Below are 117471 nucleotides of genomic sequence, written 5' to 3'. Positions count from 1 at the left end.
TTACCCTCTGTGACGTCTGAAGTCGAAATTATGTAACACTTAATTTAGACACTGTTTGCAGCTTTTCTAAATGTTTATTGTCGGGCCTAATCGTGTTTAGCTCAGCTTGATGAATGAGCCTGGTTGTCTGCGCTGTGGCCAGGGCATCGCAGCTCCATGCATCCTAATCGGCTGCACGATTCATTTCTCTGCCCACAGCCTCCACTGCCTTTCTCACATTCATAAAATTCGTAAAATCATCCAGTTCTGGATAAAGATTATTATTATTATAATTATTATTATTAGACGGAAATGTAAAACAAATCCCCAAAGTTACATTTACACGATCAAAAAAGCTGCCATTTGTAATGATAATAATAATAATAATAATAATAATAATAATAATAATAATAATAGTAATAATTCGTATCGTCTTAGATAAAATCTTCAGAATCATTTTGATTGTTTACTTCACTTTTAATGAGAAAATATTTCGATGACCATTTTTTTCCAATTCATTGCAGACTGTTGGCACACTTTTCGAAAGCACGCATGCTTGCAAAAAAAATTTAAAAAATTTAAAAAATAATAATAATAAAAAACAATTAAAACAACAACAATACCCACGTCATCATCATCAACAACAACAACAACAACAGCAACAACACAAATTTTAAAATGCATGCTTTACCTAAAAAAAAAAGTACCAATTTACAGCATCTGATACACATGGTCACCACAGCCTTTTAAATTAAATGCTTCACAGAACATTTTCTGGAAAATAGATATCTAAAACATAAAACTAAAAAGTGCATTTTACAACATTTTTAGTATCAGTTATTTTCAATATTCACATCTTGCATTTTGAGGACTTCTCAAAATTCTACTTTTCAATATTGAAAAGAATTTCGTAACTCGGTTTGCTTTCTTTTTTTCTTTTTTTCTTACAGGGATGGTAAGAAGAAATCTAAACCCTATTCCTATTTGGTATACCCTTAACCATCATTCCAGTATTTTTTTTTTCTTTTTATAAAAAAAGCAAACAAAAAGTCATTGCCTCGCAATTTCATTGACATTACAGTGGTCACACAGAAACGGTGCAAAAGTTTTGCCAGTTGATGGAATTGAGAAACTGCAACGGGGGGATTTGGAAGCCACCTTCAAATAAGAGTTGATACTGCCAAAACAAACTCCCCCCCACCTCCCCACAGCCCTCCAATTGGATCCCCTCAGTGGCTCCACTTTCAACACTCGCATTTTAAAATAAACTGAAAAATAGAACTATCAAATAATTTATGATTTCAAGAGCAATACTGTACGATTCTGTGCTGGACTTGACACAATTTAAAGCGACACATTCAACACGAACACAAATAAATCGATATGCAAACTGCAACTCGCCTTGATTCCAACAGCAGAAAATATAAACTTTGGGTTTGGTAAAGGGGCCTTGGAGCCAGCCAGCAGTTCGTTTAATAGAAAAAGTTCAGGTGGTCAGTGCACAGCCACAGACTGTAGAGTGGAGGGGCTCGTCAGAGTCTCACTCGGGGTTGCAGGGCTGCTTTGGCTCGTCGCTGTCTGTGGGGACGTCGGGCTCAGAGACTGTGGAGAGTTTGATAGAAACGCGGGGATGTGGGGAGGTAGCGCCGAGAAACCGGGCATGGACGTCGGGGTGGGCTTGATTGGCACCGGGATAGCCGGTAAGGACTGTCCCCCGTGACACAGGGATTTTATGGGCACGCCATAGGCACTGTAGTCGCTGCTTGCCATGGATATTGGGGCCGCCGTGTCAATCACGCTAGTGTTGTACATGTGGGGCCAGGCTGTCGTCAGCTGGTTGTGAAGCGGGTACCCGGCAGACATGGACTGCATGGTGGAGAACGCCAGACTTCCCGGGACCTTGTATTCTCTGGCGATGATGTTCTCAATTGCAAAGGGGTGTTTGAAAGTTGATGACTGAGACACTCCGAGGTTGTAAGTTGACATCTGAGGGAGGTGTGTGCCGGTGGCTGCCAGGGCGCTCAGTCTCAGCTTGGCTTGCTGTTGGAGGTAATGGGCAGCATCCGACTGCTTGCTGGGAGCCAAATGATCAGACACGGGCAACACTTTGAACCTTTTGCGGCGCCTCAAAAAACTTCCATTCTCAAACATGTCCCCACAGTTGGGGTGCAGAGCCCAGAAACTGCCCTTACCTGGTTGATCTGGGCGCCGGGGGATTTTGATGAAACAGTCGTTAAATGACAGGTTGTGACGCAGAGAGTTCTGCCATCGCTGGGTGTTTTCTCTGTAATAAGGGAATCTATCCATGATGAACTTGTAAATTTCACTGAGTGGCAGCATCTTCTCCGGGCAGCTCTGGATCGCCATGGCAGTGAGCGAGATGTAGGAGTAAGGTGGCTTCTGATCGCTGTACGTGTTTCTCCCCGGACGAGGCATCCTCGGTGTATTTTTTCAGCAAACGCAATAATAATAATAATAATAAAGTAGCTTCCTTTAATTCCTTGGCGAAAGCTTGCTGCTCTTCATGAAAACAACCGCCGCAGAAAGTTTCAGTGCAGGCAGAGCCGGAGTTGGGTCGTGCGCAAAGCAGCCACTCTGAGCGCCTCTGCAGTGTGCAGGCGAACACGGTCGAGGACGGTGCACATTTATGGAGTGACGGCTGCTGCGAGTCTTTCTTCCAAAGTAAGTCAGCTTGTCCCTCTAGCAGAGCTGAATGGACTTCATTTGGCGTCCTTGATAAGACTAGCTAAGCGTATGCCTCCATGGCCTTCCTCTAACCATCTGATAGTTTTATGTAGTGACATGAACAGAAAAGACCCCTGTAGAGGCGCTCCATTAATGTGCCACCTCTTTGCTATCACATGACAATTGCCATGGGAGGAGGGGGCTGGGAGGAAGGCATAATCTGGTTTCATTTACACCTATTTACATGGACACCTTGGGCCAATGGAAATCATTTCCATTTGAAGACAGAAAAAGGGGCGAGAAGGCTCGGTAACCGGAATTGAACTGCGATGGCACTCAGTGTGTGAAGGTATGCGCTAATACTTCTTCAGCGGACTTTACAGCTGCACCTCACAAGTACGCTATGTGAGGGAACTACGTGGCAAATTTATGTCATTATAAAATGCTTTTAAATATTTATGTTTTTCTTAAAATAGATGCGTGTTTTAAAAACGTGACAATATTCCTGTTTGCGCAGTGATGTACGTAAGGAGCTATTTTATAAAGTGTTTTAGCATGCTGATCAGTCTTTTTATTATTATTATTATTATTATTATTATTATTATTATTATTATTATTATTATTATTATTATTATCATCATCATCACGTGGATTTGAATGAAAAGCTGATTTCCCAGATAGGCAAAAATGCTGAGAAAATGCATTTTGCTTTCCTCCCCTAATTACACTCTAACATTGTTTGCGAAATGCACACACCATAGAAAATAATTTGCCATGAGCAAGTTTGTTGATGAGCCCACTATTAGTTTTTCTCAGCTAATTTCGCCCAGAGCTGAACAACGGAAGTAGACGATATGAAAACATCAACACAATGCAAACAGCGCTGTTCAAACTAAAACTTCATGAGGCAATCAGGTCTATTGTGTTTATGTAAAGAAGATTCGAAAGTACTTCAGAAATGCAAATAAACCCTTGAGGACGGTGTGGTCAAAACTGTATAAAATATCCATAAGTCAATTATATGAATGTGAAAACCAAATGGGAAGCCTATTTTGAGCTATTGCTATTCAAGCTTTTGGCCAGGGCCACCTTTCCGCTTGGAGGGTTTGCAATGCCAGGGACCACACACACGCACACGCAGATTTACTCATAATTTATGCTAATTTCCCCCCCATAAACCCACAGTGCACCCCATCACCAGTCTGATGGATTACGAAAAGAATCGCATTGCGGGGGACACCGAGCAACTTTCACCCAGAAAGCAGAAGCAGGCTGAAGAAGCGCATCCTCCCTGCTGTATGAGGATTGTTTGACAATCGATTAGTTAGTACAAGTAAATCAGTTAATTAGCTGATTGAGATTAAAGAACAGAAAAAAGAAACAAAGTGAGAAAAAAAGTAAAATTATTGTTAATGTGTTGCATGCAATAAGTTAAAAATAAGCACGAAAAAACAAGCGTTTTTTTCTTTCTTTCTTTTTTTGCTGGAAAAATTCCCACCTTTCTCTTTCATTATTATTATTTTCCTGCAAAGTGGCTTTTAACACCTGTCATTTCACATTAATGTTCAGCTGAAAAGGTTTTGTCCAAAAGGAAGTGGCCCTGTCAACCTATCTCCAGCGGCTCGGATAATGACAACACACTGCCAAATGCCAAACATCTTCTGACATCCAGCCTGTTCAGTCAGCCATTCATTCCAAAAAAGAAAAAGAAGAAAAAGAAAAGTTAGGCCATGTTATTAGTTCTCACCCAGATTAATATGTCTGTCCACAAATCAGATAAATCGGTTTGAATTCGCAGTTGATTCAAAAAATTAGCTGCAGAAATCGCACTACAAATGCTTGAGCGTGCAGCAAATGGATTGCATTTCACGCACTATTCGGGCTTATTTTACATTATCAACTTGAATAAACTTTGACAGTTTTTATTTTTTGGCACCGCAAACCAGCTGCGGGTTTGCGGATTGAAAGTTAACCCGCAACGCTCGCGTTAACCAGCCGTGCCACACAGGCATTTTCCCACCTTCTTTTTGACTCCTCTCACTCATAGTCGGAGTGGCTTTTTGAGCTTCAGGGTTATGGGGTATTGGTAGGCCTTTTGTCCCCGTCCAATGCACACACTGAAAATACCACCATGACTCTGAATCTGAATGGGGTTTTTAGCTGCTCCCAAAACTCCCGAGTTCAAGCAGCAGTAGATCAAGTCTGCACTATGTTTGGTCATTTGTAGAAACCCGAACAAAGGTTGGGATAAGCCAAATTGCATTGCACTTGTGAACCAGACCTCAGTCTGAAGTATCCTTTATAGCGGGAGGGGGAGACCAAGAACAATTTTGTGTGAGCTTAAAAAAAAAGAGGGGGGGGCAAAACAAAGGGCACTTTCTGAAACATCTTAAAGTAGAGTAGTGAGGCGTGACATTCCCAGGGTGACGAGACACAAAAGCTGAGGTCATGGGGATGAAAAAGAGAATCAAACAGCCACTTTCACACGTCTGCCCTCCTCTGCTGCACCCCCCGAACACAATAGGAAACAAATGTTGTTAAAAGAGGATCGATGCCATTCATCCTAAAGCAGCGAATGATAGCCAAACAGTATTGTCACAGTGAATCGAGTTGAGATATGCTGCCACCCAGACCTACGGAGAAGGAAAGAAACTGCTATTCAGGGAATAATTAGGGGGGGGGGGGGGGGGGCTCATGGCGCTCGACCAAAAAAAAAAGTCAAAATGTTTTGAAGTATGTCAATAAACAAATGTCACTCTTGCTTATTATTTTTTATGTGTCTCAAATAGTTTTTTGTTTTTTTTTTACTTCCAGGTGGTGCTCTCCAGTTGTCGGCTCAGAAGCTCCATGTCAGACTTCAGGCAATGATTTAGGCCATTACCGATCAATAAGTAAACACAGTGCAGCTGCAGAATCATTTTAAGACAATCGTTTATAATCCCAAGTTTTCTCTTTGAGTTGGCTCAGTGTTCTTCACGCAGATTATCATCATCGTAGCCCGTAGATTTAAACGGATTTGTCATCCGCTGGCCTCTGAACACACGCTCTGCGTAAAGGAAAGCGTGCATAGTTTTGTTGTCTGCTGCAAACTACGGCTCTCCAAGCCGTCCAATAGGCCTGTGCTTTTAATTAAGTCCGTGGTGATTTCATCCCCCCCAGAGATGTTTTACGGTGCAATTAAGGACGCGCTGATGATAAGGTATGAATATTCAGCAGAATGACAATTAATTAGCAGACAGAGTGCTCTCACAAGAGTCTCCTCAACGGAAAATTTAGCCTATATAACGCAATATTCACACCACTTCGAGGCCAACTTCACATGCTGCCCCCCCTTGAGATGGCTGTGGATTTTGACCAGAGAAAAATCAGCGTAAAGGTAAAACCCCAACGTTAACAAATACAGTAAATATATTTGTTAATATTTCTTTTTGGAACACTAAAATTACGGTCCTAGTCTAGTTGTTTCTTTGTGACATCAGAGGGAGTACCTGGAAGAAGACCTCAGGGCATTCGCAACATATGCTCGGATTAAGCTTAATGGTCTAATTACATAAATTAGGCATTAATTATACAGCACATCATGTGTAACAGATATCTCAATTGTACAGAGGCGGGAACAATCTAATTCAATTTGTGTGTGAATAGTTTCATCCAATTAAACACACAAGGACATAAAAAAGTAGAAATATCGATAGCGAGGCCCGGCTTATTTAATCAGGACACCAAGGGATTTTTCTGGTTGTAACATTTGAGCGTGCACATTTTTTTTTATCTAATTTCGTTGTGGAACGTTTTCCCCCCTTTAGCAGCATGAACACCGAGAGGCAGCAGTTTCACTCAATGGCCATAAGATGGGGACAGTGTAATTGATAGTTAAAGGAAGAGTTTTACAAGCGTAAATAGTAATCACTCTCTCAGTCATATTGAAGAATCACTATGACAACATGGGACTGTTTTTAAATCTATCTGTCCATCTATCTACTGTATTACTATGAGATTGTCTTCAGGCACACGAGTGTGCATGGTAAGTGTGAGTGTGTGTAGGAGGGTGTCCCAGTTCATTGACTCCATATGGTGAGAAACAGCAGGACTGATGAGTGTACTACCTGAGGTCCCTGTTTGTGCCGTGGAGTGTAACCAAAACAGCGGCCCCCCACCTGACCCCTCCACCCCCCCCCCCCCACCCCCTGCATAATTCATTACAGACAAGACGGTGCCACTCTCACTCCCATTTCATTTAGCTTCTTTAGTGACAGATGACTCTGTAACAACAAATCATACCATTAAACTACACGTGATACTTAGCCAGCTGACAGATATAAAAGGGGAAGGAGCAAAGAGCAAGAAGATGAGAGAGAAATGGAAATGGGTGAAAGATGAGAGGAGAAAACAGAATAACAATATGGCAGAATCCATATCAATATTGAGAAGAAAATGCAAAAGCCCTCACTGATACACTATGTATTACCTCATAATGAACTGGTTTCATTTGAACAATAATCATGGAAATTCTCAGTCACTGTATATACTGTTGAAAATGAGAGAATACTGAACTATTTATCAGTGTGAGATCATGATATATTAACAACAAACTCAACAGAAGAACGAACTTTCGTTGTGACGAAGCAAGATAAAAGGGCTTTTATGCACAAAAAGGTGTGAATTAACATAGGTCAATCCTGTACGCAGGGGATAAAAATGAGGTGGAAGACTTTGACGTGAAACACAGTGCAAGAGCGCAATGAGGACGAGATCAGAGGGTGAAGTAATATTAATGAAGGTATACCACGATTAAAATCGTACGTTCATACTCCCCTTAAGTGTCATTACACACTGATGTACAATAGCACAACCTACCCAGATGGCAGGTGACATATAAACTAAATGGCAGAAAACGGATCAATATACTGGGTCACGGCAGGGGAAATTACAACCTCTTGAGGTCAACGTTATAAGTTTAACCTAAAACCTCTAACCTTCATGTTTGCCTTTTGCTCTGCCATTATCTTTTCATTGCAGGAAAATTAGTACAAAACAATTACTGCCCTTTAAGCGTTGCCTGTTTGTCACAAATTAATTGCAGGATTTAAAAAAAAAAGCTTTGAACTCAGGGATCAGTTGTAAGGAAAGTTGACATGTCCTCCGCAACACCACCAACACGTCTCTCCTTTGGGGGTTAATGTGAAAGACGTCTAATGGAGGCAAATCCCTTTTTTATTGTGAGCTTATGTGGTTGGAAGGCACGGTCCTTTGTGTGGCTCATGTTCATCCAGACCTTGGCAGTGATCAGAACACACTTAACCAACTGGGACCAAATGAGGGGCATTTTGTTCTGTCTTTCATCTTATACATCAGGGAAAAATGCTTGGTCTCCACGGACGGTTAACGGAGCCAAAGACCAGAACAACACAATACGCAATAACAATACAGGAGTGTTTACAGCACACGTAAACAAAAACACATGGCTGATCCTCGGGACACCCACGGGGAAGGTAAAAGACTAAAAACATATCACAGAAATTTTTATTTAAAAAAAGTTTGCAAACATATTCTGTTTGTGAACACCTAAGAAAACGAGATAACACACTCTTTCTGACCTACATCTGTAATCTGCTCTTATTTTAGAGTTGCCTGTCTGTCTTTCTGCAGCCATCACAGAAGATTCAGTCATTTACTCATGAGCGGCTAACAAAATAACCAATCATTAAGTGCCACTTCCACTGATATGTTTTAATTGGTATGTGATATATGCCGCTGTAAGACTCAAATTTGCATTGCTAAGCATAAACAAGCATCGCTGTAAATCACAAGAAGCCCTAAAGAGAAACAAGAAATGTTGCATGGTGTGCTTTGAAATGCTCTTTATTGTTGACCAGCTCAATGTGCCTCCTGCTGAAAGATAATATGCATGACACAGTTCCAGGCACTGATTCATTTGTTTAGTAACAGGGCAGCTAACCTACGCTGAAGGCATGAGTGCAGTGAGGAAAACATAAAGGTCCTGTTAATCCACAGCTAATCACAGGGCCACAGGAAACAATCCTGCAAAAGGATTTTGTCAAGTTATTTAAGGCGGGACTTGATGTGTTTCTGTAAAAGCATGCTGACAAGACATGACACAGTGCAGATTCTGCATCATTATTCCATCAGGCTGCTGAAGACGCAGCCCCTAACTGGCAGCCAAGGACTTTTAGGAAAGCATGGCAAATGTCTAGAGAGAAATATGTATTTATGTTTCCGAAACACTGTTGATTAAGAGTTCTTGAAGCGGCGCCGTAGCTGATATACGAGAACGTTTATTTTTGAAGGATAGTAATGGACCTGATGAACTGCCGTGTTGATTACTAGAATCTTAAGGGTGTACACTTGAAAATAATGTTGTTGACTCTGACCCATTCAGGAGCAAGTGCTTCGGATGTGACAAGGCATCTGAATTATACATGGGAAATGCACAGAGGCTGCACTGCACACAGAAGAATGCAATTACATTTCTATCAAACAAATTTAATCTAGAGTCGAGGTTTATGCTATTATAATGCACTAATGGAAAAGCACAAGAAGAATCCTATAAAATGTCAAGTACCGCTGCATATCAGGAAAAGTCTTTATTGGTCACTGTAGGCACAGACTGAGTGTTAACAGGCTTATCCGCAAGGGAAATGTTCAGTTCCCCTGCCAAAACCAAAGCTATTACAATCCCAAATAATTAACTTTCAGCAGAATAGCCAGTTGTCACGAAAACTAGGATAGGAAGATGTCCAAGGGGGGAAACTGGATGAAAACACCAAGCTCTGTTTTCAACTACATCTTCAGACACAAGCTGGCAAGGTACACACTAATCCAAACCTTTGGTGGTCAATTAAAAATAAATGCAAACATGGTTAATACCTAACAGTATGGAGTCTTTTCTCTGAGCTGTCACCGTTTGCTTTCTCATAGGCAAATGTTTAACTGTTGGGTTCCTATTTATAATGGTCACTGAGATGATTGTCATTAGCTGGTGCTTAATTCCCCAAAATTAATTTAAATAAATAATCCAAATCTGGGCAAAAAAAGCACATCGCACATTGGCACTGTTGCACTTTTTCTTGTTTTCTATAATTCTTACACTCTTCTACAAATAAACACAGTTCTGAATTCCTTACACCGAAACCTCCTCGACTGAGAGAGAGACATTTATTATCAGTGAGGTCGATCTGCCTCCACATCACCGAAGCACTGTCATTCAATCATTACCTTGTTTATGCCCACATTTCACTGACAGTCTTGAATGGCCCTTAAACCAACTCAGGTAATATGGCCTAATAAACTGGGACCAATAAAAAGCATTTAATCGCGAGTGTCAACATGATTAATTGTGTACTAAAATCCATGTGAGACCTAGTCATGGGGGCAGTGAAAAAGGCATTTTGCATTTCAGCATAACTGGCACCAGGACAAGCAGTTATGTGAGTCTATCCATGGAATGGTATGAATATCAAATTAATAATTAGTCATGTAATTTCTCCTCAGGAATTACTATGCCTCAAACTGGTCGGTGAATTTAATTATTAGCAGCCTTTTTGTTTCCATGTCCCTCTCATTACTGTCAGGATTGATGTAACGTAAACTTCATTAAAAATTAAAGCAAGAGTCTTAATTATGAGGCTACACTGACTGAAGTTAGAATTAGCCAACTCAGTGATGTGCAAATGAGAGCATTATTTAAGAAACATGCTGGAAGTAGTTATGCTAATTTCAAGAGTTCACAGTAGCAGACCTTTTCACTTGCAGTTGCATATTCATTAAACACACTATGCAAATTTAATGTAGCAGTCTTAGTAATGCCTTGTTAATTTATTCAGATTTATTGAGAACGACTTGTAAAAAGTACCAATTTAATTACCCTATCTCCTTGGAAGGTAAGGGATATGGCCAAGGTTTTAAACTGTGTAAATCAGCATTAGTGTGGTTTGATGGAGAAAAAGGGAATGAAAGGACACTGCTGTTAATAGCCATGCTTGAAAGACATATTGATTCACTTAAGACATGATCCAGGTAAAGCGCATTCAACCAGCCAAATTTGGACAGTGCTGTAAAAAATTACAAAGTGTCAGTTTTAGCAACAGGAAATACTTTATCACCGATCGTGTGTTTTACACCTACAATCCGATCTGCAAAGTAACTCCTAGTTTAAAAAAATAAATATATAAAGTAATAAAGACATTACATTTTAATTTACAACAGCTTCTATTATCATATTACTCATTAACATAACATAACACTTCTGGTTGCTTACACCTGTTCAGGTGCTCGTTAATGCAAATATCTAACCGGCCAATCGCATGGCAGCACGTCTCGCGCTTAGGGGTGCAGGAGATGACCTGCTGAAACCAAGCATTACAATGGGAAGGATGTGAATTAATGATAAAATGTCCCATTGGTTCTAGACAGATTGGTCTGAGTATTTCAGAAACAGCTGGTCTATTGAGGAGAGAGGGCTCTCTCAAGTCTGAATAAGAGACAATGTCCAGTGAGTGGCAGTCCTCCAGCCAGAAATGCCTTGTTGATCCCACAGGTCAAAGGAGAGTGGCCAGAAATGCTGCAACAGTAACTCAACCAAGCACTCATTACAACCAAGGTATGCAGGTGAATATCTCTGAATGCACAACATGTTGAACCATGAAGCAGATAAGCTACAGCAGCAGAAGACTGCACTGAGTGCAACTCCTGTCTTTACCTTACAATATAAAGCACCTTGGGGTTATTGTGATTTGACACTTTATGACACTTTATTTAAAACTGAATTGAATTAAAACACATAGATTACAATGACATTGAACTTAATATTGGTGTGTTGTATATTCAGCAACAATTTGTCTAAATTGCTTTTCATTTTGTTTGATTGCACTAATACTGTTAAGTGCTATTCCATTTAACTGTACTGACAAAATATTGATGTATAATCAGGTCCAACTTGGAAACATCTCCATAATGCAAATCATTCTCAGAATTTATCAGTATAGAACTCTTGAAGCTACGGTAGCAGAAGTTAATGTCCTTCCAGTTACACATTCAAATTCCTGCCTTGAACAGCTGAGGTAAGACTGAATTTGTTTACAAGCCATCTTTGACTCACATTTTTTGGCCTAAATGGACTGTTAGTCGTGATGCTGTTTCCCCCAGTATGTGCAGGTTGATTATGGTGTACACTGAAGATAATAATAAATAAGACAAGGGACTATAGCCAACTTTTACGAGATTAGCATAACAGAACTGTAACTAAATCTCTCCCTCTCAAGTAAAAATCATCGTCAAATTAGAAGACTGTTAAAGATGGACATCACCAGCATGACACTTGTTTTGAAGCCTCAATTGCTGCATTACAGAGATCACCATCTTGTTTTTTGTAGCCATATATTATAAGTAATATATGGCTCCAGAGTAATCAGCTAACACTAGCAAGTTGGGCTAGCAAGGCTGAATGGGTTTTATGGCTAATGTGCTACATCATATACAAATAAAAACTGCACTTTCGCTCATGGACCTGGAGGACCTGTGTTTAACTGCAAAGTAAGCCTAATTATTTGTCAGACAATTGAAAACTATATTAAAAAGGTTCCACAAACAGTCAAAAGGTCTAGTTCAGTCAGTGACTTGAATTAGCTGAGGTAAAAAAAAACACCTAGGCCCTAAAAGAGCTAACTTTAACCCTTAATAGAATTTAAAATGATGGATTACAAAAAAAAAAAATTAAAAATCATCACTGGTACAGTTGTCACCATTGGGGGAAAACAGCAATCGCATGTTGTCTGAGTAGATGTCAGGTAAGTAAAACAATTGAAACAATGGACAAGGTAAAACCCAGCTCTTTTATCCTTTTAGTGTTTAATACTTGCATTTCATTTTAAAAACACTCTTGATTTGCAATCTGTGATTGTTAAGTCAGAGCATATAAAATGCTGGTTCAGGGAAAGGTGACCATTACAAACAATACCGCAATAAACATTTGCAACTGAGAGCATGTTTACTGCATTGGACCATGTCCAAATATAAAGAATTACTACGCAAAAGAGGGGTGTTAATTAATATGTGATTTTAATTCAATAAATAAACCCCCGAAGACAAAAAATAAACATGTCTGCACACATCCGGACTCACCCTGTTTATTATAATAAACCGAAATTTTACTGAGAGCTGTTGATTTACAAACAACAACAACAACGGTGTCATCTCAGGTACATATCACTTCACAAAGGAAAGAAAGAGGGAGCTAATACGATGTGCAACCAAATAATCTTGTTAGTTTCAAGTGGCCAGTTGTCAGTGACTACATGTTAGTCCTCGGGGACAGAGTTGAAAGACTGAGCTGCAGAAAAACATCCTTAGGGCTTGCGAAGGAAGAAGCCCAATCACTGTGTTGGAAAAAAAAAATAACCTGCAGATGAGCGCTGAGGGTCGCAGAGCTCTGACCGTGGCAGGGCAGAGCTCAGTGACTGCATACACCACTCGAGGAGATAATTACACTGGCTGGGTGTCTATTGCTTGTGTCTGTTCATCACTCTCTGTTGTCCCTCAGGAGTCCCTTTGGGTGTGTATGTGAAACTGTGTGTGTGTGCGTGTGTGTGTGTCAGGTGGTCCCTACAAGCCTCTTACTGTTTTGCTGCATTTGACGCAGTCATCCAAATACAAATTTTAAAAAAAGACACTAAACCTACGAACATGTACTCTCAACAGTTAAGCTGGATAAAATCATGGATAAAGCTTCTTATTCTCCGGCTCAATAAATAAACTAGATAGGGCACTTGGTGAGTGCATGTGTGGTTTTAAAGGAAGTGATCTGGATAAAGCAAAATTTGATGGGCTTTTCTTTGCCCGTGCATCATCATTTTATCTTTAGGCAAGTTTACAGAGTTTACATATTTAAGAGAATTCTGCTTCATATATTTTTTTGTAATCTTGCTGACAGACAGAAAGACAACCAAAGAAATGACACAGATCACAAACATCTGCTCTGGCTTTTACCTTCATCAAATAAACACTTAGTAGACTGGGAAAAACTGCACACACATTTACTTGAAAAGGAACAGCATAACATGTTTTTTAATAATTATCTATGCTCATAAATAAAGTTTGACATCCCATTAACCTAAGAGTTAGATTTTCTTTGTTAAAATGTAATTAAAAAATAACATATATACTAGCTGTATGCAATTCCAATATTGCGCAAAATAATAATTTAATTTAACCTTTAAAGTTGTAACTTTATGACCAGATGAGGCTGCTGTGGCTGAGCTCATGCGAGTTCTGGACACAAGGACAAGCAAGGTTAAGTAAATCCTAAAATCTCCTCGTTACCATATTAATTCAACCAAATATGCAAATATATAAATATAGATGGCATTATCAATTGACATTTACTGACCTATAAACTTATGACAACACACTGCATTGACAGATGCATACATATCATGCAGATATGCTTAGATAGGTGATAAATACTGGAGTCAGTTGTCATTATCTCTGTATACTTTGGTTTTAGGACATTGATGTGTCTCCTGCTCCTGTTTTTCCAGGTTATTCTGGCACACAATGCTGATGTCAGAATTAAAATGCTGATTGTATTCATCCCTATTGAACCTCCAACTAGAAGATGACTTAATATACATCCTTTATCATCTTGAGGGCAATAATTTCCATTTTTTCTACTAAGAGTGACAGATGCGAACCATCCCATTGACCATAATTAATCTGTGTTTAAAATGAACAGGCTGCATAGAAGTGGAGCCATAGCCCAGGGTCTGAGGGCCCGCGCCACAGTACTATCTGTCTGGCCCCATGCATCTCAGTGTAATTATCCCATTGCCATGAATAATGGGACAAGGGGGGATCCGAGTGATGCTTTGATAGAGATGAGATTAGTTTAATCAAGTTCATTGCTTGGGCTGGGCCACCGAATCTCATCATCGTTCCTCTCAAATCACCAGACCCTCACCCCACCCGCCAAAGCTCCTTTTACGCCTGCCACATTAGCCAGAAAAAATTTATGACATCGTTAGTTTTTAAGTGCTACCTCTGTTAGGACAATACATACTTAAAACAGAAGGCTTTGTGACAAAAGGATTCATATTAAACGGGGCAAAAGCAGGAGTCCTGAATATCAAATGGTCTGTAGGAACATTTACAACAGAAAAAAAATAGATACATAACACAATAATTATATATTTATTTAGTAAACTTATATATTTATTGTCTCAACAGATTTATGAATTACACTATCTCATGCTTTCAAATATAACCTTGGCCAAATAATTGAACAATTTAGCATCACATTCAGATTCATCATAAAGAAAAACTGTTGGTTTAGAATAGTTTAGGCACCTCCCATTAGAAATTCAAACATGGGATTTGTCAATGTAATGTGTTATCCCCCTGAGGCAAGCATTCAAATAAAAAAAGAAAGAAAAGTACAGGGCACTCTGCGTATTTACAGACAACAAATCATGTTTGGCAAAAAGTGACAAACCCAGCGTGCGGCAAAGCCGGTGGACTCCTATAGTGATCTTAGCTTGGAGAGATCCATAAACACATGTTCCCTACAGCACACCATCACTCTCTCCTGCTGGCCTGACGTCAGAGGACAGGGCTTTATCTGTCTACAGAGGACGGCAACTTTGCAAACAAAGCCTCAAGTGAAGCCTCTCGGAAGTCTCGACTTTGACTTTCTCCTAGCTTCGTGTCAACACACCTCTCCGCAGCCCCCTCCACACGCACACACAAAAAAAAAATACCACTATTACAGCACAATTTGGGAGCCATTCATCAAATAAGACATAGGATTAATTAAGCCTGAGGACTGAATTAGCCTCCCTCTTTGCTCATCAAGGTGTACCCTTGGCCTGGGGTTGGAGAATGGGGAGTGGGGGCTCCTCGGTGGTGGTGGTGGGAAGGGATTGGTGGGTTGGGGTGCTATTTCATACAACTCGTATGTGTTTATTAGCCTAGACCACAGATTCATGCTGAGACAGAAAATGAAAATTTCTTTAGCACCAATTTGCTTATGATGTACGACAGTTCAAAAACTCCAGAGGGGAATGCTACACCAGTGCTCTTCATTACATATTAGCTTTATGACAATATATTTACCAGAGATCGAGGCCTTGTAGGAAAATCTTGACAAAAGATTGACTGACAAAACCTATTTCCCCGCAAGTGCTTTTCCTCCTAAATCAAACATATACATCCATTTCCCAAGTATACTGCCTGTTGAAGCCAATATCACACATGATATATCACAATGACACTCAGCCTTTCAGGGTTGTTTTTAGTTGAATAATTTCACTCCCATAACAAGATCAATGACATTAGGGCACAGCAGGCAGACCGGGCTCTTCTGTTTGGTATGTTTGATGTGTTATGAAGTCTGAAATAAGTAAAGATTCCCTCCTCTATGGAGCAAAAAACATGACATGCATACATTCATACCTTGCACTGAGTTCATTAGTCCATAGCATCCTGTCCCTGACTGAAGAGGGTCATGGTTTTGATGAATGGACTGTGTAGCATGTAGCTTCAGGCTAAGATTCAGCACCTCAAGAGGCAGCGAGGACTCAACACTGGATGGAAAGAAGAAAAGAAAGAAAGGAGGAAATGAGGGAGAGAGAAATGAATTTGGATTACCCAGGAGTTCTGTCTCTCCTGAGTCCTGCATCCAAGATACATTAGGAATCTAATGTGCTATTATTCTCTATCACCCCCCTAAGCCTAAAACATCTGTCCTTGGGGTGTCTCTGGTAATAGACAAGGGCTTTCAGACCCCTCGCTACTACAAGATAGCAGCTTCTTCAAGGGCCCTTGACGTCCGGCTGACTTAATCTGCAAGTACTTCCACAAAATTGACATTGCCTAGAGTGTATAGCAATGAGCAGACAATGGCGTTACAGAGCATTTATATTTCAGGAGTGCTTCCAGGGACAGTGAAACCTGACCTTTAGAAGAGAAAGAATTGGATTTCTTTTTACTGGTTTTTCTAACTTCAGAAGACTTTGATTTGACATTTGAGTTTCTTGAAGGTTAGTCGAAGGTGTGCGGATCACTTCAGAGCACGTGTGGGTGGGTTGTATGGAGATATGTTGTATTTAGTGTGTGTGCCAACAGGATTCACAGCTATGGATCCAGGTTTTTTGGGAGAGCTGGAGAGTAACATACAATATCACAGTACTGTAATAACGCTTGTTATCTCCTGTTTTGAAATTGTGTGCTTTTGCAAAGTAATAAAAGGGTTAAGCTAGCAATGAATGACAAATGACGTCTGTGTAACACATATGTGAAGTGGTGAAATGACAACAATTTCAACAATGATTGTGATAAACACAGGAAATGCAATTTACTTAAAGTCAATTCTTCTTATGTTAAATAACTTCTTCTCGGTTAAATAAATCACTCCTACATATGCTGATCTACAACCAAGCAACTATTTAATGCTATCTATTCGTCTTAAAAATACAGTGGCCAGATTTTTCTCTACATGAAAACAGTTTAAAAAACGGAAGTGAATATTTCAATTAACAGTTACATTTTTAGTGGAGATAGGAGATCAGGAACAACAAAGTACTGACGAGCAGAAAAATGCATTGTTGGTTTTGATGACAAATAATATGGTGCATCTTTACCTTAACGAATACAAATGGCAGAAAATTCAAAAGTATTTCATTGCCACCCTTTTGTGCCATTTCATTTTGAAACAACGGCCTGCTGGTGTGGCGTTTCTTTCTGAAACCTAAACGCATCAGAGAATAACTGTTTTCATATGATCACGGATGCAATATTCATGATACTCATTTTTAACATGAAAGATCTGTTAATGGAGGCATAGTATTTGATGTTGTATTTCTACTAATTGAATTAAATCTAGTCAAAGAGCAGAAATATTTGTCTTTAAGGCTTTTGGACCTTCAAGCTCTGATTATAAATGCATCCCATTAAATGAAAAGAATATATCTTGATTCATTCATTATTAAAGAGATAGAGCAAAAATACTATGAGTACTCATTAATTTAGGAGAAATAATGTTTCATTCTTACGCAGGACAACGCCGCAGTAACTCTCCTTTTAGCCCATGGAGTACCTTATATTCATCATATATGGTAATGGAAACCAAGCAACCTGTTTAAATAGAAAGTTTCTTTGCTAAAGAGATGTGGGCTGAACAGATGGCCAACCCTGTGCCTTTCACTACTGTTTCTATTGAGCAATTAAAAGTTTCTGGCTGTTTTTCTCTCATCCCCCCTCCACCGTCCCCCAAAGTACAGATTGCAAACATGACAAAAGGTCAAATATCTGCAAGGGAAAAAGGAGTGGAACAACTGTTCCACCAAGCTGCTGCGGCCACAGCTGTTGTACACGCGGACGAGTATTCACCTGAACGAGGACTGGTAATCACCCCACACCGAAGTGAATAATTAGTGTAATAATTACCAGGCTTAAAATGAATCTATGAACTGCCCTCTCTCACAATGCCATCAAGAATAACAGGTGTTGAAAGTGCCTTGAAGGGACAGAGATTAAAGATTATTTCGTTATCCCGAGTCTCCTTCAGGCACAACTGTCTTGTGTTTTATCCTGTCATCCACAGCGAGGGTCATGTGGGGGCTCATTTTCCTCTGGCTTGGCAGTTCTGGGAGCTAGGCATTTGACAGAGAGTGAATGTTGTTTAATCTGGGAGTCTGGGCCGTCCTTGAGCTTCCTGGACACTCCATGTCCACATAACCTCCAGCTACATGGAGTTAGGTTCTACTAATGCTTATTATTAGCTGCCATAATGATTGTTACTTGTAAAAAGAAGAACATAAATAAAAATTGCATTTCTGATATTCATGAGACTAAATTAAGTTTTCTTCATTAACTAAAAACAGGGAGCACTTCCCCTTCGCTTCGGATTTCTTTGTAAAATAGTGGACATCTTTTTCTGATTTGTGTGGCAGCTTTGTGGCTGTATCTGTTGTGACTTAAGCACCGAAGCAAGTGAGCCTAGGGGTGTTTGTTCTTGTAAGACTTACTTAAAGACTTGTCAAGATGCCACAACTCGCGTGCTGGTTCCAAAGCTCTTTCTGTGTTGATTATTCAGACTTCCTGTGTGTTTTTGAAATTGCTACAGCAGGTGTAACACATCTTAGACACAGCGAATTAAATATTTGTTTCTAATGCTTAACAGAGTGGGTTTTGTGTTTCCATTACACTGAAACTGGAATAGTCCCAGTAGTATTACAGGGAAAAAATATATACACGATAATTATTAAAACTGGCGAGGCTATAATATTGTAGTGAGAAACCATAATGTCACAGTAGTTTTGTGTGGTGCGAAAGGATCTGCCTGCATAAACAGCTATTTGTATGTATTCCTCAGTGTTTCCATTCAGCAATGACTAGAATATGTGAATGTCTATGCAAAATCAAGATAAATGTGCAGTTGAAACAGACATTGGTTGATTATAGTACCAATATGACATCTCACACTTCATCTTTTACCGTGGTCTGTTGTGTTATAATGTTATATCATTAGTTTTCCTGACAGTGATTCAGCATGCAGACATCTACCTCATTGACCTGAGCTGTGTTTAAATGTAACCTTCTTTTGGCCCTAGCCATCGTTTGTCAATTCTCAGCTGTCAAATACACACAAATTGGACACAACCTGTCATTTACCAGCGACAGTGAGATACAGAGGGGTTGCAAAACACAAGCAGGGCAATTATCTGCATCCCGTGGTTACATGGTCTGGGAGGTTAGCAAGTTGTTCCTGAAAGATTACCACCTCTAATTTCTTTGGGGAGGATGGGACCTTGGTTCTGCTGCCAAGCCTGCTTTTCAGGTCAGGGCTCCCTGAATGTTAACTAAGACCCAAGAGCAGGTCAGCACGCAGGCCAAGGGACCAGAGGAAAGCATGCGCCCTACTCTTACAGTGGCGGCCAGCAAGTCGTGCAGAAAATAGCCATCCATCTTTGGCACGATCCTAATGATCCACTGTGGGTGATATCTGTGGTTAGGAAGGCTATCCAGGTAGTCCTCCACTGGTGCCTCCCTGCAGCTAAGTGCAACACTGATTCTGAAATCTCTGCCAACAAAAACACAGACTCACTTACCAAAGAAATTCTCTAGTATTTCTTCAGGAGGAGGCAGAATTGTTTGATGTCCTCACAGCTGCTCATCAAGCCTTTGGTTGTCTTCTTTAAGCTATGCTGCAAGACATTTTCATGCAGTACCACAAAGGCGTGTTGAGCTTTCGTTTTTTTCTTTGATCTAAATTATGAAACACTCGGCTCAATCTCAAACTGTTATGAGCACTGCAGCTATGTTTCTGAAACTGTCATAGCCCTACATTATATTTTAGAATGCCATTCAATGTCTTCTTTACTTTTTTGCAGGCAGCCAGCGAGACTGCATAAAATACATAAGTGGAATACGCATGTTCACACAAAAAGTGGTGACTTCTTCTGCATGTGGGACACATGAAAAATCTCAAATTAAACAAGAAAAAAATAAACAATGATATAAATAATTAGTAACTATATCTAAAATGATTTTAAATTTGGATTAATTAGAATTAGTTGTAATGCACTCCACTGAACATCTGTAGTAAACTAAAAATCCACAGTAAAAGTCTCTTGTTTCCATTGCCTTTAATAAAGATATACTTACATAGTAAACCATACAAATCTCGGTCAGTATCTGTAAAGACAAAAACATAATTGTTATAGCAAAAATCCATGCTTACATACACATAATAACATAACATTTGTCTTTACACAATCGGGCAATCGTGGCTCAAGAGTTGGCAGTTCGTCTTGTAATAGGAAGGTTGCCGGTTCGAGCCCCGGCTCGGACAGTCTCGGTCGTTGTGTCCTTGGGCAACACACTTCACCCTGGTGGTGGTCAGATGGCCCGGTGGCGCCAGTGTCCGGCAGCCTCACCTCTGCCAGTGCGCCCCAGGGCAGATGTGGTTACAATGTAGCTTGCCATCACCAGTATGGGTGAATGACTGAATGTAGTGTAAAGTGCTTCGGGGTCCTTAGGGACTAAGTAAAGCACTATACAAATACAGGCCATTTACAATATCTCATCTAACACATATAAAAACTGGTATTTTGTTTTCATACATTCACTAAAAGCACAACCTTGTAGTAAATAGTATATAATATGCACAGAATTTATCAATAATCCCACATCAGTGCATGTTAGATACTTTCCATATACAAAAACATAAATACAAAACTAAAGAAGACCAGACATCATAAGCTTCAGCAACACATCCCTTGTCATTTTATTTAATTTGGTTTACAAAGAAATGGCCAATTAAAAAATAGCTTCATTACTTTGTTAATAAAGCAGAGGATTGACTCGAGGGAACTTTTCAATTGGAAGTTAATTATGCAGTCTGGTATTCTCAAATGTTCTCTGCAAATGTACAGTGAGACTATAATGCTGCTCTGTGCTCTGGTTCAATTTCATATTTGCATAGCGGAAAGAGTGCCATGTGTTTTGCAGCTCAGGCACTCAGCTTGTTTTGGTGGTATTTGTATGTGTGGAGATGCATTATTGGTACATCATACCTCACTCGACTCAGTTCCTGGGACATAAGGTGGTAATCCCCAATGTTTGATTTTCAAAACATGAGTATAATCAGATATTTATGTTGCTGATGCTCCGTAATCCACAGAGCATCTAAGTACAAGAGCTAAATAAAATGTTCAAATGGTGCGTATAGATAAAAATAAGATACAGTTCATCTAAATCTCTACAATCTGTGAGCTGAACAGAACTCCTAATGCTTTCACCTGTCTTCATTGAATCGTGCAGGAAAGCTCAGGGTAAATGATGCTTGAACAGCAGGAAGATCACTCATTGTTAACCATATGGTTTTGTGTGATAGGTCACCAGTGATTCTGAGGGTTAATATCAAATGCCCAAACACAGACAAGGGGGACCCACGCATATTAATGATAGTGCATATTCCCTTGTGCAAAGGAGATCGGATGAATGGCAAATGTGTTTTCTGGCGAGGTGGGGGTATTGTTTTCAGTAATTTGATAATCAGTGAATAAGTGCTTTGTATATCTTCTTACCTGAATAATGTGATAATATTTTAATTCACCAATCATTTCACGTTACACTGAGATGCTCCGAATTCACTCGTGAAATTCAAATATATATGCATCACTAATGGTTAGAATGAAAAGTGTCTCATTTCTCCTCTTTTCTTTTGGCGACATTTCTCTTTACATTAACAGTGAGTGGGATCTGCCCCCACCCCGAGCTACAATAAAAAATATATTGGCTTTTAACAGTTAAACTAAAACATATGGATGCTCAAGGCCATTCCAACATTGTGCGAAAGCCTCGAGGCTTTTACACAAAGTGCAGCTTCCCTACAAATCTGCAATAAGCAACCAAAACAACCACCGCTTCATGTGAGAATTAGCAAACAGTTATCATTTCTATGACATAAAAGAGTCCGTGCCAACATGCACTGAAATAATAAAATATTGAAATGTCTATGAAACATAAATGTGAATTCTTGCTACATCTGTCTCTTGCTAATTGAGTTGCTACCAAGAATGTTAGTACTCTGGAGAATAATTTGTCAGTGCAAAACATCGAATGGACCAATTTATTGGTTGCTGCAGGCTGTGGAGTTCCAACAGTCTTTGATCAACCTTTTTAGGTCAGTATCTCTCGAAATACAGAGAGGAGAATTACACAGCAGAGAAAATATTTCATCTTTTTAAAAGACAAGGAAAAGTATTCTTGTAGTTACGTTGTTTGGCTGTAATAGTGAATAAATTCTTTGCTTGAAGCCAGAAAGGGAAAAGGGAAGCTTTTGTGCACAGTATTTATTGTTTTGCATGGCTGGAAACTTAAACATTTATTGTGAAAAAGTGACAGTAAGAGTAATTATAAGTTTTGTTTTTTCTCATCACGCGCTGGATGTAAGATGCACGCACTGACAGTTACCGGTAGGTATTTCTGACACACTAAATTAAAAATGTTCTTCAAAGAGTTTTGTGTTGGCTGAGGGGTTGATCAGCCTCTGATTTTGAAATAGTCTTAGCATTTTGACAGTGAATGTACTAAAGGTTGTTTGACATATTCTGCAAGCATCAGAACTCTGTTTTTCCCAAATAATATTATAACTCTTACAGTTAGAAATAGAAGTTGTGTGTCGATCTTTAAGACGAGTGTCCTCACTGAACCTAACTAAATTAAAAATTCACTGTTATTATATAAATAGTGTTGTAGCCTGATGTGCAGTGTACCAGATCTACCCAATATTCCTATAAGAGTAAATATTATCACCTAATCTAACCTATTTAACTTAACCTTAAATGGTACACTGCAAATGATATAATATTAATCTATAAATAAATAATATTCTTTGTAGCTTGTTAGGGAAAAACAACCTAAAAAAATGTGCCTTCTAGCTTTTTCTGTACAATTTTCCATCCATTTTTTTCTCTTTTCTTCCACTAATGCTGGAGCCTATCCTGGGTGTCATAGGGTGAGAGCTGGGGTACATGCTGGATAACAAACAGAGACACATAACACATTCCTAACTACAACCAATTGAGAATCACCAATTAACCTAACAAGCATGTGTTTGGACTATGAGAGGAAGACAGAGAACCCGGAGAGAGTACACAGGGAACGTGCAAGCTGCACACAGAGGAGAGGAGCTGGGAAAGAGCTGGCTGGAGGATTCTCCCAGACCTTCTTCCTTTAAGGCTACAGTGTGACCCACTACACCACCATGCTGTCAGTTTAGTTCCCACTGAAATAAAACAATAATAAAATCTTTTGTTAAGATCCTGTTGTTGGCGAGTGCACAAGAAGCTTAGCAGCTTCTTCCTGACAACATTTGTCCTAGATGTGTAAAGACTATACTTACTACTTGTAAAGGTGCTGTTTTAGCACCAAGCTTCCTGGAACAGATACTAGTCGGAGCCAGTAACTCTAACTCGTATAGTGACATTTTAAACCACATCCCCTGTTTGGCCCCATTGTAACGTTTTACATGAACAGGTTATATCTGGTTAAAACACCATATTTGAGTTTCTAACATACTTAAATTGCAAATGACAGTATGCCATTTTTCTCTAAAAAATATAACATATTAAAGATGAAAAGAGACACACACTGTATTTTAATTAGGAGTGCAGCTGTTCTTTTTCTTGCTTAGCAGATTTCGTTATGAAATGGCCAAGAGTCTACACGCTGATCACCTTATCCCATTCATTATATCTATGAATGTTCCCTTGACCGCATGACTGGAAAGTCTATTAATGCTGGCAGGAAAAGGTAAAATTGAGTGGTACATTTAAAAATGCTGAATTGCTTTAATTAATTTTGTAAAAGTAGACTTAGCTAGTAGAGGTCTATTCTCCTGCGTCCTTTTCAAAAATGCTGTCTCAACACCATGCCAATGCTTTGTGCCCACACGAATTTCAAAGTAGCCATGTATACTGACATTCAAATTAATGTAAAGTTGCATTAATAATTAATAACATATGAGAAATCCCAGTTTAAAAATAATAGGTACAAATCATTTGTGAACTGAAGGATACTGAGGATATAGTCACAAAGCAAATATGTGCATAAAATTATACTAGTTTTATTATATTGAAACTATATTACTATTAAAAGATTTAAACTGAAAACAAAAAAGTCATCGCTTAATTCAGACACAACAAACTTAAACATGTTTGCTTGGAATATATCTACACTCCAACAGTGAGGTCACGCAATTCATTTTTACTCAAAACATTTCAATGAGGCCCTTAAGATAAAACATCAGGTTGTACAGCGCGCCACATCATTAGCTCACACATGTACAGCATCTCAGAGGACCTTTAATTTGAGGAGGAAGAGTCTGTTCCTTCGCTACGAGGTTAAAGAGTGGGTGACAAGTGTAGAAAATCACAGCGGAATGGATTAATTAGGTAGACCTAAAAGCATATTTATCAAAGGCTAAGCCATACAGGCATTATCTTAGAAAGGATCTAATAAAGATGTGCAGGTTAATAGAATAAAGGGCCTTGAATAGAATGTGTGCTTATACATAAAATATCAACCACCTCCCACATGTAAAAGAATCATTAGAATATACAGATTAACTGTTACGGCAAGCAGATTCTTAACAACTCAAACGACCTTCATGTGGTTTGACAGCGGCAATTTGCTTCCTGTGGTCACTCTGATTAAAATGTCAAAGCCTCTGACTTAATTCGTTTTGGTCAAATTCCACATGAAAAGGGCCAATATTTGCTCAGAGAGAAAAGACTGATTACATAAACCTGAATACGCTGATATCAAAAAAATAAATATTTAATGAACTCCCTTAATCAGAAAACACCATGCTGCTCCACTGAGGAAATAAACAGCCTGGTGATTCTAGCTGAATCATCTAAACGGTGTCAATCACAAGTGAATAAGGAGGGCTCCGTTCCCGGGTAGTGATGACTGATGGCCCTTCAGCGGCGACTGAGACAGACAGAGCTGATTGAGAGAGCTTATCTTTATGGTGGAGCCATGGAATTGTTAACAGGATGTGATGGCTTGCGTCCGCCGAGTTGAGCTGGGAAATAAAGCTGTTGGGCTCGGGCTGCCTTGCCATCATTCACAGAGGTAATGATCTCTGTCTGGCTCAGAAGTAAGTAATAGTCTGCCCACAGGTTAGTAAGGGCATGACACAGCTACCCTGACAAAGTTAAACTTGGACAGATGAGCGCAGGGAATATAATAAATTTAATAGGCAGTTTAATAAAAAATTAGAATATGTGGTGAAACTTAAAATTCATAAGAGGTGTGCATGTTTCTTTTTTTCTATCCGCAGACATTTTTAGCTTTTTTCCTTATGACCCATAGAGGAATAATGTCATGCAGCTGTAGAGCAAGAGATCTGCAAAATACTAAACATAGTTCTTAAACCGCCATTACTATGCCATTACACCTTGGCATTTACTGGGGCATTTCTTGACCACATTTTGCATGGCGCACACGATAATCAAAAGGAAGGCATATTGAGGGAAAGCAGTCAAAGATCTAGCTCCACTCAATTAGCTTCAGCAAGATAATTAATCAGTTCAGTATGCACATCCAAGTCTCAGAGGCGTCTTTGAGATAATTGTTCTCATTGACTTGAATAATTATTTGTTTGCTGATTTAATTATTTTCACATTTGGAAAACAAATGAATGCGTGCTGGTACATACTTTGGATCTTTTGTTTTCTTTTGATGTATGCAGGTGAGTGTCAGACTAAGAGAATGACTGATGACTTCTTTTCGGAAAATATCTCTTGAGAAATTATCTGGAACCAAATTCAGACAATTGTGTTTTTTTAAACCATAACCTCGACGTGAAGACAGTCAATAAAACATAAAATGTTTCTTCCTCGTGGCATCAATACAAACTGCGATGAATCAAAGGCTAATATTTCTCAGACAGAAGGTCATCTCAGGGTTACAGATACAGAGTCTCCGTACACTGTCTGGCACGGTGAAAACAATTGTCAGAGTCCTCGGTTCACACCATTACAAGTGTGACTGAGACCTTGCGGCTACTGTAGCAAATAGCACAAATTATGGGGGCCATTTTAATAGCAGTCTCTACTATTTATCATGCTGTTTTAAATGTTTTGCTCATTTGTTTCCATTAAATATTTCATCTTCCCTTAAATATTCATTTAACTTCCTCTTTAAATTTTTTACCAGTCTCTTTTCGGTTGCTATCTTCTTGCCTCCCTTTTAGGCTTTGCAATCATAAATAATTATTCATCTACACCCAAAAAGAGATTGCATAAAACATGCACATGAATCCTTTTTGTCTTTTCTCATTAGTGATATACTTCGAGTAGCCTAAATACTTCCCGCTACCCCACTTATGGAAATTGGTCAGAGAACCTTCCTAATGATTCTGCTTCACAAATAGCATACAGCCTGCGTTTCTGATCCTAACGTTCACCCTATCCTTTCAGGATGAAAGGCAGGGTCTGCTGCAGATCCCAAGTTTGTGTATTACTTTTAAAAGGAGGACTAATCCTGACATATTATCCATCAGACAATGCTGTTTTAGATTTTACTGTTTAAACCCAATGCTGGGCCGCAGTGGACCAGCTGTACTCTGAATGCCTGCTTCTTGGTGCTTAACTGTATATTGAAGAAAGAGATTTACCAAAAAAAAAAGGTGCAACACAAAACCACAACATTTCTCTTTCACTGGGTTTACTGTCTCATGTCCTTCTCATTTGATAGTATTTTATTTTCAAATTATTTAAATATTTCTCACTTTTGTTTGGATTTCCTAAAATATTTCCAGGATTCACTTAACTAAAAATAAAAAGTCATCACATCATTTATAAATATTTAAGATAAATTGGTATTATTGGTATTAAGGCAACATTTGTCTTAATTTGTTGGACAATTTCAACTTGCCTTATTAGCATGTAGTGCCATGTTGGAAGGTGAAAGGGAAGCATAAACTCTCAATTTGACTGGATTATCCTTTTGTGATGAGGCCTAATGATCCAGCAGAGTAAATAGCAATGTGTTAATTAGAAATTACAGTGAATGATCCGCTGCACACAGAGGAGGTATTAATCAGGCTGCATCGTTATATTATACTCAGAGTTGTCTTTTCTTTTCTTATAAGAATAAAATATCTAAAAAAAAATTATATTATTTCCAATGTAGCTGATATGCTCCTAAAGAGCCAACTGACCAGCAATGCGTGTAAATAAAACCACCCCTAGCTGTGACTGAAATTATATTATACTGAAATTAACTATTTAAAAAAAATATGTACATGCTGTTCAGTAACGTATTTATTCCTCAATTCGTATGTCTTTCCTAATTTGTTTTTAATTTGGAAAATATTATGGAAAGGGCCTTGTAATTGTGGCTGCAGCTGCCAGTTACTTCTGAATAAATCTCAGACTTTGTCCAATTTGGACGTTGCACAGTTCACAGCAGATTTTAATCAATAAAGGTGTCTACAGCATTTAAGTAAGCATTTGCCTCCACCTAGTGGTAAATGTTGGTTACTGAGGCTAGAGCTATATAGAGCTGTATATTTTTCAGTTCTTATAATTTTACATTTTTTAATGATGTTAACAAAAAAAAACTATACTATCTTTTAATGATTTCTTTGAACTGATCTTTTCCCCAGGTGAACTGATTGTACAGCATGCATCTTTAATGACTTTAACAAACAAATACTGGGTGCACAAGTTTGAATTTAGTTTGGATTTTCTCTAATCCACACAGCCAAAAGTATAAACTCTTAGCATGTACATAAACTTCCTTTTTTTAATTGTATTTTTAATTTATTTTTTAAATAAATGGTGCTGAAGGTTCCCATTAGTGATCACATTTGACTACGACTGCTAATTTCTCATCACCTCTCATCATCAAAAGGATTTCTTTGACAGCACTAATTGGATTGAGCAAAACTTTTTTAAAGGGAACGTCTAAGCAGCTCAGTGAAGAAGGAAAATTGTAGACTTGCATAAGCTGCAAAGGTCTTGGGGCAATTTCTAAACAACTGCAGATTCCAAGATCATCAGTTTAAACAAGTGCATTGTAGGTTATTTTCATGTGTCACTACTTTGCCAAAATCTGGAAGAAGTGTCCAAACTGTCACCCTCAGATAAGAAGAAATTGGTTAGGATGTTCAAGAACAACCCAAGAACCACCAAAACTCAAGCCTGTGAGGGTGCTGACCAAGAAGGGAGCCTCTGCTCCAAAATCAACACCTTACAAGCCAAATGCCTCTGGAGGAAAGTCTGGAGAAACACTATCTGACCAAAAAGACTGAGCTATGTGATCACAGTAAAGAGCTATGTTTGAGTTTCACAATAAAAGTGAAACTTTCAAACCTAATAACACTGAACCAGCTGTCAAACTTGGTGGTGGTATCATCATGTTCTAGGATTGTTTTGCTATCAGTAGTACTGGCACATTGCACAAAGTGGAAGAAATAATGCAAGACTGCCTCAAAATTCTCCAGCTTCATCTCAAATCAACAACTGTTGCAAAGCATGCATCAAAGCCGGTTTTGGAATGGATAAAGCAACTGGAATGACCTTTCCAAGGCTCTGACCAAAACTCTGTTGAAAATTTGTGGACTATGTTTGAAAGCTTGGTCAGTGCCAGGAAACCAACCAATTTAAATGAACTCTTCTGCCAAGAAAGAGTAAAATAAATTCAAATTCAAACTTGTGCACCCAATTTTTGTTTTTTAAAGTCATTAAATATATGCACTGTATCATTCCACCCTGAAAGAAAGAAGAGTTCAAAGAAATCATTAAAGCCCCCAATTACCATAATATTCATGGCCATGATGAGTGTATGTAAACTTCTGACAACTCTGCATTCTTACATACAAAACTGAGTATTATTTTGTGCACACAAAATCTCTTGGCTGGAGGCTGCAGGTAGAAAGCTGATAAAACAGACAGGGCTTCTAAAATACCAATTCCATTGCATTATACACAGGACTGGTTCAGTTTACTTTGCAATAGTCAGCTACTGACCATAACTGACATTATTTCATGTAGTTAATAACTAAATCCATTAATTTAGAATTTCTTTGAAAGTAATTACTGCAAAGTTAGAGATGGATAAAGCATTACACAATAATGCTTTTCTTTTCGGTATTTCTATGCAAACAGGAGAACTTTGCATATTCAACATTTACAGTTAGTCAAACCAAATTAGCCTTGCAAAAACAGAGGCCTACTATACAAGACAGGCTACAAGTATGCACTTCAACAGCTTCATTATTTCATTGGTAATGATGAATAAAGTCATATTTTAAATAATTACTGAAAGGATAATGAAGTAATCACTGACAAAGTAACTATAATCCGATTACATATCTTTTTACAAATGAATTGCGCTCAGAGTTACTTATTTGTGTAACCTTATTAGCTAAGAGATTATTTGCTGGATTAGGTATAAATGTTACTGCCCTAATGTAATGAAATATATCATAACACAAGCTCTTTTTACAGTGTTGCCTTTTCAGACACAGCGTCACTAATGCTTATTAAATAAAGTGAATAAAAAGAAAAAGTGAAAAAAAAATTACTTTGGCTTGACCAAATAACTAGCAGTTACTTCCCACTATAAGAGAGAACAGTGCGATTCCTAGTATAAACCATCAGACGAAATCAGCACGTTGCGGTTTTTAACCTTTAACCCACTGCTGCACGAATCACTAATGGATAGCAAGATGAAAGCAAAAAATACAATTTGGACAACAGAGCTGGATTAGAGACGTGTGTGAACCAGACTGCGTAGTCTCTACCTTGTCATTATATGTTTCCAGTATCAGCAGAGGGCAGTGAAGCTTGCTAGGGTAAAGACACTTCTGCGGCTAATGGAAGGGCCGTTGCTATTAGGGGTTGCCAGATTTGCTCGTTTTCCACGGACCAGAGCAGTCTGAGCGATTAACTCTTTAGGTATATTGCGTTGTTTTGTTTTTTATCATTATTATTACATACTTTATAATCTACATTGTGCTAACTTTATTTTATGTGGGACACTCAAAAAGAAGTTTCAGTTTTGAAAATATAATATCATTATGTTACTCGTGGTCACAGCAGGGCAGTAAAAAGAAAAGCTTACAGTGCACCAAAATGACATTTTAATGAAATTTGGCGTGCTTTTGTGTGCTTGCACACAAAAAAATAAATTCATAAATCACACGTGACCACAAACTGTGTCGTTTATGCCGAAGAATCTGCAGGAAACACAACTGGCAACTCCGCTGACCATAAACTGTATGCATATCTATGATAGAGCAAGGCGTTGTTAGCAAACGGTTAACTTCTGCCGTTTAGTTGCCGAGGTTCGTGTGTCGGCAAATTAAAAGGAAGTAGTCTTTGTATTTAACATGGGTCCAAGAAAAGACTGTCTTTACGTTGAGCTGTAGTTGATGACTGCCGAATTATTTCTTTTTTGGCTCATAGACAGCGTTAATTGGAATACAAAGCTTGTTTTGTCGTGGCTAAACTTTGCTAACCCCAAAGCTAGCCTGACTGAATGTGTTACGTCCACCGGAGAGCCCTCTGGACTTGGAGGAAGGAAGGAAGGAAACTGATAAGTAGGATAACTGCGCACCTATGCTTCTGCAAAGCTAGAACTCTTTAGGACTCTTGAGTTAACACCGTGACGCATTTAGAAAAGGTGACTATCTGTAGACTTCGCGTGATATTTGACACTGTTTGGTTAATGAGATATGCTGTTAGTTGGCATAGCTAGCTGCTAGCGCCACGTCTCTGGGCTAGCTGTGCAGCAGACGAGAGCTATCCTGTTAGCCACAAACTTCCAAAGAAGTTGTGTAAGTCAGATTTTTCTTTCTGGTTGAGTTGGTCAAGGAGCTGAACGGTGATTAAAGCGTTTCACGGTCAGACTCTTTAACTCTGATCTGCTGTACCACCGGGACAACCGAGAAACTTATGGCATCGGATGTGATTGAGAGTGAAGCGGTGCTGAAGGGTGTAAGTAATATGAATTTGAACAATAGCAGCCCAGATACTGTCACACCCAGGAGGACTCTTGAGGATTTGGGAAACAGACAGACTTCCAGCCCGTCATCATCCGGTGTATCGGGAGAAGGCGATGACGAGGAAACAGACGAATTGCAAAATAGCACAGCTTCTGCTGCAGAAAAGGGCGAAGAGGAGTTTCAAGACAGTCTAACCAAAACAAGCGGTACGCCACAAGAAAGGAAGACTCCAGACAATGTGCAGAAGCAACGAGGAAAAAGCTCTACCCCGGTGAGCGTTCCCCAGCCACGCTCACCAGCTGGAGCCACTGGAAGGTGTGTATTTAGACATTTTTGTGTTTTCCTTACATAGAAGCAAACTATGAGAAAATTAGCACAGATATGGTTTAGTCTCTCCCAGAGTCAAACGATAGTTTTGTCGGTGGTTCTAAAGTGGACCTAGGTGTACATGTGACTGTTTGTTTATCTGCCTTTGTATTGGTTATAGCGTAGTCTGACGGCCCTGTGTCAGTTGGGATAGGCTCCGGTGGCGTGCCAAAGAGCGTCGTATCATTGGCCTACAGTCTGTGAAATATATCTCAGACATGTCTCTCATGAATGAAGTCATTTTCAGCCAGAAAAGCATCCCTGTCATAGGGTAGAAACTGAAATCAGTTTTTGGAAGAGTGACTTTTATGTCCTTTTATTTATTCAGGTTGAAAGTCTCATTGACATTAAAAATTCATATTACATATTAAAAAAGAAACATGGAAAAATCAGGAGTCACTTTTTAGCACAACATCGATCCTCTGCAGAAAGATGTGTCAAAGCTATGGATTTCACCTATCCTTAACTATTATTGTCAATAAATATTGCTTACTGGGAGCCAATCACTCTTGTGTCTTCATTCCATTTCTCTTATTAGATATTTGTCAGTAATGTTTTTTTCATGCAGGAAAAAATAAGCAACTTGACATGGCGTGGATACTCTAAAACATTGTACTTATAGGTGTGTTTTTTATTTATTATTTTACATTTTTTGCAGTAATCTTGAAAATTGCTTGTCCAGGAGTTAACTTCCAAAAATGTCATCATTTAACCTCAGAGTTCATCTACGTCTTTGTAGCACTGGTACTTTGCTCTAAAAATAGTTGTTTTCAACATCTTGCCAGAAACTGTTGGAAACCAGCCATCCCAAAACTAATTCAGGACCATCAGATTACTTTGCAGATCTTAAGTTCAGAAAAAGCTGTTTCAGTTTAGCCAAACTGGTCATTTACAAAGGTTTGCCTACGGTAACTTCTGAACTTGTTAAGATGTGAAATTGAAGGTTTTCTCTACAGACATTAGTGCACTTTGCTCTGCACCCCTGAGGGATTTTTAAACTAAGTATTGTGAATATTAACTTGGAGGGAGCTATAAAGAATGGTAACAGACTTCAACCCTTCACATAACTAAAACAGAAAAACGCAGCAAAAATAAATGTAGATAGAATGATAAACTTACAATAATCTTGTATTTGTTTCATTTATGTTGAAATTATGAATATGAAAAATGACTTCTTAACTGGTAACACATTTACTTTTGCCTTGAGCTTTATTTAAACAAATTAGCATTGCATCTTTAAAGTTTTTCCATAGTTGAACCATCCCCCACTGATATCCATATTAATTCAGTTCTCTATTGTGCTCAGTATAATAATTACACCTTTAAAATTTCTGTCATCTTTTCCTTTTGACTTTTTAATGTAGCTAATTTCTTTCTATATGCTTCCATTTGCATTGATTGCAATGGTTCCCTCTCAGGAAACTACATTCCTGTAGCAGTTGGATTTCAGATGTAATGTGAGGATTAGCACCATGTACAAGTAGACAGCTAAACTGACATATTATGAAATGTTGAGTACTGAATGCCCAGAATGTTTGTGTGTCTGGAAGTACAAATTCCGCAGTCTATATGATTAATGCATCAAAGGGAGCTTGGTACAACATTGATACAGATACCATTGGTCTGCACTGGTGAGCAGTCGGTTTATAAACTAAGCCCTTAGCACAAGCTTGTAAGCTTTTTAAGAAGCTACTGAAACTGAGATTTTCAAACATCTATTTCATATGATTACTTTTGTCTCATGTTAAGACATTTTATTAATTGAAAACAGGCAATGAGGATAAACTTCCTTTTAGGTTGCTTTAATCATTAAAAGCCACAATATTGAATATACAGTCCAAAAACATGCTTTTATCTCCATAATCTTTTTACCCCACACTTTACAGTTGCTCTACTTTGTTGGCAATGAAAACGTAGCCTGACAGATATAGGATTTTTAGGATCAATACCAATAGTTAGTTATTTTATGAGTTCAATATTTTAGATATTATTTCCTTTAATAAACATGAATGTGACACATGCATAGTAGTGATATGTAAAGAAGATTTTAGTTTTGCAATTATAAGTAATATTGGTGGGTGAATCAATACTTGCAGGCTCTGGTGCCTTCATTGTAAGGGTCAAAGATATTTTTCACCTCCTTACAGTTCTTGGGGGTCAAAAATTACTCAAAAATGCCAACCCTTATTTTGGACCTACAGACCTGTAAACGTATATTGGTTCTTTAAGTTGGCAGCATTTTGAGTATTAGAGGACTGTTTTGTTTTTTGGGTTTGTTGGGTACCTTTTGCATTAGTATAGCTTAAGTAAAATTACTTGTCAGCTTATTAATTTAAAATCGAATTGATTTGTTTCGAATAAATCCAGTTATTATGGCAGATGTTCTTCCTTCTTTATTCGTACAGTGTATGCTCATGTGCTTTTGTGTAGCCAAGTGTACCTATTATACACTGACTTTTTGAAGATTTTAATTGATGATGTATTAGCCCAAGGACAAAAATTGCCTTACTTTCAGCACATCAGGAGTGCGTCTGCATTTTCCCCTTAATCATTTTAAGACTAAACAAGTCATTGTTTTAAGATGCCCAATTACACGTTTGGATTTCACAGATAATTTCCGCTTGCCCTCCTCCTGATCTTGATACATTTTCAAGTGCAAGACAACAATCAAGCAGTTAGAGATTGTTAACCATAACAGATTGTTCAACCTTTTTCCCCTTTTCATTCCCAGCCTTGAACGTCAAGAGTCAGTTGCCACAACAGAAGCCCGCCTCAGAATGGAAGGAGTTGAACTTAAGGAAGAGTGGCAGGATGAGGACTTTCCACGGTACTGTCTCAATCGCACTTATATCATGCTTCATAGCTTTGCATCACATGTTTGGGTTTTTCAAAGTCCCATTAACCGTGAATCTGTTGAATGTATCATTATCTTTTGTATGAATCTTAGGCCTCTCCCAGAGGAAGAGGAGCTTGAAGATGAGCTTTTTGCAGAAGCTTCTGAGGCAGGAAACTCTGGTAATGAAAACACAATACTGTTCTTTGCATTGCTACAGTCAAAAACAGAACACTGAAGAACAAAGTTCTTGCATTTTAAAATGCACATGGCCATATGGAAGTTAAAAGAGATACTGGTTGATCTTCAATTCATGTGCATTCAGCTGAAACTGAGGCCTGAGCAGTCTGAGTTTTACAAATCAAAAGAGTAATTTCTGACGTGGTCTTTTTAGTACAAAATCCTCTCAGGTAGGGGTGGGCGGTATAAAAGGTATACGGTAGAAACAATATAAAATTGGCCAACGGTAGAGATTTTGACTTTACTGCGATAGCGAATGTTGATGGTGTCATCAAGCTGCGCCTGTTTTGGTCGAAAGCATCGCAGCGGCTGCAAACAATATCATCTGCAAATTATGTCGAGCGACGGTAATAGCAAAGAGACTAAGCACTTTTGGAATACGGGGAAAGCCAAAAACTGCACTTCCTAGACTTCCGTACCATTGATTAATTTTTGCTGAATTCTCTCGCAGCTGCTCTATTCCATGTTGTTGCAGTATATTAATGACTAACCTCGTATTGTGAATGGATTATCTCAGATGTTCTCCTGACTGAAGTTTGGTCCGTTTACAGCATCCCGACATGTGATTGTATATGTCCCTAACCACCAGAAACCCTCACGTTAACATTTATCGAGTGGAAAAAAGTTAACAGCCATCCTTCAGCTTCACTGTGCTAATGTTATGCTAACGTAGCTGTTTTGCTAGCGATCACGTAGCACATCACTATATACCAGCTAGCTCAACTTCAGTAACCCTACAAAGTCACTGCTGTTTAGTTTTCTGTCTTCATTTATGTTGGAAATGACAGCAGAGCTGTACGTTTGAATTTTTCAGAGATCTCTCAGTCAGAACATGCAATATCATGTTTAGGTGGAAACTAGCGAGCTAACTTCCTTGTCACTACCCGATCCGTACCGGAAACCCGATCGGCACCCCGCATGCGCAAATCTTCCGTCACTTCCTCTCTTTGCCAACATTGCGACATTCAATATATTTGAATGATACGGTTAGCGCCCAGTTAGCTCCTAGCATTTCTCAACAGCTCTGCCTCCTTTTCGACTGCCCGGGACATTTAAACAATGGATAATCCGTATACAAAGAAATTCATGCTTTTCTCCTCAACAGAGAGCGTCCCCCGATTGAGCAACAGCGCCGTAAAATAAGAAGAATGGTGCCTAATTACAGAGTTAATAATGCAGACTTTGTAATATCTCACGTGTAGATTCATCAGCCAGATTAAGTGTTTACTGACAATTGACAGTGATAGCGCACATCATCATCACTATTCCAACAATCCTCTCCTCACAGACAAGCATAAACACACTCGACTATCGCTAAATCAGATTTAACACACGTTTGTCCATCCATTCGCTTCCGCTTATCCTTTTCAGGGTCGCGGGGGGCGCTGGAGCCTATCCCAGCTGTCATAGGGCGAGAGGCAGGGTACACCCTGGACAGGTCGCCAGTCTGTCGCAGGGCTAACACACAAGGACAGACAACCATTCACACTCGCATTCACTCACACATTCACACCTAGTGGCAATTTGGATTATCCAATTAACCTATCCCCACAAGCTGCATGTCTTTGGACCGTGGGAGGAAGCCGGAGTACCCGGAGAGAACCCACGCAAACACGGGGAGAACATGCAAACTCCACACAGAAAGACCCCGGCCTGATGGTGGAATTGAACTCAGGACCTTCTTGCTGTGCGGCAACAGTGCTAACCACCGTGCCACCGTGCTGCCCTATAATAGGGTTTATTCGCTCCGTCAGCAGGTGGCGGTATCCTCGTACACTGGGGAGTAAACTGCCATTAAACGAACAGAAGAAAAAGAAAACATCTGCACATGCGCGGTACGGATCGGGTAGACCCGATTTGTACGGTCAGACTTTACACATGCGCAGTAAGGATCGGGGAGTCCTGATCCGTAACTTTCTTTTTATTTTTCGTTTTTGTCTACATTGTACTGAAATGCTTCATTATTGCAAACATTTTAAGATATACTTGTTATTCTTAACATCTTAACAGATACTCTGACCCATAACTATCGTAAAACGCTACGACCGGAAGTAGATACCTTTCGCGCATGCGGGGTACCGATCGGGTTTCCGGTACCGATCGGGTAGTGACATTCCTGCTAACTTCTAACTCTGTTAAAAATAAATTCTGTTTTCATGGATGCCTGGATGTTAAACGTAATTATTACACCTGGTAAAGCAGCAACGCTGATCATTTTATTAAAGGTGAAAGAATTTAGACAGTTTTTAACTCTCAGTGATGCTGCAGTGTTTGTTTGACTTTGGGACCTGAAGCAGACAGAGTTTTGGACCCAGATTACTCCGCAAGGCTCCTCACTACGGCAGCCGTAATGCTCCGGCAATCCATCAAGCGGTGCGCCTTCATAGCTTACCAAAGTCGTACTGAAACATTTTTGACAGATTTCTGCACGCCATGTACTACATAAAATCTGTTTGAGGTCGGTAACCACAACCAGAATTCATACATAAGGCACACTGTTGATCTTTGAGAAAATTAAATGATTTTAAGTGTGCCCAATGGTGTGTAAAAATACGTTATACAGAAGAAAAGAATATATCGCGATATATATATCGTTACCGCACATGCTTCAAATTATACCGTGATATTTCTTTGCCAAGCTGCAGTGGAATGATGTTCGCTGAAACCAAAATTTCCATTTTAAAAGACTGTAATGTTGAAAGTGTCACTTAATTTCTATACCAGCCAAGCTTCACATTAGTGTTGGCTGAACTTCAAAGTATTTGAAAAGTATTTTTTCATAAACAAGCTCTGTGAAGTACCAAAGCATAGTATTAAACTGGCTCTGGAGCTAATTAAATACTTTAGTAATCATTATCCCTGGCATTGTCAGTTCTGCTTTCATTGCTATAGAAATTTGGAAAAGAGATTTCCTTTTTGTTATGAGTATATAAACAATATCATTAATGTCGATTTCAATTTTATTCATATAGCACATTTCATGACATGTAAACTCAATGTCATAAAAGATAAAAATAAAAAAAATAAAAAAAACTTGACAAAGAAATACAAGGTAACACACACACTTTGTGCTGAGCTACAGCCAGGTGGTAGAGCAGGCTAATCTACTAATCAGGTAGTTGGTGGTTCGATCCCCATCTGCATCTGCTGCTCTGTGTGCCAAATATCCAAGATGTTTGGAACCATTAAAATGTCTGCACCTGATGGCCTGAGAGGGTTATAGATACTGAGGAAGTCAGAGATCTACTGTTCAGCCAAACCATTGAGGGCTTTATGAACTAATAGAAGCATTTTAAAGTAAATTCCGTACTGAACTGGGGGCACTTCAAAATTTGGGTAATATGTTCAAATTTACAAGTATGTGTGAAGGTTCTGGTTGCATTCTGAACAAGCTACTGATGATTTGGATAATCTGCCAAATAGAGCATTACAGTAGTTTCATTTCCCCAGTATGAATACATGGACTAATTTCTCTGAGCCAGTTTCAAAAAATAATTTTTATAGCATATTTTAGTGCATATTTCTAACTATTATTGGATATTTTCCCTCCATAAATTCTTAAATTTGCTCTTCCGTTTCTGTCTTTAAATACCAATTTAAAATAGATCTTTTTTGGTATTAGCAGTAGAAAGTTTTTATAATTTCTTTTATAAGGAAAACTGGTAAGACTGCACATGAAAAATACTGTCAAAATGAAAAGCCCTGCATTCACTTTTAGTTGAAATGCACACACACATTAAAATAAGTACCAACAAGAATACTGCCTATGCAATAGGTTAAAATGCCTCTTCCTACCAACCCATGATTCCAATCCCTACTTAAATAAGAGACGCACCAGAAAAGAACTGCTCACCACATGTAATCACTGTGTTATCTCTGACCTGAAAAAGCTTGAACCTTTCAAAAAGCTGTTCTCACAGTAGACCGTATAATCATTATTGATTTGACATCCTACCCTAGGCTACGCAGTGAATCATGGCAAGAAGACTAAGAAAAAACTTGCAGCTCCAGACATCAGTCTCACTCTTGACCGCAGTGAAGGTTCTCTTCTCTCTGACGAGCTGGATGAAAGCACAGAGCTAGACCTCAGTGACATGGACACGCCCTCGGACAACAGCAATGAATTTGAATGGGAAGGTAGGAATTATATATAATTAAAAATAATTAAAAATATTGGTCTGGTACTTCTGGTATTATCCTTTAACCCTCATTGTTTCACTTTGCTTATTTAAAGGCAGATGTTACACATCATCTTTTAGATGAGGTCTAGTTGGGATGTTATTTTCACAACAAACAGAAGTTCTCCGGTCTTTTTTTTTAATATCTGGGTTCTTGCGTCCATGTGTTTTTTTTTTTTTCTTCCTGTATTTTTTACAGGTTTGCTTAGGCAGCTGACTGCCTGCAGTGTGGTTAAAATATGCTTTGTTGTTTTTTGTTTCCACACTGCTGCCTTCCTCTTTTTCACTTGGAAGAATTGTTTCCATTCTCTGCCTGGAAACAGGCTGCAGGCCAGCAACAGGTTTCTCTGTTCCTTGTGGTAAGATCTTTTGGACAGCTGTCTTTTTATTTTTCAAACAAATCAAGATGTTTTTTTTGGTTGTTTTTCATTTTTGTTCGTTTGGTTTGTTCCTCCCCACCATATTTCATACCTTTTCATTTTTACTTAATATATTTGATTCATCTCCCCCTTTCTTTCAATTGTTCCTGCTTGAGTAAACAATAGCAGGTTATCACTTAATGGTGAAATTGTTGGCCATTTTGTCCTGTTTGATTATCAGTTATTCAGTGAGTCACAATTTAAAAGCATTCAAATTTCAGAGAATAACTACTGGAACAAGAAAACTTCATTGATCTCTGCACGAAAATTGATTTGCCGCAGTTGCTTAACACAGTAATAAAAGAGTAAATGCCTTAAGCATAAAACTTAAATTAAACTTGTATTAAGTTATATTGTTCCAAAATCAAACAAGACATGAGACCAGACAATTAGAATTAAATTAAATTAAGAACATTTTGGTCCTCTTCACAGAAAACACACTCAAGTTTGTCCGTTTGATTTAATCTCACGGTTTCATAAGTTTTGATTTGCTTGTTGCATGCTTGATATCATGTGATCATGTGAGTACTTTCCTTGATGTCTGCATGATGAACTTGACATTCTGCACATCATGCAGCTATGCTGTAAATCTTACAAACGATCCTCAGATATCCTTGGGCATTTGAGCAAATGCAGCACTCTACAGTAGAAGTGTGTTTTGCTTTTGCTTTCCTACAGGAAATTATGAATTTTCTCCCCAGAAAAAGTGAAGTGAGCGTATGGAATTGAGGATGTGAATGTTGGTGTTGATTCAGAGAAAGAACATCCCTCAAGATACACAAGATTAAAGCAAGAAAATAAATGTGCATATGATTTGAAATTTAAAATACGAATTATCGAGTGATCTCAAAATTGTATCACATTTGACCAAAAGGAATCTGATTTGAATCATGTGTTAAGTTTGCAGCATTCAAGTTGTTAGTTTAACTTGCCTCTTCTCCTTCAGATGATCTTCCTAAGCCAAAACCCACAGAACTACTACAGAAAGGCGTGGAGTCAGTTCACGAGTATTCAGCCTCAGAGGAGAGGGAAGACAGTCGACGCTGGAAGATGCTTCGTATTGGAGACCAGGAACACAGAGTGGACATGAAGGCCATTGAACCTTACAAGAGAGTCATCAGCCATGGAGGCCAGTACCATTGAAGTACCTCTAGTAGCAAGTCTTGAAACTTTACATACAATTTGGCAGCATCTCACTGTACTTATTAGAAGTATTATTTTTAAGGGCCTCTCTAAATAAATTATGAGTGATTCCTAATCTTAATTCCAGCTGCAGCCAGGACATGAAAACTACATTTATAGAGTCATCGGTGAAATCTGACAACAAAGACACTTAGGTATATCTGCCCCAGCTTGAGGCTTAAAAAGCTTTCATCACAGAGGTTACACTTTTACAAAACGTTGATTCACAAGATTATGGCTTCATTAACGGTTAAATCCAGTGATGACACAATCAAAGCCATAGTCTGGCTCCTCCCACCAGAGCAAAGAACAAATGGCATGCTAATTAATCTTATAGACACAGTAAGCCCAAAACAATGTTATGATTGGCTCATATTTTATCCGATCGGTTCTTTGGTAGCAGCAGTGGATGAATAAACTGTATTGCCGGTACACGTTTGACATGATTCAATCAGCTTGTGTGTATTCACAGTATGAATTCCTTTTTTTTTTTTTTTAAATATTAAAAATGACTTTGTGGCGTTTGAATCTCTCATTGCAGGTTACTATGGAGACGGTTTGAATGCCGTAATTGTGTTTGCTGTGTGCTTTATGCCGGAGAGCAATCAGCCAAATTACAGATACATCATGGAGAATTTATTCAAGTGAGTTTTTATTTGAAATTTAGTTCCTTCGCACATTTTAGAGAGCTGTGTCAAATGCAATATTCTTGTTTCAGGTACGTCATTGGCACACTGGAGCTTTTGGTTGCTGAGAACTATATGATTGTGTATTTAAACGGGGCGACCTCTCGTAAGAAGATGCCAACTGTTGGCTGGCTTAGAAAGTGCTATCAGCAGATTGATAGGAGGTGAGTGAGTTGCACAACTTGGAAAACTGGTTTTTAAAAGACAGACAATATGAGAACATAGATATTTGGGTCACTTCAGACAAATAAGCATCAGATCGTAACACCTGTCCTCACTCTTCTGTACAGGCTACGGAAGAATCTGAAATCCTTGATAATCGTACACCCCTCTTGGTTCATTCGCACCCTGCTGGCACTCACCAAACCTTTCATAAGGTAACTGTAATGTAAAAAGGTAATCACAAGTCAAAGACATTCGTGGTGTAATCTCTTTATTCTGAATGTTTCTGATTTCTTTTTCACAGCTCCAAATTTAGTCAGAAAATCAAGTACGTGTACAGCTTGTCAGACCTTGCTGACCTGGTTCCAATGGAGTATGTGTCCATACCAGATTGTATCAAACAGTAAGTATGGTGTTTGTAGCACTGATGTCTGTGTTGCATTATAGTGGTTTTCCTCGTGGCAAGGGTAGGCCGTAAGTTAGCTGTGTCCCACTGACCTAAATGTGCACACTGCGTCATTATACAGGAGATACAGTCTGCCCAAAGCCCATAAGCATTACTATTATTATTATTATGATTATGATTATTATTATCATCATCATATATGCATGATCCCATGTTACAATGGCAATGTTTTATTGCCACGTCACTACATATTGCTTCCAGTGTATACACAGCTTAGGTTGTTGTTTTGTAAGTATTCTATAAGCTGCTGTTAAATATCGTAGTCTTCATTTCTTTGCTAATATGCATAATTATTGAGCTGCACTACAAATTACTCATGCTGTCTTCTTCTTTGAGGCTCTGCACGTGACAAATCTTGTATCGTCACGGCATTTAAAAAGGCAGCACAAATAACTCATCTTGACTCAGTGAAACTCAGTAAAATGTTTTTCTCTTTTGGATGTGTGGTTGCTGTCGGCTGTGTGTTTCTTCTTCTGCCTAACCCGATTTCCCTGCCCCCTTCTTAAGGTTTGACGAGGAAAAAAATAGGAAAAGCCGTAAAAGGTATATGCACTTTCACCCAGGGTCAGCTTCCGCATCTTCTGCATTTCATAAAACTAACAGAGAAATGATGAGTTGGCTTTCAGAAATGCACCAAGACACCTAACTTTCTTTCATTTTCATAGTTGGATGATTTTTAGTTACTGCTTGTCCCGAATCAACAGCTTTCCTCTTCAACTCCCCACATGTTCATCTGATTTGATTCAGGATTTACCTTCCTAATTAACAGATTGAGAGTACATTTTTTGGTCTCCAAAAAATAGGTGACTTGGTGATTATTTAACCAGCTAAATAGATTTTCTGAGCCACTTTTGTGAAGATCATCCCCAAAAGACTATTGCATTTACATTTATTACCTCAAAGCTACCTTAAAATTGTATTCAGCACTTAGTTTTGTTTGTTTTTTTTAAGCCGCAGAGCGTGCTTGCTCACAGCTCATACTTGCTGTCACAAGTCATAACTTCACAAGCTACATGAAGATAAGGTTTCAAGGAAGCTGAATGTGTTGCTGCTTGTTAAGGTAAAAAAAGCCAGGGCATTAAGTTGCACTTACTTGCATTTATCTTGTGAAAAACAGGCTCTTATTTTGAGGAGGTTGGTGTTTGGTAAGTTTGTTCGTGTGTACAAATGAATGGGGTCAAGTAAGGAAGTAGCTCGCCTTAGTCACTGTGGTTTTTGGTGGCACTGCAGCCGTGGCCTCACATGGTTTAGTAACTGGCTCTCACTGAACACACGGTTTGTTCATTCTCACAGCTCTTTGCATGACTCACTGCTTACCCGCTGCCCACTGATTTTTGGTAATTGCCACTTCTTTCAGTTTTAATATTCTGCTTATTGTTGATTCAGTAATGACCACTCAGGAAGAGATGGTATTCAGCAAGACAAAGGCTTTTCTGGCAATATTTAATGTATTTTTACTGCTAAAGTAGAAGCCAAAGTAGAAATTTTTCACTTTTCAATGGAAACAGGAAACTTTTAACGATACAGCTGGTACTGATCTTTGTACTGATCAGACATTTTAAGAAGTTGCATGTATACAAAATATATACATGTGTATATACAATATACAAATTGGGATTTGTATATATTTTAGCGTTTTAAATTTTTTTTTTTTTTTGGGCAAACTGGTCTAGTGAGTCTGATCATTTTTATACATTCCTGTGTATAGAAATAATCCTGACACCAAAAAATCCCATTTTGATAGTGTTACAGATTTTGTACAGTTTTAATGACCACTAAACTTGTGTGCAGAATCGATCAGGACATGCACGGCAAAACGGAGAGCGCAGCTGCTACTGTCCCGGAGTGACCTGGCTCACGCTTCGAGACGTGGAAAGGAACGGTGAAGAATGTTGAGGACTGCAGCCATTCATGTTTGTTTTCTGGGTGATGGGACTGGAGGCTTCTTTGCATCAAGAAAGTGCCTTTTTGACATGATGCTGCCTGTTACATGTTGGAACTGTTTTTGTTTTTGTGCTGCATTTCTGTGTCAACCAGTTTGATCTGCAGCACTTTGTCCACATGCTGTCATAAACTTTTTAATCCTTTTTTATTTACTCCTGTATCTCATGTCAAACTAAGCGCATTGGTTTCCCTGTAGCTACTGGTGTATGTACACTATTTGAGGCACTCTTGTTACAAGTGGTTGATGCATGTTCTACTTTATTACATTTAAAATTATATATTTATATTCAAAAGGTGTCAAAGGAAATAAATTAATATATTTTTATGATGGATCTGATTTTAAACTGCGTATTAGGTCACTGACTCACTGAGTGGCATTGGATAGAACACGTTTAATGGCATCTTGTTCACTGTTCACTGCTGATGTTCTCTGTTAAAATCCTGCCTGGGGAAAGGAAATCTTTGTCTTTATTTTATCTTTTTTTTTCTTTTTCTCGATCTTTTTTTTTTTTTTTTTTTTTTTTTTTTTTGGCCCCTCACTTGAATGTACTGTTTTTGCTTGTTGGGGGTGAACACTTGCGAAAGAAACTATCTGAACCAAGGATGTAGGTCTTTATTTTCTCATTTCCTTCAAAGTAAAGCCATGGATCCAATCTGATTGCTTTGTATCTTTTATTATTGTTGTTATTATTAGTTTTAGATCTTTTTTTTTTTTTTTTTTTTTTTGTAATGCAAAATTTTTGGGAATAACAAGATAGTTTTTGCGCTACAATAGTTCTGTAGTGGTCAAAAGTATGTTTAACAGGAAATGAGAATTTACAAGAACAAAAACAAAAGGCAACGTGCACTCAGCTATTAATTGTCTATATGGAAATAAAAATGTAGCCTAATGCAGTAGTTCTGCAGTAAATGTGCTTTCAGTTAGGTTAAAACTTTTGCTTGAGACAATGTGAGCTGAGTTAACTACCTAGTAATTGCAAGGACAAAATTTGAGAAACCTCTGTTTAAATACAATATAAAAAAAATACAATACAAAAACAATACACTTAAAAAGAAAAGATTTGAATTTCAAATGATCTGTTGTGAAAGTTTAATAGACATACTTTAAGCAATGTTTTTCACCTTTGCGTGTCTCTTCTGCCATATTTGAGCTCCACTAGATGGCACTGCAATTACAGGTTTCACTGACAAGAAACTATTGACAGCTCTACAAGAAGGCTTGAAAGAAGTACCAAAAATGACAAGGAACAGTGACAGCCACGGGATTTTACATTTACATGACTGACATTTTAGTATAAATTATTGCTGATCTGAAAAAATCTAATTCTCCATAGTTGTTGAAAAACCAAGGCATTAGACCCCTTTGCTTTGTTACAACACCTCCCAACATTCTTATCTTTTTAACCACTAAAGGCAAAAATAAAACTCAGGATCTTCTACGGGTGTAACTTAGAAAGGACTTTCTACTTACAACAAACAACGCAAACTTCACTTATAATGAATGACACTTTTAATTCATTGTAAGTATTACTCAATGGTCACATTTTCCTAGTGGGCAGTGGATCATGACCTAAAGCTTTGAAACGCAGCACTGATTCCAGACACCTTATGGCAACATCATCATCCTCTGGATCAAACTTATTTGCAAACAGGTGGTGTTGTTTCAGGAGCCATGGGAGGTCACCCGCTCCATACACACAAATAGCTCTTCTGTAAACACCAGTGCATGGGTAATATGGGGCTCCCTTATTCATATCTCCTGCTAAATACGACCACTTCACTGCCCGAGCCAAAGCTAGCATGTCTGACATGTCATACTTCCCATTTTGGGGCATTGACCCAGGAACAGAGGGCATCCTCTGCAGGGTGGCCCACAAGTGCTCATCAGGGCTGTATGTGTCCTTCTCCCACTCCAGAAACTTCTGAACCTCTCTGTCCTCCATCACATGTTCCACAAAAGCTCTTGTGACCACAAAGTAGGCATTTCCTGAGAACATGGGGATGCTGATTGGTGGGGCACTTTTCCTCACATTTGTGTTGATAACACTCTTTGTGATATTGTGGTGATACTGCCAACGACCTTTCTTGTAGCCAGAAGTCACCTCGGACTCCATGCTGTTCCTCCCATTGAGAAGCTTCAGTGCCCTCACCATCTCTCTGTTTGTTTTGATGGGGAAGTCTGTCCCACAGGTGTTAAGCAGGTACCTCCAGTTGATGTGAGTATTTAGCAGATCTTTCATGCAATTCAGATCTGCCTGTACTCTGAACCACGAGGCATATACCACTCTTTCTAATTTACTGGCTACAAACACATTAGGAAAGCATGAAGCAATCGCAGCCACAGCCTTCATGAATGATGCAGAGGAGTTCTGGTCCACGTGTACACAGTAAATGTTCTGAGGAGCATAAACAGCTCGTAGAAGCCGCTCAAACATCTCAATCTTGTCATGGATCACCATGGAGTATGCAATGGGGAAATCTTTCTCTTCCTCACTGAGAGGAGCTGTGATGAAACCTCTTTCTTCAATGTAAGCCTGACAGTTCACTGTTGCATTAATGTAGAAGTCCTCAGAAAAAACATTCTTCTTTTTCCTGGATGACAGAAGCCCTTCTAATTCACCTTCCTTACCTTTCACATCACCAGTGATAATAGTCGAACAACCAGGCAGATCAGCTGAGAACTGAGGAGGTATTTGCAGATCAGACGGTGACTGTTCAGAGCCAAATCTCCAAAGAGCAAAAGAAAGGAACAAAACCATCAAGGTAAGAAAAAGATTTCTTAACATACGACCCTTTGTAAAATACATATCCTTGTTTGAAAGGGACTGCCACACAGGTGACTTTGTCTTCAGTGCAGGTTACAATTCAACTAAATGGTGAGAGGCTGCACCGTGGGGAGGTGTGTCAAGCTAAGGCGGAGACAATAAAAACATTACCTGGGAGGTTATGCCTATTACATCTATTTCTTTTGTCCCCATGATAGATCAGAGAAAACCAACTCATAGTGTATTAAAACATCTATATTTCTTTTTATTCAATCATCTTCCGGAAGAGAGAGACCCCTGCACAGCCCAAACGCCAGTTGCAGGATCTCTAACATTAGAATCATAAACTATGTCTCATATATTATTTTGGTACTTTACACATCACACAGTTTCGATACCAACATTCCTCATATGGCAAAGTTCCACTTTTCTGTGTCTTATCTATTAATATGCCTGTGCACTAAAACTTCCTGTGCAGCTTGCAATAACTTCCCCTTTCTAAGGTCTGTCTGAACTTAGTTTCACTCTGTCTGTTGCTCATACTCTACAAAAAACATGCAGTTTCTTGTCAGCCTGTGACCTAGTCTCAAAGCTGGCCTTCTTTTCTACATAAAACAATCTAATGAGCAGATACGCATTAAAAAATATCTCTCTATTTCTTACAGCATCAGTAGTGCTGATGTCACTGATACACCAGTGCAAATTCAAACAGATGATATTTTCAGGATGATAGTTTATAACACGCTGGTGTGTTTCAAGGTGTACTGATAGCATCAATTAGAAAAGATTTTATTTCTATTTACAATAAATCATGCAAGTTTCACTTACAAATTTAATATCAGGTTGAAAAAAATATATACATTCACACAAACTTGTAACTTTTCAGACATTACTCACGTGGTCTAAGAAATGGTAATATACTGTACAGATACGGGCACCTCATATAGGAAATATTCACCTTAAGTCGAAAGAAACCTACCAAAACAAATTAACTCTTCATTCTCTTTTGATCATTAACCATTTTAACTTTGAATACTTGTCCGTCTTGATACTGTGCATCCATGATACATACCTCAGTTAGGGTGAGCTCTAGATGCATCTGAGGCATTAACATTTTGATCATAAAATTAAAAAAAAAAACTCAAGAAAACAATGGCACAGTAACAACCACAGGCTTTTACATATTACATGACTGATATTTTAGTCGATGTTTCTCAATAGCTCAGTTATTTATGCTGCATGGCTTTTGGACCCTTGCTTCATGTAACTCCATTTCTCTGCCTTCCTGTTTCCTCGTCACCTCACTAAAGGCAATGAAAAAATTCTTAATATAAATCTTTATAATAATTTATTTAAATCTCAAAAACTACATATCAATGCCATGATATTTACTTAAATAACTCGAATATCACAAATTACACTTTTAAATCATTGTAAGTATTACTCTGTGCCTGGGTCCTCGTCACAAAACATGACATCACTGTTTTGTACATTTAAACACAATTTAATCCCCACATTTGTGAAAGAAATGCAAAACACTTTTTTGAAAAGTCTGTAGCAAAACCATCAAATCTGATAAAGGTTATTTAAATGCTGGAAAAGAAGAATGAATTGGAATATTAAAAAAAATACATATCTTAACCTTAATTACTGGGGGAGAATAATGGATGATGCTCATAGTGAGTAAAAAGTAAACTGACTGCATTTTTTGGATACATAAAAAAATACTCCCAAAACAGAATAAAAATATTACAAATAAATTATTAGAAAATATTAATAAAAAACTATGAAAGTGAGGCAACTTTGCCTGTGGTAGAATGTATATAATGTATGAAAAAATCTTTACTGCTGATACTAATTTTACTAATTTAATAATTCTAATTTTGTGTTGTAAGATTTATGAGTTTCATACATTCATAGTGGTACTTGGGAGAGCTTGACATTTTATCAGGTGGTACACACTGTAAAAAGTTTGAGAAACACTGATAAGTGTATGTGTGCTTTTGGAAAACATTTAAAGCTGCAGTACAGAATCTTTTGAAACAAGCTTAAAACATTTTTAGAATAGAAACAGAGCACTCTGCTTCTCTCTACAGCTCCTCACTCCACCAGGGCTGTTTGGCACTTTCTGATAGTGTGCAAATGTGATGTACGTACTGTGGCAGTCATACAGACAACCGGATGGTCCAAAGGTTGGCCTACCTATTACTGGCTGAGGTTTAAGTAGAGTTGTGGCTGAACCACATAAAAATATATCATTAATTTTAATCTCCCCAATCAATGATAATGTTATGTTGGTTTTGCAGATTCTGCATAGCAGGTTTAATATAGGGGGAAAACAACTTCCAGATTGTGTGAGTAAGATCAGGTTTTTTCTCTTTGTCAGTTTAACAGTTTCTGTTGTGCCTGTCACTGTTCCCTGTCTGTCTTCTTACCCGGTTCTTCCTGACCTTGTACTTTCTCCTCATGTTCCCCTCTTTCCTCTCTCCCTCTTTGGACTGACAATCTTACACAAATAGATTATATACAATTAGATGAAAAATTAAATTAATATGAAACAAATACTGTAGATCATTGGTTAAATGATCACCAAGCAATATTTGTTTGTGCAGACCTGCCATAACTGTGGGGGACTAGCCCAACCGGAATAGTATGGTGGGGGGAGTTTTGTTCTTCCGGTGCGGTCTGTGTGTTTTGTCATGTGCTGGAGTACGCATTAAAAGTTTTACAGCGGACGAACATCGAGAGTGATTATTGGCTCGTCGCATCACACGAGAGTGCTACATGGTGTCAGAAGACGGTACGGACGTCACGCCAGCGCGTATGTTTATATCCCTGTCGGGGTACCGCACTGCTTATTGTGCGCTGTGTCGGATTAGCCGCTAAAGAAAAAACAAAAAAGAGAAAAGAAGTCGCCCCATCATGGCGGACGGATTTTGCAGACCTGACCCTCTGGTTTTTGATGAGAACATTGCCGAGAAGTGGCGTGTTTTTGAAAGGGAGTATGATATTTTCATCGCCGCAGCTCACTCTGACAAGCCGGCAAAGACAAGGGCTTACATTCTCCTGAATATTGCTGGACCAGACGCCATTGAACGAGAACGCTCGTTCGTTTATGCTCCTGCCATTCGCGCAGCTGGTGCAGATGGAGAGATACTCACTGCCGCTGAGTCCAGAGAGGATCCAGAGTGTTTGAAGGCAAAATTTCGAGAAATCTGCAATCCTCAACACAACAGGACGATGGAAAGATATAGATTCCACACCAGAAATCAGAAGCCAGGTGAGACACTTGAATCATTCATCGGTGATTTAAAGATCAAGGCTAAATGTTGTCACTTTGGGGACCTCACTGACGAGATGCTCAGTGATCGTATCGTCTGTGGTGTCATTAGCGACACGTTGAGAAAGGCTCTGCTAAGAGACAGCGAGCTAACACTTGCTAAAGCTATCTCGGTGTGTCGAATACACGAAATGACTGAAAAAAACAGCAAGACACTAGCAACACAAGCTACCAGTGTCGACGCAGTAAAGCCCATTCTGAACAGCAAGCACAAGCCTAAGCCCCTTTCATTCCCACAGACTGTCACCAATTGCTCCAAATGTGGAGGCAGCCAAGCGAGACAAGTGTCCAGCATTTGGACAACAGTGTCACAACTGTAAAAAAACTGAATCACTACAAAAGTTGCTGCAAGTCTAAACCACGCAGCCATCACAGAGCCCCTAACAGACAGACTGCAAGGCGGCTTGTGAACGAATTAACAGTGAGTGAGCCACCACTTCAAGATGAAACGTTTTACGTGGATGGTGTAGAGCTTGACAGACAGATTGACTGCATCCACGCTAAAGCTAATAAAAAAGATGAGGGATTTGTCACAATACACATAAATGGCGTGCCCACAGAGATGAAAGTAGATACGGGAGCGAAATGCAATGTCATGTCACTCAAGACTTTCGAAACAGTGAATGGCAGAAGACAGACTGTTAAACAAGAGAATCCTGTGAGCCTTGTTACCTATGGAGGCACGAGAATTCAGACCACTGGAACTGTTACACTCCCTTGTTGCTTAAAGAAGCAGTGTCACACGTTGCCTTTCTTTTTGGTGGATAGAGAAGTGCAACCGCTGCTAGGATTTCGAGCATGCATGGAAATGGGCATTGTGAAAATGAGCCCTGAGGTCCACCAGATCAGCACAGAAAGCAGCACAGATTTCAGCTCCCACATATTCACACAATACCATGACCTGTTCAGTGATGAACTGGGGGAACTTCCAGTCACATACTCAATGATACTAGACCCTGATGTACAGCCTGTCGTCCGTCCAGCCCACCGCATCCCCGTCGCGATGCAAGAAAGAGTCAAAGCTGAACTTGAACGCATGCAACGCATCGGCGTTGTAACACCAGTCACCGAGCCTACTGACTGGGTGTCCTCAATGGTGGCAGCACACAAGAAAGACAAGCATGAGATCAGACTGTGCATAAATCCAAAAGACCTCAACACAGCACTGAAAAGACCCCATCACCCAATGCGCAGCGTTGAGGAAGTGGCAGCACAGATGTCAGGAGCGACAGTGTTCTCAGTGCTAGATGCAAAAAAACTCCTTCTGGCAAATACGGCTCGTCGAGAAATCCTCAATGCTGACCACATTCAGCACCCCATTTGGGCGATACAGGTTTCTGCGGATGCCCTTTGGTATCAACTCAGCCAGTGAGGTGTTCCAGCGCTCCATGGAACAGCTGTTTGCCGGTTACCCGTGCTCGGTCATTGTGGATGACATCATCATCGGAGGACACAGAGTGGCCGAGCATGATGCCAACCTGAAAAAAGTGCTGACACGTGCTCGAGAGATCAAACTCAGGCTAAACCCTGACAAGTGCAAATTTCGCCTAGATCAAGTGACATATGTGGGCCACATCTTCACAAGGGACGGTCTAAAAGCAGACCCCTCCAAAACCACAGCAATAGGAGCAATGCCGGTGCCCATGGATGTCACGTTGCTACAGCGCTTCCTCGGTATGGTTAATTACCTTGGGAAATACATACCGAACCTTAGTGAGATTGCCGCACCCCTAAGGAAACTAACCCACAAGGAGACTGCGTGGTGCTGGTTCCCACAGCACCAAGAGGCTTTCGACCACCTCAAATCATGCCTCTCCAGCCCGCCAGTATTGGCGTATTACAACGTCAAGGAGCCAGTCACACTGACATGTGATGCATCATGCTATGGGCTGGGCGCTGCGTGTTTGCAAAATGGCAGACCGGTGGCCTTCGCCTCGCGTGCTCTCACTGACACAGAGACGCGATATGCTCAAATAGAGAAGGAGCTCCTCGCCGTGGTGTTTGCCTACACAAAGTTCAAAGATTATGTCTATGGCAAAGCAACAATCATTGAAACTGACCACCAGCCCCTGGTGACCATAATGAAAAAGCCAATCCATGCCGCCCCTGCCTGGTTCCAGAGGATGTTACTGCGACTACAGAGTTACGACATCAGTCTGGTCTACAAAAAGGGGAAATACATGTATCTAGCCGACACCCTTGCAAGAGCCCCGCTCGCCCCGCTGTCACACTGCCTGGTCGAACACACTGATTATGAAGTGATGACAGTGAGCTACATCTCCACTGCTCGCCTGGAGGAGCTAAGACAGCACACAGCACAAGATGATGTGCTACAAGCGCTCAGCACAGTCATTCAGCGAGGGTGGCCCAGCAGAGAGAGCCAAGTACAGCCCGCTCTGGCTCCGTTTTTTCCATATAGAGATGAGCTCAGCATGGAGGATGGGATCATCATGAAAAGCCACAAAACTGTCATTCCCCAGTCCCTGCACAAAGAGTACATCAACATCGTACACAAAGGCCATCCAGGTACCGAAGCAACCAAGCGCAGAGCTAGGAGTGTCATTTTTTGGCCAGCAATGTCAAAAGACATCGCAGAAGAGCTGCTCTCTTGCACTGTGTGTAACAGCACTAAGACACATCAGCAGAGAGAACCGCTACAACTGCACCCTGTTCCAGACCTCCCATGGTCAACGGTGGCTGCTGACATTTTTACCTGGCATGGAAAACAATACCAGGTCCTTGTAGATTCCTATTCAGGATGGATTGAGATTGACCTTCTCCGTGACTTGACCACAGCAGCGGTCATTTCCAAGCAAAAGAGACACTTTTCAGTTCATGGCACACCGCACACGCTCCTCACTGACAATGGCAGACAATACACTAGTCAACAGTTTGTTGATTTCGCAAAACAGTGGGACTTCACCCATTCAACCAGCAGCCCAGAGTTTCCACAGTCAAACGGTCTTGCTGAGAGAGCAGTGCGAAGTGCAAAACAGCTCATGGAAAAATCTCACCGAGATGGAACCGATGTGTTTCTTGACCTCCTAAATCTTAGAAACATTCCCCGTGACACACAACTAGGCTCCCCTGCTGAACGCCTCATGTCTCGTCAGACACGCGCGGGCATTCCTGTGTGCAGCAAGCTGTTGGCACCCATTGCAAAAGACACAGGACAGATCCGTGACCGACTTCGCGGCAAAAGACTCAGACTGAAGCGTCACTATGATAAGTCCAGTCACACGCTACAGCTGTTGCAAGAAGGACAAGTGGTCCGCGTGCAGACAGAGAAAGGCTACGACAAGCTGGGAATTGTGGAAAGGAAGAGCAAGGAGCCACGATCCTACATCATTCAGGTCGATGGAAGAACCTACAGGAGGAATCGCCGCCACATCCTCCCAGTGGCAGAACCGCCTCCACCACCACTCCATGACTATGACCCTGAGTGCCAGGACACTAACCATTCTACAATGGACAGTTCCACACTCACACCGCAGTCACACACACGCTCAAACGAAGATTCACACAAAACACATCCTCTCCTCAGCCCCAACCTGCTGTGCAGGTGCCCGGCCAGAACATTGTGAACCAGACACCATACACTACACATGCAGGTCGCATCTGCAGACCCAACCCAAGATACACGTAAATGGAAAACACTAGGATACCTTAGGTGTAATCAGTTTGTTGTCAGTATGTTGAAATATGATGCTTTCTATTTGCATTTTTCATAATTGCTGTTATGTTAAGGTGTGGGGTTACTCCGAGCAAAAAAACATTGTTAAGTTAAAGTTGTGTTAAGAAGCACTGTTTAGAGACTTGTGAGTGAATTAGTTTTGTTAGGTGCTACCAGCTAAATGGGGAGGATGTAGATCATTGGTTAAATGATCACCAAGCAATATTTGTTTGTGCAGACCTGCCATAACTGTGGGGGACTAGCCCAACCGGAATAGTATGGTGGGGGGAGTTTTGTTCTTCCGGTGCGGTCTGTGTGTTTTGTCATGTGCTGGAGTACGCATTAAAAGTTTTACAGCGGACTACTAACAAAAAGTCCTAACCAAACCACATGCATATCTAATAAAAGATATAAATATTGAAACACTGATCGAACATTATTGCTGATTCACGGATCATTTGATTTTACAAGTTTACCTGAATGTGGCTCCTTTTTTTGAAAAAAACTTTCTTATATCCATTGTGAACCTGGCTGTCTCTCTGTACACACAAACACTGATTCAGTAAGGACATCTCCTGGTTTCATCTTCATGTTTCCCTCTCCCCACATACACAAACCGATATCATGACCAGCAGCTTTTACAGCTGTGGCTCCACCGAACATCAGCTGATACTAGAAATTAATATTAAATAAATGCTAACAACAGCTGATCACGCTTAAACGTCCTGCCGTTGTTCAGCGTGACCTCCGCTGGTCTCAGCAGGTTTCCCCAATCTTATAAACAGTACATTGCATAATGACTGCAATTAGCACCACTGAAGGAACAATGGGCTGGGAGGGCAGTTCCTTGATTATTAATATGCGATGAGTTTATACGATTCGGGAAAACCTGCAGTCAGAGGGTCAGAGATTTCTGGTCCACGTGTACACAGTAAATGTTCTGAGGAGCATAAACAGCTCGTAGAAGCCGCTCAAACATCTCAATCTTGTCATGGATCAACATGGAGTATGCAATGGGGAAATCTTTCTCTTCCTCATTGAGAGGAGCTGTGATGAAACCTCTTTTTTCAATGTAAGCCTGACAGTTCACTGTTGCATTAATGTAGAAGTCCTCAGAAAAAACATTCTTCTTTTTCTTGGATGACAGAAGCCTTCCTAATTCACCTTCCTTACCTTTCACATCACCAGTGATAATAGTCGAACAACCAGGCAGATCAGCTGAGAACTGAGGAAGTATTTGCAGATCAGACGATGACTGTTCAGAGCCAAATGTCCAAAGAGCAAAAGAAAAGAACAAAACCATCAAGATAAGAAAAAGATTTCTTAACATACAACGCTTCTTAAAATACATATCCTTGTTTGAAAGGGACTGCCACACAGGTGACTTTGTCTTCAGTGCAGGTTACAGTTTGACGAAATGGTGAGAGGCTGCACTGTTTCATTACATAAAGAAGTATCTAAATCTAAGGTGTGGAAAACCTAAAAAAAAATCCGAGACCGTTTTTGCCTGTTGCATAGTTGAGCATCAACACTACTAATGCCGCTGACAGAGTAGTGTTAAATGCAATCAGATAACATTACCAAGAAGAGCGAGTATAATGAAGTTGTTTGTTTCAGGATCTTCTACGGGTGTAACTTAGAAAGGACTTTCTACTTACAACAAACAACGCAAACTTCACTTATAATGAATGACACTTTTAATTCATTGTAAGTTTTACTCAATGGTCACATTTTCCTAGTGGGCAGTGGGTCATGGCCCAAAGCTTTGAAACGCAGCACTGATTCCAGACACCTTATGGCAACATCATCAACCTCTGGATCAAACTTATTTGCAAACAGGTGGTGTTGTTTCAGGAGCCATGGGAGGTCACCCGCTCCATACACACAAATAGATCTTCTATAAACACCAGTGCATGGGTAATATGGGGCTCCCTTATTCATATCTCCTGCTGAATACGACCACTTCACTGCCCGAGCCAAAGCTAGCATGTCTGACATGTCATACTTCCCATTTTGGGGCATTGACCCAGGAACAGAGGGCATCCTCTGCAGGGTGGCCCACAAGTGCTCATCAGGGCTGTATGTGTCCTTCTCCCACTCCAGAAACTTCTGAACCTCTCTGTCCTCCATCACATGTTCCACAAAAGCTCTTGTGACCACAAAGTAGGCATTTCCTGAGAACATGGGGATGCTGATTGGTGGGGCACTTTTCCAGACATATGTGCCGATAACTTTGTTGGTGACTTTGTGGTGATACTGCCAACGACCTTTCTTGCGTCTAGGAGTGGCTTCAGACTCCATGCTGTTCCTCCCATTGAGAAACTTCAGTGCCCTCACCATCTCTCTGTTTGTTTTGATGGGGAAGTCTGTCCCACAGGTGTTAAGCAGGTACCTCCAGTTGATGTGAGTATTTAGCAGATCTTTCATGCAATTCAGATCTGCCTGTACTCTGAACCACGAGGCATATACCACTCTTTCTAATTTACTGGCTACAAACACATTAGGAAAGCATGAAGCAATCGCAGCCACAGCCTTCTTGAATGTTGCAGAGGATTTCTGGTCCACGTGTACACAGTAAATGTTCTGAGGAGCATAAATAGCTCGTAGAAGCCGCTCAAACATCTCAATCTTGTCATGGATCACCATGGAGTATGCAATGGGGAAATCTTTCTCTTCCTCACTGAGAGGAGCTGTGATGAAACCTCTTTCTTCAATGTAAACTTGACAGTTCACTGTTGCGTTAATGTAGAAGTCCTCAGAAAAAACATTCTTCTTTTTCTTGGATGACAGAAGCCCTTCTAATTCACATTGCTTGCCTCCAGGGATAAGAGCCAACTTACCAGGCAGATCAGCTGAGAACTGAGGAAGTATTTGCAGATCAGACGATGACTGTTCAGAGCCAAATCTCCAAAGAGCAAAAGAAAAGAACAAAACCATCAAGGTAAGAAAAAGATTTCTTAACATACAACGCTTCTTAAAATACATATCCTTGTTTGAAAGGGACTGCCGCACAGGTGACTTTGTCTTCAGTGCAGGTTACAGTTCGACTAAATGGTGAGAGGCTGCACTGTTTCATTACATTAGGAAATATGTAAAACTAAGGTGTGGAAAACCGAAAAACATTCCTGGAATATTTTACAGTTTGCAGAATTGTATTCAACTCTACTGATGACACTGATAGACCAGATGACACTGATAACATTACCAGGATGACAGGGTTTAAGGCAGTTGTTTCAAGGCATTCAAACAGTGTAAATTAGAAAAGATTTTCTCTTTCCAACAAACAAGTTTAACTTACAGTATATGACCAATTCACTGTTTCACAAGCACGACTTTAATATCAAGTTGAAAAAAAAAAACCCATATACATTTACACAAACGTGTATGGTCTGTACTGTTTCACGTGTCTAAGAATTTCCATTATACAGATACAGGCACTTCATAGAATAAATATTCACCTGAAGTCAAAAGAAACATACCAAAGAAAATTACTGCTGCGTTCTCTTTTACACATTAACTATTTTAACTTTGACTACGTGTCCGTCTTGATACTGAGCATCCCGAAACATTCCTCAATTACTCTGAGCTCTAAATGCATCTAAGAATGACTAAAACGGATGTTTCATTACATAAGGAAGTCTGTAAATCTAAGGTGTGGAAAACCTAAAAAATATCCGAGACCATTTTTGCCTGTTGCATAGTTGAGCATCAACACTACTAATGCCGCTTTTAGAGTAGTGTTAAATGCAATCAGATAACATTACCAAGAAGAGCGAGTATAATGAAGTTGTTTGTTTCAGGATCTTCTACGGGTGTAACTTAGAAAGGACTTTCTACTTACAACAAACAACGCAAACTTCACTTATAATGAATTACACTTTTAATTCATTGTAAGTTTTACTCAATGGTCACATTTTCCTAGTGGACAGTGGGTCATGGACTAAAGCTTTGAAACGCAGCACTGATTCCAGACACCTTATGGCAACATCATCAACCTCTGGATCAAACTTATTTGCAAACAGGTGGTGTTGTTTCAGGAGCCATGGGAGGTCACCCGCTCCATACACACAAACAGATCTTCTGTAAACACCAGTGCATGGGTAATATGGGGCTCCTTTATTCATATCTCCTGCTGAATACGACCACTTCACTGCCCGAGCCAAAGCTAGCATGTCTGACATGTCATACTTCCCATTTTGGGGCATTGACCCAGGAACAGAGGGCATCCTCTGCAGGGTGGCCCACAAGTGCTCATCAGGGCTGTATGTGTCCTTCTCCCACTCCAGAAACTTCTGAACCTCTCTGTCCTCCATCACATGTTCCACAAAAGCTCTTGTGACCACAAAGTAGGCATTTCCTGAGAACATGGGGATACTGATTGGTGGGGCACTTTTCCTCACATTTGTGTTGATAACACTCTTTGTGATATTGTGGTGATACTGCCAACGACCTTTCTTGTAGCCAGAAGTCACCTCGGACTCCATGCTGTTCCTCCCATTGAGAAGCTTCAGTGCCCTCACCATCTCTCTGTTTGTTTTGATGGGGAAGTCTGTCCCACAGGTGTTAAGCAGGTACCTCCAGTTGATGTGAGTATTTAGCAGATCTTTCATGCAATTCAGATCTGCCTGTACTCTGAACCACGAGGCATATACCACTCTTTCTAATTTACTGGATACAAACACATTAGGAAAGCATGAAGCAATCGCAGCCACAGCCTTCATGAATGATGCAGAGGAGTTCTGGTCCACGTGTACACAGTAAATGTTCTGAGGAGCATAAATAGCTCGTAGAAGCCGCTCAAACATCTCAATCTTGTCATGGATCACCATGGAGTATGCAATGGGGAAATCTTTCTCTTCCTCACTGAGAGGAGCTGTGATGAAACCTCTTTCTTCAACGTAAACTTGACAGTTGACTGTTGCATTAATGTAGAAGTCCTCAGAAAAAACATTCTTCTTTTTCTTGGATGACAGAAGCCCTTCTAATTCACCTTCCTTACCTTTCACATCACCAGTGATAATAGTCGAACAACCAGGCAGATCAGCTGAGAACTGAGGAGGTATTTGCAGATCAGACGATGACTGTTCAGAGCCAAATCTCCAAAGAGCAAAAGAAAGGAACAAAACCATCAAGGTAAGAAAAAGATTTCTTAACATACGACCCTTTGTAAAATACATATCCTTGTTTGAAAGGGACTGCCACACAGGTGACTTTGTCTTCAGTGCAGGTTACAGTTCGACTAAATGGTGAGAGGCTGCACTGTTTCATTACATTAGGAAATATGTAAAACTAAGGTGTGGAAAACCAAAAAACATTCCTGGAGTATTTTACAGTTTGCAGAATTGTATTCAACTCTACTGATGCCACTGATAGACCAGATGACACTGATAACATTACCAGGATGACAGGGTTTAAGGCAGTTGTTTCAAGGCATTCAAACGATGTAAATTAGAAAAGATTTTCTCTTTCCAACAAACAAGTTTAACTTACAGTATATGACCAATTCACTGTTTCACAAGCACGACTTTAATGTCAAGTTGAAAAAAAAACCCCATATACATTTACACAAACGTGTATGATCTGTACTGTTTCACGTGTCTAAGAATTTCCATTATACAGATACAGGCACTTCATAGAATAAATATTCACCTGAAGTCAAAAGAAACATACCAAAGAAAATTACTGCTGCATTCTCTTTAACACATTAACTATTTTAACTTTGACTACGTGTCCGTCTTGATACTGAGCATCCCGAAACATTCCTCAATTACTCTGAGCTCTAAATGCATCTAAGAATGACTAAAACGGATGTTCTCATCCACATCCTGGTCTGCATCTGTGTCCTGCTCGTGGATGAAGCTGTAACGCCGATAAACGGATCCACCTTTGCTGGTGTACACCACATCTACCTCATCTCCGCTATCTGGCTCGGGCACGCCGTGGGGCATGTTAATGTTCGCACTACCACTCAATCTCTCATAGCTTCGTTTCCAACAAAGCCTCTTCCTAGCATGGGCTTTAACCAAGACAAATACAGCCAGAGTCAAACCAATTGCCAGCAGCAGAGCAATAGGCAAGGCAGCCGAGGTGTGCTTCAGAGTTCTGGAGGACAAACTCATATCGGTTTCCTGGATGTCTCCTGATTTAGGCTGGGGGGCCTCCACACACAGTGCTAGAAAAAACACAAAATTCCTTTAGTAAACTGTCACATCTATACACTTTTCTTTCGCTTATGAAAGACAGCATCACTACCTGAGCGGCTGTCACAAACACAGCAATTGGTGTAATTGCCTCCAGTCTGACAGCATGGAGCACAACGGTTCTCCACAGCATGAAGAGCAGAGTCAGTGTGACAAGTCAGACAGTGGTCAGGTCCGGGGCCGTAGCAATGCCTGCATGACTTGTTGCAAGGCTTGCATGTTTCCTACAATCGAACAGTTAGATACAGACATTAGATAAAAGGTTATGCCAGAGGTTATGTTATGCTCTGAAGAGAATGGAAGGCAAATAGCCCAGCCTGTTTCACCACTATCAGTTCTAACCTGACAATTCAGTATGTCAGTATTACTCACTGTTAATCCTGTTTTACTACATCCTGGTTTTGAGAGGATGTCTATGTACTTTCTTTTGTGTACTGTCACAAGCTAGTAGGCATACAGCAAACATCCGTGGTAGCTCGCTTACGAATATATGTGGCAGCCAAACTAAAATATTAATTTGGATCAGTGTTTTTTATTATTTCACTCATTTACGGTGGTGTGATCAATTAGTGTCTGTAGGCAGATTCTATGCTATCAATTTAAGCGAGAACACCTGCCATTTGCCTTTAAATACAATGGTTATGATACATAGAGTAGTACAATGACAAGACGATCATTAAATCATAACTAGGGCTGTGCGATATGACCAAAATCTCATATCCCGATATAAGAATTCTATCGTCTGATAATGATATAAATCACAAAACTGTAACATTTTCTGTAAATTCTGTGAACTTCGGGCAGCTCGACTTGCGGGAAGTGTTTCCAGCTGGGCGTCATGTAGCTGGAGTCGAGTGTTTTAACCGATGCATGAAACGATACATTTTTAGACATAAATTGTAATGCCCGCCGTTTTCTTTGTGAGTATTTATTACACGGCATGCTGCGGGGAAAGCCTGTTCTAACGTTTGAGTCTTTTAGCACCTGGCGGCTCTTTTTTTACTTCTCATCCGTAAATAATCTGCTCTTTCACGTGATTCAATTTATTTTGAAAAGTCTCAACAGGATCTTGAGCTTTATTGTGAAAGGTTTATGTGGAACATAAACAAGCGGACACGCGATGGTGTTACCGTTGTTGTTGCTAACCACAAAGCATAAAACAGGCGCTTGTCCATCTGTAGTGTGGTTATATTGAATATAAGAGAAATAGAGAACTTTAAGAAATTAATATAGCCACTACAGTGACCATCAAAACGATGAAAAATATTGCCGTAAACAGTTTATTTTGTGACACCACGAAACAAACAATAGCATAAAATGAAACGATAGACGTTTTTATATCGTCATATCGAACAGCCCTAATCATAACCCACCTCTTCAGAAAAGTACAGTCCCTCCTTACAGCGTGGATAGCACACTTTGTCCTGTAGCATGCTGCCCCAGTCACAAGTCAAGCAGCCCTGAGGAGAGGCATCTGCAAACACACATACAGGCACTGAGCAGATACCTAATGAGAAAGTGAATCCACGATATTGACAGTTTGGAAATATAAAGTACAGTCAGAAATTATTCAAGCCCCAGTTCAGGGTCAAAGGTGGTGGTGGTGGCAACCCAGTTCATCACACTGTGAGAACAAGCCAGAGTAACTGGAGAGACCCATGCAGACATCCACATATAGAAGGACTCTAGACTGGATTCAAATCCAGGACCCTGTGAGGTAACAGTCTTACCCAGCATACCACCATTTAGTATCCGAAAACCATTTACAGTCAACAGTCAGTCTACAAAATAAAAAATAAAGTAACAATTGAGGGTTTTTCCCCCCTCCATTTAATACTACTGAATGAAGCTGTGCTGCTAGATACTGTACCCAGATCACTGGAGTGCTGCTATAATGCATATTCTATTTGTCCCATGTCACCACAGGTTCTCTGGAGGTCACCAGGTTCCTAACCACCTTTAGTACCACGATCTTGCTCTCATGATTCCTCAGTTTGGGAATCGTTTGTCTACAGGAAGAGTGCTTGTTGCTCCAAATGTGCTCCCTGTAAGAATATGGATCTGTGCCTCCACACAGTCATGTCTACAAGCACTTTAGGGAGGGCTTTTGAGTTCCTTTTGCTTCCCCTTTGATTTTGTTTTCATGTGCCAATCAAGGTACAGAAACATCTCAAAGATGATTAAGAGAAAGAGAGACTCCTGAGTTAAAATGAAAGCAAATGGTCTAAATAGTTACATCAGTGTTACATTTCAGAAGGAATTTTATTTTTCTGTTTGCTGAACTGAAATTAAATGAAATGATTAGAACAAAAAGCTGTATGTAACACAGTAAAATAAATAACATGTAAAAAACATGCCTGAATGCTTAAAAATGGGTTTCTGTTGACTCACTGGTTTGACATTTCACCTCTACCTACCTATGCATGTCTGACAACTGATATGACATTTTTTGCAGATGTCGTTAGACTGATAGAAGCGGTGTGGGCAGCGTTCGACACACAGCTTGGTGCCTTTCAGCTCCAGCAGAGGAGGGGAACATGCCCTGCAAGACTCGGGCCCCGGTCCTGTACACAGCTCACAGGACTGGTGACATTTATGACACTGGGAGCCCTCCCTGTAATACCTGAAGAAATGCATAAAAAAATGGGTTAAAACATTTCCTTCATGTTTGTCAAATATGTAACTGATAAAATAAAATAAAAAGCTTTAAGAAAAAGTTACTTTGCTGCTGAAGAAGGAGAAACCACGTTACACCCTTTCTTCCTAAGAAACTTTGGTTCACTTCCAAAACAAATACTGTATTATCTCTAGTTTGGGGTCACTGAAGCATAAAGGTCTGTTTGCAGAAATTGTTTGTCTACTTGAGGTAAACATTTCACAAATAGTAACAGAGCTTTCTACCCAGTGGGACAATGGGTGACACAGAGCTGAAGGAGCCGCAGATATCCTGGAGAACACGTAAGACAATCTCTTGGTGATGCACTAGTGCAAGAGGAACACACGTGGTCACAAGGCAAACAGAGTCCCAACATCTTTCCATCAGCTTCCTGCCTTGTGGTATACGTGCCATCAGGACACGTATTAACACATGTGCTGTCTGGAAAAAAAGCATACAGCAACAGAGTTAGCACCTTAACTTGGTGGCGTACTCACTTCAGAGAAGCAACCAGTACAACTGCATAAATCTGTTTAACCTGAAATTGTCAAATAGTCTTACAAAAGCCATTATTATGAAGCCAGCTGTGAGAGCACTAAATGCAAAAGCAAAGTCTATAACTTGGGCCAAAAATTTCATTAGTGATTAAAATGAGAAAACGCTTTTTCAAACACCTGTAGAGCTAACAGTTAAAAGATAAATGATTCAGATTTGTTTTGTCTTTGCATGATAAATCAACTTTAAAACAATCAGTTTTGTGCTGATTTTCATTTATACCACAAATCACCTCTGTGTCTGCACATAAACCTGTTGAAAATGCTCACTGTAAAGATATCTGGGGACAGCACAGGTCTGGCATTCATCGTTGCCTGGCCCCTCACACGAAAGACAGTGTCGGTGGCAACCCTTGCAGGTGAACTGGTCGTTGTGTAGGTAGGTCCCCGGTGGGCAGGCCGTATCACCCGTCACACCACACAGTAACGTGTTTGGATCCAACACGAGTCCTCTCTCGCACTGGGTGCACTCGTTGGCGTCCGGCCCGGTGCAGCTAAGGCAAGTCTGGTGGCACTCTAAATACAACCAAGCAAAGCAGATTGCAACACCTTCATGTCACATTACCACATTTACACAAGAGGGTACAATAATCATGTTTTAGAGGTGAATGGATTTCATTTTAAGCAAATAGCTTATTTCATTATCACTCAGTTGTGAGTTTAGTAATTGCTTTTGGCCATTGCATTAACCTCCCTTTGTTACACATTTTCTGTTTTTTTAACGCTTATTCAAGCTTTAACATTATTCAAGGTAATTAGTATGGAAAAGAAAGTCTAATAGAAGGTGTGAGGAAAAAATTGGATGATCTCGCTTTCAAGGTTTTTTCTTTGTGTACTTGGTGTGGACTTCTAGTGCACGCTTTATAGACTGTTCTGTGTGAGTGCCATTCTAACCACTCCATGGACCTCAAGCACAGCGCAAACATTTAACTTTCTGAGTCTAGCTAACCTAACTTTCATGTCTGTGGACATTAGTGTGTGTGGAGTCCACAGTGTTCAAACCTCAAGGCAGCACATGTGCATTTTGGTTTTTTTTATTATACTTTTACAGAGCTTGCACCATAAATTTGTCTGATTCTCTGTGGTGAGCTTTACTATATTACGCTGAGCTGTCTAAGGGAGAGAAACTTTAGCATCTCCACTGTGCTACGTGGTGTTGTCACCACTGGCCCAACTCTGGCATATTTGGCTCCTGGTGAGTTTATCCTCTTCCCCAAAATGAAAGACAAGTTGAAGGGTCACACTTCTAACGTTGTGGAGGAGATCCAGAACCGATTGCTGATATACAAATTCAAGTGGTGAGAATAGGAGCTGTATAGTGAAAAAATCAGCAGTTCCGCTGAAACGAATGTGGTGCTGCAAGCTGATCTATTTTACATTATGATCTAATTTATACAGTAGTATAGGTACGACTGTATAAACACTACAGTATAGTATAGATACTATAATACTGCAGGACTGGGAGTAAACTGCTTTTAAAAAGTCTGCCAGATTTTTTCCGAAACATTGCCTCCAGCACATGAAATAAACACTAAAACTAATACAAACTAAACTAAAAGGCAACATTTTCAAACAGTAAAACCAAAACTGAAAATAGCAAACCCACTCTGGAAACTAAATGAAACTCTGAAATCAAAGAATCAAATAAAAATGAATCAGAAAATACAATAATAATAACTCTGGGCTTCTTTTACATCAATTCCCTAAAAACTACGACATGGAAAGGGTCAGTTTGATCAATTACCCAGAGTATTATGCATGATTATTGCAACACATCTACATGTTAATTTATCCAACTACCGTACTTATTCAAAGGGATATCCCAACTCTATATTACACAGATGCAAGTCCTGTGAGTCAAAGTACTTTCAGCAACACATTGTGAAAAAACATTAGAGAATATTACTTGTGGGGTTATCTTAACATTATCTTAAAAGTTCTGGTGGTGCCAGTAGTACCCCTCAGGCTCCTAGTAGATGCACCTATGGTATAAATGTGAAAATCCTATGTTGCTTTGTTCTGAAGTTATCACATTCACAAGATCTTCTGACCTTGAGGTCGAGGTCGCCGAGATTTGAAGTTTTCTGAAATTTTTAGTTAATAATTAATTAATTAAATAATAATAATAATTAAATAATTAATAATTTTATCAATTTAAAAGTCTTAGGTGGTTTCCTTCTCGAGTTATCACATTCATAAACTTGAGTGTTCGTGCCAGCCACCCGCTCCGCAAGGTGACAACCACACCCCATCAGCCTTTTACGGCTGAGGGATAAAAACAAATAACTTTGCAACACTGCAGAATTCCTGCTACTAGGAAGGTCAAATCCAAAACTCGAACAGAGGTAATATCATTGGATTTAAATGAAATGAAATTTGACAGTTGCATTTCATAGTTGCTACAGTTTCAATTTCTAAAATTTCAATTTCATCAAAATTGAATAAATATTAAAATGATTAAATGATTAAAGTGTATTTTAATCATTTTGACATCTGAATTTATGGTCTTTGAACTGACGTAGTAGCATCATGAAAACTAGAAAGAATTCTCGCTGTAGAACGGTGAAGCCGTAACAAGAAAACTCCACATATTTGGTGTTTAAAACCAAATCAAATCTGTGAATCCAGGTGCTCACCTTGACACTCCATAGCTGCAGTCTCATAGTAAGTACCAGCGGGGCAGTCCTTTGAGCATACACCTTTATAGAGCTTGGGGCTGTAGGTTGAGCAGGTCTCACAATCATCTGCTGAAGGCCCTGAACAGCTGCCACACGTAGGGTGGCACTGACCGCAGCGGCCCTCCTCCATGTCCTCATAATAGCCCACAGGACAACTAGCCTTACACTCACCGTTCAGCATCAAGTAGAGGAAACTGCACCCTGGAGGGGTGAAAAATTTATAACACAAATCTCTCACCTGTATCGAACATTATATCTTTTAAATCTGCTGACTGTGCTAATAACTCACGGAAGCAGGTCCTGTCATCTGAGCAAACTTCACAGTGGGGAGGACATCGTCTGCAGGTACCATCATCTGCAGGATACATTCCCAGCGAACAGTTGAGTCTACACATGCCACTCTCCAGGTAGTAGCCGTCAGCACAGGACAGACACTGGGATTTGATGTCATCACAGGTGAGACAGGAGCTATCACAGGCTTCACACGACCCCTCTGCTGTCTCAAAGAAACCTCTAAAGAAAAACAAAACAAAAATAACCCCAATACGGTTGGGAGAAAACAAAAGAGAAGCGAAGCACGAAGAAGATCGTGTCATCATTGCATAGCTCCGTGTTTGTTTCACCGCTTATCAAACTGCTTACTCTGGGCAATTGGACCAGCACCGGCCTTGGTGGAGAAAAAGTTTATCGGTGCCTTTGGAACAGCTGATGCAGTTATCACTGGTGTCCACACAGGCCTCACAGCTGGGAGAGCAGTCCTCACACAGCTGAGTGGCAGAGTTCGCATATGAGCCAGGTGGACACTGCTCTACGCAGGAACTGTCCTGGTCCAGGAAATATCCTGTGAAGCACAAATACACACACATCCACACTCGCACGATTGGCATCAAGAATTAACATCGCGATTAAGATAGTTTACTCTGAAAAGCTAAAAGCAGTAAATATTACCTTTAAAACAAGAAGAACAATCCAGTGCCTGTGGGCCAAAACAGGTCTTACAGGAAACATTGCACGTGTGACATTCACCATATTTCCCTGGATGGAAAAGAATATACATACAGCACACAGCTTGTTTTAACCATCCCCACCACAAGAGGGAACCATAACAAGATTTAGTGTCTCAGGCACAAATAGACTGTATAAGAAAGGGCTCTGGGCAGAAATAAACAGAAATGATTGATAATCAGGAGCTTTTGGACTATTGCATTCTGTATTCAAAAGCAAACATTAAGAAAAGGTATTGCTCTAAAACCATTCATGTTCAGTGTTGCCTAAGGATAAAACAGGCACTAGTGTTTAAAAAAAAAAAAAAAAAAAAAAAACACTAAATTGCAAATGCGCAATAACAGCTCTTGGCTCAAAGTGACAGCACTGGTCAGTTTTACAGATATGTGAATGACACCTGTGTTAAAATCGAAACCTAAGAAGTAGAATGTTTTAAATGAAGCTGTTTCCTTACAATAGCAGTATATAGCTTGGAAAAATACTTGATGGCTGAATGCGAACTGCTCCTGACGAAGCTGGCTTATCCACACGCGTAAGCAAATAATGAAACCAATGATGTGGAAATTAAAACAATCAACTTATTAACCGTATATGGCTGATAACAAGAACAATGGAGTATTGTATCCAAGTGCTGGTGACACAGACACAAAAGAGAAGGGGCTAGAGAGGTAGATGCTTGAGGCAGATGACCCCAGAGGTCCTTCAGCAGGGTTCAAGCTTGTGGGCTCAGCAGCAAGTATCAACTTCCTAAAGTGTCCTTGAGCAAGACGATGAATCCCTCCACATTTCTGGGACAGTGTACTGACCTCCAGTGTCACCCAAAGGAGAAAAGCAATCATTTCCACCCGAGATTCAGAGAAGTATCGTGTTACGAGTGTTATCTGCGATTCAGCTATGACCTGATATGTCATTCTGTCCTTTTGTTCGTAAATTTGTAAATCTGTAATTTACCTGGATTACAGTGGATCACATAAAACTTCTTTTTTAACCAGCCTAAGTCAGCTTTCACCGTGCTTCCTCTACTTACCATCAAAATACTGTCCCTGTGGGCAGTTAATGTGAGGACACTGTCCATGTACAGGAAAATTCCCACCAGGACAAAGGTCGCAGTCTGTTGCACGAGGTCCGTGGCATGTCTGGCACGAGCTGTGGCAAGACTGACAGCGCCACCCGCTGGAGTCGCTGAAGGTTTGCTGAGGACACTTTTTAATGCATTGTCCCTCTGACACAGACACAGAAGCACAGAGAGGGACTAATGTTATTACGACATTATTCCATTACAGCATTTCTTCTATACTGACAATCTTAAAAACATGGATGCTATAGCAGACAAAAGCACTTCTCTACATGTTCTCTTCTACTTTTTTCTGTAGAAATAAGTCAAGAGAAACCATAAGAAGTTACTTTGATTTGTAAAAACACTATTTATTCTTTAAATTGTGCTGATAAACTTATTCTCATAAGTGAGCTGTTCACTGCTGCGTAAATCCTTCTCCTTTGCCCTTATAGGATCACTCTCTCTCCAAATTCCATCTGACTGCCCAGGCACAAAACAATGACCTAGATTTTTTTTTTTTTTTTGAAACTGGACCTTGTAGCTGGAGAAGGTGGAGGCCGATTAGTGCAGCAGTGGGCTCGCCAACCTTTCTTTACTATAGTTTTGTTTCCAGGCTTTATTTACAGTCTCCAACCTTTTTCTCCCACGCCTACAGAACACAAAAACACAATCCCTTCTTCTTTGTTTGCATAAATCATACATTTGCATATCTTATGTTACAGATTTGCTTAAATGAACATGTTTTGCAAGCCAAATTAAGACTCAGAGTGCTTTCATTTGTCTTTGGTTAGTCTCAAAAACAACGTGATTAAAGAATATATTGAATATACTCTTTTAGTATGGTATGGAACATCTGCATCATTTAGTATACTGATAGTAAGGAAAGCATAGATATATGATTGTTATTTGCTTCTACCATTGAGGAAGTAACCAGGCTGGCAGGCAAAGCAGTGCGTGTTATTCCTGCAGTCTTCACATGGTGCTGGGCAGGAGAGACAGACACGCCTGCCTCTGTCCTCATAGGTGCTCTGAGGACAATGTCTGCGACACTGGTGCCTGAAACTGTAGAGAAAGGTTCATTGAAAATCTTCCATTAGTTTCTTTAACTTGTTTGCACGTGGTGAGCAATAAGAATCCCTGGCAATTAGCAAAGTATTTTTCCTCAGTAGAACTTTTAATAGGTCAGTGACTGCATTACTTGAACTCCCTGCCACAGCTATTAAATGAAAGTAGACTCTGTTTTGCAAAGCAAACATGCTGAACAGAACTATTGTGATATCAAAAAAGCCGATGAAAAGCACCATGATCTGATGGCAGCAGAAACACAAGGTATACCGCACACAAGTGGTAATCCCAACATGCATTGTGTCAGTAAGCCGCACACCTGTAGATGAATTGTTGACTTCAGAGCACTCCTCTCCCAACTCATGCAGTTTAGACGAACAACAGTAGGGACAGGAAGCACAATGTAGGCTGGCTTTCTTCAAGCATATTGTGGTTCTACTTTCTTCTTAAGGCGAAAAGATAATTGGTGTTTTATTTGTAGCCCGCAGGTATGGGGTGATTTCTGTCATTAACCTATCCTATCAGTCCTTCGGGGCTTAACTGTCTTATTAAACATGAGACAGCTGCCCCAGAAACGAGCTTTAAAAAAAGTGAAGATTTGATTTGCAAAGATGTCACGCTAAAACATTAAAGAAAGAGGGACTTAGCCAAGCAGCAAATAAGCCACTAACATATGTGATGCAGCATCTTGTGTAGCCTATTCCACCACCTTCCTACATAAGGGAACCTGACCAGTGACAGCCCAACCTGCCCTTCCTACTGCGTTGCCGTGGATCTGGTGCTAAGATGTGGGGGTTGTTTGAAGAGGAACAGCTGGAGGCGCCACGATGCATCCATCAAGTGGTTCACAATAGCAGCTGGTACAAACCAGGCCCCATTTCTTGCCAGGAAAAACTACTCTGCTTTAAAATCTGCAGGATGTTTAAGAATCCCCCTGTGCAAACACCAGGCTATCCATTCCAGAAGAGCACATTTGCATTTCCAACGCAACTTCTGTTTAGGTCTTTTACTCCTGGACTTTGTTAGTAAGGAAGAAAATATACTGCAGGTAGTCTCAGAAAAGAGAAAGCCCCGGGAAATGAAGGATTTAAATTATAGTGAGAATGAATCACAGCAATTTTTGGTTTTGCTGCACTTCTTTGGTTCCTTGGGGAGGAAAGTAAATGCCAATAAATACCAAACATCCATCATGCTGTGATTTCTTTTAAAAGGCGGCGTTTAATGCAAGAGTAACACTGGCCTCACTGATTCATGGTTATGCCAAAGCTGTCGAACTTTAACATTTTTCACTACCAGCAAAATCTCAAAAGGAGGAATTTCTTTTAGTGCTCGAAACTGTCACAATCTGTCGCAGTGTGGCTGTTTTTCCAATTTATAATAGCTCCCTGCTGGATTATATTTATTTTATTTTTGTCTGCTACACATGTAGATATATAATAGCTATAACAACATAAAATGCTAAGATGAACAGTCATATTGAATCTCTAAAACCATACTTTTAAAGAAAACTACACAAGCAGATGCAGAAAAATAGACTATCCCAATAAACCTGTGTAGCATCCACAAAAGCAGGTGCTGTATTTTCTTGCAGCTCTTCCATCTCTACTTGTTTTTCTCTACTCCTTACACATAAGAACACTTTGTTAAGTCTCTTCTGAGCTCAAAACCAAGGCTCAGGTAACAGCGTATGATTCTGAATGGAAGGTAACCTGATTCACACGATTCCAGGAGGCCTAAACTCGAGGGAGGAGTGCACAATTGGGGGGTCTGTTCTGGCTCTATAACTTGTGTTACACACTGCGTCCAATTGATAAGCTGGTGTAAACAGGAATATAGATGCAATTTTCTGTAGAGGCAAGAAAGCTAAGCATATTCTGATAAGCAATTTGTGAAATGGTTGGCCATATAATGCCTCACAGTGCATGTAGATTTACAAGACCCGTTTTTTGTTGTTGTTGTTTTTTTTCCTGCAAAGCAATACCATTGAATGTAAAAAACAATTACAGGGTCATTGTGAGGTTAATTGCTTCTTGGCGGCATATTTAATCTCCATAAAAAAAGAAAAACTGTTTGAAAAATCATAAAGCATAGCATACAAAAGCATAACTGTTCCATGCCGGATAAACAAATAACTACGTCGAGTTTTCTCATTTTACTATTTGCAACATTTCAGACCTTTTGAACTCAAATTTATAAGCGTAAACTGATTAACTAATTTTAAAACTGTTAAAAATCAGAAAAGAAATTACAAAAAATAATGATTTCAATTTTTTGTGTTTTTTACTAATAATTACTAATATTCAAACTAATAGAAAATACCTGTCAAATCCATAAACAATGAAAAGATAATTGCCAATTGACGCTGTTGTCTGTGGATGATTTCAGAGCAGAACAGGAGGAAAACACAGTTATCAAAATATAATAATAAGGTAAGAAAAAAAACACTCACAGAAAGTAACCTTCAACACAGCTGCTACAGATCTCTGGGTCTTCTGGGAACAGAGGAGAAAAGGTAATTAATTAGCATTCATAGGGAGAAACAAACTGCATTGTGCTCCTTTATCAGCGTTTTAATATACATCGCTAAACAGTAATGGTGTGTGGGCCTCATACAGAAAGCATGTTTACCTGTGTAACATGTTTTGCAGCCAATTTCACAGTCAATGCACTCTCCTGTATCAGGGTCCTGCACCTGCCCTGAAACACAGAGGTCCAGAATACTGAATGCCTCTCTGTTAGGCAAAGATATCGCCTCCACAAAAACTCTGTTTTGCACTTACCTATGCCGCAGAGTGCTGTTTGGCAGACCCCATTGTGAAGTTTGTAATGTCCTCGACACTTGGCACATATGTTGCCATCTGTGCACAGTTCACAATTGGCTATGCAGGGCAGGCAGGCATAGTGACCCCTGTCAGGATAGAATCCCCGTGGGCAGTGTGTCCGACAGCGACCTTGGTGGAGGAAACGTTCCTGTCCGTCTTCATCTGAGGAGGAAGAGGAGGTCACGGAGGAGCTGTTAGCATACTCTATTTTCCCTTATCATAAAAATGCTGTTTGCCGTATTCTGAGAGTGAAAAACATTCAGATTCTCCTAATAAATACAGAGGTAAGCTTTAATCTTTTCTTCATCTGACAGCCAGTCGGATGAAGGAAAGTTAAAAAGACACTGCAACTGTGTAAAAGTAAGTGCCTAATGAAAGATGAGGATTGCTGAGGGAATCTGTGGCAACTGCTGGGAGGTGCTGGATTCAGAGATTTCACATGCATATTTAATAAAAACAGAGAATAGCGGCAGGCGAATGGAAGGCATAAAGATCATTATAAACTGACTGCAGACAGCAACAGTGCCAGATCACTTGTGGACTGATGCTCCAACTAATATAAACACTGGCAATTAGCGGGAGACCAGAGATCAGAGCTGTAAGCAGAGACAGCCTTGTGTTGGCCCTCATGATTAATGCTCTGCCACCTGCCACTAGCCTAGCAAGGCACCTGTGGCACCTGAGGCATCTCTGAGAGCAGCCGAGTTACAGCATTGTCTCATCTGCTCAGCGCCACACAGAAGACGTGTGAGACAGGGAGGAGAGCGGCTGCAAGCTGCTGCCTCTCTTATCCTTCCACTTCCCTCAATCACAGCATGATCAGAAAAATATGGCACATGACAACCAAGCATAGGTCCACCCAGCAACAATGTATAGTAAGAGAATCAGTAGTGTGTGTTCAAGGGAGGGAGAGTGTGAGGGAAGGAGGGACAGAGTTGCAGCTTTTGCAGGTTGAGCCTAGTCAACAGCAACAGCACTACTTCCAGCTCTTCCAGATATTTTTTCCCTGTTCTGATTAACAAAGGCCTCTTTCTGACACGATCACATTACACCGTGAAAACTCGGGTGAAAAACGATCATACATTCATACATTCAACCCTTCCCTATTTCAGAGGTAGCCAGCAAGTCCTACAGCCAGCCTCTCTGATTGTTTAACAAGAGTAAATGGTAAACCAGAGCTGAATGCTCCTCATCGAACAAAAGCCTTTTTTAAAGAGCTGGGTAATCATTAAATAGACTAGTAAAAAAAAAAAAAAAACTGGATTACTGAGTCGTCAACAGGTCTTTGTCATAATCTGGTATAGGTGTGGTAAAATAATAACAAATTATAATAAAATCCTTTAAAAAAAACAATTATATGAACAATGGCATGCAAATTTAGTGCTCTCATGTCCTCATTTCATAGGTACTGTGTTGGATCTTTTTGCCAATGATGATGAAAACTTAAGTTATTGTCACATAAGATACACGACTTTAAAAAAATCCGTGGGTATATCAAATGCACTGCAAGCTAGTGTGTGTGGAAAATGTAATGGATATTTAATAAAAATCGCCTTCTTTTCATTTGAGAAAGCCATCAACAACAGCCCTATATTCACCGCGTTATACGTGCTAAGAAAATCCTACTCACAAACTCCACAGGTAGTGCATTCAAACAGCTCGTGTCCGTAGCACTCGGAGCAGGTGGGATGACACAGGACACACTGGTTCTTCAGCATAAACTGGCCACTCGGACAGGGCGACGAGGGTTTACATCCAGTAAATCCAACGCAGAAGACCAGGAGAATGACAAACGCGACGGAAGACCTCATGGCTGTGCCCGAGGACTTTCGGTTGAAAGTGAGAAAGACGGCAAACAGTGAGGACTGTCTCCAAAGACGCAGTGTCCGTGCGGCAGGTAAAGCTGGCGGATCGATATGGGGACTCGGTGTGAGGCACCAGCCCAGAGATAACTTGCTGGACCAGTTCAAGTGAAACACTGGACAATGAGAATGGACCGCGGTGAGCATTTAGTCAACGAGCCAAAGAAAATGAGAAAACACCCAGTCTCTGTGAGTCACGATAGATAGATAGATAAATAATTTCCCCAGCACTGGAATGTAGATCCCAAACCAAACGTCTACCTGTTAGGTACGTCTATTAAAATAACACCTTGGTGAATTTGTTTCTTGTAGAAACTCGAGATTTTGCCTGTGTATGACAGAACTTTAAAGAAAAATGAAAAAAAAAAAAAGATTTAAAAAAAAAAAAGATTTCCTAACCTATTGTCTAACCCATTAGCCCAGAGGTCTACTTCACCACCACCATCGTCACCTAATTTGACATCAGTAATAAACATTATGTAGACTGATCCCCCTTTTTCTATCTTATTTTTTGTTTTAAAGTAATTAAAACATAACATTTAGAAGCCTTGTGAAATGTATGGCAGATTTATATATCCACGGGTGTTCCTAATAAAGGGGTAAATGAGTGCAGCAGTCTTCAGTGTGCTTTTAATCTCAGGAGAATAGCTTTGCAGTCACTGGAGTTTCGTACAGGCTGTGATTACGCTGGCTTTTCATTTCTTTCCTTCTTTTTTTTTCTTTATTGGTTCATGCACAGCGGCCTCTGGCGGCCAAATGATGGACGCGCATGCGAGGGCGTGTGCAAAAAAGGGCTCGTCAGAGGCAGACGTCACGCGGCTACTGGAGGAGGCGTGGCTTGGTTCTGCTGCAGCGGAGAGAAACATGACATGGGGATGAGCGAGAGAGAGGGAGTGAGTGACACAGCCTGATAGGAATAAACGGCTCGTCAGAGGTCTGGACTCCAAACGCTATGATGGGGAGCCATGACTGAAGGCAGAACGGTAAGAGACACGGATGGTTTCATCTCCTTTTACATGTACGTCTATGCTGTATTTCGCACACACGGCGCGACACGTAGATTTGGTAGTGAGCACAAAAGGCTGCCACTGCAGACAGGTGCACCTGCCTTTATGGGAGTACGTGCCTCGATGCATTCAACTTCAGCTCCTGTGCGAATACCTTTAATTTTCTTTGGACGAAGACAAACGCACCGAGGCCACATATTTCCTCGACGGTCTGGGATGCTGTAAACATGGACCTCAATGCTTAGTCACAGACCTTTGTGATGTAGCAATATAATATAGGCTTCATCCGAGGCAGCTGGGTATATATGTTTGCAGCCTAGCCTTAAATCACTTTTTAAAATAAAATAAAATAAATATCCTATTAGGTTTATGAGGCTGTGAAACCGTGAAGGTTATAATATGTATATTTTCTGAGTATTCCAGACATGGGATATTAATCATTCCAATGTTTTTTTTTCTTTTTTCTTTTGGAGGGCCAGGTGGCTTTACATGGAGATGGTGGTAAAATGCATAACGGCTGTTTGTTTTATATTAAATCACAGCAATCTCACTTTCAGCTGAAGCCAAACAATAAGTGCAAACACCACTGCCTCTTTCATTCTGGTGCCTGTATGCTTCTCTTATTGTTGGCCTGGTTGACAAAACCTACCAGCTCTGCCTGCCTGTAAAGATAGTGAGGCCACTGATTCATTGCTGTGGTATTTTTAAAACACATTCACGTCCTCTGACAAAGACCTACATAATAACACCTCTTCTATCACTAATTATATTTGAGCTAGTTGCAACGCTGGTGTAATAAACACCACATAAATATGCAAGATTAGATTTCCGATCAAGTCAACTTTGCTGTCTTAACTTTGCCTCCTAGTCAGGTCTTTACTGCCGGGTTTTAAATTGTTTGCTTAGGTTTGTGAGTCGGGCTGCTGACAGCAGGCGGGTGTGATTTGGAGATAGCTTGAATAGTCGAGGGTAGAGCTACAAAGCTTGGGCCCGTGGCTGCAAGACCAGGCCAGGCCAGGCCAATGCCAGCTCCGTGGAGGGCTTCTGTGCAGCAGGGCACTGGGGAGAGGGCACTTGGCACCTGATCAGTTACCACAGTGAATTCTGTTCCTGTCAGTGGCATTTATCTACAGAAAAGCAGAGCAGAGATGACGGCTGTTGTTGAACTCAGTTGGGCTTTCATGTCACCGAGGCAGTGCCGCTTTATCAAACTGCTCTTCGGCTGATACAGAATGACACCTCCTTGCAAACATCGGTGCCAGTTCCACTACCTACTCGAAAACCTCAGCAGAGAAATTCCCTTCACAACGCATCACTATGGAAAAAAAACCAACAACATTAGATGCATAATAAATGCAACATTTCAGATATTCAGCATTTTACAGCATTTCATGCATATTTTGCATCAGAAACAAGTTCTAATTAAAGTGTTTCTACACTGGTATTAATGTACACAATCAAAAAATATAGATGGGAAGAAGAATCCATCTCCGTGCTTGATGCCCCAAAGTTTAGTGCTTTAGAGGAGATGAAATGAGTCAAGTGCCCATGGTAATCATGGCCAATCACTGACTGCGTAGCTCTGAAGTGGGGCCTGTTCTTCAGACATCTCTACAGGTGGGGAGGCAGTGTTAAGTGGTCTGTCTGCAGGCGGAGGGAGGTCAGCTAGAGGCCAAAGATGCAGGCAGAGGGGCTTCTTTCACACATCAGCATAGCAAGTAGTGGTTAGCTTTCCAGCCACTGCGCTCTGGTCCAGTGTGAGGCCTTTTTTCTTGAGGCCCTAATTCAGCACACTGTTGAATTTGCGTATGAATGAAAATATGACGTGTACCTCCAAATTACAGATCACCTGTCTCATAAAGCTCCAATAAATCCCTGCACAAGTATTTCCTTTCATACTGCGGTAAAGGCTTCATTCACAGAAGTGTTGTAATAAGATTATTGTGGAAATCCTTTATTGTAGTTTCTATATTTGTCCACGTATACTAGAAAGGGCTTGTGTTTTACAGTTTCGAGTTTTTGATGTCTGAATAACTTTAGAGCTACGTATAAGCTTGCAACCAAAATCCAAAGGGGAGCAACGCAACCTTAAGGTTCCTTAAAAATTCTGTCGTGACGAAGCGCTGACATTTTTGTGTCGTTTTTGTTTAAAGTGATAAGCTGAGACACATGCCAATCAAGCAAACACTCCCACAAAGATGGCCCTCTTTCACCTTTTATGTTGTCGAAATGAATCATTTGTCAGTCGATTAACAGGGACGGCATCCACAAGCCAAGTTTAAATGAAAAGCATTTAAATTCAGAGAATTTCAGAGCTTTCCTTTTAATGTCGAATAATGTTTAATACAGTCAGCTTTCCATGAGCGACTTAAGGTATTTTCCCCATTGTCTTCACTTTTTAATCTGATGTTTAATTTAGAAAACAACCTCTGAAACTCACTCTACTTCCTTTTATTAGCCACTTAAGAAACAACTTCTTGAATCTACCAGGTTTCAACAGATGGTTCGATATGATGTTTGCTCAAACGCAACCTGTAAGAAAGAGGGCTCAGCTGAGACAGGGGGCAACAGGAACTGGATTTTAGGCTGTAGCAAGGAGACGTATGCGTGTGAACACGTTTGTGTCTGCTCCTCCTGCACCTAATTGCATTTGTGTTGCTTGGCTTGTCTGGTGCTGAGTCTGGGAGCAGGGTGCTGCTGGAGACGTCTGCCATTGAAACATTCCCCCCTCAAGGCCTAGTGGGCACAGCCATCCCCTGTCTTGCCTTGAATCAGCAGGGGAGCAGTTTCTAAATCAAACAGAACACTGTTGCACAGGATACCCTTGGTGACTCAATTTAGATTCATGCAGGCCCACAGCGTAGGTCATTTCCATTCATTCCGAGAAATAGGTCAGGCTTCTTTTTCTCCTGCAAATTCCAGCTGTATTTGGTAGAAACTCTGTGTTTCTCCATTTTGTCACATATTAAAAGGCAAACGCACTCACGGGTACGGGTAGAGAGAAGCAGCCGTGCTGTATTTGACTGTAGTCTTCACGTCATTCATTTTCTTAAGTAGAGAAAGAAAACGCTACCCTGTCTATCACTGTCACTGCCCTGTCTTTCCTCTTTGCTTGTTAAGCCAACGAATATATCATTGAATGTTTGACGAAACCCATTCACGGACCAATCAGGAGCCAGTTCAAAAATGTCTGAGAGAAATCGACTGTGTCAGGAATAACTAGTTTTTGTTTACTTATGAACGTTTTCGCTGAACATGTTGATGTCCCCCTACATTTATAGTCACATAGCTGCAGATACTATACATTCATAATTTCACAAGAATCTGTGGTGGGAGGTGTGCTTTGATCATTTCCCTGCAGCTGGTTTCCTCCCACCAGCTTTTGGTGCATCTTTTTACATACTCTAGCTGCGTGGTCTGGACTCCATGTGAGGTCACAGTACGTGTAGGCTGGGGTCACGGAGCATTTTTTTAAAAGATGGTTTAATTGTTTCCCGTACAAAGAAGGAGTAGTGCTTCAATTTGTGCAGTTTATTTGAATTCAATGATACTTTTGAAAATACTGTGCTCGCTTTAGTCAGTTTGACAACACTAACTGCTGTGGCACGTAAGATTTTAGTGTCTTATGATTGTAATCCTCAAGGTTTCCTGGCAAATTGAACAGCTGGCTCTTGTAACCAGCCATTTGGATGTGGGGGAAGTGGCTAGCCTAGCTGTAGGGAGTTGGTAAAAGGCCAAACAACCAAAATAGCAAGATTTAAGGTGAACTTATGATCTGGTGATTCCCTAATAACTGTGTTCTGAGAAGAGACAAACTTTTAACTGGAAACAGAATTTAAAGGATCTTCTACATATGCCTTGGTGGCAGATACAACAGGGCATTCAGAGGTCCTGCTCGCTCTGTGATAATAGGTTGGTATGGGTTCAATAACATGCAAAGAGCTAGGAACACATTAGGAAAATGTGGTGTTGAAGTGAATAATGTACAGATTAATGGGAAATATAGGGAAAATTTGAGCCTTTGAAACCAAATAGTGAATCAATTAAAGGGATTTGGTGGCTCTCTTACATTGTGGGGGCATTTTGCTGGGTTCCCTTTTTCTTTAAAAGGAAGAGTCACCGCAGTTTTGTTCTATTCGCTTTCATCCTGTGACAAAACATTTCTATCCTGATCATAATTCTGATGGCCACCAAATAATAAGCAAATCTTTGGAAGAACGGTTAATTTCCACAAATGTTATGAATCAGAACAAACAAGGGGTATTTTGAAATTGTTTCCTTGGGCATCCCTCTTCACCTCGTTTGGCTAGCAACCTAATTGTCTCTCTCAAACTGCTCTCGAGTTTACTTGAGTGATATATATTCATTTAATACCAAGATTATGTTCTGTTATGATTAGTTATTTGAATACTTTTTCAGCATCTTTGCATATTAAAACTTAACTGTCCTGTTAGGGTTCCTTATATTGGACAGAGGCTGTTTAGGAAGGGCTTAGCAAAGGAGAGTATAAAGGTACAAATGCTCCCTAGGGGTTTGTATACCTGACATGTTTTATTTTGAGTACTATATTAAGGATAAGGTTATGTGATACTGCCCTCTCCACCTACTTGAGTGTACATGCACAGCCATGCATGCACCCTCCCACACAATCAATCCAAAAGTGATGAAACTCTGTACAATGTTGGTATTGTGTGATGTAGATTTTGATATATAACAGGTGTCAGAATATCTTTTTATCTGTTTCCCTTCTTGTTCGAATGACCATGAAATTTCTTATTTGCCTGTGTAGTGTATTGTTTTAATAATAGATTATATTGTTACAAAGACATCTGTCAAACAGGGATTTTTGTAGGTGATTGGGTAGGAGCATCTTCAAAACAGCAGCTCTCGCAGTGGTTTGACAGTACCTATCCAAATGTGCACAAAAAAGGAGAGCCAGTGGTGACAGTGTCAAGGGTGTTAAAGGCTGACTGATCCTTTTGGGGGAGAGAGGGCTGGGTTTGCACTCCAATTTCACAGAAGAGTTACTGTCTTGCAAATAGCTGAAGACTTAATACTAATGAAAGCTGTCAGAATATACAGAGAACTTCATAAGGGGCTTTGTAAGTGCAGGCTGGTATACGTGCCCATCTTGACCTGTCTGTTGCCAAAATCATCTACAATGGGCCTGAATATCCAAACTAGGCCACTGAGCGATGGCTCAGTCTGATGAGTTCTGTGTTGTTTTTTACAGTTACGTCCATAATTTGTCAGACGGAGACACAGTTTTTGCAGTTTTACCTCTGTACACCACCACAGTGGATTTTAAATCAAGTAATCAAGTGGTTTCTCAAAAGGGTTGCATTAACTGTTTAGGAATTAATTCAACATTAATTGTAAAACATACTTTAATGTAATTTTAATCATAAAGACTGCTTTTAATACTTGAAAGTATTTTGCAGTTAATGACTCCCTGAAGTTTAGAACCCATGAAGAACAATTGCATTCCTCCCTTGATGAGCTCTGCCAGACATTTCGATGCTGGGGAGCCCAGCTGTCTTGGGGCGAGAGGCAGGGTACACCCTGGACAGGTCGCAGTTTGAATCAATTTCAGATATTAAATCTCCTTTATTTATCATGCAAGAATGAAATGAACAGGCGTCATGTAGCCATGATGCTGCAGACTGTGTATAAAAATCACTCTAATTACTAAACATTTAACAAAATCCTCGTAAAACCTTTTAAATTGATACCATCATTGGTACCATCACTTCAATCACATATTGGCTTTGCTCCTGTGGTGATGTACAGAAAAAAAAACTGCAAAAAACTGTCTTTGTCCAAGGAATTATGGACCAAACTATATCATGTGGATATCTGGGTGCAGTGTTACTGTTTACTCTGGGAGTAAATGGCAGAAGGATACACATTAGGGGAAAAAAGCAAACTGGGAGAAGCAGTATGAAGCTTTAGGTAATGTTCTCCTGGGAAATCTTTCATCCTTGCATTTGTCGCATATAGCCGCTCATGGCAACAGTATTCCCTGGTAGCAGTGGCCCGAAATAGTTTATGTTGTGGACTTGGTTTCCAGACTCCGCGGGTTTCAGTGTAATCATCTGTGGGATGTGTTGGATCTGGTCTGTGAATTCAACATAGACTGCAACATGGATTTGCCTCTAACGTCTCAGTGCCCAGTACAACAGGACATCTTCAGAGGGCACGTTCAGTCCATTCATCAAAGCGTAAAAGCAGCACAAGGGCGCCCTACACTGTATTGTTCTCCCGATTTCTCATGGTACCAAGATGAAATCATGGAAATAATCAGGCTAGCAAGATATTTTGAAGTACTGTATATCCTCTTTCCATAACTGTGTGGTCGTTCTGAAATTCAAAGAGTGAATTGAAGGGACATCATTCGAACCTGCTTTATACATTTTTTGGTCATAGACAAGTAAAGTAACAGTGTAGTTGGATAATCTGCAGGAGATGAAAAGCTTATAAACCCATCGTACAAGAGATCCTCAAGAACTGAGAGTACTCAAAGACTTGCAGGCCTTTGAGCTTGTGAGAATAGTGAAAGCAAGCACTAACAGAGGACACTCTCCCTCAGCAGAAACTCAAACAGGAAACACCAGCTGGCTTCACTTATCTCACGTGGCATCAGAAGATTCATCATATTCAGACAACAAGCATTTCTATATATCTAATCTGTGCATATCTTACCCTACGTGCTTGAAACACTCTCTGCAAGACTTTAGTATACCTGACATAGGTTGCGAAGTAACAATATGCAAGTTTTTTGTTTGCCTTTGTTTGGCTTTTTTCTTCAAATCAACAAAAGTCAAGCTCCTGCTTTGGAAGTGCTTCAGTCTGTAGTCGCAGCTGTCTGCTTGTGGCATTCTTTCTAAAAGGAACCAGTCGGGAAAAGAGGTATTGGCCGCTGCAGCAGGAAGGCTGAAGGGACTGACATTTTAAGGGGTGATGATCTTGTTCTGTGCCCCTCAGCAACCAGCTCTTTGTTTCGGTGCACGCTGTACACACAGCTGAGCTGTGTTCAGCTCTGCCAGAACCAGAAATTTAATTTCACTCCACAGTCATGTGAAAAGGAAAGTTTTATGGAAAGACTCTGTATGACTTTATCAGTCTCTTAATTCTTGTGAAGGGATTTTGGTCCACTCGTCTTTACAACATTGCTTCAGTTCATTGTGGTTTGTGGATGTTCATTTATGCAGAGCTTTGTTAAGGTCCTGCCACAGCCTGTCAGTCAGGTTGAGGTTTGGACTTTTGGACATTGCAACATCTTTATTTTTTTCTTTTTCAGCCATTGTGTTATAGATTTGCTGCTGCAATTGTGATCATTGTCTTGTTGCACGAACCAGTTTTGGCCAATTTTTAGTTTTAGCAATCAGATGACGTCATATTTGACTCTAGAATACTTATCGTAGTCAAATCAATGACTGCTAGATTCCCAGGTCATGTAGCAGCAAAATAAACCCAAACATCACCTCTTGACCACTGTGGTTGACAGTTTATATGAGGTGTTAGCTCTGATGTGCTGATTTTCTGTTTCATTTGGTCTCTTCTGTCAAGCGGATGCTGCTCTTTCTTGTCTAATCTAAGCTGTGCTGGCGTGTTCCTTTTTCTTTTTCTTTTCTAATTGTACTGCCTTGAACTTTAACATTTAAGATGCCGTCTGAGGCCTGTAGAGTCTTAAGATCTACCTCTCGGGGTTTGTTTGCAGTTTCTCTGAGCATTACACAGTCTGACCTTGGGGTGTATTTGCTGGGAACATTGTTGCATTGTGTCAACGCACATCTGAATGCTCCACACTAATAAACTGACAAAACTTATGCTTTTATAGAGGTGCTCACACTTGCTGATGATCATTTAATCAAGTGCATTTGATTAACAGCACCGGGCTGCTCCTTACCCCGTTTAAGTACACCCCGAGGGGCTACTTAAATTTTTAACAGGACTCCAAAATGATGTACGAGGTGCGAACTCTTGTTTTTGTCTCTGTAAATAATCCAAAACAAGCATAAAGCAGAAAAGTTGTTTGTAAACTTTAATAAAGCCTGATAGTAAGTTGTGTTTTTTTGGGTTTTTTTACCTTTTAATTGGTGTTATACGATCAAGGTCCCTCAGGTACTGTAAACAGCACATTATCCATGTTGTGGAGTGCATCATTAATCACAATTTACCTCAAATAATAATAATGTGATAATACATTTTAGCGCTAATTGACAAAATCTCTTCACTACATAAATTTGCTGTGGTGGCGGTATGCAGCGCAGTAATGAAATGCAAAGTGACATTATTGCTTCTGGCAGCATCTTTCTCACAGCAGCTAACAGTAATCTGCGCAGAGGTGTGCTTTTTTTTAAAGTTTAAAGTATGAGAGAAGAACAAAAGGTAACGGTATGAGTGTACACTGTACGCCACTTCATTATAGACACTGTCAAGAGGTCAAGAAATTTTGCCTTGCATTAAACAAAAGTAATTAGGGTTTGACGTAAAACAGAGCGCATCGTTCCACATTGTCAGCTTACCCTCTTCCTCCATGTTCTTGTCCATGGAAGTGCTTCTCAGCAGTTGATTTCTCTGAGTGTGGGGATGCTCTCAAATCCCTGCAAAGACGTGTCATCTGTTGGTTTTTCTGATGGCAGGGTAAGTCCCGCTACTGAATAAAGTATTATGGAGGGCCAAGCAGGGACACAGCACACTCCCAGATGCTGATTGGAGAGGGAGAGACAGACATGGCGGGTGCTCGCAAAAATCTAAATGATTTACCATGATGAGCTGACACCTGGTCAAGACGTCTGCTGTCCAGTGCATTGATTGAAACAGCATGCATTCCACAGTCCACCTATTATACTGTCTAGATGATGGGATATACGCATTTAAACCAAACAGGGACCTTGAAAAATGAAACCAATGTACCGGTAGAAGTAAAAAAAAAAACTGCAGTTCTTTAAAAAGCCACTTGAGGCAGTGTCCGTGTTCAGGGATTCAAATGGTTTTGGTCTCTATTGCTAATTTCTCCCTTCATAACATCTGCATCAAATATTAGTACTATTCTTTTTTAACCCACATGTTTGGATTTTGTTAAGGTTTTAAGTTAGAGATGTGGCCACTTGAATTGACATGCTTTGACATTTGCTTTGACATGGGCCTGTTGGTTTTTGCAGTGTTTTCTTCTTCTTTTTAAAAAAAATCGCATTAACTGTCTAAATAATACGGCCTGCTGCATGGAACAGCACATCGAAGAAGTCATCGGTCCAGTTTTGGTGAGTGGCTGCTTTAGCATGGATTAGCAGGCATCTGTGTTTGCGCATTGGAGTCATACAGTTTATTTATGCAGTTTTCTAACAAATTTGTCCTCATTCGTTGATAGATCGCATCAAAAATATGGTAACTTCTAGCTCCAGGAAATTACGATGATGATGGCCATAAAGCTAACCTGATGCCCATCTTTTATCTACAGTCTGTGACGTGAAGGCGCATGCACACACTCCTGAAGCACGTATGCAGTCACCACAATTGCAAGGTTGTTATTATAGCTGCAATTAAGGAGGGACAGAGATTGAGTCTGGCTAACTGATATAAAGTCTGAATAGCAAGTGGCACTTCCACCACTCTGCAATGAAATTCGCTAATTGAATTTTGTGCTCTCAAGCAAGGACAGTCAAAGTGCTTAGTGTTTAGCTTGGCGAGACATTATAATATCCCATTACATGCATTTCCCATGCTAGGAATGTGTGCATTGTAATTTTGAAGCATGCTAATGGACTGCGTTGATTATTCGGTACCGATGCAAGGTGGAAATGAACTGTTTTCCTGGAGCTGTGCTCATTTGTTTCTCCGACATATAATTACCCCAAGTTAAATGTTTTTCCATTACTGTATTTTGCCAGTCTGTGCATTTATGTATTGGCTTCATCAATAATAGCTGTTGCTGTTGTTGTTTGCTTTTGCTGTCTTCATCTTGTACTATATTAAAATGTCTGAGCTGTGTCCATTGTTGCAAAAATAACGGGCTTGTTTTTGTGTTTCTCTCAGACCATAACTGAGAGGGTGGCTTGACATTTTGCTGTGCACAGGCATGTGAATAAGTACTGGGTTAGCATGAATGCCATCCTTTATTAGCTGTCTTGTGTGTTTTGGCAGCCCTTTGTGGAAGCACTTGCTCCGTTAGCTTTGAGATTGGTAAACACGCCGAGGGAACACTGAGTGAACATGCCACAGTGTTCCACACAAACAGGAAAACGTGTGCATATTTTGCATTCACACACACTCATGAACTCCAGAGAGGGGGATCATAGGGTGTTTATCTACCAGTGTTGAGCGCAGCAGTTTGGGCCTGTCGGTTCCTGAAACTGCTAACTGCAGCTCAGCTCACACGCTGGTGATGAAGCCACAGTTGGCTTGAGGAAGCTGCTTCTGCGAGCCAGAATATAAGATTTTATTCCCTGCTTGCCTTGAAGAATCCAAAATATTCCATCCACTAGCGGAGGGATTGCACACTTTGAAGACTGATTTGATTCAATTTGTGTTTAAACAACGAGCCCACATCTTCCATCCAACCGTGATGCACGGGTCTCATGCCACTGTTTTATAAACCAGGCTCAGGTTTTAGGTTTCAGATGTTCTGCTGACACTGAACTAGTATACTGATGGGAAACTATATAGTGAACAGGTTGTTTATGAGCAGTATGCGCTGAGTCAGCCTCTGTGATTGCATTGTTATTTATTTATGAATGTCATTTTCTTTGCAACAGTAACAAATGTTTATCGACCAAAAATCTTTGTTTGAGCCAATCAGTCAGTTTTCTTTAACAAGAAGACACATCGCACAATGAGCAATCAGCAGAAAAACAAAGATCAGATCAGAAGAAATTGTAAATCAAAGTTGATCATTTATATGTACATTTATAAAGAGAAAAGAAAAGGAAAAACAGTCTCCTCTCATGCTGGCGTTGGGTTGAAGACTGACACCAGATGTTCTGCCATTGGCAAGTTTAGCAGTAGATTGTCACCATGTCACACTAAGTCTTTATAAAAAGGTTTCATCCACCATCGTCAGACTAAAAATGTTGAATTCTTTTCGTATTAGGTGGAAACCAATGTTAAGGCGATGAACTTTGTCATAGCTAGCTGAAGGCTGGTGATGTGTGACCTGGTGCCATAAATCAACTTCTAAGAGGAGAATGTATCAGATGTACTGCTACTGCCTTGTCAGTACTGGCCAACAGGGCTGACTACAGGGACCCTGAAACTGGTAGCTGATGGATCGGTGATAGGCCCCTGTCACACATGGCTAAAGGAAGTGAGTATTCCCCAACTGATTCTGGAGTGGTTGCTGGGAATAGCTATGAAACTGTTTGCTAAAGCACCAGTCACGCAAGCTCAGAGAACAGTCAGGGATCCCCCTGGTAACCACTGCTCATTGGGGAGTTGCTCATTGCTCAATTGCTCATGGATTCCAATTGCTAAGTGATTCCTAGAGGTTGCTTTGTTGCCCCAGTGACAGCCAGCAACCACTGGCCAACTGGATGGAGAATACACATTTTTCCTACCAACCAGAGCATGTCAGTAGGTTACTGATTGTTCTTTTGGCCTATGAGACTGAGGCCTTAGATAGCTAGCTAATGATAGCTCAGTTGCAAACACCATTGCTTTGACAGTGAAGAATTACTTGTCTTTACCTCAATATTGACACGTCCACATGAAAATTACATGTAAATGTGCTTTTGTAGTTGATGCATGAATATAAGTGCAGGATTGTAGATAGTGCATAATTAAGATCTCATAAATCTAGCACCTTTACAGGTATCCCTATAGCAAAGCCAAGCCCCTCCTGCAGCCTCCTTTGAGTGCACCCTGGGTTGTTTTCTGTGTGTCTTTGCCCCCTCACTCTCTCCCTCACGTTCCTTTATGAGCTAGATTGTCTTACCAAAAAAAAAGACAAAAGGACCAAAAAATATTCTAGCACTTTTATTTTGGGAAGTTACCACAGCAATATTATAGTGTTTAGCCCAAATTTTGCACTAGTGAGGAGCAACTATGCAGAAGTGCTGCAGAGGTGGGCCGACAGTCGACTAGGACAACGCCTGGCGTGCTCTCGATTCCTCTCTCTGTGAGGTTACAAACTCTTTAGTTTGCACTTTCGGCATCTGCTGTTTCGGGAAAGTTAGCAGATGCCAAATGTGCAAACAAACGTAGCAGTGACGTTAACTCTAATGACTTTAAACCTCAGGATCCTAAGATGGATAACGTTATTAGGGTAAACAACAGTGCACAGATAGTAGCTCAGTCGGTAAAATAGAAAGTGTTAGATGCTGACACAAACGTGACGGAGAAGAGGGAAAGAGCAGAGCTGGTGAGAAAGTAGATGAAAAACATTGCTCAGAAACTTTGCTCTCTTAACTTTGGCTGTTTATGCAAAACATGCCTTAATCCTACATTCTTTCTAATGGTTTGGCCTTCAGGAAATTATGCCTTAACTCCTTTGATCCGTGTCTTCAATAAATATTTTCCTGATGAGTTTAATGTCTAGTTTTAAGCTGTACCAACGTGATTGTCATTTTATTAATTAAGATCCCAAGAGTGAGAAGTGGATAAGGTACGGTGGGCTTCAGGACAAGTTTCTACTCTGAGAAAATCTGCACTCTTACAGTTTGATCTATCTCTCATTCATCATGTCAAGCTTAAAAACTACACATACGCACACACGAATATTTACATGCACACACATGAAGTCCAAATCATACAGAAGACAAGGCATAAGCTTGTGTGGTGCAGACTAGGGCTGCCACGATTAGTTGACTAGTCACGATTACGTCAACTATCAAAATCGTCGATGGCTAATTTAATAGTCGACATGTCGTTTGAAACTTTGTAAGATGCTGAAAGATGCAGGAAGAAGTAGTAGGATTTAAGAGTGTAATAACGGACTGAAAAAGAAGATGGCAGAAATGCATCTACAAGGATGCCAGCTGCCGTTAAACACTGAAGAAGAAGAAGAAGAAGCAGTCTCCGGTATCATAGTTGTGTCCAAATTCAGGGGCCGCATCCTTCAGAGGCCGTATTTGTAGGCCGATTACGTCACAACAACGCAACGAAGGCTGTCCGAATTCGAAGACTCTGACAAATGCGGCCGATAAATGCGTCCTCCTTTTCCCCAGATTTGAAGGATGGGTCGGGTGTATCCTTCGTGGCCCAACCTATCCCAGAATTCATAGCGTGGCTCAGCCAGGGTGGCTGTGGCTACAATGTACAATGTAGCTGCCATCACCAGTTTCCAACAATGGCGGCAGCTACTTCGTTTTAATATAACTCTTTCTGGGTCACGAAATAAACTTTTAAGATATTTTAAGGCGAGAATGTAGCTGTGTAAACTTCAAATGTTGGCTCGATTTATCAAGACACCGCATATTTGCAAAAGTGCTCTGACGTTTTCGGAGACGTCTGTTACCCACCACCTCGGTAGCTAGTCGGGGGTTCACGGCTCACTAGAGCCGGTGAGAACACCGAACTCCCGGCACATTGTTTTCAGACCTCCCACGGTCTTTCGCTACTCAGGTTAAACATGATATATGAGTCACTTAGATAACTTAAAAATGTTATTGTTTGGCTTTTTTCAATGTTTTATTTGTTCCTGAGTAAATCGATTGGGCTGAGATTAAAGTTATAGTTTTTACACCGCTGAATAAACATCAAGCAGAAAACTGATTAAACAGAAATGTGAAATGATCGAGAATTTACTCCAATGTCCTGTTATATATTAGGGAGCAAGGAGCAGACGGCTGAGTGTATTAAACTCCACCGAGACAATCTGCAAATTTAATAACAAGTTTAATAAACTATCATCTTGTCTTTATTTTTGGTTAGCACATACCTTAAACACTTCAAGCTGCAAGCTAATGATAGTTATATAAGAGCAGATGCATGCTGGTGCGATAAGCTGTACGTTTTACGTCCAATGGATGCATGATCTGATTAGTCGACTAATCGCAAAAATAATCGGTGACTAGTCGACTATCAAAATAATTGTTTGTGGCAGCCTACCGCAGACCCATGCACACTCAGACACAGCTATGTGACAAGTGTTGATCTGTGTGGAGGTGTGGCGTGAAATTATGGCTTTGCAGTTTTAACTAACTTGTGAATATCAAAAGGATGATATTGATATAATGCATCAATGGGGAAATTTGATCATTTTAATTAAAAAGATTGGAATCTTTCCCCCCTTTTTTGGTTTTCTAATGGGTGGCGATGAACTGAGAAGGCAAAACTGGTTGTTTCTCATAGCTAGCTGAAGGCTGGTGATGTGTGACATGGCGCCGTGAATCACCTTCTCAGAGAAGAATGTTTCAGATCAGCCCAATCAGATCAAACCAAGCTAGATTTGGAGTATGGAGAGGTAATGAAAGACATGCCAGTCTTCCTGCGTAGCCAGAGTGCCATCAGATAATTTGGATACTGATGTTTATATGTTGTTTTAAAGAGCAAAATTTGTTAAAACATGCACCAAACCTGGACTTTGTTTGCGTGTGTGTTTTCTGTCTTCTTCTGAGAGATAAACATAAAATCGTAATATTTAATATTTGAAATTAATGGGAAATTGACAGCTTTGTGCTACAATTCTGCCGAGTGCACAGTATTTTCTGTTGTAATACAAACTGTGTAGTTCTCTTCAATGTAGTTTCACCTGATGCTAAATTATTTCTTTGGATGTAATAACAAGCAGCTTATAAAAATTACTGACATTCATCTAGTGTCATTGGTAGGTACTGGATTGTGAAATCAGCTTTACAAAGCTTTTCTTTCTTTTTACCACTTATATATACAATTTTTTCCAGTGACAATGCCATCAATGGACCAAAATAGAGTATTTCTTGTGTAATGTGTATTTTTTTTGTTCCCTCCTCTGAATAGTATACCGTATGTGTGTTTGCTCTCCTCTGATTAGAAGCAGTGCTTGGTGGTTGTTGAAAGCATGCTGTAAGGAGGAGGCAATCAAAATCCAAAGTGGAAGCAGACAGGGCATTTTTATGGCCATATAACCCATGAACAAACTGAAAATTAATGAAATCTAACAGTCTGCAAAGCATGTAACCAATTGGTTGTGTAATCTGACAGCTACATTAAATCACATTTAAAAAAGCTGGAAATCTAAATCAGAACAGGGGCAGGCTTTTGAAAATCCTGTTTGAGAGCATAACTGCACATGCATGCACTGCTGCTGACCTCATATAGGGTTTGCTGCCTGGCTATTTTCCAGTTATGGAGCAGATGCAGTGCAAAGAGTAGAGTGTGAGTGTTTGTACAGTATGTTCACCTCCCACCTGCTGTGTATCAGCCTTGCACGTGGGCGATCAGCGCTCACTATGGAGACAATTATCTCAGCTATAACTCATCATCTCGCTGTAAAATGGTTACATACACATGCACATCATGGAAAGAAAAGAGGCTGGTGGCACATTTTCACATAATGGCGTAATTTATGGAAAATGACATCTTTAATAGATGACAAATAATCTGTGTGGAACAAATTGCGTTGAATTGATTTTTCCTGTCCATTTAACTATTCGCAAAGAGAGAACTGCACTTTTTCCTTAGGTGTTTTTTTTTTTTTTTAGATTCACTCACAGTTACCTAATTTCACACATTTTAATCACCCAATACGCAGTGTTGAACATATCAACGGAAGTAGTGGGTGGGACCCCGAGTGTGAGTATTAGCTTAGTGTTGAGGTAAAAAAATAAGTTCAAAAATAATGCCGCATTTCTTAAAAGGTTCATTAAAATTCAGTGGCTATAAGGGCCGTTAAGTAAAGGATTCACGCAGGTAGCTTTATTTACTGGTGGTGTATAGTTCGATAAATCATCTTAAATGCCACCCAATAAAAAGCATCTTTGGTATTTCAGTTATAAACATTAGGAACGAATTACTCTCTGTAGGGTGGATCCGTCAACTCCATGGGTTGGTCTGTTGATAATAATTAAGTTGTTGTCTATCAAAACTTGTAACTGAGCTAAACTCTATATCTAATTAATTTTGTTTTGTAAATGCAGTTAAAATACACACTTTGACTCTATTCTGTTATTTGCGTATCTGTCTGCTACTCGAAAGTTGAGGGAGAGTGAACACAAACACTTAGAGATAGTGGCTGTTGCAAGACCACAAGTTTTTTTGTTTTTTTTTTCACTTCTAGCCTGCAAGTAGAAGTGTTCAGACCACAAGATCAAAGTTACAGAACATACAGCTTGCAGCAAACGAGTTTCTCTCTGAGACAGATATATAGAGTACTGGCATAAAAGGGTACTTATTAGCAGGCGTCGAAAGTTCAGCATGTACTCAACATATATTGGGACTGGTGAGCTTCTTTTGGAAACTATGAAAAGTCTTTTTTTTAACCTCTCAGTAGTTTTAGAAACAAAAGAAGTATTCTGGACATGAATTAACAGCTATAATAATACTGTAAAATATTATTGCATATTATTAAAATAAAGCTTTCTAAGGTTACCAAGCTAACCCTAGTTCTCTGAAATTCAAGTGAGATTTTTTTTTTTTTATCTATGGGAAGCACCTTCTGTGATTGGTCATGCCATACGACGCTTCCCATAGTCAGATGTGAAAGAGAAGAACATCTACTTAGACAAAAATGATTTTTTTTCCTGTCAGTGTCACCAATCCACCAGTGAAAGAATTATAAACAAAGGAAAGCTGGAGCTGAGGCGGCAAAGCATTTCACCATTCATTCATCGTAAGACTGATGGTCTGTTTGTGGGCTCCTAATACCCAAGTGTTTTTTAGCAACTCCAAATTTTAACACTTACATTTTGAGCTATTAATCGTAAATGGCAGATGAACCCCTCTGGAGTGCATTAGATTGGAGAGGTGGTAATTCATTTGGTCAGAAGTATGCACTTTTATTGAAAGTTAGTCAGGATCCAGCATGAACCTTTGAGAGTGACTGTTAACAAGTCTAAAATACATTGTCTGTGAAGGTTCTCAGTCATCCAGGTTATTGTAGTCTAAGGAGCTTGGAAAGAAAACATCTGGACTTCTTTAAGTTGCTTGACGATGCTTCACCTTCTTCAGTTCTAAGGTTAAATGGTAGAGTCCCAGATATAAGCCCTATGGGAGTGTCCCCCCCAAGAGGGAAATAGACCCGCTAACAATCCTCTAACTAATCACACGAGCCAAGGTGTGAAAATGGGTGTAGGTCACAATCACCCAAGGTTTCAGGTGAACTCATTGTGAAACCTAGCCCCACCCTATCATGTGATTTCCTGATGTCAAAAGGCCCCGGATGTCAGTGGGCGTTAAGGCATCTGGGAAGGGATCTCAAAACTTGATTATAGATGGCAGACAGTTGGTGTCATAAGCCACCGCCTCTGTTCAAAGAGGGTCGTTCACAGTGGACATAGATGGCTTCTTTGACTCCTCTTTTCAAACCATATACACTGAGCAAAATAAGTATTGAACACGCCACTAATTTTCTAAGCAAATGTATTTCTAAAGGTGCTACTGGCATGAAATTCTCAACAGATGTTGGTAACCCATCAAATTCACACATGCAAAGAAATCAAACCTGGAGGGCAGACATAAATGGCCAGTTAAGGTATGTGTAACAATGAGAAATGACAAAGGAAAAATGTATTTAACACATGAATAAAGGGTGATGCAAAAAGGCACAGGAAGTCATGATACCAGCTCAGATCTGTGGTTTGATAGTCTGATTTCTATGCTTGAGTGGAGTCGATGGGTTGTTATCAACATCTGGTGAGGATTTAATGTCAATAGCACATTCAGAAATATATTTACTTAGAAAATTGGTGACATATTCAATACCTGTCTTAAATGCTGTAATTCCATATAACCTGAGGTCAACGTGCCTTTTATTAAAAATTCAAGTTCAAACTAAAAGTGAGGATTGTCTCAGATTTCGAGGTAACGTAGAGTGCTCTCGCCAAATTTTGAGTTTGTACAAATAAACAAGATACATGGAGTTTATGAACCTTTCTTCTGTTGATGTGAATAATGCATGACACTGAAGGATATTTTAGTAGCACTTAGCTTTCACACTAACTCCTCAGCACTTCACAGTGCTGTGCTGAAAGGGTGGAGAGAGGCGTTGGTTGGTGTGACCCATTGGAGGATAGCGTAATAGTCACTGCTGTATTTGAACTGGGACTTATTGCTTACTGTCCTCTCATTTCTTGTGTACATATGCTATATTGCCTAATCACACATCTGCAACCCAACACTAAACTGCTAATGTTGGGAGGGTAACACCAGCATGCCTGTGTACCAAGCTGCTTAACTAAACTCCACAGATACAACACACAGGGAAACATCTGTGGCGATTAGAGGTAATTCAGAGGAAAATACTAGAAATTCACTCTTGAAAGCTGAAGCACAAACTTCTTGGACAGGCTTCACCGCTCAGTAAGCCATGTGTCAGATAATTCCATTAAAAATGCTCCCAAGGGCACCAAGACCATCGACAGAGGTCCAGTTTACTGACTTTAATTAGTGCAAGTAAAGCCAGGACGCCTGTCAATCAAAGCAACCACGCCTCTTACTCCAGTATCCAGAAGTATGCGTTACATTGGGCATTTTAATTTGGAGTGTTTGGCAGTTGACTCACTTTTAGACTCAGCCTCAAGTTTTTGGCACTCATGTTGGCTTTATTTTTCAGCCCTGGAAGTTGCCGCTAGGCGTTCACACACAGCTCTCCTGGGTGATGTCTATAAAAGTTCAGGGCACATGCAGTGCATATGAAAAAGAATCAGATGCCACTCAAGCATTGATTAAATCGCTAGAGATTTGTTTAAGTTAATTAATTTGTAGCCGTTGTTCACCTGTTATTCCAGTCAAACCTTGTTAACTAATTAGTGTTGTGATAGGTGTTAGTAAGTGAGAGTGACAGAAAGTGGATCATTATTCTTAGCAAATGGGTCCCATTTGTAGCTAGACTTAAGGTTCATAAGTGGGCAGCGCATGGCACTTTTAAGGATGCTGGGTCAGCTGTCCAAAGCACAAGCATCACAAGTAAAGTAAATACAAAATTAAATCACATTTTAGTCACAGAGAGGTGGAAAAGCAACTTTATCACAAACCACATTTGTAAAATGAAAATAGCAACACCCCAAATCAACAAAAATATAGTCTAGTTGTGGTCTTGGAAAATTAGTAGTGGTCTCTAAATCACTTCACCACTCTTGCAAAATGATTTATTTATTCATTTATTTGCCTTCTCTGGAGTTGGCCACCTGCTTCAAATCCACTCCACCTTGACAAGAGAGAAGTAGCACTCCAGTCATCAGAGACGTGTTCAGGTTTGCATCTTTGTGGAGATGCATTCATTTTGCAGCATGGTAATGAACCTAAAAACACCTTTGTGAGCAATACTTGAAAACCAAGAAGTGCTGATTGTCACAGAGTTTGCTCCACAGACTCGCCAACTGAAATTTTTTTTGGATGCTAATGTTCAGTGTTTTTGTGTGTTTCAGGATTCTCTTCTTTGCATCCCCAGTGTCTTCCTTTCCTCTGCTGCCTCTGAAGTCATGGACTAGCCCACCGTCTGGTCCTGGCAGTTCTGTGGGTCATCAGATGGCTTCTCAACAACCCTCAGCGAAAATACAGAATGTATGTATCACCACCTAAAGAGAGAAAGTTGCATCACATCATCAGTGTTGTCACATTCAGCTGGTAGATGACAATAATAACATTGGCTGGATGTGGCTGTCATAGACACCCACTTTGTCAAAAACACATCAGTGAGCAGCACTTCTGCAGTGGGCATCTTGTTTTCTTGAGTGATGGGCATGGGTACTATCCGGTCGTTAAGTCTGACGTCACTAGCCGTGCCTGGGCCTAAACTCCGCTGCAGGTCCATATATCAAACGATCACTATGGCATTACTGAGAGTTGAAAAACTGTCTAAAGTCTTTCATCTTTAATAAAATGATCAGCGTTCTGCTCTACCAGGTGTAACAATTGAGTTTAACATCCAGGCATCCACGAAAACAGAATTTATGGCATTTAACGAGTTAGAAGTTAGCAGGAAGTTAGCTCGCTAGCTTCTATCTAAATACAATATAGCATGTCCTGACTGCGGGGTTTTGGAAACAAATTAAAACGTACAGCTCTGTTATCACTTCCAACATAAATGAAGACAGAAAACTAAACAGCAGTGACGTTTGTAGGGTTACTGAAGTTGGGCTAGCTGGTATATAATGATGTGCTACGTGACCGCTAGCGACACAGCTATGTTAGCATAATATAAACAAGCTAACTTTTTTTCCACTCGATAAAAGTTAACGCGAGTGTTCTCGGTGGTCAGGAACAAATGTAATCGCATGGCAGGATGCTGTAAAAGGACCAAACTTCAGCCAGGAGAACAACTGAGATAATCCATTCACAATACGAGGTTAGTCATTCATATACTGCTGCATGGGCTGGGCTGTAGTTACATCCTAAGGTTTTAAAAACTGAGCTTAAATAAATGATTAGCGGTAATAAAAGCCGAGGGAGGTCAACAGTGATCACTGACTGTTTTAGGAGCTTTTTGAGATTAAATAGAAGAAAATACATAACATTAAACATGTTAACAACACAAAAGCCATATTAAACGCAGACTACTTTAGGCCCGGAAGTAGGATTCCTCACGTCATCACTTAACGACCGGATAGTTGATTTCACTTCCAGCCTTCTCTGTGTGACGTCCATTCACATGTTTCACAGAGCAAAAACCTCACCATCAAAACAGTAAATAACAGAACAGTTATGCATGGTATATGACACTACCTTGAGCCAGCTTTCTTTTGCATACAGAAGGTTTAAACAAGCAGGTGGGTGGGGCTTCTGTGTTCTTAGCAAGAACTGTGCCTGAGATCATTGTATAAGGAATATTATCTCTCTGACACTGTGGGATTACCTATCCAGTGCTGACCACAGTATTTGAAACTTTGGCCATGGTTAACATGATTATCCACCACTGTAATGCTAAATCTATGGAAGAAAATAAGAAACGGCGTGTAAGATCCACTTTAAAGTGGAAGTAGTGTTTTACTGTTTCATGGCAGTTGATCAAGCTGGAGATAACTTGACCGCTTTGATGTGTACAATGTCACAATAGGGCACATTTTATACACTTATGGTAAGACGTGTGCACAGAACGCTTAACAGAAAAGTGTTGGAAGTGATGTGCTTTCTGCTTCTGCAAAAAGGCGAGGGTCTTCTCAGGTCAGAGTCAGACATATATGGTCATCACAAAGTGTACACAGAGCTCTGCAACAACTTTTGTGTAGCTTCAGTTTTTTGTTATGCGAGCACAGATCTCCACAGGTTTGGAGGTTTTCAGGGAAGTACCATCCAAGTACTACCTCTACTACAAGTCCCATTTTTTACAGTTTGTATAACGATATAAATCAAACTAAAGTAAAGAGAAAAAAAACCTGTTTAACAACAGCAGCCAAATGATTGTACTCATTTACATTCCAAAACTGCTTACTCCTGAATTTATACTGATCTATATCTGGATATTACAGTTTGAAGGAAACGTTACTGGTCAGTTTTCCAAAGTAGTTCATCCATATTCTACAAAAATGACCCTGAGAGGTACAGAAGTTGCATTTGAGTTTCAGTCCTTTTGCTGCATTTGTCAACTTGCCTTCACATTTTGCAGAAGTGTGAAAAAGCCAACAGAGTTGGTGACTAACAGGAAGCTAGATAGACCTATAGTTATTATGGCCCACATGTTTTTACATCAAGTAGAAAAGCATACATTTGGGTGTTTGAGTCATAATTACCTCCCACAGGGAAAATGACCTCAGTAGTGCTGCTCTTATGGGAAAAGATGAGACCCTGGCTTCTAAAGAATGCGCTCTCTCTCATTCCTTCTCCACCGTTCGTCAAAGATTTTTCCTTTGCAAAGCGTTATTGATACCCTGATAGGCAGCCTATTAATCCATATTGAGCCCTTATAGTGTAATTACGCACACAATTGGTGCCTCTTAAGTCCTCAAAGAAGATAAATATCTCACAGACTGCGTTCAAGGGTTTAGAATTTTCTCTAAGTGGTATTTATGGCTGAAATAAAAAGTTTGCCTGTTGGTTATAAAAAGAAAATGTCCAATTTCAAGTATGTAAAAAGCCAAAATTATAAACGTTGGCTCATAGCTTTATTATTCACAGTCGAACACTGTAAATGTTGCATTTCCTGTTTCTCTCGGTACAATAATCTACATTCAACACAATGCACACTAAGTAGGTCAGCTAAACTAAAGCTTAAGTGCAGCTTTAACTCATTAATAATGCATATGACAAAGACTGAAGTTGCTGGGTCTTGAAGAATGATGCTTCTAAATCTAATGCCAACAATCAAAAAGCACTCAAGTTATATTCTTTTATGTCTCGTGCCTTTAATTTCCATGTGCTGATAATACTGACTGAGGGGACACTTTGAAATAAAAAAAATTTCTGTAGTGCTCAGCAAAAGATGCCACGATATTCTGCTGTCCCTCATTATGCTTTTTGATTATTTCACTGGTTTTCTGTAACCTCGGAAGCGGGAGTGTCTGCCGGCCCACAAAGCTTATCCGAACCCTGATGGAAAGTCCAGTCCCTGTGGCGCACTTGGAGCTAGCGCTTCTGTCCTGCTTGCCTCTCTCATGCGTGGGCAGAGTATCTGGATGGCTCCAACATGCTCTCACTCCTCTTAAGGTCAAAGTTTCACATCTGAACTGTTCTCCAACCTCTGTTCAGTACACAGAGGCCTGGTGTCAGAGCTCCAGCCTGTAGGTGTTTGTTTCTTCACTGACAATGCTCTGAGCTCAGCTTCCCCGTCACCCACACAGAAGGAAGGGGAATGAAAGCTATGCGTGGACTCATTCATTCCATAGACCGAGGGAGTGAGTGCGCGTGCGCAGTTGTGTTATTTATGACCTAACAAGGCAATGTTTGTTGATGATTAGAGCTCGGGTGTTATAGCCATGATGTAAAAATCCCATCACACTAAATAACATCACACTGAATCACACAACTACACTAATAGTCAGAGGCATCCTTCCTCTGTCTACATCAATAATATCCGTATATTGATGTGTTCAGATACTGGATCATACCCAAAGACCACAGGTTGACACTCAGTGGCTGGAAGAAGCTCAGTGTTGTTATGTTCATGGGCAGTTGGCCAGATTCTTTGGGCATAAGCAGGTGAGTCCTGGTTGTGGTTTTCATATTGCATCTGTGATGCTGGTTATTATGTTGTGAATGTTAGAAGAGGCTGGGAGGAGTGCTGGGAGTTGAGTGCTCTTCACATTACTATGAACTATGCTCTATAAAGCATTGCACACCAGTACAAGCTGGCTTGAGCTGCTGGCTAGGATTAAAACGAGGCAGCGGGGCAGTCTCTTCTCAAAGGGGTTAGTGAGGAATCCGTTTTTAAAGGTGTGGCCGATGCTGTTGAACAGTCTGTTTAAAACCTGCTTGTGTTTTTCTTTGCCTTTTTTTTCCATATTCCACCTCAGATGAGAACGTGAAGCCTGGCGTCCACCAAGGCCACCGCTGCACCTTGGGCAGCGCACACACATGATCACATGACTCTGGACATGGACGCGGTCCTGTCAGACTTTGTTCGGTCCACCGGGGCAGAACCAGGTCTGGCAAGAGACCTGCTGGAAGGTAAGAGATGACTACGCGCTCTTTTCTTGCGAAATCTAAATATTTATATGTATTGTTTTGATCGGCTGCTCCCAGTTATGCCATGAGCAGAGAAGAGGAAATAAGCGGAACGGAAAATAAAGAAAACAGAAGACGGGCGGAGAGGAGAGGGGCCTGCGTCGGAGAGCAAGCTTGCTGATTTAGAGGCCAGTGTGACAGTTTTACGAGGGCGCTCCCCAGAGAAAGCTTTGTGCCCATTCATTGGAACTCATTGAGGAGCACAGTGTTACTGGCACTTGTATAGCTTGGGTGCAGCTCCAAAAAAAAAAAAAAAGAAAAGGCAGCAAAATGCACACGGCCTCAGAAAGCTGATTGATAGCTGGTTGAATCAGCTTCAGTAGATATATATGTTGTGCGTTTCTACTCTTCGTTCGTCCACAGGAAATTCTGTGATTTCATCTAATTTAGCATAAAGTGAAGCACGCTGAACCATAAGTGCAAACGCATTCTTGTCTGCTTTACAGGAATAAAAGCGTGCACCACAGTAATCAGGCATCCATTAGGGTGATGAAATCCTCGTGGAGTGCTGGCAGCACGCATGTGTCCTGGAATTTTTTTTTTGTCTGGGTGTATATAGTACATCCAGTTTCGTCTCTTCGGATGAAGAGTGAGAGTTTTGAGCGTCCGATTCTCTGCTACTGTCAGTTTTTTTCCTGATTCTGTTTTGGCACTTAACCTCGGTGGACTACACGTGACACTCACAGACACCAAACAAGACCGTGCACTCAGACAAGGCAGACAAGAGCCTGGATGAGCTGTTTCAGTATTGTGCTTTGGTCTGATGTTGTCTTAGTTTTAGAGGCTTGAATCAAACAGCTGCTCTGTGACCCTGCGGTCTGAATCAAGTTGGTGTGAAGAGACAGAGAAACATGACAGAGCACATGTGGTGCTTCCCCCTAGAGGCCTGTTTAAGTATTGAATCTACACTGTTGAATTGGTTTTGGGCCTTTATTGTATTCAGATTGTGATGTACGTTCATACTGCATGAATTTATGTGGGTTTTTGTTTTGTTTTGTTTTGCAGACGACAGGCATTATAAATGAAAGCGTTGAAATAGTGCTTTCCAAACCAAAGTTAATAGCAGGCTAATGTGGAAGCTTTTAAAGACAGTGCATTAGGTGCTGAGTGGCTGTGCAGCTGGACCATAAGTTGTATTCCTGTATTTGTGTAGCTCAAGATACTGAGATCCATAGAGCGAAATAAGCTTTGCATTGATTGATGTGAGAGACAGCGATTAGTGGTGTCGGTTCTCATATCCAGACGCTTCGCAATCATCGTGTCTGGAAGTCAGCAAGAGAGGACAACTTCCTGCAGGTCTCTTTTTACAAAGGCTTTCCATTAATGGACTCTGACTCACGAACATGCTCCGATTACACGAAGACACACCCGTGGGTTTTGAAATGACTGGTTTGCAGAGAGTTCCTATGGCATTGTTAAAAAATATCACACTGTGGTATAATAAGACTAAGACTTGACTCGTGTCTTTAAAGCCTTGAGGGGATTTCTGTTAGAGAGACAGCACCCAGAGGAGACAACTGTGTCTCTGCATGTGTTGCCAGTATGTGTGTGGGTCTCTTTGTGGGTCCCTCCTTGCACATCAGGATATTGCTGTCATAATGTTAATGGATCTGCTTCCCTTCACTGTCTTTATAACCTCGATATCCAAGTCTGTATTTTACGTGAAGCAGCGTGTTTTCCTCGGGCAAAAGCACTGTGTGACTTTGCTCCATATGGATGTTGTATCGTTATAACTGAAGCTCATTCTTTAAAATTTTTAAGATATAGGAATTTGTCGGAATTTATCTGTGCTAAATGATTTATGTGGCTTATTTGCAGCATACTCAGCAGCTTTTTGCATTCTGTCCCAGGGTTCCCCTTTACTTCCCACAATAGGTAGCATAGGTAGTTTTTTTACCACGAGATAACCCTGTTTACTGTAAGCTGTAGTTAAGAGTGTCTTGTTGTGAATGTTGGCTTTTTTTTTCTTTCAGAAAAGCCTTTTTTTTTTAAATAAAAAATTTGTGTGTTTCTCCTCCAGGTAAAAACTGGGACCTCAGTGCTGCTCTAAATGACTACGAGGAGCTCAGACAGGTCCACACTGCCAACCTGCCGCAGGTCTTTAACGAGGGCCGCTATTACAAACAGCCAGAGACGCGTGACACACCCACCCATGTCAGCAAGATCGACAGACCGTGTGCACAGAAGCAGGAGGACAATGCACAAGGTAGCCACCTCAGCGCGACCATCGCCAGGATCCAAAGAAATCTTTTTCTTTCATCTTTCAGTTTGCTTTCCACTCGTCCCTTCACTTTTCATTTGTCTCTCATTTTCAGAGAAGCGTCTCTCGCGTGGAATCTCCCATGCCAGCTCTGCTATCGTCTCCCTGGCACGGTTGCAGGTGGCTAGTGAGTGTACCAGCGAGCAGTTCCCTCTTGAGATGCCCATTTACACATTCCAGCTACCGGACCTCAGCGTCTACAGCGAAGACTTTAGGAGCTTCATAGAAAGAGATCTGATAGAGCAGTCAACCATGATGGCTTTGGAGCAGGCTGGTGAGTACTGTAGGATGTTATACATTCACTTAAAGTCCTTCTGCTCCTACTGATATGGGATACGTGCTTTTCCCCATATTCTCAGTTTAGTGAGAATAAAATGTTCGTCTAACAAAGCAGTAGCAGTGAGAAAATGCTCTGAAAGTCAGTGAAGCAGACAGATGTAGGGGGCTAGACTGAAATTAAGACAGAGAGACTGAGCAAATCAGAGTAGCAGCATCATCTGGAAGGGAGATGACAACAGCTAATTCAAAGCATCCGGGACCCCAAAGGATTCATATCCCAGCCGACGCTTTGAACTACGGAGAGAAACTAGTTAGAGAAGTTTCCAATCTTCCTGCAGACTTTTCCACACCAGGACTGCAGAGACTGTAAAACCTCCTAAATTTGATTCTGTTCAAGGTCTGCGAACACTCAGCCAGAGAAATATTGGGTCAATTAACCGTTAACACATAAATAGGACAGAATCAGTGTCTTTATAGTTAAATATTTAGATAAACACAAGATTTATCTGATCTCTTGTGAAAAAGTGATGGATTTACTGCTGCAAATTTACTCTAAACTTTATAAATCGCAGACTGTGGGTACCAAAGCTTAGCCACTACTATAAAGTGCATATCTCTGCAATTAGGAAAAGGTACAGTAAAGTACAACCAGTTGTGAATTAGCCTTTCTTCATGGGTGGTTGATTCTCAGCCGTTATATTCCATGTGCAGGGCACATGTATTACTCTTTGATGTAACGTCATAAAAAGCGCTGATAAGTCAAGCTAGTCCAACTTTCTAGACAATTAACGAATATTTATTGTGAGAAATAAAATCAGGAGCTGCAAATCGAGAAAACATCTGCATTCTGAGCCCATCCACACTGAGGGGTAAATCATTCAGACGCTCTTCTGTGTTTAATGTTGTTAAATAAATGATGCAGTCAGATCACCCCCGGCTCAGAGCAGTGCGGCTAGCTGCAGTAAAGCACTGTGTGGTGCCCAGGGCTGTGAAACAGTCGTCTCTCCCTCAGGGATGCAAGCACGGCTATGATGAAGTGGAAAGCTGTACATACTGTAAAAGTTGGGCTGAGGAGGAACTTGTTTTAGGGAGACGTGCTGGTTTTGAAACAAATTGTGCTTGTTGGAAAAACTGTGTGTTTTCTTGCCTCTGTGATGTAATTAATAAGTGTATTTTCTGACATCCTCGTGTTGCTCTCGCTGTTGTGCGCAGGTCGTCTGAACTGGTGGTCTACAATGTGCACCAGCTGCAAGAAGCTGCTCCCTCTGGCCACCACAGGGGATGGGAACTGCCTCCTGCATGCTGCCTCGTTGGGTGAGTTATTCACTATTCATAATTTACGCTTGAATCAAAAACCCGGTAATAATGGAGCGCTTCTCTAAGCATCAGCTGTGCGAGCTGGTGTCATGTCTATCTAAAAACCATGTCAGTGCTGCAGAGCAGCTGCTGAATATAAGGAATAGTCTGCGAATGATGGAGCTGGAGAAAGCCAAGGAAGCAAGGAAGGGAAGGAGGAAAGTGACCTATACACTGCAGGAGACTTTCAGCCGTAGGGTTTAAGAGACAACGCCATATTCAGGTATCTGCTGAAAGAGGTGGTTGACTCCTCAGTGTGAGGACTGCTAGCAGCACAGGGTTAGGCACACCGGAGTTAATGCAATCTACTGTGTCTGTCAGACAACTGAGGCTGTTTGAGGAGTGATGAAGGACATTTTTAATAAAAAGCCATGGACACCTCTGAATGATTTATCAACATAATCTTGTTTTGTGTGTAATGGCCACATTGTTTCATCTCCTCTGTCCTACCATTCAGCAACATGTCATGTGTGTGCATTTATCAGGGATGTGGGGCTTCCATGACAGAGACCTGATGCTGAGGAAGTCCCTGTACACCATGATGAAGAGCGGAGCGGAGAGAGACGCTCTGAAGAGGAGATGGAGGTGGCAGCAGACGCAACAGAACAAGGAGGTAGGGAGAGCGTCAGTCTTCACACACTGAAACTCCTAAATGCACCGCATCCTCTTTCATTAATGACATATTAATAAATCCATATGAGCAAGCAAGCATTAAACGAGCCGCAGTTAATAGTCTCCGATTTTGCACTTTTAGTTTTTTTTGCTTTGATAAAAAATGATCTTTCCATGATCGCAAGCGTGCATTAGTAGCAGTGCCGCTAATACTGTCAAATCCTCTACATTTCCTCCATTTTCTTGATATTCATGTATTAAAGAGTTTTAAAATCTATTAGAAAAACGGTGTCACCAAAGATAGCTCAGCCCTAAGAAGTAGTCCAGATGCTCATGTTTTAAAAACGCCCAAGGCGTCCTGGTGGCCCAGTGATCTAAGATGCATCTCATGTAACGCAGCGTCCTGGTTTGCGTCTGGGCACGGAGCATTGTTTCATGTCAGCCACCTGTCTCTAATTACCCGTATCTCCTGACTTTCTCTTTTACCAAACACTCATTAACGGTGGAAAAATGACAAAATGTCCACAAATGGAAGCTGCAATGGCAAAAAATGGGCTGTCTGGGTGAACACTGTGCATATTAATCAGAATTTCCTTTTCTTTTCTTTTTTTTTCTGCAGTCAGGGCTGGTGTACACCGAAGAGGAGTGGGAGAAAGAGTGGAACGAACTGCTAAAGTTGGCCTCCAGCGAGCCTCGAAGTCACCTCAGCAAAAACGGGAACACCAGTGGAGGGTACGGGCTTACAGTCGAGCCCACAAGCACATTCAATTTCCCAGACACATTACCACTGACCAAAATTCAGCAAAAGTTGCTCCTGAATCACTGCATAAAATGAATGGAACGAAACGGAAATGCAGCAGCGAGCAGTGCCGTTTTAATCCTACATTACAACCCTCCTTTGTTTCCTAACCCTGTGTGGTGAAGCGCTGCACAAAGCCCACAGCTAAAACAAAAGTGACCTTCTCAGTAAAATCAATTTGTCAGGGAAACTCATTGTTTCCACTTGGACAGTTTCTCTTCAGAACCGCTGCCTCCCTTTAATAACATTGCTGAAGCTAACGCGTGAAACTGTGCCATCTACTGGCTGTCGTCAGTATTAATCATCTGAGCTGTGAACCTCCCCTGAGCTGTGGGTTACTTTTAGCTGCAGAAAGCTGCATAAATAAGGGTAACGCAGGGTTTATCTCAGGCTACAGAGGCAGATTTGAAACGTACTCTGGTTTCCTCCTCCTACGCAGAGAAACTTGTGGTTTGTCTCTGTTTCCATATTCACTGAAATAAACATACATACTTTCTCATGTAGGTGCTCGCTATAGTGAAGTGAAAACCGCTCTGACGGACAGACAGGCTCATCACGGTGTCTGCTGAAATACATACAGTGCCATTTAAGGAGGCTGTGGTTATCTGTGCTCGTCATCACTAACTTTTGTTTCAGTTGAAAGTGAAATGTAAAAAAAACCAACAACAACAACAAAAAAAACCTCCTTGCAAACTGTTTCTTTGTGAGTGCGACATCTGAAAACAGCACAGTTTTTCTGTGTTATTCCTCATGTTGGTGCAATGCCGTCCAGTGCTGAAAAATTTCTGTTAAAGGAAATCATTTCCTCATTTAATCTGGTGTTTTTAACCTCTCATTGAGGTTGACTGTGATACGGTAATCAGGTTAGGGATGTTTGATGGTCCTAGTGTGAGATGAGGCCCTAAATAGGATGAGTGGGATCGCATATTAAGAGGCTCTTTATTAGAGTGAATTTGGCAGCGTGGCTGTTTGTGTGGCTGACAACTTAATTGTTGTACATCCTCTGGTTCCCTGGTGGCTGCATGCCTGAGAGCTATGGCTCTCCCTTCCCTTTTCTCGTTTTCCTCTCCTGCTCTCTTTTACTGAAACACATGTATGACAGGATGGGCATCGTTGTCCTGTCTGTTAAAGCGAGCCAAATGGGAAATGGATTCAAGAGGATCAGATTAGGCATATGATTGGCATGGACATTGCTATTTTGGCTGGCCTCAATACAGAAGCAGGAAATTGCTACAGTGTTGCAGTGTGTAATGTAATGTTTTTGGGTTTTTTCCCTTCAGGGTGGATAACTCAGAGGATCCGGTCTATGAGAGTCTGGAGGAGTTCCATGTGTTTGTGCTGGCCCACGTGCTACGCAGGCCAATTGTAGTGGTGGCTGATACAATGCTCAGAGACTCGGGAGGAGAAGGTAGACTTGAACGCATGTCGACTCGCTCCTCTCTGGTACAGCAGTTCAAGCGATAGAGTGAAACTAAATATGGTTCTCTATCTGAATTCCAGCGTTTGCTCCCATCCCGTTTGGAGGGCTCTATCTGCCCCTCGAGGTGCCCCCGAGCCGCTGTCACTGCTCCCCACTGGTCCTGGCCTACGATCAGGCGCACTTCTCCGCACTGGTGTCCATGGAGCAGAGAGACCAGCAGCGCGAGCAAGGTAAGATGTCCAGCAAAAAACCAAAAATCGCTTCTATACCCTGACAGAAAGAGCCGACGGCATCCTCAGGTGGGAATCTTTAATGCAAAACCTTTTCTTGACCTCCTGTTCATGAAAATTCAAGGTTTTTTTTCTGACAACATCTGCAGTAGTTTGACAGCCATTGCTTTTAACTTGGTGGGTGGAGTACTGCGAGAGGGAAGGCGAGTGGTCTGCCTGTCCTGCTAGAGGTGAATAATGTATGAGACAGCAGTCTAATTACTCGTGATCCATTATTTAAACAGGCCAGTTGGCAGCAGGAACCAGAAAGTGGCCAACATGCAGGAAAGTGGACAGCACGCTTCTTCTTCTTATTAGGAGCTGACCGAATAATTCAAAGCTCACCTGCAGTCACTGTTGTGAGTTTAATTTGTCAGAGTAGGGGTGTGTGTTTATATGTGTGCCTCTTTCACAGGAATTTGTGACACGATGCTGTGCAGAGCATATTGATTGTGTTATGTTGTGGTAAGGAAGTGTGGATTGTCCCTTGTGTTGAGCAAGGCTTGTTTTGTTCACTCAGATGCCAGCGTTCCCACTCTGGGTGCGTTGCTCGCTCTTGAGGTCAGAGCATTTCTCACACGGACGTTTTTAATTGATAAACAGAGTGGATCTCCCTGACAACCAGTCTTAGTAGTCACGGCACTCTTCTGTATCTGACTCAGTGGGTGGAACTCACGTGTCATTTGCGGGGGCAGCTGGCTGACTCCGTCTCTGTCTCTTTTTCTCACTCGCAAGCGAACAAGCAGTTTCATTCTTCCTCTTTCTCTCTCTCTCTCTCTCTCTCTCTCTCTCTCTCTCTCTCTCTCTCTCTCTCTCTCTCGCTTTTTTGAATATTCAAGGTCCTAATCTGGGTCATCAAACACCAACCTAGTTATTAAGTCCGTCTATGACCACTGCAGGCTAGCAGACAGACATGATTACTAACCTGCCATTCCTGCCCTGCAGTCATTCTCTTTAATGCCCCAGCAGCACATCAAAGCCAGTCTACCACACAGCTGAGAACTACTGAATACTTACACTAGTGTTTGGGGATTTAGCGGGCTGATGGATTCTCTTCTTGTCCACCAGATGGTGCATATACCCAAAAAACACACAGCAGCCTGATCACAACACCACTGCGTGGCTGTACTTTTTCCTTCTGGTACAGAGTGTACTGCGATAGGATCAGAAAGTGTTTCATCTGCAGTCTTTCTCCAGTATGCCATGTGATAACCCGTACTGCATGGCTCTTATACAATTCTGGACTGCTTTCAATATGAGTGTCAGCATCTGCAAATGTGTTATGCATATTTCTCTTTTATGCACACATTTTTATAACGTGCGTCTGCATTTTAATAGAATTTGTAAATTTCTCAATGCAGTACTGTGCGGCCGTGCTGGTTCATATCTCTGTACGGCTGCCAGACAGACAGGCGGTCAGTCTGACTGACAGACCTAATCTTCCACTGCCAACTAGGGCAGAGCCAGACCCAGCCAGCCCCGAAGACCTCACCACATCACCACATATGGGCAGGGTCCCGGGATGCTTGGGGCCCCAGCAAACCAACCCGCTCTTCTGACAGTAAGGCCACTGTGTGGACGTCTCAGGTGGATGCTTACTCTCAATTTCCCTCTTCCACAGTGAAGAGCATCCGAGGGTCTCTTGGCCTTGTGTGTGTTCAGGTGTCAGGGACTGGGTTAGAATAGTGGCTCTTTATTCCGCCCTCTGTGTGGAAGATTATAGTGGAGTCCTTCCTAGTAACCTGACTCTAAATCACCCTGACAGATCATGCTTCTGCTCCTTTTATAGCATGCCTGCATGACTTCTGGGGTTGCACTGAAGGCGGATGAAAAAACAACACGTGAGGAGTGACTGAAGCCAGAGGTTATTGCAGTTTTGTTAAGGGTTTTTTTCCCCTTTTTTTCCCCTCAGGAGTCAAGTGGTTTGCTTGGGTGAGGAAGTCAGGTGAACCTAGAGACCTGTGCACATTTCTATGGTCACCAGCTGTGTAATAATGACTAGCTCCTCAGTAGATGCCACTTGCTGTCTTTCATGATTTTGTTTGTGCTTCTGTGGCTAAAAAATCTATGAGAGGAACTGACCCTCTGGAAAACTCTGGAGCTATTTCAAGCTCTGCTCCTAAAACCAAAACACTTCCAGGTTTTCTTTGGCATCACATCATCACACTTCTAACACTCTCTTGAATGAAAAGTAAATGGACAACTTTTATGCAAAGACCACCTACAAAACAGTGTCATTTAACTACACAGCTTCTCTCCAGATCCACATCTATTGAAAAAAGGACAGTATACAGTACTGTGAAAAAGTCTTGAGGCACCCCTCATTTCTTTATATTTGCAAAGAAAATGGGGAATACGTAGGTGCAGTGACGTATTGAAATATGTGAAACCATACACGGAAAACAGTATAGCTATAAAGGTGTGACCACCTTTATTCTTCAGCACAGCCTGAACTCTCTTAGGCAAGCTTTCTTGTGATTTCTTCAAGTAGTCTTCAGGAATAGTTCATTCAAAGCTGGTCTTTGGATGTTTCCTGCTTTTTCTTCTGTCTAGATGATCCTACATTGCTTCAGTAATGTTGAAGCCGGGGCTCTGGTGAAGTCAGTCCATGACACATTCATTTCCACTGTGTGCTTCTCTATGCATATATGCTTTTACTGCACTGGCAGTAACACCACCAACACCACTGGCTCCAAACCATGACAGAACCTCCACCTGACCTCCTCTGTGCAGATTTTTACATTCGTCACACTGTAAGACCTGTTGCCTGGATTTGTTTCCTGTCTCTTAAGGATTTGACTTTTCAGAAACCGTTCACTGGATTTTTTTTTAATAATAATGGATTGGATTTATACAGCGCTTTTCAAGGCACCCAAAGCGCTTTACAATACCACTATTCATTCACTCTCACATTCACACACTGGTGGAGGCAAGCTATGGTTGTAGCCACAGCTGCCCTGGGGCAGACTGACAGAAGCAAGGCTGCCATATTGCACCATCGGCCCCTCTGGCCAACACCAGTAGGCGGTAGGGTAAAGTGTCTTGCCCAAGGACACAACGACCAGGACAGAGAGCCCGGGGATCGAACCAGCGACCTTCTGGTTACAGATACGCTTCCCAACCCCCTGAACCACAGTCGTCCCCATGTTACTTCTTCTTCTTTTTGTCCTCCACTCATCCAGTTTCTGAGAGTTTTTTAAGGACAGATTGCATACTATGCCAAAACACATCAAGTTTTCACCTAATAGCTCTTTTGTACTTTGTTGGTGCAAAATTGCTATTTATGGTGTTATCTTTGGTATTTGGTAAGAAATGGGAACAAATTACAGGCTGCTAGCAACAAAGTGCCTAAAAATACAATTTAAAACAGGTTCTTTGCTAAGTTGTCTGTTATGTGTAGACACAAAACTGGTTCATCCCTTGTTTGATGCCTTTTTTTATGCTTGAGTGATTCACAGGTCAGTGTTAAGTGGCATAACAAAGGAAAAAAACATTCCTCTGAAAATGGTCAGTTATAAGGATTTGATTAAAAAAAAGAGTAAACAAACAGCTAGTGTCTAACAAAAAATGGAAGGACCTTCAGAAAGCCTGGACAACTATTGCTCAAGACCACTTTTAAAAAACACAAGAAGCTCTGGCTCCCTGAAAGCAAAATGTGAACATGGGTTTTTGACATTGTGCCTGCAGTATCAAGTATAACAATATGGGAATGGCCATTAAAATTGTATTTATTCTAGTTTTCTGTGTTGCTTCAGATGTGATTCACTTCTATTATCCACCATGATTTTCTGGGGAAAAGGCTCAGACTTGTTTACATGCATGGCTGCTGTTTACCCTGGTGAATTGAGCCCTTTAAATCTGCAGCTGTGCAAAGTCAGGAATTTCAAATTTGTGCATTTTCCAGACAGTACAAATTGTTCTTGAATCTCAATACAGAGGGAAACATTGACTCCGTGATTCTGCTGCCAATCAAACCTTGTAAAAGGTGACTTTGTCTAAGTGAGGGGAAAAGGAGAAGTTGGAGAAGCCACATTGACATCTTATTCTGCTGTTTTGTTTGACTAACAAAAAAGAAGGACAAATATGTTTATGACCAATCAAGTGATTTTCATTTAACTGCTGTTTCCTTACATGTCACACCCAAGTTTTGTATGTTCGTATTTCCCCGAATCAAACTGCAAACTTAGCAAAGTGAGGCAGGCTATCAGCGATGCTGCTGAGTGCACAGCTTGCATACCATGCAGCGCTGTGATGTCATCCATCCATAAAGTATGGAAATTGGTCATTCAAGGACAACAAAACAAAGCTGCCAACAGGGAGAGTAAATACATTACAGCACACTTTAGTCCCCCAGAGCTCAACTGGCAATGTTGAATCTCTAAATTTGGACCAGGCCCAAATGGGAACAACAGCACACACAGCTCTTTGGAATGGCGAGAAAGACGGACAGCTGCATCGTGGGAGCCCGGACGGCACCTCGCAGACCTCTGCTGTATGACCTGAGTGGGAACTGAGTGGGAGCTGGTTCACTGTCCTCTGGCTGGCTGTGTGTGTGTGTGTGTTTGCGATTATGACAGAATTTTTCTGGGCAAGACATTCTAGGAAAAAACATCTATAAAGAAAACCACCTTTCCTCTCAGCTTACAGCGCTGCCATGCCAGTGCTCATTACCGCCTGACGGTGTGGCTGCAGGCATAGGTCATGCATTTATTTCTTTATTTTAAGTTTGTGTTTAATATGTTGTGATTTGCAAGCAGTCAAAGGCAGCGGTGACCTCTAAGGACAAATGTCTGTCATCAGTGCTCTTATTAATATATTTACCCAGCAGGCATTTATTTGTGACTAATGGTGCCAGATATATATGAGTGATCAGGTTAACGCTGGCGTGGGTGTAGCTGGACTAATTGTGTCTCAAGAGCTTCAAGCGTCACGAGGATGCATGTCCCACCAGTATTTTGACACCTGGCACGATTAATCGCGTGCATTTCATTATGCATATGAACTTAAAAAAAGACACGCAAGAGGGCACAGAGTGAGGATTTGACGTGCAGGGACGCAGGAGGGGCAGTTGCTGCTGGTATCTGTGTCTCCGTGAAGCCTGGAGAGCAGAGCAGCCTATTGGCAGTGGAAGAATTGATGAAGCAGGGAGGAGACTGCGTCTTCCATCTGGGTCTGACAGTGAAGGCTGGAATGTCCCCAGCCCGAACAGCCTGCCTCTCTCTGCTGTCATGTGGACAACAACCCCCACACTAGGTAGCCTGAGGAGAGCTGTCATGTGGGCCAGCGAGGTCTAGTTAGTCCTCCTTATGTACGGTTGTTTTAAAAGGCACCCACACACTCAGACCAAAACAAGTACTGTACATGCCTGCACTGTGTACACACTGTAAGCACATTTCCCACAAGAGGAGGCCGGGTAGGTGTCTGTTTTATGTTCTGTGTCCAGTGATTACTGTTGAAAACCTCTTCCTGCTTCTAAGTAGTTGATCATATCAGATAAGCATGAATGGAATTATTTCAGCACTCCGGCTCTTATCCTCTGCTGCTGTGTCTGATTGCAGTCTATTACTGAACCAAATTTAGCTTATGCAGCTTCAGTCAAATGTAGAACGCTCAAGCTCTGAAATTGTTTGGATTGTGCGCAGATAAAACCAGAATGTAATGATTTGAAAATCTCAAAAACTAGAAATAGAACATAGAAAACAGGCCAAGTGTTTAAACTGTACTGTTTTAAGACAAAATTTAGCTCGTTTTGAATTTGATGGCAGCGACACGCTTCCAAAAATCAGCCATGTTTACCACTGTTTAACATCCGGTCTGGCAACTGAGGGGACCAGTTGCTGGACTTCTGGGAGAGGAATGCTGTATGATACAGGATTCTCAATACTCCTGGGTCATCTTTGTCATATTTTTGTTTCATGATGCGTCAGATGTGTTTTCAGTTGGTGAATGGTCTGGACTGCTGGCTGGCCAGTTCAGCGCTGGGATTCATGCTGCTGTAACAGATGCAGTAGGCATTTTTAAAGGCCTTCGCTGAAATTGATGTCATCTGGATTGGAGCGCGTATGTTCTAAAAGCTGTAAATACCTTTCAGCACTGATGGTGCCTTACATGTCCAAGCTGGCAGCTCCATAGACACTAATGCAACCTTATACAATCAAACCTGAGGGTTCGCTTTAGTCCAGAGGATCTTGTGTGTTTTCCAAAAAAACCAGAATTTCACATTTCGAAACCCGTCTGACCACAGAACAGTCTTCCACTTTGCCTCAGTCCATTTTAAATGAGTTTCAGCCCAGGCTTCTTGTTTGCGTGATAGAGCTTTAACCTCCATTTGTGGAGACAAGGATTTCTGGAAGTGTTCCTGAACCCATATAGTGATTTCCATGTCTGTTTTTAATGCAGTGGTAACTGAGAGTCCAAAGATCACAGGCACCCAGTGATGATTCTTTTTAATATATCGTGTAGTGTGGATAATGAGATATTTGTAGTCTTTACAATTTCACATTGAGGAACATTATTCTAAAATTATTCCACAATTTGTCGACACCTCTTTTTTCCCCCAGCTTGTGAAGCTCTGCTCATCTTTACTTCTGAGAAACTCTGGCTGTTTAAGATGCTCTTTTTATACTAAATCATGCTGCTGACCTGTTGCTAATTAACCTAATTATGTGCAAAAAGTTCCTCCAGCTGTTTCTTCTTAGTACCACTTGGCTTTCCACCCTTGCATTGTCCCTGTTCCTGCTATTTTGAGATGTGTTGCTGCCATCAAATTTAAAAAGTTTTTAAAATAGTGCATTTTGTCAGTTTAAACATTTGATATGTTTTCTTTGTTCTATTATGAATGCAATATGGGTTTCTGAGATTCTTTTCCAGAGTGGTTGGTCCTATTTTAGTCATTTTGGGCTGTTATTCATTTTGGTAATGTTAACACTATGCCACGTAAATGTACAGTAAGTGAAAGAATGGGAGAGCATTGAACAAAACTAGTAAGAGCAGTCTGACCAGAGTTTGTTCAGTGTTGCAGACACGTAAGCACATCTGTATTTCAGCGTGTAAGCTGGGATTGCACGTTCAGTCGTGATGTTGGAAGCAGTAATTGATAAAACAGTCTCACCATAATGTCTATTTGGTCACTGTTTTTAGAACTTTCAGTTGTATTATATGATAAAAACACTTTGGGGCTCCAGACCAGTTTCAACCCAAGTTATAATAAAGAAATGCTTTCCTTTCATTTTCTTCGTGGAAAAGATAAAAGTCTGTTTAGACTAGACTAAACACGCCAGTCTGCATTACATCATAAACAATCAAGTTTGACTGAGGCCCTTCTGTGTTTGAATGAGTCATGTTGAATGACAGTCACAGGTCATGGTCACTTCTCTGCCTGAAAAATAAATGACGGCGTGAATACACCTCCAGTATACTTTACCCCACACTGACAGGCATCTGGGATCATTAACGTGGTATTATTCTAGTGTGTCATTACGGTGCCGCTTGCTTTCGCTGTGACAGTGCGATGGCCTTGAGAGAAGTGGTAGCATGCTATTTTGTCTCCAGTGGTAAAGCTGGACCAAGCTAATGTGAGATAATCTCATGTCTTCCAGCTGTTATCCCTCTGACCGACTCGGAGCACAAGCTGCTGGCACTCCATTTTGCCGTGGACCCCGGCAGGGATTGGGAGTGGGGGAGGGACGACAATGATAATGCCAAGCTAGCCAAGTAAGTCCTGTACAGTATATCACTCGGCGATCCTTATCGACAAGGCGCACGGCGTCACAAGGCGTGAGAGGGTAAAACCTGCAGGTCAGGAGAGTCCTGCCTGTTCACCTACAAGGTGCTATGTGGAGGATTTAATTCAGATTATTTACTTCAGGATCAAGTCGCTTTAAAAGAATGAGAGCACTGGAAGAGCAAATTGTGAGGTTCCCATAGGTAGAGCCTCACTGAAACAGCGAAAGCCTGAGCTGAAGAAAGAGTTTATGCAAGAAGTTTCTGTTTCACATTCCTGTCAGTCAGGGTGTCATTTTATCCTCCCAACAAGCTGTAGTGTGAACAAAGCAGAAAAGACTTTATATTGCCCTCAATACGTTTTGGGCGTTATTTGCGCCGTGGTTCCACTTCTGCATTTGAACAATGAAACACGTTCGTGCAAGATGGCTCAAAGAGTTTGTCAGTATTTTCTACAAATGCTATAGCACACCCACATGTGCCACAAAATTTTGGTGAACATATGTCACAAATGTCACACACGTGTTGTAACCGCTGCTTGTTGTTAATTCATGTGTTTTTTTTCCCCCCTTCTCCAGTCTCATCTTGTCTCTGGAGGCCAAACTAAACCTGCTGCACAACTACATGAATGTAACATGGATCCGAATTCCATCTGAAACAAGGGTAACCTTTTTTTCTTCTTCACACAAGTGTGCCTTGTTTGTCATGGTTAATTTAGCGCTATGCAGGGACTCTTCCATTCCAGATGTTCTCGAAGCCCCAGAGTCCAATCAGTCGGCTTTATTTACTCTCAGAAAGCAATAATCTTAGACATTTATGTGTTTACTGGCTATAAAAAAATAGAAAACAGGCAATTATACTTGATTTCTTCTTCTTTTTTGTTTGGAATTCATTGGGAATACATGAAAAGGAAAGTTTACCTCAAAATTAAAAATGCATATTTGGTCTGTAGTGCTGTTTATCATTCCATGATTTGCTTAATTTTTGGAAAATCATCTGTAGATAAGTCTTTCTTCTGTTTAATAGAATGGAAGTAGAAGGCGCTTGCTTCATGGTGCAAATGGTCATGGTAAAATAGAAGTGAAAAAATTCAGCAGCAGTGTTTCTTATCAGAAAACATGACCCAGATAGAGCAGGTCTAGTCTGGTAGAAGAAAAGGTAGTTACTACATGAAGGTGCTCACTATGAGCTACAAGGTCGGTCAAGCGACGCTGATATTTTTTTGCATGTTTTGAGCACCACAAGGCGAGTGCAGTGTAGGTGTCGTTCTGTTAGGCAAAAACTGGTCAACCCCACAATAATTCAGATGGATTCACTGAAAATATGTAGGTAAAGTTTTGCGGCAAGCTTTCCCCTTAAATTTTCATGGTGCTAATCCACAAGCGAATTTTGAACAACTGTTCAGTCGTGTGTGTTTGCGTGTCTTTGTGCAGGCTCCCCTTGCTCAGCCAGAGTCTCCCACAGCCTCCGCAGGTGAGGATGTCCAGTCTCTGGCCGAGTCCATGGACTCTGACCGTGAGTCTGTCGGCAGCAACTCTAACGTCAACACTGGCAAACCAAGCAAGGAGAAGGATAAAGACAAGCAGCGAAAAGACAAAGACAAGAGCCGGGCCGACTCTGTAGCCAACAAACTAGGTAGCTTCAGCAAAACCCTTGGAATCAAGCTGAAGAAGAACATGGGTGGTCTGGGTGGCCTTGTTCATGGCAAAATGAACAAATCTAACTCTGGCTCAGGTCGCAGTGGGGAGAACGGAGGGGAAAAGGCAAAGAAAAAGGAGGCTAAGTCAACCAAGGGAAGCAAGGAGGACTCGGGCCAGTCTGCAAGCTCCACTTCTTCTGAGAAGGCCACTAGTCCTTCCCCCACGGACAGAGACAGACCCTCCAGCTCCTCGCCCACTGAGAGACAGGACAGTGCAGGTAAAGGCTCAGGGGACAAGACCCTGGAAAACTGGAAATACAGCACCGATGTCAAGCTCAGCCTCAACATCCTACGGGCTGCCATGCAGGGGGAGCGTAAGTTCATTTTTGCAGGACTCCTGCTCACCAGCCATCGACACCAGTTCCACGAAGAGATGATCAGCTACTACTTGACAAACGCCCAGGAGCGCTTCAGCCAGGAGCAGGACCAGAAAAGGAAGGAGGTCGAAAAGAAGCCCGCTGTCACCAATGAGGTAGCTGTCAAGAAGCCTGAGCATGAGAGTGTCTTCCAGAGGGAGAGATCAGACAGCTCACCTCCGGAGAGCTGCTCTCCCATCCTGCCTCACCACACACACCCCTATAACAACTCCCAGCCCCCGCTGGGTCTCAAGATGCAGGGCAGGAACAGTCCCACTCCCGCGGCGCCTCTTGCCTCTGTCCCGGCCCCTCCTCTCACCCCACCTCCAGCCTTGCACCATGTCTCGCACCCGGCCCCAACCCCTGCGCCTTACTCCTCCCCCAGTATTGGTGCTAAGAGACCTGGGCCTGTTCCTGTGTCTGCCCACTACAGCCATACACCGCCCATCCAGAGGCACAGCGTGATCCACTTACAAGATGTCAACATGCAATCCTCCATCTTCCAAGATGACCCCTACAAGCCTGTGGTGGGCACTCTAAAGACATGCGCCACCTACCCCCAGCAGAACCGCACACTTTCATCCCAGAGTTACAGCCCTGCTCGCCTGTCAGGGGTCCGCACTGTTAACACCATAGATTCGCTGTCCTACAATATGCCTGGCGAACACAAGTCCCACACCTACACCAATGGATTCGATGCGGGAGACATTCAGGACTGCCTTGAGTTTGCCGATGAGGACAACTCATCTCACACCTGGCTCAACCAAGATAAAACCAAAGGGCGGAGCTCTGGAAGCCCTTTGTACTGCTTTCAGCAGCGCCGCTGCAAGAGGGAGAACTGCTCCTTCTACGGTAGGCCAGAGACAGACAACTACTGCTCCTACTGCTACAGAGAGGAGGTGAAACGCAGGGAGAGGGAGAGCAAAATGCAGAGGCCTGTATAGCCATCACCGCTACTCCAGCTTGTCAAAAAGTCTGCAGGAGACCTGAGGGAACAACACCATCTGCACTCTGCATTTAGAATAACATGATGGCAAACATTATCCTGTTTTGTTGAAGAATGCTTGTGTATTCCCGTCGCCCTTCCCTTGTTAGTAAAGGTTATTACTTTATGATGGGGGAAGCAGAACTTGAAACAGTGAGCAGCTTTGGCCAGATATCGTAGTTTTGTTTGACTTCTGTCTCATTCAATTTAGTCTTTTACTTGTTTTAGAGTAAAAGTCATCTTTGTGATGTAACTTTCTGTATGTGGAAAGGAAATTTCTTTATTTTTCAAAGTGCAGAACATTTGCATCTCGTCAGGAAGGAACATTTTATCTCTTTTAATCAGTTTGAATGCAATACCTCTGCTCGGTTCTTCAAAATCTCTGTGGAAAAAATAATTTGTAGTTGTTTTGCAATCAATATAAATCTAATGAGGGAATAATATTAGAATTTCAAGCAATAAATTGGTGATTCTTTTGCTACACCCTCTCTCAATTTTGTCTATGCACCAATAATATAGTTACTGTAGGTTAACTGTGTCTTGTACATTGTAAAAGATCGTCAGTGTGCTTTTGTAAACCAATTTGAACTACAGGAATTGAAATGTGTAAGCATTAGAGATTGTAATGTCGGATTAGGATGAAATGTAAAACTCTCATATGTGAAGTGTACCTTTGTTCTAGCCAAGTTGCAAAGGTTTGCCGTTTCGGAATTGGACTCAAACTATTGTGTAAGACATTGTTTCACATTTTTGCCCGTAGTCAACCTCCTAAAAGTCCACAAGCACTGCCAAACTGGCTTCTTAAAAGAAAAAAAAAGTACAGTTCAGATTTTCAAAATGTTTCTTTTTTGTGCCAAACACTGAACAATGTGCATAGGATGATTTGCTTCTCAAATATGCAGTGCTTATGGTGTGTTTCTCTGAGTTGCTGTTGACTGCGCTACTTGGTAAATGTGTTAGATGAGAAGAACTGCGGGTAGTGAGAGCAGGTCGATGTGTGTTTGTCTGAAGTGTTTTTACATGTCCGTTGCCCCCGACACACACACACAACACAACACAATGTGCAATCATGCTACTAGCACTATGTGGTGACATGCAGTATAGATGTGTCACCGGTCCAGTGTGAGATTGTTCTTCTTCCATATCTAGAGGCCGTTAAAAAGAAGCACCTGCTGCTATGAGCACCACAAGCCTTTGTGATCATCAGTGCTTTAACCAATCAGAGGGGCTTTTCCAAAAAAAAAACCAACAAAAAAAGAAACCCCAGGCCTCCAAGTGCTTTCTGCTCATTTGACATGACTACTGTAAAGACGCAGTGTTTGTGTTGCTGTTTGTTCTGGTGATGCTTGGATAATGTACCATGCTGTCCTTAACTTAGTGTGTCCTGGCCAAGGATGTCCACTGCTCTCTCAGTTTGCTTCTGTCTCTCTCCTGTACACACTGCAGTGTTGCTCCTCTTTGTTTCTATGTGACGACTAGTTCATGGACTCTCCACCATGTTTAGGACTGTAAGATATGATTTTGTATTTCTTTAAGAGTTTTACACTACTTTAAATTATTGATTTGCACATTAGGTACGAATGTAAATATGAGAAAAAGAATAGTTTATTGTTACAA

General features: G+C 40.8%; 6 protein-coding genes, 1 long non-coding RNA gene and 1 pseudogene across 18 annotated transcripts; 2 read left to right on the top strand and 6 right to left on the bottom strand.

Annotated features, from left to right (window-relative positions):
* Positions 1–1059: 1059 nt before the first annotated feature.
* Positions 1060–2438, bottom strand: foxb1a (forkhead box B1a). The gene has a single exon (XM_082538618.1). The coding sequence runs from the start codon at positions 2413–2415 to the stop codon at positions 1474–1476; it is 942 nt and encodes a 313-aa protein (XP_082394744.1). The 5' UTR covers positions 2416–2438; the 3' UTR covers positions 1060–1473.
* Positions 2439–15982: 13544 nt separating this feature from the next.
* Positions 15983–30346, bottom strand: LOC309711694. Its single transcript, XR_014278069.1, has 4 exons — positions 30002–30346; positions 20341–20370; positions 19785–19880; positions 15983–16259 (listed from the first exon to the last, which is right to left on the bottom strand). It is a non-coding gene; the product is annotated as an uncharacterized lncRNA (long non-coding RNA).
* Positions 30347–30497: 151 nt separating this feature from the next.
* Positions 30498–44338, top strand: bnip2 (BCL2 interacting protein 2; the record flags this gene model as incomplete). 6 transcript variants are annotated; one of them, XM_082542132.1, is made up of 12 exons in its annotated part: positions 30499–31519; positions 34302–34397; positions 34518–34585; positions 38604–38780; positions 40187–40369; positions 40964–41066; positions 41141–41272; positions 41399–41485; positions 41575–41673; positions 42244–42279; positions 42854–42881; positions 43528–44338. In XM_082542132.1, the coding sequence occupies exons 1-11, from the start codon at positions 31155–31157 to the stop codon at positions 42864–42866; spliced, it is 1359 nt and encodes a 452-aa protein (XP_082398258.1). In that variant the 5' UTR covers positions 30499–31154. The 6 variants fall into 6 exon arrangements, 5 of the variants coding, with proteins under 5 accessions (XP_082398255.1, XP_082398258.1, XP_082398257.1 ...); XR_014278068.1 differs by lacking the exon at positions 42854–42881 and having other exon boundaries at positions 30498–31519; positions 42244–42796; positions 43528–43542; XM_082542129.1 differs by lacking the exon at positions 42854–42881 and having other exon boundaries at positions 30498–31519.
* An 87-nt stretch (positions 44339–44425) lies between these two features.
* Positions 44426–46525, bottom strand: LOC309711690 (beta-1,3-galactosyl-O-glycosyl-glycoprotein beta-1,6-N-acetylglucosaminyltransferase 3-like; annotated as a pseudogene). The gene has a single exon. The product of its transcript is annotated as a beta-1,3-galactosyl-O-glycosyl-glycoprotein beta-1,6-N-acetylglucosaminyltransferase 3-like (transcript).
* An 8625-nt stretch (positions 46526–55150) lies between these two features.
* LOC309711692 (beta-1,3-galactosyl-O-glycosyl-glycoprotein beta-1,6-N-acetylglucosaminyltransferase 3-like) lies at positions 55151–56399 on the bottom strand. Its single transcript, XM_082542135.1, has one exon. It carries the CDS (start codon positions 56393–56395, stop codon positions 55184–55186), a length of 1212 nt encoding a protein of 403 aa, XP_082398261.1. The 5' UTR covers positions 56396–56399; the 3' UTR covers positions 55151–55183.
* Positions 56400–57170: 771 nt separating this feature from the next.
* On the bottom strand, positions 57171–58587 carry LOC309711691 (beta-1,3-galactosyl-O-glycosyl-glycoprotein beta-1,6-N-acetylglucosaminyltransferase 3-like; the record flags this gene model as incomplete). Its single annotated transcript, XM_082542134.1, has 1 exon — positions 57171–58587. One exon carries the CDS (start codon positions 58585–58587, stop codon positions 57367–57369), a length of 1221 nt encoding a protein of 406 aa, XP_082398260.1. The 3' UTR covers positions 57171–57366.
* Positions 58588–58983: 396 nt separating this feature from the next.
* On the bottom strand, positions 58984–73504 carry LOC309711686 (uncharacterized protein; the record flags this gene model as incomplete). 2 transcript variants are annotated; one of them, XM_082542121.1, is made up of 16 exons in its annotated part: positions 58984–59630; positions 59711–59882; positions 61032–61132; positions 62076–62281; positions 62560–62755; positions 63139–63384; positions 65505–65747; positions 65836–66059; positions 66189–66387; positions 66495–66581; positions 67579–67773; positions 68525–68670; positions 71123–71165; positions 71302–71370; positions 71454–71657; positions 73126–73504. In XM_082542121.1, 16 exons carry the CDS (start codon positions 73502–73504, stop codon positions 59248–59250), a joined length of 3093 nt encoding a protein of 1030 aa, XP_082398247.1. In that variant the 3' UTR covers positions 58984–59247. The 2 variants fall into 2 exon arrangements, with proteins under 2 accessions (XP_082398247.1, XP_082398248.1); XM_082542122.1 differs by having other exon boundaries at positions 71123–71162.
* otud7a (OTU deubiquitinase 7A) lies at positions 73411–116335 on the top strand. 5 transcript variants are annotated; one of them, XM_082542125.1, is made up of 14 exons: positions 73411–73496; positions 74097–74340; positions 93890–94002; positions 97887–98040; positions 100118–100303; positions 100413–100631; positions 101849–101950; positions 102478–102605; positions 103224–103336; positions 104684–104811; positions 104904–105053; positions 112691–112805; positions 113393–113477; positions 114248–116335. In XM_082542125.1, the coding sequence occupies exons 4-14, from the start codon at positions 97956–97958 to the stop codon at positions 115811–115813; spliced, it is 2877 nt and encodes a 958-aa protein (XP_082398251.1). In that variant the 5' UTR covers positions 73411–73496; positions 74097–74340; positions 93890–94002; positions 97887–97955; the 3' UTR covers positions 115814–116335. The 5 variants fall into 5 exon arrangements, with proteins under 5 accessions (XP_082398251.1, XP_082398249.1, XP_082398250.1 ...); XM_082542123.1 differs by having other exon boundaries at positions 93867–94002; XM_082542124.1 differs by lacking the exon at positions 73411–73496 and adding an exon at positions 73545–73625 and having other exon boundaries at positions 93867–94002.
* The last annotated feature ends 1136 nt before the right edge of the window (positions 116336–117471 follow it).

Source organism: Aulonocara stuartgranti, assembly GCF_965226115.1.
Source record: "Aulonocara stuartgranti genome assembly, chromosome: 7".
In the NCBI taxonomy this organism is placed as follows: Eukaryota; Metazoa; Chordata; class Actinopteri; order Cichliformes; family Cichlidae; genus Aulonocara; species Aulonocara stuartgranti.
Note: the sequence above shows the minus strand (reverse complement) of the source record. Positions and strands in the feature narration are given on the sequence as shown.

Bases quoted from the DNA above. Each gene is read 5' to 3' on its own strand.
- foxb1a (XM_082538618.1), bottom strand. From the start codon at position 2,415: ATGCCTCGTCCGGGGAGAAACACGTACAGCGATCAGAAGCCACCTTAC.
- LOC309711692 (XM_082542135.1), bottom strand. From the start codon at position 56,395: ATGGTTTTGTTCTTTTCTTTTGCTCTTTGGAGATTTGGCTCTGAACAG.
- otud7a (XM_082542125.1), top strand. From the start codon at position 97,956: ATGACTCTGGACATGGACGCGGTCCTGTCAGACTTTGTTCGGTCCACC. The intron at 105,054-112,690 runs GTAAGATGTCCA...CATGTCTTCCAG, and splicing joins AGACCAGCAGCGCGAGCAAG to CTGTTATCCCTCTGACCGAC. The intron at 112,806-113,392 runs GTAAGTCCTGTA...CCCCTTCTCCAG, and splicing joins GATAATGCCAAGCTAGCCAA to TCTCATCTTGTCTCTGGAGG.